Consider the following 121,896-nt stretch of genomic DNA (forward strand, 5'->3'; position numbering starts at 1 on the left):
AGCGCAATTCTAAATAAAAGCTTACTGATTCATTTGGAGAACTGACCGGCCCTGGGATCTGTAGCTTCGAAGACCAAGCACTCCTTGTAGTCTCAAGTGATGGGGATGGACTTCTGCCATCTCTGAGCCAGGAGGGGGATGAGATTCTCACACTGCCTGGGAGGAAGGAGTAAAGAAGACAAGAATCCTGGTCTGGGATTTACCATTCAATGGGGTTAAGGACTGATTACCTAGAAAAGGGGGTGCTCTTTATTATCAGAAGTGATTAAAAACAAAACAAAAGGAAAAATTTTTGAAAACCACACTGAAAATGCTTGAATGGTACATTTTAAGAATTTAGCTTCTTAGGCAGCAGCTAGGTGGTGCAGTGGATGGCGAGGGTCAGGAGTCCCAAGTTCAAATTTGGCTGACTCAAGATCTTTGACCCCAGACAAGTCATTTAGTTTCCTCAGCTGTAAAATGGAGCTGCCTTTCTCGGGGTCATGAGGATTCAATGAAATAACCTTAGAAAAAAGTGCTTAATACATGCTGCCATATAAATGTTGTTACCGCTATCACTATCGGAGCTATCTCCCAGGGTATATATACTATTTGTAAAGCCCTAGCAATCACAATGTAAATGTGAGCTCTTATTAATACACAGGAGAACCACTTTTAGGCCTGATTTACTGGACTTGTCTGAAGCCTCAGGATGATGGGGATGCAAGGGGACACTGAATCATCCTCGCATATTTCAGTGTAATCAGTTTATCCTTGTTTAGTCCTTTATTATTTTTCATTCACATTTCTTTCTTTTTTAAATCATTCTCTTCACTCCTATGTATGAACTTCAGTTTTTCTGCTGCTCTAAACTTTTCATCAGAAATTCTTTTTCATTAAAGAGCCATTTCGACCATTGCATTATCCTCAGTTTTGCTGGGTAAATTACTCTTATATGTACCCTTTGCCTTTTGGTATATTATTATTTCAAGTTCTCATTCCTTTAATATAGTGACTATTAAATTGACTATGGCGGCTCCTTAGTATCTAAATTCCTACTGCTGATAGCTTGCAGCAGTTATCCCTTCTACATTGTGACTTTTGACATATCTTGTGTTGACTTAAGAAATTAAATGGGAATTTTGGAGAAGACACAGGCCAGGAGATGACATAGAAAAAGTTTCATAAAATACAAATGCATAAAAATGCGTGAAATGTGTAAAATTTATGCAGGGTATTGTATATCAAATAAAATTTTACAATAAGTACTGTAAAAGAAAATAATTGAGACTCTGACACGCAGGGTCAAGTTTTTATACGGATTTTCCATATTGAGGTGGCAGGGGTGGGATGTGGAAGGGTGCCATGTTCCTAACCCCTGTGATGTGGAAGGGATAACTGTATTCTTTGACAGCCCAAAAGACTGTGACTTTTTCTGGATTTCCCCATAGGATTTGATCAAAACTTGAATCAGTTTTGAGATCTACTGCTTTTAAGTTTATGGAAGGGAGCCCACTGCACTGCTTTGTCTCCCACCAATATTAAGCTTTGGAAGGATTCTCCAATTGAAAAATGGTCAAAGGATATGAACAGACAATTCTCAGATGAAGAAATTGAAACTATTTCTAGTCATATGAAAAGATGCTCCAAGTCATTATTAATCAGAGAAATGCAAATTAAGACAACTCTAAGATACCACTACACACCTGTCAGATTGGCTAAGATGACAGGAAAAAATAATGATGATTGTTGGAGGGGATGTGGTAAAACTGGGACATTGATGCATTGTTGGTGGAGTTGTGAACGAATCCAACCATTTTGGAGAGTAGTTTGGAACTATGCTCAAAAAGTTATCAAACTGTGCAGACCCTTTGATCCAGCAGTGTTACTACTGGGATTATATCCCAAAGAGATTATAAAGAAGGGAAAGGGACCTGTATGTGCACGAATGTTTGTGGCAGCCCTTTTTGTAATGGCTAGAAACTGGAAACTGAATGGATGTCCATCAGTTGGAGAATGGCTGAATAAATCGTGGTATATGAAAATTATGGAATATTACTGTTCTGTAAGAAATGACCAACAGGATGATTTCAGAAAGGCCTGGAGAGACTTACACGAACTGATGCTGAGTGAAATGAGCAGGACCAGGAGATCATTATATACTTCAACAACAATACTAGATGATGACCAGTTCTGATGGACCTGGCCATCCTCAGCAACGAGATCAACCAAATCATTTCTAATGGAGCAGTAATGAACTGAACCAGCTATGCCCAGAAAAACAACTCTGGGAGATGACTAAAAACCATTACATTAAATTCCCAATCCCTATATTTATGCACACATGCATTTTTGATTTCCTTCACAAGCTAATTGTACAATAATTCAGAGTCTGATTCTTTTTGTACAGCAAAATAATGTTTTGGTCATGTATACTTATTGTGTATCTAAGTTATATTTTAATATATTTAACATCTACTGGTCATCCTGCCATCTAGGGGAGGGGGTGGGGGGGGGTAAGAGGTGAAAAATTGGAACAAGAGGTTTGGCAATTGTTAATGCTGTAAAGTTACCCATGTATATATCCTGTAAATAAAAGGCTATTAAATAAAATAAAATTAAAAAAAAAAAAAAAGCTTTGGAAGGGATTTAAAAGTATTTAGAAGGGAATTAAAAATATTTAAACTAAAAGGGAAATTTCATTTTATAGGGACAAACCAAAAATACTAAATAAAGCAAACCAAAGGTCAGGCCAGAGAATCCAACCTTAAGGTAGAAATAGTAAAACGGACATGTTTTTCCAGTATTCACTGTGTTAAATCCTGAAAACAATTGGGTTTTTCCAAGTGATTAACACAAAATAAGGATTTTGTAAACACTTAACCCCCCAAAAAAAGTACAGCTGTGGAGAAAAGGATTATATCTCTGACATATTCAACCCAAAGAGAAAGGTAATGGAAGCAACAGGACGGAGCAGCTTCTAATGATTGAGTTCTAGACTTAAGCACTTGCTTTAGAATTATTAGAGCTTATCAGCTTAACCTGAGGTCAAACTTCAGCTCAGTTTTCCATCAGCTACAGAATCAACACAGGCAATCAATATTATTAGAAGAGATCATGAAAAAATACAGACCTGAGAAGCAGAGCAGCTCCTAAAGTAAAAAGCAGCATCTCTTCGCATCTACTCGTCTCATTGTTTAGCTGTCTGTCTCTCTCTGTGGCCCCATTTGGGGTTTTCTGGCACAGATACTGCAGTGGTTTGCCGTTTCTTTCTCCCACTCCTTTTACAGAGGAGGCAAACAGGCTGGAGTGACCTGCCAGAGTCACAGAGCTAGTCCGTGTCTGAGACTGGATTTGAACTCCCAAAAATGAGTCTTGCTGACTTCAAGCCCAGCATTCCATCCACAGATCTTATACCTATTATCTCCCTTTATTTTATTTGCTCTACCATGATTCATCTATAGAAATACCTGTTAACACTTTCATACAAAGGAGCTTTAGGAACTGGAGGGAAACTGAAATGACTCGCAAACCAAGTGGATGAAAAACAAGAAGGGCTCTTAGTTTAGTTACAGGAAACCACTTTCCCTTGACCTTAGCCCATCCACCTGCCCTTTACCAATAGGCTAGTAAAAGTCTTTTCCACTTACATCTGTTTGCCACAATTCCTCGAACCCTTCCCCAGTCTGACTGAGGCCCTCTGGAAGAACAGCCAGTGGGCGCTACAGGTCACATTGAACGGTCTCATTTCAACGCTCATCCTCCTTGACTCCCCCTGGCAACAGCCCTGAGGAAGCTTCCTTTCCTTTCCCTGCTTCTGATTCTCCAGGTTTTCTTCTGGCCCCTTCCTCCAGGTCCAACTCCTGGCAGTGACTCAAGGCAGTCATGAGGACCAGATGAGCTCTCTGGAAGGAGCTCAGCAGACATGGCTCTAGCCACAGAATGACCTTTGTGGTCTCATCTGCTACCTCACATGGCTTTTGTGACTAGAACTCTGAGCAGCACCCCCAAATCTCCATCTCAAGTCCTAAATTCTGATTACCTTCCCCAGAGCTCAAATGCAATCTGTCCAAACCCATTTATTCTCCCCTTAATACTTGCCCTTGTTCTGGCTCTTCTGGGTCCCTGTGACTTGAGGACGGATCCCTGATGCTTCAAGAATGATCCTGGATTCTCTACTTTAAATTCCACAACATTATTCCCACCAACAAGACTTCCGCAAAGCCTCATTAGTACCTGTCCACATCACGCATCTGACAAATTGACTAAAACAAGATTCATCTGTAAAAAATATCAATGGCACCCATAGGGAAAAGCGAGACTATGAACCCCTTTGATCGTGGTATACAGGTGACATGATGCAAGACAAAGCCACTATAGACAGCCCTGACAAGCCTGCAAAGACCGCGCCAAAAGTTAGCTGAATCCAGGGCCAATCCACTGGACAGACATCATTCAGGTCCACAAACACACACTCTTCCTTTGAATGAGTAGCAAATCGTAAGACTTGAAGGTGCCCTAGGACAGCAAATGTAGTCACTCTTTTTAAAGGGACTTTAAGTGAACCGAGTATGTCTGCTGTGTGAAACCAAGATGCATCAAACAAGTCTGCATGAAGATATCTTGGAACTTAAAACAAAACCCAAATAGATTTAAACGCAAATTTATGATAGGTTGCATTTATATGAGTTTAAGATTTACAAAGGGTTTTACTTCTATATTATCTCACAATAACAAGGGTTTATTTATTGCTTTCTCTACATTCTCAGTCTAGCACAATTCTGATCTTCACAACTGCCTTGGGAAGGATGTGCTATTTTGATCTCCATTTTATTGATTAGGAAACTCAGGCAAGGTCTAAATGCAAGTCTTCCTGACTCTGGGTCCACCACCATCTGTGACATCGGATGCCAGATTATGCATTAAACCCAAACTACTGTTTTGAACTTATCGTGCAGGTACAATACAATACACGGTTTTACCAATAAGCATTTATTTTCTGTTTGTAGTGGCTAGAAGCTGGAAACTGAGTGGATGCCCATCAATTGGAGAATGGTTGGGTAAATTGTGGTATATGAATGTTATGGAATATTATTGTTCTGTAAGAAATGACCAGCAAGATGAATACAGAGAAGCTTGGAGGGTATTACATGAACTGATGCTAAGTGAAATGAGCAGAACCAAGAGATCATTATATACGTCAACAACGATAATGTATGAAGATATAATCTGATGGAAGTGGATTTCTTTGACAAAGAGACCTAATTCAGTTTCAATTGATCAACGATGGACAGAAGCAGCTACACCCAAAGAAAAAAAAAACACTGGGAAATGAATGTAAACTGTTTGCATTTTTGTTTTTCTTCCCTTAAGAAGTTATTTCTACCTTCTGAATCCAATTCTCCCTGTGCAACAAGAAAACTGTTTGGATCTGCACACATACATTGTATCTAGGATATACTAGGACATATTCAACATATATAGGACTGCTTGCCATCTAGGGGAGGGGGTGGAGGGTGGGAGGGAAAAATCGGAACAGAAGTGAGTGCAAGGGATAATGTTGTTAAAAAAAAAAAAAAAATTACCCTGGCATGGATTCTGTCAATAAAAAGTTACTATAATAAAAATAAATAAATAAAAAATTAAAAAAAAAAAAAAAAGCATTTATTTTCCTTACAAGAACCAATAATTAGAACGACTCAAGAGATAACTAAACCAGAATTATTTATTGATAAAATGCTCAAGGGATACAAAACAAGCCTGAATAACAAGGATTCTCAATATTTACCCTCCAGAGGTGGAGGACTCACTGAGACATCATGGGCTACCAAACCAAATTGCAGTCGTGTAAAAAGAATTGAGCAATGTTTTTAAGTTCAGTATTTTAAATGATAGCCTCTCCTGAAAAGTATTTTTACTTAAATGTAACACGGGGCTTAGTTTATATTTGTTACTTTGCATATATAAATTTTTACTTTGTTCTAATATAGGTTATAAAGACTAATGCAATTCAAATAATTGACCTTGAATATAAAACATGTTGAAATGTTGTGGAAAAGTTGGTAAAAAATGTACATAATATAATTATTCATTCATTAAGGACTAAATAAAATACTTTTCTTAAATCTATTAATACACAGCATGTGACCGCTTCACCTCGCTCAACCGTACTAAAGCTCAAATAGCTAGAGTGAACACAGGTATGTTTTGAAGGATTACGCTGTTATAAAAAGTTTGCAATAAATAGTTCTTCACCTGTTCCTTGAGGCTCATCGCTTTTGAACCAACAGCAGCCTCTCTCTCTAGTGATTTTGCCACTCGATGGCCCCGGGGTGCCCCCCACTCCCTTGGATCCTCAGATGGGCCTCTGAGTCTCCGCCAATAAGAGAGAAGAGCAGGGAGGTCCGGGCCAGTACATATGAGAGCAAAAGTGGCTTTAGGAACTGGAGGGAAACTGAAATGACTTGCAGACCAAGAACTGTTTGGGTGAAAAGGAATCGGATAACAAGGTAGCAAATAATCGCTCCCAGCCATCCAAGGCGAACGAGACCAGACTGGGAAGGGGCTTGTTCTTTTTCCCAGGGGTCAGCTGCAGGAGGACAAGGCTGGCGGCACAAGTACTACAAAAGCTGCTTGCTTAGGTTGGTCTTCAAAATAGCTCTTTTATATAAAAGAATGAAAAAAGTGTATTCAAAATAACTGGTGCCAGCATCTACAGACTAGACATATTTTTGTCTTTAAAAAAAAGCTTTTTCCTATTAACCTTTGTCCTTTTCTGACAATCTCCCCTCATTTATGACTGAAATACTGTTTTTGTTTTCTGTCTGAAAGTATAAGCAATGATGCTGTCCTATTTCAAAAAATACATGCTTTTTGGATCTTGCCATAAAAAAACTTTAGAAAATGTTTTTTTTTTCTTTTTTTAAACAATAGGGTTATTACTCTTTTCCCTTGTCCTTAGAAATTACCCTTTATAAAAGATTACATTTTAACATGAATTATTTAAAGGTACATGTTCTAAATCAGCGACATGAATAACCATTTGAATGTGTAAATAAACACACCCCAGTAGGCAGCAGCAAAACTGGCTTTTGGGTGTTATACACAGTAGCTTATTGCAAATGAGAACTCTCTCATCTTCCCCAGAGGCCCCGGTGAGACGTCCCTCATGGTGAGTTAGACCGGGCAGAGGACCCTGATCTGGGCTTTATTTAACACCTGTATGAAAAGGAGAATTTGCTCCTCCATGTGACTCCACAGTGTTATTCAGTGAGAGCGATGCTCAGACTGGTCAGGCCAATGGAAGCCATACAAATCCAGAACATATTCATGGTTTAGTTCTAGAAAACCAATTCCATCTAACAGTAGTTATGTAGGAAGAAAAACAAAAACAGACATGTTAAGGAAAAAATACAAAATATCATAAAATACATGCTACAAGGTACGTATTACAAAAGGTACCACAACCGATCCTTAGATAAAAATGGAGAATAACAATTCACAGACCATGGGTACAAATGGTGAGTAACAATTTGCAGACCACAGGTATTGATGAAGAAGATTGACTTCCTTTCAGCAATTTCATGAAAAAATACACTGGAATGTTCTTTTTCATCTCTGCAAGTGAAATCTGTAAGAACAAAGATGATCATCTGAAGTTAGCCTTAAAAAAATCAATACTACCTTCCTTTTTGCATAAATAACAACAAAGAGTGGGGGTACAGATTTGGTTTTTTAAGTGATAATAAGTGACAAGAGAAAACACAGCAGATAGAGCTCTTGCTAAGGGAAGTCTTGTTTCCAAGAAAAAGACTCACTTTATCTTTCTAGCTCCTCTGTACCTAAGGGATCGCATCTCACTTTTCTTCCTCCAGCCCTGCTGCTGCCTGCACGCTGGCGTCTTGACTGAATGCACGTCTGATGGGCGGGCTCTTTCATTTGCTATTACCTGGTATGTATTCCCCTACATCTATTTTCTTTGACTTCTGTCTGGCCATGATTGGGATCAGTGGCCTTTTTTGCTATTTGCAACGTGTGTTCGTTGTGGAGCTGGCATTCGGTGAGAAGGGCGTCCAGCCTCCTCCTTCCCCCCCGCAATAATGACCAAGCCACCAGAATCGTTTTCTTTCATGATAATTAAGGGAGCACACAGAGAAAAGTCTAGCCTGGCACTCTCTCTCTGAGAGGAGCGAGGGCGGCCTTTGGTCATAAACCCTAGTTTCCCCTTGTGCAGCAAGGACAGTCTCTCTTGGAGGAGGATGAAGGAGAGGAGGTCGGAGATATCACACAAATACACGATCTTAGAACAAAAGGCCAAACAGCTTACTCAAAAACAGAGAACTTCAATGGACTCAAAAAGCCCATTTTTACCGTGCAGACCCTCTTACACCGAGTCCCTATGCCCATCTCAAGTCTGTGCACAGCTTCTAGACGGCAGGGGACCAAAGGCATTTTTGTACAAAACATGGCCTTGTTGTATCCTCACAAGCATCTGGAGGTAAATGCTGTTATTATCCCTATTTTACATTTGAGGAAACAGAGATAGGCAGCAGTGTGCCTTGTGCCCCCTAGCCACGGCCTGTGTGCCCAAGAAGGACCTGGCACACTGCCACATGCACAGGTATTGCTGGAGCCATCCTAGAGTCCTGCAGAGTGCTACTGATGGCCCACTTATTTCCTCAGTAACATGAAGATGCCATGTGGGCCTCCTTCTTGGGCTCCTTTTTATATCAAGATATTCTCTGCTTGTCACAATTCTCATGGAGCCGATTTTCACTTAGAAGGGCCTAAACAATCAACATTTAATCCACACAAACCATCAACAACCCAGGGTTTTCTTGGAGCACTGACTGCTATCATGGATGTCTCTGTTAATCAAACAAATTATCTTGATGCAACAATTTCCTAAAGTCTGGGAAATGATTGCAATTATCTAATTTTAAAATGGGTATTTGAATTTAAAAGTCCTGCTATGTCAGCTAACATCAGCCAGACGCTAAGTGGTAGCCATATTTGTTCTGAAGAAGAGTCATGGAATTCTCGGCCCTTGGGTGACTTGCTGAGGACCCCAGGGGAAGTTCAGCACCCTCCCCATCATCCCTCATCTCGATGTGTCACCAGGGTAGATCACAAGTTTCCAGAAAAGCCCAGCAGGAGCCAGCCTGCATTCACCCAGAGCCGCATCATCAAAGGCAGAATGAGCAAGCCGCCCTCCTGAAGGAGGAAACTGCTAGAAGCTTACCCTTAAGCCTGGTGCCCATGCACGACGATGTCCCCATCCCCTCCTTGCATCTGCATCTGCATCTGTGCTTGCATTCTCGCGATCATCTCTTGCATACGACGAAGCTGCAAGGGGAGAAGAATTCTCCTGTCTTAGGCTACCCCAATTCCCGGGCTTCTAAAAAGTGTTCTGAGGAAATAGTTCTTTTAAAAAATCTGTCTTGAACTAGGCCATCTATGCTCCTGATCAAGAAGCCAACTTGAAAGGCCAAAGTGGGGAACTTCTGGTAGTGATCTCACTTGTTCCTCCAAGGGCTGGGGTGCCAGGCCTGGGGCTTTTCCCTGGGGAGGCTTCTCTGCTTAGGAGGCCTGGGCTTCACTCCACAGATGAGGGTAAACAGGTTGTGGCTCCATTGATAAACAAAGGAGAATCAAGGTTTTTACCGAATATCAAACAAACAATTCAATTAATAATTCCCCAGAGTTCCTATGTAACCAATGGCTTCTAGAGTTTTACAAGTTACAAAAAGGCCTCCTCTCTCTGGGGGGGGGGGGGGGCAAGCGTCCCACATAGACGAAGATTCTGGGGAAGAACTCTGGCACTAATTCAAACCCTCACGAGTCACACAGTGATGGTGGGAATTTGGAAGTAACTTTGTCCTTGGTGAAGCAAGACCTATCACCCAGGAGCAGCCCAAGCTCAGGTGACTTCCGGCACTGAGGAAGGTGGGGAGAACCCCGGGGATGGGATGGGGGCAGCAGCCAGCTCGAAGTTACGAAGTGGCAACGAAATGCCATTTGACGAAGAATGGAGTAGCACAGCACCTAGCAGGGACCATGGGCTTAGGAGGAAGGAGAAGTCACAGATAGATTTCAACGGCTTAAGATCTCACCAAGACCGAAGGTACGAATCTGGTGCACCGAGTGTCATCTCTGACTTATTTTTTTAGAATACATTGCATCTTTAAAAGTTGATGTTTTTGGTTCTGTTCACTCACCTGACATAGATACTGAAATGGTCATAAAATAAGGCCAATTTTTATGCACCAGGAACTTGAATAGGACTTGAAGTGTGACAACTATTAGATTTCATTACTGATTCCTCAAGTCAACCATTGTTTAATATTAAAAATTTTAAAGCCTTAAAACAAAAACTTATCTAAATAAAAACTATCCCTTCAAATTTTGCTCTCCCCAAATCTAAGACAGTCAATACAATATATAAATCAGAAATGTGATTTCCTCTGTGATTATCTCCAATTATTTCATCTCTCTCCTACAAATGTTTTTCTGTTTGTCATTTTGAAAGAAAAAATTATCTGGGAAATTTCACTGTTCCCAATGTTGTATGTGTTGTTATTCTAAGATTAAGTATATTTGATAACAAAAAACAAGAAAGATTTTAGTTATATCCACACACCAAGAACAATATAGAGGAAGGCAAAATCCTTTGAAAATGATCCTTGGGAGACAATGAGTACAGCCTGAGACACAGACACAAGCATGAAGCCTGAGGATAAGGGCATGAGACGGAAGGAAGCATGAGAGGATAAGGGTGGACGTGGGCACCAGACAGACAGACATGAGACACATGGACATGGCGTTGTCTTACTTCTGCTTCCTTTTCCAGTAGGATCTGGTCTCTGTTCACTTCCTCGTTTTCCACTTTCCTAACAACAGAAAGCAATCAATTACTACCTGATACTGTGCAGAGGCTTCTATTGGTATCACTGACAAAAGCTCTGGTCATCTATCTGCGCTCAGAAAACATCTTTCCAGGGTATCCCTGGTCTATCTTTGTTTAAAAATAGGCTGTTTTTTAGAAAAGAGCATTTCCTTCCCAGATTAAGAAATAAACAAAAAGGGAAAGTAAATGAAAATGGAAAAAGACAACTAAGAATAAATGGAAGCCTTTTATGAGCAAAAATGACAAATAGCTGGTCTGCCTGGCTTAGGTCCTCTCTAGAGGGCCAAAGAGGGGGACATTCTACAATTGCCACGATCTAAGTACATTTCTAAGAGGGGCTGCAAGCACCTAAGGGCCTTTCTCTTAAACAGTCCCAGCATCATTTTCCAAAACCACACCCCAGGTGCAGGTCCATCTTAAAAAAAGAAGCAGGATCTGAATATCTATATAATTTAAGCAAAGTGAAAAAATGAGGACTGAAAAAAATCTCCTAAGCATCAATGTTAAAACAGGCAAGGTGAGGTACAACAGAAACTACTTCTGCGGAGAATGAGAGTTCAGGTGTTCTCTTAAGAAATGACCCCTGCCATCATCCTGGAGCTGCAGCTCGGCACATCAGGGCTAACAAGATGTCTTTGTATTAAGGGATCAGCCTGATAAAAACAATTAACATTTTGGGGGACAGGATTTAGGGCTGGGATTGCAGGGTATTATAGCAGGTTTGTTACAAAACTGCTAAAGCAGAATCCTCTAACGGTACCTAGAGATACATCTGACTTCAAGGAACAATTTTCCTCTGGAGAATGCAGATGCACCAGGCACTCCCTTCCCAAGAGCTATTCTTTCAAGTTATTAACACTTTCCCTCCTTCTGCAATGTCACTGATTTTCTTGGGGGCACCAGCAACTTAATGGCCTCAAGCCTTAAGGACCAAGAGTTCTGAGTGGGTTATGCTGTGGTGGATGAGATGATGAAGATATAAAAAGATGGAGAAAAAGTACAGAATGTACAAGGGGAAGGAAGGGGGAAAAGGGAAAGGAAGGGGGGGAGGAGGGAGGGAAGGAGAGAGGAGTGTGAGAGAGAAGAGACAGAAGAGACATGGAGAGAGAGAGCGAGAGAAGGGACACTAAGGTAATCAGGGGAAGACAACCTGCCGCCTCTCTTCAGTCTTTCAGAGCGGAAGTTCTCATAGTGAAGGTCCTGGGTCACCTCCTGGAGATCCTGCATGTGTGTACTAGAAAAGAAAGGAGCTTGGTGTGAAGCTAGACCCATGCAAAGAGCTGTTAAGTGCTGTACTTTATGCTGCTAAGCTACAGGGGAAGACATGGAGAAAACCCTTAGCCCTCAACCTTCCCTCACTCCTTTACTGAACCATTAGGCCTGGGGCTCTGTGGACATCCCATTTCCCATTTGGGGTGTCCATTGCTCCTCTTTCTCCTGCCGCTCATGTCCATTGTTGCCCAGGAGTGCAGCAGTGGCTCCCTGGAGAAGCCTCCACTCTGATATGACCTTACTACATATTCCCCCTCTAAGCTCCCTGGTAGTGAAAAGGAATTTTGCATAAAAATAGCTTTTATGAGAACATGGGAGCAGATCATAGAGACCCCCAAGTTCAACACACACATTTTACAGAGATGAGAACTGAAGCTTTGGGCTAAGTTGTGGTGCCTTGTTTAAGCTTACCCAGCAAGTCAGACTTGAAAGAACTGACTGTCTCCCTGCAAAGTGCAGGCAAGGGGATGGGAGAGCATCAGGAGATAGCCATGGGAAACAAGGTTTGTGCACAACCGCCCCCCCCCCCCCCCCCCCCCCCCCCCCCCCCAAATCCCTCCCATTACTCTTGGGAAGAAATGGAGTAAGATATTTATGCAGTAATTCAATGACCATGTTGAGAAGGTTTTTTTATTCACTTAACAAACCTGTCCCTACTGACTGCTTTAGAGACTGGTACACTGTCCAGCTAGGGTGTATCAAAAAAATCCTTTGGAATGGCTTACATCAGCATTGTTCTCAGTTTCAGGAAGTCATTATGTTCTGGATTCTCCACTTCCACAACTCCCCAAGGATAGAGACGACCTCTAACCTTTTTGCCTTTGGCTTCAATCAACTGATTAGATCCTACTACTGAAAATGGAATACTAGCCTGTGAATAAACAAGAAAAATTATTCAACAAATTATAAGAAAAATCTTCACCACAAATAAAACAAAAAAGGCTCCCAAGTCTGTTCATGAAAACTTCCCATTGCCAAGACTATGTTAGGATTTTTTTTTTTTTTTTGGACATTTTTATATTCAGCAAGATTTAAATAGGAAAAAACTTTAGAACACAAAGTACAACTCAGGCAAATTTCTCACAGAGCAAACCCTGTTATAACAAATATCTACAAAGCAAATTGAAGGGACAAAGATTTCTAAACCATCATTAACAACTGGATTTATTTCCTAGTTGAAACACAAAATAATTTGAATAATCTCTACCAGATTCACATCATAATAGTTAACTGAGGATAATTCTCAGTTTGATAAAGACAAACACCAGGATCGACGTAAGCATTTTAAGCCGATTCTTACCTTCAGAAGTCTAGTTTGTTCTTTAAAATCCTCATCCTCATCTGATTCCGCATCAGGTAAATGATAAATCTTGATCCCGTGCTCTTCAATTTCATCCAGAACCTGAAAGAGGAGAGTATGGGCAATCAGGGGAGGGGGGGCATACAGACTTTGAACTTAATAGTGCAGAAAAAGTTTCCTCACTCATCAATTAACATATTCTCTGAACCATGCACTGTGTGAAGTGACAGGAGCTCCATGTACGTAGGTACAGTGAGTGGGCAAGGCTGGAGTGTTGTGGATGTGGAACACATTAGCCTGGTGAGATGGCTGTGCTGTGAGATGTGTGGGGAGGAATGCTGTTTACTTTTTTCTTTTCTTTTTGTTAGGCAGTTGGGCTTAAATGACTTGTCCAGGGTCACAGCTAGGAAGTGTTAAGTGTCTGAGCTCAGATTTGATCTCAGGTCCTCCTGACTTCTGGGCCAGTGCTCTAGCCTTCGAGCTGCCCCATATTATTTACTTCTTAAAAAGGATGCAAAGAGAGGTAGGCAGGAGGGTGGATGGGGAAGGCTTTCTACCCTAATGGGAGCTGCTCTCTGATTTAATGGCCAGAATCACAGAACAGCTGATACACCCCAGGAGGTCACTGTGGCAGCTGGGGGGAGAAAACATGAGGAGTCCCTGACTGTGATGTACCACACAAGTCTCCATTGTCGTTGTTCCAAAGTGCTAGCAGTTCCCGAGTGAGTCTAACATGGGGTGAGCCTGCTCATCTCCACCACCACAGCCCCAAATGCCTTCATATGTCCAGTCCTCCACTGCCTGAGCAGGAGGGAAATGCTTTTTCCCAAGGCCTCCTCCAGCCTGTGCTCCAGCAGCTAGGAGACACATCATATCTGTGCTCATTTTCACTAGCTCTTCACCAATGATTGCCTCCACACATCAAGGTTTACCTCTAATAGTAAAACCCTTCAGCTGACCATTACTGTGAACTCTTTACATTCACTGCCCAGCTTTTAGAAAGAGCTTGCTCTGCACCATTCACTTTATCTGAAGGGCTTGGATTAAAACTTCATCTTGTTCTTGTCCCCCCAGTCAGTATGGGGGCCAGGTTGAGTAGTAGTAATTATTGCAAGAACATGGCAAAGAAGAACCTAGAAATCCTGTAAAACCACCCCAAAGAGCAAGGAGCAGAATCTACAAGGGTATGAGATGTTCATCAAAAATGACCTCCTGGTGTGGCAGTGGCCTAAGTGGGGAAGGTGCTGCTGTTGGGGCCTCCTGTCATTCTCAGCCATGTTCCAGAAAGCCAGGAGCACCGGCATTTTGCCTTCTCCTCTCATCTTCTTCTACACCCTCAGCAAGTCTGGTTTCTGACCTCACCATTCTCTCTTCTAAGTGCCCGATTCCAGGCCTTCTCTCCCCATCTTCAGCTTTGGACATTGTCCACCACCTTCTGTCCCTTCTAGGTTCTGGTGACACTGATTTCACTCCCACACGTTGGTGTGGACTCAATCAATTATCTCTACGCAGATGATTCTCAGCTCTCATTACTTAACCCCAAGACCTCTCCTGACGTTCAGGTTTGCATCTCCAACTGTCTACTGGATGTCTCCACTGGGACAATCTCAAACTCGACGTGTGCAAAACCAGCGCCCCCCTCTTCTCCTTCCACAGAAGGATTTTGTTGGCCATTTATGGTCATCCATACAAGAGCCACCATGGTACAGACCCATGGCATCCAGGCTAAATTCGCTGGGGGAGCTCCTATTTGGCCCAAGTGTTTTCCCTACACTTGGTCTGATCACGTGGCAGCTTCCAGAGCTCTCAAATTTCATGCTTTTGGTCTCTCTCTCTGTTCTCTCACATCTGGTGAGATTCACCTTCTTTCTATTTGTGCAGGGCACCCCACTTTCTCATTTTACCCTTGTCACTCTGTGGCTGCCTCCCAAGCCTGGAATGCCTTCCCCCAAGATCGAGTTATAACTATTTTTCCTTTGGCAAGAGGCCTTTCCTGCTGGTGCTTCCATCTGTGATGGTCTAACATAAATACACCCACCACCTTGCACTTAAATGCTTTTTTGCATGCTGTCTCTCTGCCTCTCCCATTAGAATGTGAGCTTTTTGAGGGCAGGGATCAGATTCTTACTTTTTTTTTTTTCTTTTAATTCAGGGCTTTGTTTAATACTTGGCAAACAGTAACACTTAAATGCTTGTCAATCAACTGGAAATTAGAACAAAGTCCTTCCTTTTAAGTATATGATAATCTCCCCATAACGTTCCGAACTGTACTTGTTCTTCCTTATGCTGTCCTGCGTCTAAAAAATGTTTACCCCACATCAAGGCTCTCTAATGGTTTTAATCATCAAATTTGTTGGCTCTTGGCCCCCATCACCCAATTTGATCTGTGCACTGCTGACACACAGCCAACTGTCCTTTGTTCCTGGATATATGAGAGTCTCTCTTGGTTCTCCTTTGACCTGTACATTTCTTCTCAGTCTCCTTGACCCCTGAGCCAGTGCGTCCTCCAAGGCTCTCTACAGGACTTCTTCACTGTTCTCTGCTCTTCTTTCTCCTGATGATCTTCAACTGCACTGGTTCAACAATCACTTTAATGGCTAAATCTTGATATTCATTCTAACCTCTCAGTCAGGATTCCACTTCCACATCATTACCTGCCTAGGGATCATCTTTCTCTCCATGTTTCACCAGCATCCTGAACTCAACAGATACAAAGAAGAAGTCCTCTCCAGCTCCTCAAATCCACCTATCTTTCACATTTCCTTGGTCCTGTTGAGGGGTCTTGCGTCTTATTAGTTGTCTCCATTTTCTCTCTTCGAGGGACTGCTCTCCATCTCCCTCACACCCCACATTTGGTCAGCTGCTAAGCCTTGAAGATTTCACATTTCATGCTCACTGGACCTTCATCTTCATGCACGTAGCTGCAGCCTTCATTCAGACTCTCGTGATTACCCACCAGAACAATTTTAATATTTTCTAATACTGTTTCTGGTCTTATTTTGTAGTGTGAGATTCACAGAGCTACTCAGAGAAATTCTCTAAGACACAGTTCTGACTATGGCTCCTCTTGCTTAAAAGCCTCCAGGAATGCCTTCCTTAACATACACTGGATTACATGCCAGCTAGGGCAGGGAATATGAGGAAGGGAGGAAGGGGAAAAGACATTGGAACCCAAGGTCTTTCAAGGGTCAATGTTAAAAAAAATTATCCTTGCATGTTTTAAAAATAAAAAACTTTAATAAAAAAAAAAAAAAGAGGGAAGGCTGGTTTCATGAACAGAAATGCAGAAAGAAGAAAAAGGGAGTTGTGGGGCTGGCAATCAAGAGACTAAAGAGTAGGTGGCTGACAGATGTTAACAATGAAAATGTACTACTTTTCCAAGCAGAATGGCAGAAAAAGTAATTGAAAAAAGCCAAGTGTATAAGACCCAGTCAAGAAGGACCTGGCTTATTTGTCCCTTCCCTAGGCATCCCTGGAACGTAACCCCCCAAGCACCTGTCACATTCCTTGTCTTTTACAGAGGTTCTGTTCAGGGGTCCTTAAGGAGGAGAACAAGTACTCTCTCATTTATCCTGTTTGGATTTCCCACTCAGCAGAGTGCTTGGCCCCTGTCAGTGCCTGATTCCACATGTCTTATCACCAGGGACGGGAGAGAAGGTGGAACTTCACGACAACTGTGCATAACTCTGCCTCCTCAGTGACTCGGACCTGGCAGTCCTGATTCTGCCCTGCCCTTCCATTCCATCTCTGCTGTCCAGAGAGGGATCAGCTCAAATTCCTCCAGTGATTCGTCATCTGACTTGTTCTATGCCTCCTCAGCTAACACCTCACATTACAGTCTGGAGGTGTCCTGGGCTTATTCCAGCTGGATGCACACTGGGAACCGGCATTTTTATTAGTGAAACTTCAGAGCAGTCAAGGTTTAATGGTGATCAGTGTAGAAGTGACAATTAACTAGCGCCCTCAAGACCTGTTGAGCCAAACCTCAGCTCTCCCCTTGTAGTTCTATAATTGACTGCAGACTCTAAGATAGAAATTTAATTATCCTTGTTAAATTCTATTTTGATTTCAAAGAAGCAATAACAGTGTAACAAAAACAGCGATGGCCCTAAGAATCAGGAGGCATGGGTTCAATCAATCAATTAATAAAGATGAAAATCTATGTGCCCACCACTTCGCTGAAGCAAAGTGCACAAAACTGCACCCCTGTCCTCAAGGAGCTCACAAAGAAATACAAATAAGCTCTATACAGGATAAAAATGAAGTAAATAACCAAGGGAAGACTCTCAACTTCAGAAAACTTGACCTAGGCTTCCTGTTGAAGGTGGGATGTTAGTTGTGACTGTAAGGAGGCCAGGGAAGTCGGTGGTCAGAGCAGAGGGCATGAAAGGCAGCCAGAGAAAATGTTAGGAGCTGGGAGGTGGAGTCAGGAGGCCAAGGTCATAGATCAAAGAGAATGAGTAGAGAAGCCTGGAAAGGGAAAATGGGGCAGGGTTAGGAAGGGCTTTAAATGTCAATAAGAGAATTTTGTAGTCAGTTGTGGAAGTAATAGGGAGTTAATGAAATGCACAGACTAGATGCGTGTGAGAGTGAGTGAGTGAATGTGTGTGTGTGTCTATGAGAGTCATTTCTGTTCTTGAAAAAAAAAATCACTTGAGGGGCTGAGTAAACAGGAGGGTGTGGGGACACTTGGGGAAGGCAGATGCATGAGCAGACTACTTCCAGGCAATGGGGCTAAAATCCTGTGCCAGAGAAGACAAGTGTTCAAATTCCACCAGACGACTGAGTAGCTGACTCCGGGCACACTGCCATTTTTGAGAATCTATCCCTCATCTGTAAAATAAGACTATTCCACTCCCCACCTAACAGGGCTTTTGTTAGGGCTGAAGAATATTTAAATGCTACATAAATAGGAGCTGTTCTTGTTCTTAAATTTCCCTACGAATTATTTCAGTCTTCTGAAATTTTTTCTAGGTCTTGGTTCTGTCATTTAATCTGGACGTCAAACTTCTGTACTTGAGAATTGCCCAACCAGACTAAAATGTAACTGGAAAATGTTCAATGAAACAGATACAAATACCAGACAGTTCATGTTAATTTGTGGCTTCCTAAGTCACTATAGACCATTTTTCTTTAGATACAGCTATCGGATAACAATGACAGAGCTCTTTATATAGATCATCCCTCAACAACTCCAGGAGCTAAGTACTATCTGTACTTCATTTTACAGAAAGGGAAAGGCTGAACCACTTTGCTCAGGGTTCCACAGCAAGTTCCTGTCTGAGGCAGGATCTGAACTCAGATCACCTTCAGATTGAAGAAGCAGCTGCCTACACTTTCTTTCAACTCCAGACAGAAAGGACAGACACACAAGCCCATGACTGAATAACTCCTACACAAAGACAAGCCAGCCCAATGCCCCTTGGACTCTAGTCTCAATGGGGGTCTCTGCTAGGATTGTGATACTGAGCCCAGGTAGTTCCCTTCATCCTCAGTCTGTGACCACGTCAAAAGAAGCATGGTCCATTTCACCTTAGAAAAGGAAGGAGAAGTCACCAGGATCTGTCCAGAAATCACAGACTATTCAAATGGTTTTAGAAATGTGACAAGGCAGAAAATCAAGTTTAACTAGTGACACATTTGTGTTTTTGAAAAGCAAGGCAGTATTCACTTCTCTCTCTCTTTCCCTCTTGTGCTTCAACACCTTCCCAAACATTTTAATAATCCCATCACTTTTGAGTAACATGAAATAACTCATGTGGGTCAGAAGGTGATTCACTTGCTTGCACTGCCTTGCTCCCCGATCCTGGGATTCCCATCTATCTATCCTCAGTCCCTGGGTTCCCATTTCCAGGATCACACAATCAGTTCCTGATTGTTCTGCTTGAAGAAGACAAGCCAAGCAGGAGTCAATGTGCCATCTTAGCTCTCTGTACATTTGTTCATAATGGCCCTAAGAATTGACCCATTTCCTCAGGATTATTTTGAACACACACACACAACAAAGCCCTAAGCATTTGTCATGAGCCCCCATCTTATTCTTTAGTTGTCTTGCCATAATCTCAGGGCCCAGGCCCTTTTTTTTTGGGTGGCCTGGTAGGTATTCCTGAAAAGTCTCTTTCTGTAAAAGTTACTCCCCCACCCCAATCAGAAAGTCTAGTTGTAAAGATAACAGTAAAGATAACAAAGTATAGTGTTTTCAAGTGAGCCTTGATTCACAGTGAAAAATAAAAAAGCCAAACAAACGAAGACCACTCACTCTCTTCTTCAGGCGTTCCCGCTCCTTCAGGGTCAAAGTGTCAGCTTTTGCAATCACAGGCACAATATTCACTTTATTGTGTATAGCTTTCATAAACTCTACATCTAAAGGTTTCAGTCTGGAAAAGACATGAGGGTTACAGGGTTACAGGTCCCAATGCTTTTCAAATGTATTGTAATTCTCTAAAGGAACAACACTTGGGTTGGCCGCCCCATGCCCCACACGTAACACAGTGAGAGAAAAAGGGCCTACCCGTGTCCGAAAGGTGAAATGAAGTAGAAGCAGCAATGGACGCGGTTATCTATGATATGCCGTCGATTCAAACCGCTTTCGTCATGCAGATACCGTTCAAATTGCTCATCAATGTAGGAGATGATCGTCTTGAAGCTAAGAACAACACGTGGAATTTACATCTCAAGCTCCCCAGAAAGGAGTGTGCTCCCCACTATCCCCCGCTCCCCTTCCTAAATGAACTAAGCTGTTTGGAGCTGGAAGTGCACCGCCCTTCAGAAAATTCTATAAATGATGGCCACATTTCTGAGAAAACCTATAAAAATCTATTTAAATTCAATAGAGCAGCCACAATGCTGAGCTAACTATTCCATGCCTCTTTCTCTTTTTAGTTAGGTTATAGGTTAAAAGAGGCTTTTCTAACAAGGCCAGATAAAATAGCGCTCTCACAGGGAGCCCATGGAGCGGACCTGGGCTCGGAGCACCTTCTGCTCCATGGGCTCCTCTGCCCACCTGGCTCACCCTCCCTCCGTCAGGCTCTTGTGCACGTGCAGACTTCTCTGTGCCTCCTGCTGGGGCTCTAGCTCTAGTCTTTTGGGATACAGACGACCCTATCGATCCATCTGACAGCAGGGGTATCAGACTCAGAACTGGGATCACTAATCCAAAGGGAAAGTGTACTGGCTGAAATGTTAAGTGGGATGTTTTCTAGGTTTTACTGCAATTTAAAATGCTTGTTAAATATTTCTCAGTGACATTTTAATCTGCTTCAGGCCACTTTTGGCTTATGGGCTCTGAGGTCTGCAGCCTTTCCTCTCCCTTCTGACTTGATCAAACAGGGGGAGGCCCCATGATGAACAAAGCAGCAGCTATGGGGCTGTGGACAAGAGCAGGGAGGAGTGAGGCTCCAAAGCTTTGCTGTGTCTTCATGTCTCAAAGGTCAGAAACATGGGACGCTCTGTAAGCTGTAAATCTGAGCCATTGTTGTCTGGGAGCAGCTGGTGTGCTGCTTATGGCTGCAGGAGGCTCCTGCCTTATTACATTCTCAGAAAAAATGGACTCAAAAAAAAAAAAAGTTTGACTTTATGCAGTTATTAAAGTCAGGAACCACCCATTAATATGAATAAAAGTAATTAAATTTTTATTTTCTCTCCCCGAGTGTCAGTATGTCCCATGGAACCTGGGACATCAGGATGGTGAGGGACCTGGCAAAAAAAAAAAAAAAGACACCTACAGTAGGCGGTCACCTACCAGTCACGGCAGTTAATTGCATCCCCATAGCCTGGTGTGTCGACGACAGTGAGACGGAGCTTGACGCCTCTCTCCTCGATCTCCACCGTGGATGCCTCTATCTGCACCGTTCTTTCAATTTTCTCTAGAAAAGTACACGTTACAGGAGGAGAATTAAATGATGATTAGCATTCTCATAAATGCCATCGTGAGTGGTGAGAAAGTGCCACGTGGCAGGATGGTGGCAGACGGAAGAAATTCTACCTGAGTTAGTGAAGGGACAGGACTGATTTACCGTTTGTAAAGGTAAAAAAAAAAAAAAAATAACAAACCAAAAAGCAAAAAATAAACTATAAAACCAAACCAACACACAAGAAAAACCAATGTTCTACAAAGAAAGTGAGGGTTTACCTTTTAAAGCAAGCACTGTCAAATATAGAGATGGAACTGAGCTGGAAGGCTGCTTAGAAGCCTGACTCATTTCATAAACCATAAAGGAGGCCCACAAGAAGGTGACCTGACCACATCACAGGTAGAGAAGGGCATTTACTGAGTGCCCACGGTGGGCCAGGCACTTCATAAGTATCATCTCATTTGATTCTCACAATTATGTAGCTGCTATTATCTCTTCTATTTTACAGATGAAGAAACCTAGGCAGGCAGCAGTTAAGTGACTTGTTCAGGCTCACTCAGCTAGTTAAGTGTCTGAGACTGCACTACCCACAAGATGGAACACAGCAGCCCGAAGATCTGAATTCAACCCTCTGACTCTATACCCAAAAGTCCTTGGGTGGTTGTGAGGCTGTAGCTCACAGGGTAAGAAAGACAGGAAACAGTCTGAAACTAGTAATGAGTCCCCAAAGGGTGCAGCCAGATCATGTGCTAAGGCCTTGCTTCTGGGCCTTCAAAGTCAGTCTGATGCAGTAATGTGGTGCTCTGATGGGAGAAAGCAGCAATGGCAGTCGTGGAGTAATTTTCTTACCTGCTGCCCCAGGAATGACCCTTTCTGGGTACAAGTCAGTCAAGAACAGGCTATTGATGAGAGTAGATTTTCCCAATCCCGATTCCCCTAGAAAACAAACACAAGGTACCGAGTAAGGATTTAGGAATACCAGTCTTTGCTTGTTTAATAAATTGAAACCATCAGCTATGATTTTCAGGAAGACACAAATGCTATCCAGTATAATGCTGCCCTCAGAATACAAATATACAATAGAAAACAAGAGTTGCTGTCCCCAAACACACAAAGCATGTCAAATGTGGGACAGGAGCCATGCTTTTCCTGATCTCGGCCTTCTCCCCACCATGCTCACACCATTATAGGAGGGACCCACGAAAGAGCCTTGGACCTAAAGGGATGAGCATAAGAGTGTGTCCTAGAGAGGCACGGGACAGCAGGGCCAACAAGGGCCACAGGGGCGAGTGGTCTTTGCCAAGTTTATATGAAGGCAAAGACCATGTCTGAAGAAGACCTTGAGATCTTGGGACAGCAGCTTTGGGAAAGGATCATATAGGGAGTTAAGAAAGTGAATGGACAGTGAGGAGACAGAGGACAAAATAGAAAACATGGGAACTGCCATGGGATGATGGCTGTGCGGAGGAACCAAATTCAAGGAGGGCTCTGTAGATTTGCAGACAAACAGCAAAGGGCAGTGATGAGGGAGACACTGGGCATGACAAATCAAGTAAGAGCTTGGGGCTGGTAGAGAAGGGTTAAAGGCATCTATCCATGGGTTCTCATCTATGGCAGGGAGGGGAGAGAAGGGAAAAGCAGGAAGGATCAACCAGGAGTGGGGACAGAGGGGAGCAGGAAGATGAAGGGCCAGAAAGCAGACTCATTAAGCTCAGTGTCTTGGAAGTAGGACAGCCTTGGGAGACAGGAAGGGCCAGGTTTGATCATCCTCTGGGGCTGAGCAGAAACCAAAGAGACTGACAAGAGACCAAAGCAGAAGTTCCTAAGGTGAAAAGAAAAATCCCTGAGGTTAACAGCACTTTGGGGATGAGGAAACGAGAGGCCAGGGACAGCACTCATAGGGCAGGGTGAAAATTTTCTGGGGGTCAGCAGGAGGCACCGGCAGGAATGGGACAGAAGATGACAACTGGACAGGATCAATTTAAAATAAAGGAAAATTAGAGTGAGGGAGCCTAAGCAGAAATGGGAAAGGAGCTGTAAAAGAAACTGGGGGTTGGGCCAAGAAAAGGAGTGGGAAGTGAGAGAGCGGTGCCCAAAGGGGTGGGGTGCACTCAAGAGAAAGCCAGGGTTCTGGCAGGAAGCACAGAATACGGACCTGGCAGAAGCCATCCTTGGCTTAAATGCCAAACCTGGGAGAGGTACCAGGGGAGCATCATGTCCTGAATGACAAGAAGACCAGCCATGCTCTTCCTGTCTCTCCTTCCATTCTCAAGGGCTGGGTCTTCCCAATATTTGGCTCAGAAGCTGAGACCACTGAAGTCCAGTGGTAATTTCCCTGATATCCTTTATAGTCAAGAACAATGCAAAAAACCAACAAAGAGCCTCCCCCCCCCCCCAATCTGTTCATTCCTATCTTTCTGAATCTTTTGTTCCAGGTTCAACTGTTCTTAGTAGGCCTTCAACTGTCTCAGACTGTTGACTTAGAAGACCCTCTGGGCCCTGCTATGGGGTCTGGTTCAGCCTGCCTCTCTTTTTCCTGACCAGGACATGTCTGCTCTCTTCTCTGTGGTGTCCTGCTGGTCATGGGACTGGCTGGTTTTAGTTTTGTCACTGGGTGCTTCTAGACCCCTATTTTGGGTGTTATGAACAAGATGTGACATCTATTTTGAGGGATCCCCAAAGACTGTTCAGTTGCTCAGTTTCTCTCTTCTCTGTGGTGTCCTGCTGGGTCATGGGACTGGCTGGTTTTAGTTTTGTCATTAGGTGCTTCTAGACCCCTATTTTGGGTGTTATGAACAAGATGTGACATCTATTTTGAGGGATCCCCAAAGACTGTTCAGTTGTTCAGTTTTGCAGGCGCTAATTACTATTCTCAGGTGCAATGTCTTGTTCAGGGTCACCAAACAGTGACCATCTGAAGTGTCATATAGTAAATCTTGTCAATCTTCACCAAGTTTCCTGTGGCTATTATTAACTTGATCTACTGAAACCGGAAAAAACAAAAACAAAAACACAAAAACCATGTAGTTTTGCCTCCTGAATCAGGGGTGCTGAATCTGTATTTTTCAGGACAAGTGTAATAAAAATCTTGCAAAAATTTTATTTTATTAAGATTACTTGTTATTGACATGCTCCAAAAATTCTGCCATCCATATTAGGCTATTACTTGGAATTGCTGGGAGGTGGAAGTAGGGAAATGACATGGAGAAAGAAAATCAGAATGAGATTCTAGATTTGTAGTAACATCAGTTCAACAACAGAGAAGATAACTACTATGTTTGGCTTTAGCACACAAAACTAACAATAATTTACTCTTACTAAAGTCCTATTGACCACAAATACTTAACTTAAAATATAATGGTCTATCACACTATTATTAGTTTCCTCCCCCTTCCTCTCCTCTTCAAAAGAAAAAATAAAACAAAACCTGGAGCTTTCAAGATTTTTGGTTTCCATTTCTGATATTGCAATTGTGGAAGAAAAAAACTCAGACTGCTAGCTCTAAATTCATTTAACTAAATTTCAGAATATAAGAGGGCACAAATTGATTTCTTACCAACTACCATTAGTGTGAACTCAAAACCCTTTTTCACAGATTTTCGGTGGACTTGATTTGGAAGATTGGCAAATCCAACATAGCCAGGCGTTTCTGGGTTTGTAAACTGAGCAGGCTGTTGCTGAAACAAAATCCAAAATATTATTAGTAATCTTTCATTTAATTAATCAGGATGAAACTATAATATGTACAAAAGTATCAAACATCATGAAGACTTTTCCTCCTTTTCTTTTAAAACGGTTATCTTTTTAAAAAAATCTTTTATGTAAATAAGCAGTCATTATTATCAGAACTAGCACAAGGGACAAGCTAGGGAAAACCCTGGGGTGGTAGAAGATGTATAGATAATAAGGAATTTATATAAGTATACTTTATTTTAAAATAATAATAATAATAATTTTTTATTTAATTTTATTTTTATATTTTAAATTTTAATTTATAAATATTATTATACTTTACACTTTGTAATTATTATTATACTAATAGTGTACATTATAGAATATGACCGTATTTAATATACTAATGAAGTAATATATGTATACATGATTGTGTATGTATTTTAAGGACACAGCTTTAAAGTGATATCATTATTGACGAGAAGCCCAGAGGCAGGATTTCAAATCTTGCTTTGGAGGCCAAATGTCTTCTGGTTCATCAGAAGAACTCCCTTGTTTAGTGCACAGGACAAGGTGGTGCAGGATCGAGTCAGGGACACCTCTCCCCCAATCCTTCCCAGGCATCCTCAAGGGCTGGGCTTCCTTTTCCTCACCTTTAACAAAAGGACACTGGCTTAGATTATGGCCCATAATCCTTTCAGCTCAATATCTAAGATCTTCTCCAGCCTTTACAATCATTTGGAGTGACTTCTACTGGCAGGATTCTCATTTCACAGATGACACCTAAGTTAGGGAGGCTAGAGGACTTGCTAGCTAAATGACAACTCTTACTGTTACTGAAGAAATCAAACCCAGTTTTTTTCAACTCCTACTCCATCCTCTGTTCATTACAAATGACACTGGCTTTGCTAAAGAAAAACTCCGGGATGGGGAACTCTTATTCAGCAGGCAACCCACTCCACTTTTGGAAAACCCTAGCTATTCTAAGTTTTTACTCATATTGAATGAAAATCTGTCCCTATCACATATTCCGTCCTGCTTTTGTTTCACTATTCAACAAAATGGCATCCTTCCCAATGTGTGACCTGTGCAATTCTAAAGCATTCCACTTGGGCCTTTTATTCAAATCACTGATGAGAACCAATTTTAGGAGGCAATTTCTTGGACTGGCCACTGCAGCTTTGGGTCAAAATTCTCTCCAATTGTACATCCTCAATCCTAGGAACGAAGCAGCTTTTCTGAGAAATCCTGGGTTCCAAGTCCACAATCCCTATTTCTTTCCCCTAGGAAAGCTAGAAGGGAATTTAAGGTAAATCACTACTCTTAGGCAGTTGGGCAGAGCCATAGAAGACCTGAAAGTGTGTGGTGGAGGAACGAGAAGGAAAAAGAGACAGGTGTGCAGTTATATTTAGGCAATCAGCTTCCTGCATGAAAGGAACTCTGCTCCCTGCAGAAGATCTTCTCCCAGGTGCTGCTGGGAACCTGCAAGTCTGAGACTCACTCTCCATCTGTACTATAAACACAATTAACTAAAAAACAAAACTGAATCTTCCCCTCAAAGACAACTTCAATGCTCCCCATGATCAAAGTTTACACAGGGAAGAGTGCTAAAAGGATAAAATATGGCCAACTTATAATTAGATGTATAAAAAGTCCAGCCCCTTGATGAATTGCTTGTCTTTTTGGTTGGTTGAAGACTCAGAACTCATTTCTTGTGAATTCATATTACAGATACATCAGCTCTCCTCAAATTAAATCAAACCATACTGAGGTACACAAAAAGCCCTTAAATAAATTATTTTGTGGTCTCTTGGTGAATACCAACACACTAATTAAAATCACCAGTTTCTTTCCATTAGCCTCTTGGCCAAAGTGTTCTAAAGCAAATTATAAAGCTGCAACTTAATTTTAAAGTTTCAAATTCAAGACTGGCTTTTCCAACAATTAGTTTGAAAGCATGAAGTTTGATTATCTACACCAAAGATTCACCTCTTTTGTTCTTTTATTTCTGTGTCCTTTTCCTAATTTATGACGTGCTAAGCTGCCACCACCATATTTCCAGTCATCCATTTTGAAATCCTAGTACCATCCTTGAGAATGCTCTTCTAGTTACCTTCTCCTCCAACATGTGACTGAATCTTGTTTCCACCTTCATGACATTCTGGTATAGGGCTTCCATGTGCCACCCCCACCCTCCCATTACCTTGCCTAGATCACTGCAACAGCCTGCCTTAAGTCTCTCTCCATTCAAACCCTTTCTCTTGAAGTAAAAAGTCATGGAAAGCAAAGTTAAAACAAAAATTCATAAATATTTTCTTCTCTTTCAGATTTCTGATGGTTCAGTTTCTGAAAATCTCTCAGTGCATTAACATGTTTGACATTGAAAAAAGCTGACCTATCAAGAACTGGGGGCTTTGAGGCAACTAGATGGTGGTGGATAGAGCACCAGCCCTGAAGTCAGGAGGGTTCAAAGTTCAGTCAAGTTCAAATCTGACCTCAGACATTTAACACTTCCTAGCTGTGTGACCCTGGAGAAGTCACTTAACCCCAACTGCCTCAAGGAGGAAAAAAAAAAAAAAGAACTGGGGGCTAACAGCTTTGATGCAAATGCCAAAAACTAGTAACACTAAACTGTAAGTAGAGGCAGTAAAATAATTTATTTTAAAAACTACTTTAAAAGTCATAATTTCTTTCAAATCAGGACTAATTTTATTTTAGGCTGCATGACTGTGGGCAAATGTGTATAGCTAATTAAAACTAATTTACCAAAAATAATTAAAGAGGAACCACTAAATTTGTCATGAATTTATATAATGAAGAAAATAAAATTACTTTATGATTTATCTACCAGTAGTGATCTGAAGAGAGTGCATTGGTCCTACCAGAATATATGTTAATAAAAGCCAAAAGATAAAATCACCCATTGAAGTAGTCCAAATCCCCTTTTAGTGCAAATTAAGTCAATCTATCAAGTAACATTTAAAACATTTATACAAAAATTTGCATTATAGGACAACTAGGAATTTATTTAAACACTTTTCCCTCTTAAACTATGACGCATATGAAGATAATTTCTTACCTTAGACATCTTCAGTGATGTTCTGTTACCTGTAATAAGAATTTCAACTTATTACCATTTAGATCACAAGAAAGGGATACTAGGGCATTATTTTTCACACAAATTCTGGATTGAACTAATGCAGTATAACAGCAGAAATGTCACAGGTTCTGGATTCAGAAGAATCAACTTAGAAGAGTTCTGTAATGCAAGGATACTCAATTCTCTTCACTGAGGCTATTCTCTGAGATTCACAAAGTATAATAATGTTCACTAAGTTTTTAAGACAAGTAGTCTGGAACTATGGAAGTGATATATCAGATACTTCTTAGTTCTTAAAATTTTTTCATTATCTATTTCTTTCCTTTAAAAAGTACCACTTAACCACTTAAGTACCTCTCTACAAAAAGCAAGCAATATGCCAATTATACATGTGAAACCACGCAAAACATTACAATGTTAGCCACACTGAAAAAATGAATAAAGTGGGGAAAAAAAAAAAGTTGTACCTTTTTTTTTTTAATATCAAAATGTAGTTTCCCTGATTACTTTAATCAGGACTATTTTTGCCTTTGCTTTGTCTGAGATTACAATTGCTATTCTCTGCCTTTTGAAACATTAGAGTTCCACTACACCTCTTTATTTTATGTGTCTTTATGTGTCTGTATATGTCTTTCTGTTCCAAGTGGATTTCTTGCAAACAACACACCACTGAATTATGGTTTCTAATCCATTCTATTATTCAATTCTATTTTATCCTCATTCATAGATATGATTACTGTGTGTTTTCTTTCACCTTATTTTCTTCTGTTTATCCCCCTCTCTCTTTATCCTAAACCTCCTCAAAAGTCTGTTTTGTTTCTGATAACTGACTCACTAGATCCATTCTCCCTTTTATCACATCATCTTTTTTTCTTATCTCTTACCTTTTTTTCCCTGTTGGGTAAGATATATATATATATATATATATATACATACACACACACACACACACACATACATATATACACACACACACACACACACACACATATATATTCTTTACTTCTTAGTCCTTCCTCAAAACATTGCTTTAATCAATTTCTATTATTTGTATAATCTAATATCCTTGCCAGGAACATAATCAATCAGCATTTATTAAGTATCTGCCATATGCCAAGCACTGAGTTAGGTGTTGGGGTACAAAGTACGAATTATGAAAAATTCTTTACGAATAAAGAACTTACATTGAGTGGGGAAAGCAACAAGTATATAACTAAATACATTTGCATAAAAATTAAGTGAATAAATACAAATATAAGCGGTTTGGGAGGAAGAGTTCTAACAGTTGGGAGGAAGCAGGAAAGACTTGATGTAGATGGTGCTTGAGCTATTTGCTTTAAAGGAGAGATGGGTTCTATGGGGGAGGAAGGCCAGGAGAGAAGACAGTCCAGACCTGTGGGATGAATGGTCCACAGACTGAGAAGTAGAAAGGCAGAAAGCAGCAGCAGAGTTTGATAAACAGGAGAGCTCCCCAAGGGGGGTAGTTAAGCAAAGTCATGCCACATACAATTAAAGACAATCACGGAAAGGGGGTGGCAAAATGAAGAAAAATGTTAAAGAGCAGATTAAAACAAATACAACTTTCCTCACCTCGGTCAGTGGAACCACTTCACTTAGACCCTCATGTCACAGTTCTGGATGTGTTCACAGAAAAAAGAAAAGAACAGAAGAGGAAAAAACAGATGAGCAAGTACATGGAGAGGTGTGCCTGAGGAAGCAGAATTAGGGAAGTATGGAGAGATTGACATACAAGGTAACTTAAGGAGGACAATGAATGAAAAAGTATTTCTCAAATAATAACTGTGGGGCAAATACTGTTCTAAGTACTGGAGAAGGGGAGGGTAAAAACACAAAACTGAGAACAGTTCTTGCCCTCAAGGAGCGTATTACATTCTCATATGGAAAGACCTGACATATAGAAGAATGGTGGCCAGGGAAGAATGTGTTCACTTGTTAAGTTATTACGAAAGTGAATGGTTAAATGAGAGTAGATTAACTCACCCTTTTCAGAGCAATGACAAAAGTTGATTTGATTGTGCTGGAGAATGGGAGTAAGGATGGGGGTAGAGAGAGAGAAAAACACACCAAAAGTCATAGAAAAAAATCTTGGACCTTATTAATAATCAAAAAAGGGGCAACTAAGGAAAAAATATATCAATTTATATGCCTACTCACCCACCAAAAGAAAATCCTGAGGAGTCATCTACAAACTATTCAAGAGTCTCTGATTTAGGAATAGGGAACAGCATGTTTTGGTATATGTGATATTTAACAATGGATCACACCTTTATCATTTTGGAATAAGACACAGCCCATTATAACAAAAAAGTTCTCATCCATAAATCAAAATCATTAAAAGTTCTTGAAAGCCATAGGAACAATAACCCTACAATTCAATGACAAGGATATCAAGAGATATTATAGAGGCCGACTGTGCTCACCAATGACATGGAAGTGGGTCAGAGCTGAGTCCAAATTGAAGGGGACTCTTCTGCATGTGATGAGGTCCTCGAGATGCTTCTGTTTGATGATCACATTGTGATAGTTGAACAAAGACCTGCAAGAGGTCTATGACCACTTAAAAGAGTATAACCTAACTACCTACTTGGAAAAACTAAGTATAAGTGGATAAATAATGCTTATTATCTAAATGACATGTATCTGGGTGGACAAAATAGATTCAGTTAAAAAGGAGGAAATCATCTTGGACTAACTTTGGGAAACTATCTAGTTCCTTTAAAGACTACAATCTACCTGTGGAAACTAAGTTGCCAACATTGTACAGCTGGTGTTTGGCATGACATACAAATGTCTCCAAAGAAGTAAAAAAAAAAAAAAGTTTTTTAGAGAACAGCAGAGAGGTGCATAGTGGGTATGAACAGCCTACAAATCCAGCTGAGAGACTCTGAACGACTTTAATAAAGGATCTCATCAAGGAACTACTTGATGGAAAAGAAGACGGACTGGTGATGTGGTGAGAGATGACAGGCAGACAACAGAACCTTCAGGCTCTGACTGGTGGCTCGGCAATGAGGAGCAATGTAGAGCATGTTGGGGTGGATCTCCTGTGACAAATTCATGGGAGGATTTGGAGGAGTTGTTCAAGATGGCCAGGCACAGAAGGGAATATCTATTCATTGGCTATTATGTTTGTGCTGCGCACTGTGCTAAGCACTTTTTACAAAATTATCTCATCTGATTTCCACAAGAGTCCCATGAGAGAGATATGGTTAACAACTCCATTTTACAGTTGAGAAAATCAAGGCAAACGGGTGTTAAGTGACTTGTCCAGGACCTCAGAGCTCTGAACTCAGGTCTTTCTGATTTCAGGCTCCAGGATCTATCCACTCCACCTAGTCGGTGTCCAATCAAAGAGATGACAGACCCAGCTGAGCAAATGCTAGCAAACTACCAACATTTGTTTCAAGCAGAAGTATTATAAACAGACCAAAGCAGAAGAGGCAGCAGTATCACACCTCACTCAGTCACTAAGAGTTGATTAAATGCCTGTCAGACGCTGTGCTCAAGAGCTAGGATACACATCTCAGCAAAGACAGCTTTTGCTCTCAGGAAGCTTATGTTCTAAAAGGAGAAGATAACCATACAACACTGGGGAGATGAGGGTGTGGGTGAGCATAGTAGTGAAAAATAGAGAACAAAGGATGGTTGTCTGGGCCTTCCTTAGAAATGAATGTTTCAGGAAGAACTCACTATTGGGGGAGGGGAGGAGACAGAGTGTATGTGTGAGTGAGTTTGTATAAGCAGGATGGAAGAAGGGAATTTTAGAAGGAAATTATCTTTACAGGCGTCAGAAAAAGTCCCTTATGAAGCCAGCCCCTAGTTTACTGGAAGAGAACTGCCATTAGTTCAGAGGGCAGAATCAGGAGAACAAGGGAGTGGAAGTTGAAGAAGTAAAACTTAGATTTGACAGAGGGACAATCTGCCTAAGAATTAGAGGCCTGGGAGCCCAAGACTGGTATCTTTTGAGGGTATTGTGATAATTGTGTATATTTCAACACAATTAGGTTTCTTTGTGTTTTAAAAACATCACATCTAGGGAAGTGGAGCCATGATGAAAGAGAAAGAGATGAAAAAAGATGAAAATGAAAAAAAGATGAAAAAAAAAAAGATGAAAGAGAAAGGAAGCAGTGCAGGGAGCTCCTTGAATCAGACCTAGAAAATGTACAGAAGGAATTCTGCTGAGAAATCCAAAAGGAGCAGCAGCAAATCCTTTATTGAGCCCAGCGTGGTATGTGAAGAAAGTTTGGGGACAGAAAGGTGCTCTGGGAGTCACCTTATCCAGAGAGATACTCTTTATGAAGACGGAAAAAGATGTCAGACATTACAGTAATGACAGAGATCAACTGGAAACTACCCGATTGTAAATGCAGAGCATGAAGGGGACCCGCACACAGGGATGGCATCTCCAGGCAGGGAAAAAAGGGAAGAAATTCAGAAGCCAGCAACAGCGGCTCCAAGAGTAAAGCAGCCTCCCTTGCAAAGTTTAACTCAGCCTGCAGAGGAATCCCCAGGCAGAAATCCCTGTCCAAAGGGAAGTATCCAGTTGTGCTGCTCTAAATCAGAAGACCGTCCCAACTGTCTGACGGGGATTAAGTCTAGCAGCAACAACTTCTCAAGCTCAGATCCAGACTCCAGTCAGGAACTTGTAGAGCTCAGATCTATGGGCAACAATCAGACTTTGCCCTGCTTCAGATGACTTTGGAAGCACTTGAACACCCACTTGTGCCTGAGATCCTACAAAAGCACAACATTCAATATACCAAGAAAGCAGCAGCAAGTCCAGTCAAGAAGTAGGCTAAAAGAATGGGCCAACACAGCAAGAACCCCATCATAAGGAATTCTGAGCTAATGGTGGCAGAAACATGTAAGACACACATGCAGACCCTAAAGCATCTACGAGCAAATGACTCCAGGAAGCAACACAGATCTCTTAAAACAGTCCAAAGATTGAGAAATAGAAGAAAGTGTCAGGTATTTCATTGTAAAAACAACTGATTATTTAATAACAGATTCCCTAAAGCTCCTGACCAAAAAAAGAAACATAAAACATCTTTTTTCAAGAAATCTTAAAAGAAAACTGCCCAAATCTTTTAGAATTAGAGGGCAAAGCAGAAACAGGAAGAATCTACCACTTAGTTCCTGAAAGAAACCACCATATGAAAACTCCCAGTCATGGCTATAAAAGAACAGTAAGATTGGAAATGATATTCCAGTAGACAAAGGATAGGGACCTACAGTCAAGAATAACTTACCCAACAAATCTATATACTGTTAATTGAGGAAAACAAACATACCTTTAACAAAATACAGAACTTCCACATTCCAGAGCTGTAGAAAAACTGACGTTCAAACACAAGAGTAAAGAGAAACATAAAAAAGTAAACATGAATAAAAAAAAAAAAAATTGGTTAAGGACTAAAGGATAAACTGGTTACATTCAAGTATGGGGATCACCCCTGTATCTATCAACATCAGGGGTCACAGAGGAAGCCCAATCAGAAAAGGCCTTGAAGTGGTTCTGTAATGTCATGATTTTAAGAGACAATAGAGAGAAAGAGGTGAAGAGGAATGGGGGGAGAAAGGGGAGGAAGATCCAGAAAATATTTTAAAATATTTAAAAATAAAATCTAAAAAAATATTTTTAGGACGCAGCCAATGTGGAAATTTAATTGAATATGTTTGCAGTGTGTGTGTGTGTGTGTGTGGATGGGGATGGCAGCTTAGGCCCAAACAAGAAGCTGGGTCCCAGATGATTAAAACTACTATGAAAACCTTGGAAACTCTGACCAACACAAAGACAACCCAACCAAATACAATTTCTGAGGGCTCAGGATGAAAGTTGCTGCCCAACTCCTGATAGAGATGTAATGATTCCTAGCACAGACTTCGATATATCTATTTTTAGTCCTGGTCAATGTGGAAATTTGTTTTCCTTGACTACATATGCTTACAAAACGATCTTTGTTTTCTTGTTTCCTCAATGGGAGAGAAGTGGGAAGAGAAGGCTAATCTTTGAAAATACAAATTAAACAAACAAACTTCACCACTCATTACTTGAAGAAGGGATACATAGGCTTCACCAGATAGCCTCTAAAGGTTTCCAAGTAAAGACTGGCTAATGACTAATTAAATGTCACAGAAGATGCTTGCTCAGATGTATTGGCTTCTGAGATTCCTTTCAATTTTCATATACCCCTCCTTTAAAAAAATTTTTTTTTAACATTTTAATTGCTTTTCTTATAAAAACAACAAAAAGAGAAGCTTATAACACAACTGCTTGGCCTTTCCTCTTGTCTTCTCCCAGTTCAAAATGCTTAAATTTGTTAATGGCCAACATCCATTTTGCTCTCAAGTTGGGCTCAAAACATTCAAGTCTCAGTAGTTTTTTAAAAAAAAGAAAAGAAAAGAAAAGAAAACTGGCTTTGATCACTATAGTGGCTTTGCTTCTGAGTAAGGGAAAAAGAAATCCATGCCCTTCCTATACGTGTCACTTTTTTGAGGCTGGCATTTCCTGCAATTCTTGCAGTAAGTTTTGAGTGTTGGGGGACAGTCATTAAGTGAGCAGCTTTGATCTTAGTACAGAGAGCGGGCCAACACTGATCTAAGAGCAAGAGCCAATGGGATTTATTTTCATTTTCCTGACAGTTTCTAGCATATAGCATTCTTTGTACCCATTATTCACTTATCATAGTCTAATGTGCTTCATATTTAATTTGTATACACTTTCTTTTGATTAGGTCCTGGGGTCCTATGTTGTTTATCCTTTTACCTCCAGTGGTGTCTACCCCATACAGGAAGAGCTCATTCCTTCCCTAAACAAAGCTAAAAGAGAGAGAGCCCCTTTCTAGTACCCAGGACTCAAAGATAACTCCACACTACTTTTTTCTCACTGATTTTTGGAATGCTATCCATGCAATTTCCTAGAGCTCTGCTCACTAATACTTGCAAGCTCTGTCAGTATTTGCTCTTTTTCCTAATAAGGTTCCAACTTCATCCCATAACAACTGCCCATCCTCACATCTTCTACATTCTAGGCACACTAGGACTGTGACCTAATTCACGTTCTTTCCACTTCTTTGCCTTTGTCTACACCACCTCTCAAAGCTGGCAGGAACAGAGGAACTTCTAATCCAGCCCAAACTGGGAGAAGCCTTTCTAAAGCATTCTTCACAAATGCTGAACCTATTTCCGTTGAAAGATCCTGTTTCTATTCCTGCCTTTTGGAGCCCAGCAGAACAGGTCCAGGAATCCTTCTAATAATTGACCTTTCTATAGGCTTCTAGCTTTCCAGGCATATGTAACCTCATCTGATCCGTGACCATTGTTAGCCTGCCCTCTCTAGGTTTTCTCATGCCCAGCATCTCCAACCAACCCCCAGATGCCATGTTAACCATTCGTCTCCATAAGCTTGTGACTCTTCTGGCTTCTGTCCAGCCTGTGGGCCTCTTTCATAGAACGTGGTGTACACAGTACCACAGATGTGGTCGGAACAGGGACACCATGGCTAAAACCACAGATCTGGGATCGAGCTAGAAGTTTTCTGGCTATCATATCACACTGTGAGATTATATATCACATAGTCTATCACAAATTAGACCTCTTTGTACTTTTTCACAAGTACTGTTGCCTTGACATGCTCCACTCATCCTAGATTTCTGGTCTTTTTTCATATTTGCATACAACTCTACATTTAGCCTTCCTGAATACTGTTCCCTGAGCTAGCCTTCACGTTTTCTATCACTTGTAAACTGGACTAACACGCCACCCAAATTATCAGCATAAATTCTGAGAAGCGCCAGGTTACAGAAAAGGAAACCCTCTTGCTCCCAGATGATATAGCTAGAATTATGACAACCCTCAAATGCTCTCATTCAACCAGTTCTCACTTCATTTCAGATATATCATCATGGGATCCCTGCTTTACTCATAAAGAGCAGCTTTGTAAAATGTATCACTGACTTAGATGGATGTGAGCTGTCCATGCAGCGCTTCGTCACAGGATCCGCTTGGCAGACCCAGTCTAACGAAGCTATACTGGCCACATCACCAGCTTTGCCCTCCTTTCAAGTTTCAGTTTTGGGGCCTGCTTGAAAAGGACTCTTCTGACCTGTTCATAGCACTTTGAATATCTCCCCCTTCCATTTAACACTGTCTGCATTTATATCATAGTTATTTATATACAAGTTTCAACTACCTTATGGACTAAAATCTTGGAGGTAAGAGTATGACTTAAGTCATTTTTGCACATCAATACCTTGTTTGCACATGTGTGAGAAACTTAAATCAGTAATTATGAGCAGCCTGGAGTGATTTTAGTACAGGGACAAACATCTTATCACAAGCCAAGAAGGAGCCCTCTGTACAACAGGACAGAACTAAAATGGTCTTGGAAGGCCCCAACTTCCTACCACACAGGCTACTGAGACTGAAATAATCTATGCAAAGTGCCTTGCAAGCATTAAGTGGTAGAAAAGACCTAGCTATTGTTATTAGTAATAGTAGAGGTAGAATAAAGTACAATCCCAATTGCTATCTTCACTTTAGGACAGGAGAATGAAGCTTGAAGTGACCAGGTATCTCTTCAGCCTCCTTCTGATATTCAAGTGTTAAATCTACTTCAAAAAGTTCTGTCAAAACTGCAACTGTTCCCAATAAGATCTGGAGTGAAACAAGGTTGCCCACTATCACCGTTACTATTTAATATTGTATTAGAAATGCTAGCTATGGCAATAAGAGCTGAGAAAGATATTAAAGGAATAAGAATAGGCAATGAGGAAACCAAATTATCACTCTTTGCTGATGATTGATGGTATACTTAGGAGAACCCCAGAGATTCTACTAAAAAGTTATTGAAATAATCCACAATTTTAGCAAAGTTGCTGGTTATAAAAAAAAACCCACATAAGTCATCAGCATTCTTATATATCACTAACAAAATCCAACAGTCAGAGTTACAAAGAGAAATCCCATTTAAAGTAACTACTGATAGTATAAAATATTTAGGAATCTATCTGCCAAGGGAAAATCAGAAACTTCATGAGCAAAACTACAAAACACTTTCCACACAAATTCAGTCTGATCTAACTAACTGGAAAAATATTAAATGCTCTTGGATTGGGCGAGCAAATATAATAAAGATGACAATACTACCTAAACTAATCTATTTATTTAGCTATACCAATCAGACTTCCCAAAAACTATTTTGATGACCTAGAAAAATAACAAAGTTCATATGGAAAACAAAAGGTCAAGAATTTCAAGGGAATTAATGAAAAAAAAAAATCAAATGAAGGTGGCCTAGCTGTACCAGATCTAAAATTATATTATAAAGCAGCGGTTACTAAAACTATCTGCTAAGAAATAGACTAGTTGATCAATGGAATAGATTAGGTTCAAAGGACAAAACAGACAATAACTTTAATTATCTAGTGTTTGACAAACCCAAAGACCTCAGTTTTTGGGATTAGAATGCATTATTTGACAAAAATTGCTGGGAAAATTGGAAATTAGTATGGCAGAAACTAGGCATTGACCCACACTTAACACCGTACACCAAGATAAGGTCAAAATGGGTTCATGATCTAGGCATAAAGAATGAGATCATAAATAAATTGGAAGAGCATAGGATAGTTCACCTCTCACACCTGTGGAAGGAATTTATGACCAAAGAAGAACTAGAGATCACTACTGACTACAAAATTGAAAATTTTGACTATATCAAATTGAAAAGTTTTTGTACAAACAAAACTAATGCAGGCAAGATTAGAAGGGAAACAATAAACTGGGAAAACATTTTTACAGTCAAAGGTTCTGATAAAGGCCTCATTTCCAAAATATATAGAAAATTGACTTAAGAAATCAAGCCATTTCTCAATTGAAAATGGTCAAAGGATAGAACAGACAATTTTCAGAATGAAATAAAACTATTACTACTCATATGAAAGAGTGTTCCAAATCACTATTGATCAGAGAAATGCAAGTTAAGACAACTCTGAGATACCACTATACACCTGTCAGATTGGCCAGAATGATAGGAAAAGATAATGCAGAATGTTGGAGGGATGTGGGAAAACAGAGACACTGATACATTGTTGGTGGAATTGTAGATACACCAGCCATTTGAGACAATTTGGAACTATGCCAAAAAGTTATCAAACTGTGCATACCCTTGATTCCAGCAGTATCTCTACTGGCTTATACCCCAAAGAGATACTAAAAAGGAAAGGACCTGTATTGCATGAATGTTTGTGGCAGCCCTGTTTGTAGTGCCAGAAGCTGGAAAATGAATGGATGCCCATCAATTGGAGAATGATTGAGTAAATTGTGGTATATGAATGTTTGGAATATTATTGTTCTGTAAGAAAGACCAGCAGGACAATACAAGAAGGATTGGCGAGACTTACATGAACTGATGCTTGAGCGAAATGAGCAGAACCAGGAAATCATTATATATCTCAACAACGATACTGTATGAGGATGTATTCTGATGGAAGTGGATTTCTTCAACAAAGACAAGACCTAACTTAGTTTCAATTGATCAAGGATAGACAGAAGCAGCTACACCCAAAGAACGAACACTAGGAAATGAATGTAAACTGCTTGCATTTTTGTTCATCTTCCCGGGTTATTTATACCTTCTAAATCCAATTCTCCCTGAGCAACAAGAAAACTGTTCGGTTCTGCACACATATATTGTATCCAAGATCTACTGTAATCTATAACATGTATAGGATTGCTTGCCATCTGGGGGAGGGGGTGGAGGAAGGGAGGGGAAAAGTTGGAACATAAGTGAGTGCAAGGGATAATGTTGTAAAAAATTACCCTGGCATGGGTTCTGTCAATAAAAAGTTATTTAATAAAAAAAAAAAAAAGTTCTGTCAATCACTTTTACTCTACAGAGGCCTGGAACAGATTGATTGAACAGTTTAAATGTTATTATGTGCTATATACTAAAACACTAAAGCTTGACGTTTAGTATTACATGTTTCTTTAAAAATCCCTAGTCTTTAATCTATAGTAGTTACTTCTTCTTCTGTCTTCTATAAGACAGGGAAGAAACCCCTACCACCAAGTTAGAAAGAATTTTTTTAATGGTCAGAAATAAATTTTTTTAATGGTCAGAATAGTTTCAATCCTAGAGTACCTGAAAATTCTTGAAATCCAAAGCCTTGAAGATATTTAGGGCTGGTCAGGCTCTCCTTCCCCCCTCCCTCCCTTGCTAAGTCTTAATGTAAGGAGATAATTGGGTCTTAAACTTTTTAATATAGAGAACTTAATTTTTTTTTTTTTTTGGTAAAATAGAAAAATAAAGGCCATGGTCCATTTCTTAATCCAGAAAGCTAGTGACTGTGTTGCCACCTTCACTCAATATTCCATCCTAGTTTGATGTTGACCCCATCTATTACCTTGAAATCCTGGTCGTTCTTCCTCCATTCTCAAGTTCAATAGCTAACTCAGTATTCCTCTTCAAATCAAGCTCTGACCTTACACTTGGGGACTTCAAAAGATGTGTCGATGTTCCTTTGAACCTTTGAGCTTCCAGTTCATCATGATCTCAGCCATGACCAAATGGTTATAAGTTTGATCTTACCATCAGCAATACTTATTCTACCTTTATTCAAAACTCTGAAAACTGAGCACCAATTCCTGTCCTTTAATTCCTCCCCTACTCCTTAATCAAATGTTCCTATTTATTCTGCAACACCATCACCCTTTTCCACCTCATTCAGTAAATAAAGCCAAGCCATTATCCCTTCCTCTGGCTCATTCCCCACTTCCTTCTCCCTAATCCCCCTCCAAGTCTTGGTTCCCAGATGAACTCATCAGATATTCTAATTCCCTCTATTTCCTTGACCTCTAGGAAGACTTTTTTTTTTTTGGGGGCAAACCCCACCCCTACTAATACTCCTAAGATGCACCTGTTCTGAGACTTTTCATTAGCAGATGCACAGCTGATGGGGATGAGCTGAACCAAAGCAAACTCACTAGGTCCACTACAAACTTGCTGAGACTTCCTTGTTTTGGGCAACCTTCTTATTCTTTAATGATGAACTGTCAATCCAATGGGATAACCTAATTTTTTTTCTCTTAGATTTATTATGCTCCATCTGTACGCCTCACACACAGTCTGGTTTAACTATCTGCAATTTATCTCCCCCACTATGGGCTGTTTTTAGTGTTTCGGAGTGCCCTCATGCCCAAGATGTCTTGAAAAAAGAAACCCTTTTTATTTTTTTGCTGAGGCACTTGGGATTGAGTGAGTTGCCCAAGGTCACACGGCCAGTAAGTGCTGAGTGTCTGAGGCTGAATTTGAACTCGGGTCCTCCTGGCTTCAGGGCTGATGTTCTATTCCCTGCGCCCCCTCGCTGCCCCCAGAAGAGAGTTCTTTGGTGCGGAAGGCCCTCCTCTATCTGGTTCCGAAGGCCCTCCTCTATCTGGTTCCGAAGGCCCTCCTCTATCTGGTTCCGAAGGCCCTCCTCTATCTGGTTCCGAAGGCCCTCCTCTATCTGGTTCCGAAGGCCCTCCTCTATCTGGTTCCGAAGGCCCTCCTCTATCTGGTTCGAAGGCCCTCCTCTATCTGGTTCGAAGGCCCTCCTCTATCTGGTTCCGAAGGCCCTCCTCTATCTGGTTCGAAGGCCCTCCTCTATCTGGTTCGAAGGCCCTCCTCTATCTGGTTCGAAGGCCCTCAATATCTGGTTCCGAAGGCCCTCCTCTATCTGGTTCGAAGGCCCTCCTCTATCTGGTTCGAAGGCCCTCCTCTATCTGGTTCGAAGGCCCTCCTCTATCTGGTTCCGAAGGCCCTCCTCTATCTGGTTCGAAGGCCCTCCTCTATCTGGTTCGAAGGCCCTCCTCTATCTGGTTCAGAAGGCCCTCCTCTATCTGGTTCCGAAGGCCCTCCTCTATCTGGTTCGAAGGCCCTCCTCTATCTGGTTCGAAGGCCCTCCTCTATCTGGTTCCGAGCCTCTCTATGTTCGAGCCCTCCTCTATCTGGTTCCGAAGGCCCTCAATATCTGGTTCCGAAGGCCCTCCTCTATCGGGTTCCGAAGGCCCTCCTCTATCTGGTTCCGAAGGCCCTCAATATCTGGTTCCGAAGGCCCTCAATATCTGGTTCCGAAGGCCCTCAATATCTGGTTCCGAAGGCCCTCCTCTATCTGGTTCCGAAGGCCCTCCTCTATCTGGTTCGAAGGCCCTCAATATCTGGTTCGAAGGCCCTCCTCTATCAGGGTTCGAAGGCCCTCCTCTATCTGGTTCCGAAGGCCCTCCTCTATCTGGTTCCGAAGGCCCTCCTCTATCTGGTTCCGAAGGCCCTCCTCTATCTGGTTCCGAAGGCCCTCCTCTATCTGGTTCCGAAGGCCCTCCTCTATCTGGTTCCGAAGGCCCTCCTCTATCTGGTTCCGAAGGCCCTCAATATCTGGTTCCGAAGGCCCTCAATATCTGGTTCCGAAGGCCCTCCTCTATCGGGTTCCGAAGGCCCTCTATCTGCTTCGACTCTTGCCTGGACTAATGCATGGCTTTTCCATCGACCTTCCTCCAACGGCTCTCCTTGGGCTCCGAGACCGCACACACGCTCTTTTGGGGCGGGTGCTTCTGTCACAAGGCGCTCCACACTGGCCTCCCGGAGACGACCCCCCCCCCCCACCTGTTTGGTCCCCGCCTCGCCTAAGCCCCGGGTTCCTTCAGGATCCCGCCCGGAGCCCCCTCAGCCGGGCGCGGCCCCCTCAGTCGGGAGCGGCCCCCTCGGCCGCTGCTGGGGGGCCCAGCGCACGGCCCTTCCGGGGCGCTCGGCAGACCCCTGGGGGCTTGGGCCGAAGCGTGTGGTCCTCCTCACCTCCCGGCCGGGGCCGCCCTCACCTCCCAGGGAGGATGAGCAGGGGCGGCTGCACGCACTCCCACAGGTGGCTCGGGGCCCCGCCCCGGCTCAAAGCTGGCTTCTGGCGCTTCCCAGCCGAGGGACTCCGGACCTGCCTCAGTTTCTTCCTCGGGGCCTCGCAGCGGGGTGCCGGCGCAAGCCCGGGGCGGGACAAAGCCAAGTCCGGCGACTGCCCCTGGGCTCCCGGGGCGTAGGGCGGGACACACACCAGGCGCCTACTAACTGCTTCGCTTTCCCAGCGGGAGGAAAGGGGTCTCCCGCTCCCGCCGCCCGGCCTCTCTCCGCTTCTGCCCAGGGCGGGACGGGGGGGCGACCCCGGGGACCCCAGGCCTCCACCCAAGAAGCAAGGGGAGCGGCCGGAAGTCGCGCCGTCCCGCCCCTCCCCCACCCTCCCCCCGCCCCCCGGTCCGAGGGCCCCCCTCCTCGCCCCCCGAACGGGCCGGGCCGGGCCGGGGCAGAGCGGGCTCGGCCTGCGGCCCCTCCGGAGAGCGAAGAGGACCCGGCGCACATGAGCCCCCGGCGGCTGCAGGGAGTCACTTACCGCGCGGGACAGAGGCGAGGAGCGGCCGAGGGAGCCCCAGAGATGCCGAGGCGGCGAGCAGACCAAGCCCAGCTGCGGGCGCGCGCGCGCAGCCTCACGCACGCCCCGCGTACGGACGCGCGCGGCCTCTCTGGCCTCCGCTCCGCCCGTCGCCTCCTCCCCCCTCCTCTCCCGCTCCCCGCCTCCCTCCTCCCCGGGCGAGCCAGATGGCCCAGTACGCAGGCGCGGGCCGGGCGGTTCGCCTCCTCCTCCCCTCTCCCTCCCCGATTAGCTTCCCGCCCCCGGCGCAGGCGCCGTGTCCCTCCCGCGGTGGCTGGCCATATAGAGGCTTGAGGGTCAAGCGTAGCCTCTTCTCCTTTACCAAGATGGCGGCTTGCTCCTGTTTCGACACAGCCCCCACCGTATGAGCTGGGTCTCCCTACGCTGAGAGAGCAGAGAAGGTAACTTAAGGGGAGCTGAGGAGAGAGGACGCCGGAGGCTGCGCTCGCGGGGGCTGACAAACTGCTTTCCGGAGGGGGAGGAGAGGGGACGGCCGCGGCGAGGCGCCGCTGCCGATTGCTGCCTCCTCCAGGAACATGGCGGCAGCAGCGAGCCGGCCGAGCGCTCGGGGGGCGGGGGGCGCCGGCCGGGGCCGCTCTAGCTCCCGCTCCGGCGCGCTCTATGGTCGGCGGCCGGCTGCCATTGGCCGGGGCCGGTCACGCGGGAGTGGCGGGGCGGCTCGGGCCCCATAGAGTCGGGCCGGGTCGGGGCCTCTGCCCTCCTGTGCCCCTTTCTGGGCGGCCTCGGGGCGCGCTCCCCGCCGCGGGAAGGCCTCCGCCCCGCCTCAGTTTCCCCACCTGTTCATCGGCTTTCCCGCAGCGCCGCGGCCCTGGCTCTGGGAGAAGCCCGCGGGGCGCGGCCGAAGGGCAGAGGCCGAGGCTCTCCTCCCCCTGTCCTCAGTTTCCCCACTGGGAAAGTGGGAGGGTCGTCGTGGGTCCCGAGTGATGGGGCGGTTATTCGGGGGTGGGCTCCAGCCGGGCCCTGGAGGGTGCAGGAGGCGGGGCCGGGCAGAGCGGGCTTGGTGGCGCGGCCCTGTCTGACCCCGTTGTTCCGGGGAGGAAACTGAGGCAGGCGGGACTAGACCTGCCGGACACCCAGCTGTTAGGGGAGGGGCCCATGGGCCCGCCCCCTCTGCTTCCCCTTCCTACGCCCTAGGAGAGCTGTCCTAAGGTGTGGGTGCTGATCAGCCCCAGTCTAAACCACACCCCCTCCCGTCTCGTGAAAAATGCTCAGTTATTTGTTCTCCCGCCAGGCCCCCACCCTCCTGGTGGCCCCCCCAGAGCCTCCCCCTTTTGTCCGGAGGGAGTTAAGGGGAGCTGGGGGCCGGCGGTCTCTGGCTTTGCCTCCGCCCTTTTTGTCGTCTTGTTTCGGGGAGTGGGTGCTCTGTCTTCTGGGCTAGACTTGGCGTGTCCGCGAGCGGGCCTCCTGCGCCGGCTCTGGCCGGCAGGCGGCCCCTCTTCCAGCCGCGCCAGGGCCGGGACCTCCGGCCAGCAGCCCTGAGCAGCTGAGACGCGGGCTGGGGGAGAGCCACCGCCCCCGGCGTGGAGGCTTCCCGTGGGCCCTGAGCGTTCTGGCAGGGAGGGAGCCAGTTCTTCACAGCCATCCCATAGCTTTGCGTGGCGGCGGTCCCTGTTAACGTTCTGTGCCCTGCCCTTATAAAGAGGTCTCCTGTGAGCCGTTTTGTGAGTGTTGGCTCCCTCTTCCTCTGTCCTAGTGTGGTCAGTTAGCAAGCGTTTGTTAAGCACTCCCTATGTGCCCGGTACTGTGCTCAATGATGGGCTCAATCGTGAGCAGCTTATGTGAGGGCTGGGAATACAGAGAGGCTCACATCTAATGAGGGAGACGACGCGAAAGTGACTGTGTACAAGAAAAGGAATAGTGAGCTGATGGAGAAACGTAAAGGAACCTATGGGGTCAGTAGGCAGAACAGCCAGGAGGTTAGTGCCCCCATGTGATGGGGAGGAGAGAGCCGGGTTATGTTCTGGAGCTCATAGGGAGCTGCTGCAGTTTATTGAGGAGGTGGTGACTTAATCAGACCCTAATGGTGAAGGTGAAGGCCACAGGTCTTGGCCCCCCCCTTGGATATGGGAAGTGAGAGACGGGGGGAGTCCAGGATGACTTCCAGGTCGGAGCCTGCGTCCTCTAGAGCAGTAGGGGAGAATGAGTTCTGTTTTGTTCATGTTGAGTTTAAGCTGTCTCTGGATGTCCAGTAGGCACTTGGAGATTCGAGATTGAAGGTCAGCAGAAAAGTTGGGCCAGGATAAATAGGTTTGAGGGTTAGCAGCATCGGGGGAAACTGATGAAATCACCAAGTGACGTGGGACAGAAGGAGAGGAAGGAGGAAGTCCAGGAGAGCACCCCCTTCCCCCCGACCAGGGATATCTGGCATTAAAGGGCCTGGTCTGGAGGAGGATCCAGCAGAGGGGAGCATGAGCCACAGCATTGAAAACTGCAGAGAGGTCCCAGAGATGAGGACAGAGAAGAGGCTGTGGATTTGGAAAATAAAAATCATTGATAACTTTGCAGCAGGTTTTGGGAGTGATGAGATCCTGCCCCAGGCAGAGGTAGGAGTTCCGGGAACTTCCAAGGAAAAGAAGTTTCAAGAAGGAGCATGGTGGGGAGAAATGAAGGCAGTGTCTGGTCTGTGGATGTGGACCAGGTCACGATTGGGACTGGCAAGAAGTAGCCCTTTGATTTGAATAATCACTGTTGGAGCTTGCCTGTGGCCAGGCTGGGGCCAGCTCCCATCCTGAGGCTCGTTTGGTCCCTGGTTTTCATTGAAAAGTCCTTCACTCCTGCTTTTCTGCCTCCTTATCTGGGTCATGTTAGCTTTAGTTTGATGCTGAATTAGATGATTTTTTTTTTTCCAGTGTATACTTTGGAGCTTGGGCCTCCGGTTGTTGCATCATCAAATATTAGCCTCCTGCTAGGCCCTGACCTTTTACCTCCTTGGAGAAGGAATTAGGACATTACTCCCCCTTAACTCTGGAGTCCTTCTCTTTATCAGTTTGCCATCTTCTCTCCCCCTCCCCCGCCCCCTAACCTGTCTCAGTCTTGTTTGTATGGAGTTGTTTGTGCCCTCTCTAGAATATAAACTTCTTGAGGGCAGGGACTCCCCTGTGCCTTTGTCTGCTCAGCCCTTAGCACCAGACCTGGCAGCCAGCAGCCTCCTTCTAATGCTGGTTGACTAATCTAATAGCTGAGGTGAGCAGAGTCTCATCCTTCATGCTTTTGCTTATTCTCCTTTAGGCAATCATTTATTTTTCTTTTGTGAAATACAGTGGAACCTCAGAATATTGTTTAATTACCAGATCCAGGAACTCTGTGAGAGAATCTTTCATTTTGTTTTGGAGGCATTTTCACATGGAAGGTAGAGCCCGTGGAGTTGCTTGTGCCTTCTTGCAAATGTCTGCTGTAGAAGCCCTCAGGCACATTTGCCATCTTGGATCAAATTCAATTGGTCCACCCAGTTTTTGAGATGATTTTTTTCCCCCTGGATTTAACAAAATGTTGTACATCAAAGCCCGATCTAGTTTCAGACAGGCTGCCAAGTCTGTTCCTCTCTTTCCCTGTCTCTCCCTCAGCCCCCATCTCTTCTTTTCTCTGTCACTCTCTCTCCTTCCCCCCCCTCCTGTCCTCTCTGTTCTTCTCTTTGTCTTTTTTCCTCCTTTCTCTATCACTTTCTCTGTCTCTGTCTCTCTCTCTCTTTCCTCACTCTCCCCACCTCTGTTGTTCTCAGACTCTCTCAGTGTCCCCACTCTGGACCCCACTCATCTCCTGGGCAGGCCCTGGCTCCCCTTGCTCTTTTCCTTTGTCCTTCCATGTATGGGATCAGTGCCCTCCATCGCCTGATCAGAATGGGGTCAGATGCTGCCTCAGCACTTAGCACAGCACCTGGCCCGTGGTGAGTGAGCCCATCACCCATGTGCGCTGACTGGCTGACCTGCTTTTGTCCTTTTGAATCCAAGCATGTTTGTGACAGCTCTGACAGCTCTCAAGAATTGCAGGAGCCTGTAGGTCCTGGAAAAGAACCTTTTTTCTGTCAAGGACTATTGCATATTTATAACATGGTTCAAGGGCCATACAAAATCATCGGCTTACAGAACTCAAGCGGTGCAATCTAGCTTTCAGCTCGTCATCACCTGCAGTTGCCTTAGCCGATGTTTTGGGCACCACCCTTGGGTTGGATGGGGCACCCCCTGCTCCGTGAGGTTACTCAGGCTTTCTTGCGTGATCACCCTTGGGGTGAGCAGAGTGTGAGATCTGAGAATGATGGGATCTCATCTACCCAAAAGGCCCTGCTGGATCAGAACCTTCCCCTTCATCCTCCAATCTGCTTAGCCTCTGCTGCTGCCATTCATCCACCATTTTTGGTGTGGGAAAATCAGCAAGGATCCCTTTTGTGTAAAGGCTACTGTCATTATTTAGCAAAGCTAAATAAATTTAGGCTTAATAAGTAACTTCTCTTGGCATTAATAATTACTGTATTTTGTGCCCTTATCTAAAGGCAGCAGTACATTCGAAAGAGATCTCATTGAAAAGATTGCCTGCCTCTTATCACCTCCCCCGAGGACGGCCTGTGCTGGACTGTGTCTTCCATGCGAGGGACAGCTTAGCCAGGTTTAAAGAGCTTTATCCCTGGGTCTTGGCCCCCAGTAGGGGATTAATGCTTCTGACCACAGCGGCTCCTGAACTTGCCTGTCACTCTATTGAGATCTTTATTGGTGGAGGACGTGCTGGTGAGCAGGAAGGGACAGAGATCAGAGGCCAGGAACTCTGACCCCCCCACCCTCCCCACCCCGTGCACTTCTCTTCCAGAGTGGTACCCGGTTAGGACCATGAACAATGAAGGGCTGGCTAATTTGCTAGGCCTGAGGAGTGGCCAAGAGAGACCAGGCTCTTTTGGGGTTTTTGAGACCGGATCTTCCTATCTGAACAAGACTGGAAAAAGGGCTGCTCGATTTCAGCTGCTTTTATCCAGTCTGTGCTGATCTGTCCAAGCCTGGGTATCTCAGTGATCCTGAATGAGGGCTCTCTCTCTCCTGCTGCTGGCTCTTTAGCCCTGCTGCTGCTCAGTGTGCCCATATTCAAGCAAGCCCCCTCCTGCCTTGGTTTCCCCCAGTCTTGTGAAGCTCTAAGTCAGAAGAGCTTGGCTGCCATGTCAGAGACCCACCCAGGCTAAGTGCTCTGAACTCAGGCCTGCCAGGTTGGTCAGAAGGCCATATGTGTTTTTGGCAGTGGCCACCTGTGAAATAACTACCAAATGGGGCTCCTCCTCCTTCTGATCCCCACCAGCTCCATCTCTTCATCTTCTTCCTTTTTTTTCTTTCATCACACAGTTGTGGCAAATGTCAGAGAGAATACAAAGAACCACAGATCTTAAATACATTATTTGTTTGTTTATTTATTTTTGCAAAGTAACTGGGGTTAAAGGACTTGTCCATATCTAGCTAGGATGGGCTAAGTGTCTTGAGACTGGATTTGAACTCGGGGCCTCCTGGCTCCAATCCTGGTGTTCTATCCACCATCCAGCTCCAGAGCTGCTACTTCCAAGTCCTCTTCTTTAGTTTGGGATGGGCCTGAACCTTGTCACCTTGTCACGTTGCCCTTGTCACTGACTCTTCCCTGTTATGTGCCTTTGTTCTTGTCCTGATGACAAGTACTTCCTGAAGAGTCCTTTGTCATCGGTGGTCGCTGGAGTCTGTGTTCTTGGCTCTGTTGGGGCACTGCCCGTATAATGGGCTTAAGTGATTGGCTGGGGATTGAAAGATTCTTCTTGCCTTGAGGAATCTTGTGAGCTCTATCCTGCAGGGGTAGGGAGAGAGGACCTGGACCTGGCAGGCTTCATTTAGCGTATGCCCCTCCCCTTGGGTCAATGGCTTTCCCTCTTCAGTGCTTCTCAGGTTCCTGAGAAACCGCAATGAAGGCTGGTGCTCAGCTCAGTTAGCAAAGACTTGAGGTAGCATGAGCTCAAGGCAGAAGCCTGAGCATCTGAAGCCTGAGCGGCAGGCAGGGCAAATACCAGTGACGCCCTTGGCTAGCCAGGCCTAGCCCCTGGCTTTCCTAAAACCCGCCGTGTGTTTGTGACATGACATCAGTCTTTGGAAAAACCATGGAGATTTCTAGGAGAAAGCGACCCTTGCGATACCCTGCCCGGTGTCCACGCCTGCTGCCATGTCCTGTTTCCGGGGCGTTGTTTTTGTCCCTTCCCAAGAAGAGGCTGTTTGAAACTCATTTATCTGCTTTGCCTCTGTGTGGCAAGTACCACACATGGTGACTGAGGAAGACCCAGATTTGGCCCCTCCATCCCTTCAGTTCCCTTTTGTGCCTTTTCCCCCATTGAATGTGAGCTCCTGGGGGCTGGGGCTGTGCCCATCTCACATGCTTATTGACTTGAATGATTGCTGACAAATGGGAATACTTGCCCTTTCTTCTCTGGCTGGATGAGGCCCAGGTAGCTTGCAGGTGGAAGGCTTCCTCGTCCATATTGGGTAGCGATCTGCAGACCTAATGATGTGGTGGAAAGCTCTCATGAATCACATGTGAAGATTCCCCTCCCAGTGTTTGCTCTCCTCCCTCTGAGAAGCCCCGTGTGTTCCAGCAGGAACCATGTGGACTGTCATTGGTTTGCCTGTGACCCACTGGATTGAGATTCTGTGCTTCTGATTCTGATCAGAATTCAGTGGTTGTGCTAGGGGTCCACGGGCCTGTTCTATACCCCACCTATAGGACACGGGGTGGGGGGGGTGGCTCCCAGGGTCCTGTCCTTTGCCCTCGGAATGTGACAGCAGTGAGTTCCTTCACCCCTCAGGGTTTCTAGTGGCCTGTTTGTGAAAGAGATCACCACCATTAGAGGATTCCACAGGTTCCTTGCAGGGCCAGGTTTGGTGATCCTCTGATTGTGAGTGTTCTTTGTCAGACTACATGCCCCAGCTTCTAGACAGTGTTATGGTGGTTGGGGTGGGTGGGGAAGAGGTTAGAGAGATGATGAGGGACTGGAGGTCATAGCAGAAATGGAAGGAAGCACCCAGGAAGCCCCCTCTTGCTATCTCAGGCACCCTGAGTTCTGTGTCACTGGGGTATAGAAACTGACATTGTTGCAGACAACTGGTTTGTTGGATTGGCCCATATCCTTGGGCCACCCGGGATCACACGCAACCTATTTTCCATCATGGGAGTGTCCCAATGTTGGGAAAGGATCTTGATCCTTGAGATTATTAGGATCTGAATAGAGAGGACTAAGGTACCAGGACCTTTTCATCTCTGAACCCAGTTTGGGGAACGAAATGAGTGGCGGTACCTATTTCCAGGCTTAATTAAGCCCTGGGGAGTTGGGACCGGCTGATCCTTTCTGCTGTGCAGCTAGCCTCACCTTTGAGGTCATCTTCTGTGATAACATCTTCCAGGCACAAGTGTCTGAAATGGACCCCAACAGGTTTGGTCAGAAACTGTCTTAGAGCTGCTGAGTTAGGAGAGAGAGGAAGTATTGAAGCTGGTTGGTCAGTTGTGAAAGATCAGACTCCCTGGATCTGGGTGGTACGCATACAGCCCCCAATGCTGGCCTGAGAGAGGGAGGTGGGTTTCCATTTGAGACTGAGGAGAAGGCTGGTGTGTGCAAATCTTCCCCAAGCAAATTGGACTGTGTTTGGGAAAAGGCCAGAATGCTCAGAGAAGTGGCGAGCATCTGGGAAGGACTCGGGAAAGAGGGGAATATAAGGACGATGACCTTTGGCGACTTCAGTAATGACAGTAAAGGGGAGGGGAGGGACAAAGGTGGCAAAGGGGTAGTTTCTGGACCACCTTGTGTGCCCGAAGGGGAGTGAGGGTGTCTAGATTTCATTTACTTGATCATGGGAAAGCATCACAGGGGAGGGCCATGGTTAGAGCTTTGTGATTGGTCTGTCCAACTGGAAGATGGAGAAAGTCCTGGGTTTCTGGAGTAGAGCAGTAAGTGGTGGGAATGGGAAGGAGAATGACAGTCCAAAGTGATGGGAGTGTTAAGTGGGGTTGAAAAGGAGAAAGGTGGTGTCCTTTAAAAAAAAAAAAAAAAAAAAAAAGGTTGCAAGAGGAGCAGGTGGGAAGAATTGGAGAGTCCTGGAGATGTTGGGACCAATTGAACCCCAGGATTGTGGCTACTTTGGGCCCCGCGTTGGGACTTGCCTGGTCCTAGGGAGCTGGTCCGTGGCCAACTGGAGGAGTGTATTGTGTGACCTGGCGAGGGACAGTTAGGTGCCCCATAGTGAGTCTGGCTCTGAAAACGAGATCCCTGGGAACTCAGAGGTCTCCTTCATGTTTGAGGTGCTGGGTGAGGCTTTGCTACACAGCTGCTTCCCCCTTCTCCCCAGTCTCTGCAAACTTGGGCATGAAGTGGTAGCCGCATGCCTTGTGCTTCCCAGTTCCTGAACCTCCCTTGGCTTTATCCAGAGCCAGGAGCAGGTGCAAAGATGGGATTGGAGCTCCCTGTTCCCAAGTTAAGAGCTCTTGGGTGAATAGCTTTGGGAAAACTGTGGAGTTGGGGTCCTGACTCCCAGGAAACACAAGGCTCTCTCAGCAGGCACGCTGGTAGCAACCTCCTCCTTGGCAACCACTTCTGGCCTATCGGAGGGCGGCATCGGCAGCCCCCGAGAGCCCTGCATGGTGTCAGGAAGGTTGCTACAACATGTGGCCTTCAGGGAGCTGGGGAAGAGAGTCTGTGGCCCAGAAGGAACCAAAGTAATACAAAAAGAGCAGGAAAGTCTTGAAGGAAGGCCTTTCTTGATGAAGCAGTGGATCCTCCCCACCCTTGAAGTTAAAAGAGTCCGTTCCCACCCCCCCACCCCCACCCCCGTGTTTCTCTGTAGCCTTTTTGCAGAAGAGCCCAGAGCGCTTTTGAAAGCTTTTGATTCTTTTTCTTCCATCCCCCAACAATAAAAATTAACAGATTGTGCTTAACTATATGACTTTGTCTTCTCTTTTGACTTAGACTTCATATAACAACCAAACCCTGGGGTGCAACGTCTAAATGGCTTGTACTTAGAGCAGGGTTTTCTTTCCTGTGGTAGATAGTGAGTAAAAGCCCATAATGAACTCGAGTCATTGCTTGTGGCTCCCCTTCTGTCCCCATCTGGGGACTGCTGAGATGGGGGGGGGGGATGTGCTTGGTTTTCTAATCTGAGTTCCCTGAGGGAACTTTTCTTTTGTTCTCTCCCCTCGAGGTTTGGCACAGAGCCTGGCGCATAGTAGGCCTTCTTGGGGTGGCCTTTATTGGTACCTCCCAACACCTTAAGGTTTCTTTATTTAAACATTTTTTTCAAAATTCCCCCTGCTCCATGGTTAGAAATGCAGAAAGGGGGGTTTCTGCTCAGGAAGGTGCTGTCTGCTGGCCTCCATCTCCCTGGTTTTCACAACTGTGAGCTTTGTGGTGTGTGTGTGTGTGGCTGTGGCAGGGCCACGTGTCCCACAGGACATTTCAGAAAAAGATTGGGGCTGAGCTGGGAGATCTCAGAATTGAAAATCACTGTAATTCTGTTTATTTCAGCTTTGAGCTTTTATAGCTAATTGGAGCGAAAATTAGAAAGGTGTTGGAGTTCTGGCTTGGCTTTTTGGCAAATACGAGGCAAAATTGAGAGTGCCTGAAGAATGAAGTGTTTCTTGCTTTGGAAACAGAGTTTTTAATTCTCTTAATTGCTCTTGGAAGGGGTAGCCCTAGAGACCAGAGTTCTTTGTTCCCAGAACAGACAGCACTTGGCCAAGGCTGGCAGAGCTCCTCTCTCTACTCCCACGAACACCTGGCCCGGGAGGTGAGTGAACTCCTTCTTGTCCTTCTTAGCCTATTCCTTGGAGTGGGGAGAGTGACTGGACTGTTTCAGGGTAGCGTCAAGATAGCAGCAGGTGCTTGGTTTCCAAAGAGAGGCACTGGGAGGCTGACCTTGCCAGTCCTCTTGGTGGTACTTGGTGGGGGAAACTGGAAAGGCTCTGTAATTTGGATTCTGGGCCCCTTCCAAAGACAGATAGAGCTGGTGCTTCATTGATCCCTCTTCTCCTGCCCCTGCTAACAAGACTGCCAGGTAGTCTCACTTTGGAATGGGTGGGTAAAGAGATGCTCTGATGAATTTAAAGAAAAAAAAAAATGTCGGGGACTTCAGAGGCTTCTGCATCCATGGGGTATTGGAGGATACGGTTTGTATCCCACTGTTACCTTCAGGCTAGGGCTATTGGGCTACTGTGAAAGAAGTCCTCAGAGGGCTGTTAGGTGTCTTGCTCATGCTTTCTGGAGGCTCTCCTCTTCCTAAGATCTCCCAGACCAGCCCCAGAAAGTTGGTATTTCAGGCCTTTGAAATGTGGGCCATGACTGGTTTTACTACCTAGACATGAAGCAGAAGTGCTCATTACTGAGTCATCTTAGTTGGTCCCAAACCAGTCTGTCCAAGGAGCACTTTGTGCTTGGAAAGTGTCGACAGAAGCTGGTTGGGAGGCAGGGGTGTGGAGTCTGGATTACGGAATTCCCCTGAGACAAAGGCGGGGACATTGCAACTATGGCGAGCAAAGAAAAAATGGAAAAGTGGTCACTTCTCCTAAGGGTCTCGGCCACAGCAAGACTATTTCCAGAACTGCACTGGAGGTCTTATTTTACAGATGAGGTCACAAGTGGAGTGCCTGGCAGAGCTAGGTCTGCCTCCGTCCCCAAGTCCCCGGCTCCTTCCCAGAGCACGGCTGCCTTCCCAGCATCAGCAGTGTCAGCATTTTTCATAGAATGCTTATTCACGTTGCTTGAAACCCTGAGTTTGGGGAAAGTGGCTTAGCAAGAGCCAGTGTAGGTAGCCTTGGGACCGAGTGCTCAGCCTGGCCCTGCATCCCCCCCTCTCATCCATTGGGCTTTTTCAGGCCGAGATCATTCTGATTTGTGGGATGGCAGGTCCATGTGATCCCGGGTCTACCTTGGTGACCAAGGGACTCAACCTCTGTGGGTCTCAGTTTCCTCATTAGACAAATGAGGGGCTTGTCCCAGCCGACCCCGAAGTTCCCTTCCAGTGCCAGCTCAGTGATCACAGTGTGATCGGCAGTGCTTTGGTGTGTGTAGCCTGCGGTCATCTTGTTTATTAGCCATTTATTGTGGCTTATCTGCAACGTGGAGAGCTTTCTGTGTCTTGGTGCCACAGTCTGGGTTTGGAGCTAGTGGAGGGTTGGTTTTTGCAGCATAGTTGGGACGCCAATATTTGTCCAGATCCTCCGGAGGCACCATGCTATAATGAGCAGATTTCCACCAGTGTGGGTGGAAGTGACATGTTTACGGCAGCCCATTACTGTGACCTACTCTCGGTGTGAGAACACAGGGAGCCCCATTATGCAGAGGCTATAGATTACAGGGTACATCTCCATCTTCCCAGCAGAAGGAGGCAATGGTGATGGATTGGGGGTGCTGCCTCAGCTTAGAGCTGTATTGCTACTTGCTCACTATATGAATTGGGGCAAATCATTGTTCTTCCTTTCCCCTAATCTAATCTTCGGTTTCCTCCTCTGTAAAATGGAACCTCAGGTTTGGAAGGGACTTCAGAAGTCACCAGGGTCATGCCTAATTGAGCAGAAATCCCTTTAACAGACTCACCCAGCAGCAGCTGGCTAATGAAGTTCCCATGACAGCTAGCTCATTTTCCTTGTAGAAAGACAGGTCTGGTTAAGAAGTTTCCCCTCTTTTCTAGCTGGAATCTGCTTCTTCCATTGAATGAGATAATATTGTAAAGTGCCTAGCACAATGCTTGGGACATAGTAGGTTTAAAAATGCTTATTCCCTTCCTCCACCTGCAACTTTCTGCTTTCCATCTGAGGTTCTGCCTTCTGGGCCTGAGGGAAACAAGGCTTGTTTTGCCTTTGACATGATGGGTCTCCTATTGACTTCTCCTCCAGTTTTTCTTCTCTGAGTTAATCTGTCTGGATCGCCTCCGTACTCCACAGAGCTTTTGTAAGGTTCAATGGGGATTAGACTTCAGAGCTATAGAGAGATGTATTCTCATTATTCTCATCACAGCTGAAGTCTTCTGATTGTTAAAATCATAGTCATGTAGGTTTGGAAAAAGTGACCAAGGAAACCCAATGGGATTAAGGATCTTAAAATTGGCTATCCTAATTAAAGGGATCTAAAAAGAGAAAGTGGAATAAGATCGGCAAAGGTGTTTCTTTTCATCATTTTTCAATTTATTGTTTTTTTTTATTTTGGCATTCTTTTCTTTTTAAATTTTGACTCCTAAATTCTCTCCCTACCAATCCACTTAGGAGGCAAGCAATGGAATATCAGTTATACATGTGAGATCATATAAAACCTGTTAGCCATTTTTTAACAGCAAGAAAATAAAGACAGTAAGAAAATTATACTCCAACTTTTACTTGGAGTTTATTGGATTTCTCTCTGGAGGTACATTTTTTCATCATGAATCCTTTGGAATTGTCTCGTATCATTGTATTGATCAGAGTAACCAAGTTTTTCACTGCCGAACATCATTGTGACATTGCTGTTACTGAGCACAATGATCTCCTGATTCTTCTTACTCTGCTTTGCATTAGTTCATAGGGATTTTGGCTTATTTTTCAGAAACAACCCCCTTGTCATCTTTTATAGAACGGTAGTACCCCATTATGATCATATGCTGCGGCTTGTTCAGCCGTTCCCCAATTGATGGGTATCCCCTCGTTTTCTAATTCTTTGTCACCACAAGAAGCATGTGTGTCTGCATGCATATTCTTTGTGCCTTTTCCTTTGATCTCTTTGGGATACAGACCTAGGAGTGGTATTGCTGGATCAAAGGGTAGGCACAGTTTTATAGCCCTTTAGGCAATGATTCCAAATGGTTCTCCAGAATGGTTGGGTCAGTTCACTGCTCTACCAATAGTTCATTAGTAGACCTATTTTTCCACAGCTTCTCCGTTGTAAAAACTTCCTTGGCCACTTCTTTTATATAAGAAACATTTCCCCATTCTACTTTTCCTTTCCCCCACCTCCCACTGCATCCTACTTTCCCCAATTTAAAAAAAACTTCCAGTGTAATCCACTCACATCCATACCCTCTTATCTACGTAAATTCTTTTTTTTTTTTTTTTTTTTTTTTTTTTTTTTTTGTATTCTTCAGGCATGCCCAATTCTTCTTGGCAAAGATACTAGGATGATTTGCCATTTCCTGTACCAACTTATTTTACAGATGAGGAAACTGAGGCACACAGGGTGAAGGGACCGACCTAGGGTTCCACAGCTTGTATCTGATTTAACTTGGAAAGAGGAATCTTCCCTACTCCAGACCTGGAATGCTCTGGGCACTATGGTGCCCCCTAGCTACCCTGAGGATGATACAGTTCTTAGGGGTAACATGTATCATTTTCCCATGTACACAAGTATAAACAGTTTAACTTTATTGTGACCCTCATAATTACTTTTTTTTTTTTTTGGTTAGTGAGGCAGTTGAGGTTGAATAATTTGTCCAGGGTAACTTACATAGCTACTAAATATCAAGTGTCTTTGAACTGATTCTCCTGGCTCCAGGGCTGCTATTCCATCCGCCGTACCACCTAGCCGCACCTGATTACTTTTCATATTTACCTTTTTATGCTTTTCTTGAACCTTGTATTTAAGTGTTAGATTTTTATTCAGCTTTGGTCTTTTCAACAGGAACATCAAAAGTTCTCCATTTCATTAAATATCCATTTGCCCCCCTGAAGGACTTTACTCAGTTTTGCTGGGTAGATAATTTTTGTTTGTGATCCTAACGCCTTTGCTTTCCAGGATATTGTGTTCCAAGGCCTCTGTTCTTTTAATGTGGAAGCTACCAATCTTGTATGATCCTAATTATGGCTCTACAATGTTCACCTTATTTTGTTCTTACTGCTTTAAAGATCTTCTCTTTGATCTGGGAGCTCTAAAATTTGGGAATTTTCATTTTGGGACCTTTCAGAATGTTGTTGGTGAATTCTTTCAATTTCTATTTTATCCTCTGGATCTAAGATATTACGACAGTTTTCCTTGATAAGTTCTTGAAATATGATGTGTATGTTTTTTCTTTGATTGTGGCTTTCTTCTTGATCTATTTTTCACATCAGTTTTTTTTCCAATGAGATATTTCACATTTTCATCTATTTTCTCCCATTCTTTTGATTTTATTGTATTTTTTAATGTCTTGTGGATTCATTAGATTCCATTTACCAATTCTAATTTTTAAGGAATTAGTTTCAATAAACTTTTGTACCCTTTCATTTAGCCTATTTTTTTTTCTTCCTTTAAGGAGTTCTTTTCTTCAATGAATTTTTGTGCCTCTTTTCCTCAATTTGCCAGTTTTATTCTTTAAGGTGTTATTTTCTTGTGTATCTCTTTTACCAAGCAAATAATTCTCTTTTTTCCCCCCCAATTTTTTCTCTATATTCTTAGTTCTTTGACTCTTCTAGGAATTCTTGTTGGGCTTAGGTTCATTATCATTTTTCGAAGCTATTTTCACATTGTCATCTTCTTAATTTATATCTTGATTTTTCCCTGTCACCCTAGTTTTTTATGGTTAAATTTGGCATTTGTTATTTGCTCATTTTCCCAAACTGTTTATTCATTTTGAATATTAAAGTAATATTTATAAAATAATACTAGATATTAAAAATATTTAAATATTAAAGTTGGATTCTGTCCCAAGCTTCAGGCCTTTTCATGCTGCTGTTTTCTGAGCTAGTTCTGGAGGTTTGCAAGTTTTTGGGGTTTCCAAAGTAGTGTGATCTTGGGAGGGGGAAGGTTATTGCTCTCCTAGTCTGTGCTCTGGTCCCCTGTAGCCAGTAACATTGGTATTTTCTTTGCCTTGGAACTGTGACCAGGACTTCTGGTCCCTTGTAAACCCCAGGGTGGGAAATAAGAGTTGCCAATCAGTACCAGCTGTACCCGATGCCAGCAGAAGGTCCCCTGTAATCTCATTCTGATTAGTTGTTCAACCCTTTTATCTGTTCTGGGCTGAGAATTCCTGAGGCCACTGCCATATGTGGTTCCAGACAGGCTCCACTCCTGTCACAGACTTTTCTAGCTGACCAGAAAAATTTCTCCCCCTGAGCTTTTTTGGTTGTCACTCCAAAGTTTGATTTGAGGTGTTTTAAAGTTGTTTGCAGGGAAATATTGGCAGAGTTCATGTGGGTGGCTACTCCAATCCATTATCCAAAGATGTGCTTAAGAGGGTGTTGCAATGGCTTGGAGGGAAACAAATAGTCAAACCAACTGGATTAGAGCAAGTGGACTGAGGTGAATGCTGGAAGCCACATTATCACAAAGGTGGTCAGAGTCATCTGTTAGGTTTGTATGGGAAGGAATCTCGGTGTGCGTGTGTGTGTGTGTGTGTATGACACATATAATTATCTTTGCAGAATAGACATGTTCTTGATGATGGGCTTCATCGGGAGCAGTCAGACTTTCTTTCCCAAGTGAGACTGTGCAGTCAGGAAGCATTAAGGGTCTCCTTTGGGCTAGGCACTGAGCTAAGACCTGGGGATACAAAAGTAAAGTCGAATTCTTGGATTTGTTGGGGGAGACAACATGCAAACAGCTTCATCCACTGGACATAGGGGTGGTCATCCCTAGAGGAAGAGTTTCAGCATTAAGGGGATTGGGAAGGGCCCCTTGTAGAAGATAGAATGTTAGCTGAGACCTGAAGGAAGCCAGGACAGGAGTTGAGGAGGGAGAGTGCTCTAGGCCAGGGGCAAACATTTGCCCAAAGTTAAGAGATGAAGAGCCAAGAGACCAGTGTCTCTGGTCTCTTTAGAACACATCTTTACTGTCACATAATTGACTTGATAGTATAGAAAATAAAGATCTTTCCCTTTGGTTTTTTTTTTTTTGTTTTTGGTTTTGGTTGATTTAATTTGAAAGTAGATTAGAATTTTGCTTTAAAGCATTTAAATGAGTTGTCTTCTCCTATCCTCTTACAAGTTTTTTTGAAAATCTACCAGTGAACCTCATTTTATCTTTTTATTATAATTGTAACAGGAATTATGTATCAGGAATTATGATCACAACATAGGAATATCTGCTTACCACAAAGTGTTCTACCTCCTGATGGGAAGGAGACAGAGTCCAGAGGCCACATTGAATAGGGAAAGAGAGATCCTCCAGTCTCTGGTGTTGGGAGATATCCTTGTGCTGATGCACCAAGCCTTGGAACATTGGAGAATCTTGTAGAAAAGATCCATAATCCCTCTTATTCTGGGGGCTTCTTTCTGCTGATTGTTCCAGATTCCTTGTACCATCAGTCGTTTGAACATGTTCATCGAACACATTATTTTCTCCTTCCTTAGATTGTGAGCTGCTTGAGATCAGGAGCTAGCTTTTACCTTTGTGTCCCCAGCACTGAGCACACTGCCTGGCACATGGTGGGCACCCAATACATGTTTTATTTTATTTTTATTCATTTTTTTTCTGATTATACATGTACATTCTTTTTTTATTATTATTTTTTAATTTTATTTATTTATTTATTTTTGCTGAGGCAATTGGGGTTAAGTGATTCACCCAGGGGCACACAGCTAGGAAGTGTTAAGTGTCTGAGGCCAGATTTATATTTAGGTCCTCCTGACTTCAGGACTAGTGCCCTATCCACTGCGCCACTTAGCTGCCCCCATTTAAAAAAAAATACACATTTCTTTATGAATCATGTTGGGAGAGAAAAATCAGAACAAAAAGGAAAAATCATGAGAGAAAAAAAAGAAATAAAAAAAGTGAACATAGCATATGTTGATTTAACATTCAGTCTCCATATTTCTCTCTCTGACTGCAGATGGTGTTTTCTATTCCAATATTTTCTATTGGAATTGCCTTTTGATCACTGAGCTGCTGAGAAGAAACAAGACTTTCCTAGTTAGTCCTCACACAGTCTTGCTGTGCCTGTGTACAAAGTATTCCTGATTCTGCTTGTTTTGCTCAGCATCAGTTCATGTAAATCTTTCCAGGCTTTTCTAAAACCAGCTTGTTCATCATTTTTATAGAACAGTAATATTCCATTACTTTCATCTATCATAACTTATTCCTACGTTTCCCCAACTGATGAGCATCTACTCATTTTCCAATTCTTTTCCAACCCGAAAAGAGGGGCTACAAACATTTTTGCATATGTGGGTTCTTTTCCCTCTTTTTATGATTTCCTTGGATATAGACTTTGTATTAGCACTGCTGGGTCAGAGGGTATGCAGAGTTTGATATCCCTTCGGGCATAGTTCCAAATTGCTCTCCAGAACGGTTGAATTATTTCACAACTCCACCAACAATGCATTGGTGTCCCGGATTTCTCACACCCTGTCCAGCATTTATCATTATCTTTTCCATTCATCCTAGCCAATCTGAGAGGTGTGAGGTGGTACCTCAGAGTTGTTTTAAATTGCATTTCTCTAATCAATAGTGATTTAGAGCATTTTTTTTCATATAACTATAAATGGCTTTAATTTCATTACCTGAAAATTGTCTGTTCATATCCTTTGACCATTTATCAATTGGGGAATGACTTGTATTCTTATAAATTTGACACAGTTCTTTATATATTTTAGAAATGAGGCTTTTATCAGAAACACTGGCTGTAATAATTCCATAAATGTTTATAGCTGCCCAGGTGGGTGAGGCATATGTGAAGAAGGGAATTCCAACCCCAGGAGCTGGCACGTCTCCGTGAAAACATGTCACCCCCACAGTGAAGCCTGTGGTGCCTTGTATATAACACAGGAGGCATAGACACTGATTGGGATTTGAGTTTGGTTGGCGTCCAATAATGAACCACTTTTGTCATTTTTTTTTGGTGGACAAGATCCTTCCCATCAGTGCTTAGAAACAATTGTGGAGAAAGTGAGAAGGGCCTTTGATCCCTCTCCTCCTCTGCTGAGCCACCTACCTTGTCAGAGCTTGGAAGGAGGAGGGTTTTCAGAGGCAAGGCTGTTGACTCAAGCCTGGGTTTTCTCTGACTACCCAACACCACTTGTCCAGGATGTAGACTTGCTTCTTCCCCTTTGCAGCCTTGGCTAGTTGGAGTGTGTGGGAGATCCTGGATTCTTCTTTCTGATTGGTTATGTCTGGTTTGTATGCCTCCTATCCCCCTACCCATTTTGTCCTTTTCCTTCCTCCCTCCTCTCTCTTGCTGGTTTGCATTGAGCAGCATGTGCCCAGAGGAAATCCCCAAAGAAGTGGATCTACTCTCCAGAGTTTGGAGTAGTAGGTCCTGACTAGTCTGTGTGGATGATTGGGGGAGCTCTAAAGAGTCAGCTGGAGCCTGGGAGCGGCTCAGTGACTTGCAGGCCCAGACTCACCCAGATGATGTGCTGAAGACACAGAATGGGAGGCCATGGCTTGCTTCCTCTCCATGTAAGATGGCACCTGCCGGTGTTGGAGCTCCATAACTCCTCTGCACGGTCTGTGATCAGAATCTTTACCGAAGCTGTAACTTGCAGAATCCTTGGATTTCAGTGGACGGTCTCCAGGGATCTTGCCTTAAAGTGCCTCATTCTCATGGAACGGGGGTCCGGAGAGGTTTCCTCCATTTCTGCCAGTTCTCAAATACAGGGAAAAATTGCTCAGGGTCTTATCTTGTTTGGCTGTTCCCCAGGCCTAGAATGCTTACTCTCCTTGCATCCCTTGACAGCTTCCTCGCTTCATTCAGTCAGTAAAAATCCCATCTTTTACAGTGTACCCTTGCTACCCTTTGTTCCTTAAGCTGGTTATTTGTGTATTGTCTCCCCTGGTTAAAGGCCCTTGAGGGCACAAACTATTTTGGTGGTAAGGCAGTCAGTTTAAATGATTTGCCCAGGATTACACAGCTAGTTAAGTGTCTAGTTAAGAGGCTAGATTTGAATTCAGGTCCTCTTGGTACTCTATCCCCTGGGCCATCTAGCTGTCTCCCTTAAACTCTTACTAAATGCTTCTGGGCTGCCTGACGACTTACGATACTCATGTGGGAGATAAGTAGGATTCTCTGGACTTTGGTGAGGGTTTTCTTTTGTGGTCTGTGGCAAAGCATAAAATCCTCATTTGGCTGGCTAGCTTCAGATTAGCTTTCAAATTCTTAAGTGTTTCTGCCCAGGTTTTAGCAAGCTTTGTATCCATAGCAAAGGTCTTTGCTTGTAAACATGAACTAAGAAGATAACTTTTGCTTATGGAAAATTTTTCTACCTTAGTTGAAAGACTCTCCCCCCATTTCTGTTATCATATAAGGTTCCTTTCTTTGTCTCATGTGGAAATGGTTTGTAATAACGTTTCAAGATTGTGATGAGTGGATTTTTAATTAGCAAATAGAGGTCCAGGAGGAGAGTGCATGTGAGAGGTGCTTCTGGCCTCCTCTTCCGAAGGGAATTCCAATTTTTAGATTTATCTTCTCTTGGATAGTGAGAATCTTGGCATTGAAGTGGAGTCTTGCCTTGTATTTGGGGGCCATTCTCCCCAGCTGTTCCTCAGCTTTAACTTCAGCTGCCTTGGATACACACAGCCTTTGTACGGAGAACAAAGATTGATTGGTCTGATGTTACCTCAAAATATCAGTTTCTTTACAATAATTATTGAAAGGCACTTGAAGGGTTTGGTTGTGTACTCTGTGCAAATTATGACAGATTGGAAGGACTTCTGTCATCCCTCTTGAGTTCTGAGCTTTTGGGTGCAGGGATAGTAGAACAGTAGGAATGGGTGTGGTGTTTCATTCCCAAAATGGAGGCGGGGAAGGACATGGGAGCCAGTGGCTGGTCCTTTGTCACAGTACTCTGGCATTCTTATTAATGTTTGATTTATCTTCTTTGTAAGGGTAATGATTTGCCTACTAACTGGAAGTGAACTTCTTTCTGAGGTTAAATTATGCAGCTCCCGCTTCTTTGCAGAGCAAAAGGAGCTGCTGGGTTTTGCCATGAACATTTACCTTATTTTTAAGCCCTTTTCTAAAACTACTCTTTTAATCTGGGTTCTGAAGGCAAGGATAATTTGTCTTCCTGAATGCAGCAGGCCGGGCTCAGCCAGTTGAACGGGGAACATGGTAACTGTTGTTGATGGAATTCCTCATTCTCCAGACCTATATTTGAATTAGACCAGGAGAGATGCCCCACATATTCCGGGTGCTTTGTAATGTAGATTGTATCTCTTGACCTTTTATGCTGGCCACTTGTGTGTGTGTGTGTTTCTGGATTTTCTTACTCTTTTCCCTATTTCTTTGATAAAGCATGCATCTGAGCTCCCTTCCACACAACTTCCCTCCTTTTTAGAATATGAGTGGTGAGCTTCTCCTAAAGCAGGTTCCAAATGAGTAATTGGCTTTTCCAAAACCTACTTAATGTGCTCTACCAGAGTCCTCCTCAGTGGCTCACTGTGTCATGGAGGTTGACCCCACCTTACAAAGCTCTGGTCGCAAATGAAGGCTTCCTGTCACTGACATTCTACAACTCCTGCTCAGGTCTGGAAGGCTCGTCACTAGGTTGCCTAAAGAATGATAAGTTTGGGTTTTTGGTTGTTTTTTTTTTAATCTCAGCAGTTCTTGAAGGCCGTCCTCCAAGTCATAAATGAGTATCTCATTTGGTTGGGATCCTGCCTTAGCTCTTCAGAGCTGTGTTGTCCCTCTTTACCTGTGAAAGATGGCCCTAGCTGCAACACTGAGCGCACAGTGTTAGGGTGAAGCACAGAGAGAAAAGTGCTTCCTCCGTTTTAACATCACCATGTAAAAGCTGTTGCTTTTGTTATTCTTGCTGTTGGCATTATTGTTGCCATCTCTGGTAGCATTCAAGCTGATGGAACCACAAAGACATCAAGAAAATCCCATCATGCCTCTCGGTATGTTTTGTGTGCATGTGCACATGGGAGCTGCAGAGGTACAGCCATGAATGTGCCCATCTAGGCCTGCTTGGCCACGAGCCAGTGAGCTTGTTTTTCCCTTCCATCCACACACTCGCTCTTGTCTTTGGCTACTCTCCCTCAGAGGTGCTGTCAGTCCCTATGGATCCAACCATTGTCTCCAGATGGAGCCCCAGATCTGTATATCTAGCCTCAGTCTTCCTCTTGAGCTATATTGCTTATATCTCTCCCTTATTGCTAGTAATTCTTCATATCAGATGAAATCTCTCTTCCTTACTTCCCCTCTCTTTCCGCCAAGGACACTGCCACCCTCCTGCTTACTCAGCTCTGCAGCCTCAGTCATTTTTCTTTTCCTTCTCCCTCTGCCCCACCCCATTTGTAGGCAGTTGCCGTGTCCTGCCTGTCCAGTGCCATCCTGGCTCGGCATGGTCTTTCTCGCTTCTCACTCAGATTGCTGCAGTAGGCTCCTGACTGCTTCTCTTCTTGAAGCTTTTTTTTTTTTTTTTTTTTTAATAGCTGCAAAATCAGTGTTATGAAGCACTGGTCTGACTGTATCTTCCCCTGGTCAGCAAACAAGACCTGACAGGATGAGACATGGCTTAGGATCAAGGATGTGGAAGGCCACAGACCCAGAGGCTACCTGGGAGCCTCACACTGATGTATCATGAATACAGCCCTGGGCATGGCGGCACTCACATCTCTCTCCTCCCCTTTTCCTCTCTCTGATTACATTCTAACAAAGAGGAATGACTCATTACTTATGTAGAAGTATGATCAGACTGCCAACTTGTTAAGAGCCAAGATCAAAATTACTAGAAAGCTAGAAGAAAGAATATAAATGGGAAAAAAATAAGGGGCGCAATTAAAACAACTCTATCTTGCCTCTCGATAGAAAATGGGATATGGATGGAAGAAAGTTCATAGATCACAGAAATTTCACAGTGAAGTTTAAATGACATAAGCCAGCTGCCAAAAGAGACCAAGGATACCTCGGCCAGAAAACACTATTTCCTTAGCAAGCCAAGGATTATTAGAAAATAATGTAATTTGTAAATTCTTACCAAGAAGGAGATGATTGCTCAGGTAGTGCCCCAAGAACCAAGTGTTGAAATTGACTTGAGGCAAGTTTGGCAATACACCCAGACAGACGCTCCCTAGAACTTAGAAGAAAAGAACAGGGACCTCCACAACAAAGATAAAAAGGAAAAATTTACAAGAAGCAGCCCCTCTTACCAGGCATCCTGGGTTTGCTATAAGGGATGAAGAAGAAGCACTCAGAGAACAGATCAAGAAGAGCAGCGTGATTAGAACTAATGGACAAAGAGAGATCCGTGTTGGAGGGGACCCAATTGTGAGGTCATGTGGGATTTATTCACAAGGAATATGAAGGAGGAGAAGATCTTGAAGGTGTGGGAAAAAATCTCGGACATTATTATCAAAAAAAAGTGGTTGAAAGAGCCTCAACAATTAAGAGAATCAGCTCATAGATGAAGGACATCCTTGAAGATCCTAGGATTATAAATTTAGAATGGGAATAGTTTTAGAAGCCGTTGAATCGAATCCTGTATTTGGTAGATGTGAATACAGCCGATTAGAGAAGTTGGGTGACTTAGCCGGCACACAACTGTCCAAGGCAGGATTTGAACCCGGCTTTTCTCACTTTCCACTATACTTTGCTATCTCTCAAAGTAATGATTCCATGTGGCAGTGATGTGGGGTAACGGCCACTCCTTAGCAAGTGCTGTTCCACCATAGACACTTTGCCGTATTAAAATTGAGAGAAAAATTTAGAGAATCAAGATTCCATTGCTTAGGTTTATTGGTTTTACAATTGTATTTGTTTTGTTAGGACAGAATGATGCCTCCTTCCTCTTAAGCTGTTTGCTCTCCAGATATCCAAATGATCAGAGGTTCCTCGAGCTAGAACAGAGGGAACCTTGTTCACACTTTCTGATGATCAGTTTCAGGGGAAGCCTAAAATGGGCCTATAGATGCTTCCAGAAGTATTTGAGGAAGAATTCTGTTGAAGAGTGATTCCCTCTGCTGGATATTCCCTTTGCAGATCCCACCGTGTGCAGCAGTCTCTAGCAAGTCTACTTTTTGGTTTGACCATCCACAAAGGAAAACCCAAGTAGATGAAAACCATAGTCAGGTGTCCATTCCCCAGAGCCTGTCATTCTCGGACAGACGGTGGCTGGGGATGCAGGGGCTAGGCGGAGGGAAGTGAGCTCTCATTTCCCCCCGACAGGTCTGTCTTTTAACTGCCAACGCTCAGGCGCTTCGTGTGGTTGTAAGCCGTAGTATCGTTGTCTCCTAGGGAATGAAGACTGAGTATCACCCACAGGGCCCCGTTGAGTCGAAGCTGCTTGGGGAAGCAGACAGCAGCAGAGAGCAGATCAGGAGTGCGGCTGGAGAACCAAAGTCAAGCATGTCCTCAGAGAAATGTGCCCTTGAGAAAGAAGAGCGTTCCTCCAGTGGCCCCAGCAGGGGACCTCAGGTGCAGCAGGGGGGAGCAGGGAATCGGGTGGGTGCTTGCGGCAGGGAGCACTGCTGCTCATGTTGGTGTGGGGGCTCCGTTCTTTCTTCTCTTCCCCCTGGGGAGTGCTAGCTCCGGGAGGCCTCAGAGACTTCCAGCTGTGTGGCCCTCAGCAGGCTCTCTACCTGCCTCAGTTTCCTAAACTGCAAAAAGGTATTCATCATAGCACCTCCCTCCCGGGATTGTTGGGAGGATACAGGGAGATATTTATGAAGTCTCAGCGCGTTGTTTGACAGAGTCAGTGCTTAATAAGTGCTTGCTTCCTGCTTTCTGTCCCTGATGCCTGGCATATACAGTCGTGAACTGAAGCAAACAATTCATGAAATGGTCTCTTAAGGCCTAGCAGGGGTTCAGTCCACCTGGGCAAAGGGAGTCCCATCCTAACACGATACATCCTGGGAGCCTCTTGAAACGTCGCTTCATTAATCATCTTGTATTAGCTTTTTATTTTGTTTATGATCAAAGTGTCCCAGCAAACATTGCTGGTGGCTAACCGAGACTTGGGCCTGGCATCGTTGTGTTGACCAGAGGTGGTCTGTGGTCTGTGTGGGGTAAGTTGTCTCCTGCTGGATCTGAGCCGCATTGATGGCAGCGGGAAAGTCCCAGCTAAAGAAGCTTGGCCAGCTCATTTCCCGTCAGAACTGGAAAGTGACGCTAGCGCCGGGCCCTGTTTGCCAGGGGGACTCGAGAGTGACAGCTGTCCTGGGAGCATTCCAGGAGAAGGGCTCCATGTGTCGTGCTGGAAGGTTGGCACGGTGCCTGGCATTCCTTCTTGTGGAATGGCTCCTCCCGGCTCCCAACTGATGTCGGATGGCAAGGGCAGCCAGGGAAAGAGGAGATAATGGGGCCGTCCTTCCATCCAGGAGAAGGAAGAAGAGGTTTGGAGTAACAGTGATGCTGTCCTCTTTGGCTCCCTTGGTTGTACCTTGTGTTTTCTGCATGTTTTTGTGTCATAGAATGCTGGAGCAGTGGTGGGTACACATGGGTGCCAGGTTTGGGGGTTCTTATACCCTTAGGTTATTGGGCCATCTCCTGTGCCAGACAGATGCCAGGCTTAGCACCGTCAACCTGGATGTTGTCCTTGATTTTTAAAAAAACACATTGGTGGCCTTTTGCTTTTGTGCTACTTGCGTTTCTTAATATTCCCCCCTTTCTTCTCAACCAGCAAGCCTTCCCTTATGAGAGATTTTTTTAAAAGCAACAGCTGAGTAAAACCAATCAGTAGCTCATTGCCTTAGAAGGCATATTTGTTGTTCTACACCCATTGATCCCCACCCCTGAAAGGATGCTCCAGTATCTTCATCCTGTTTGCCCCCAGTACTGCTTAGCTAGATTACCAGCTTGACCTTGACCTCCCAGATGGTACTGCCACACATCAGATCTTGTGCTATCAGACAACTAGGGACTGAGTTGGGGGGGGGGGGGCACAGAACACAATGGGGCCTCAGCCTTGGAGGAGGGAGGGATCTCTTGGTTTTCTTGTTAGCTGGGAAAGTGTATAGATTTTTATTGCAGGTTTTTAGCTCGAGAAGAAATCCATTGTGCTAAGTCTGTTAACCCTCAAATTGAATCATAGAGCTTAAGTGGTTAGAAGACAAAAGAGTGCCAGGATTTACCCAAAACCTGGCCTATGAAGAAAGATGGCAGGACTTGTGAAGTGGAGGGATGCCCCTTCCCTCCTGGTGAGTCCAAAGCAGAGTATAAGGCAGCACGGTAAACAGTCACCAAAGGTCTGCATGTGAGAGATAAAGGACAGCCAAGACCTGGTGGACCTTCAGAGAGCCGACAACTTAGAAATAGTAGGAATGCCTTCTAACACTGCTGTAAGAAAGCTTCTTCTGATTCTGTGTTGACTGTTTTTTGTTTTTTGTTTTTTTTTTGCAAGGCAGTTGGGGTTTAAATGACTTGCTCAGGCACACAGCTAGGAAGTGTAAAGTGTCTGAGACCAGATTTGAACTCAGGTCGTTCTGACGTCAGGTCTGGTGCTCTATTCCCTGCACCATTGAGCTGTCCCTAGTTTGTTTTTTTTGTTTTTTTAATACATTTTTATCGATACTTTCTATTTTCTACATCATCATCTTTATCCCTGGTTTTCTTCCTCCTCCCCTTCTCAGAGAGCCATCTTCGATAACAAAAGAATATTTTTAGAGGAAAAAACAATCAGCACAGCTCATGGATACAGTGGGAAAATGTCCAGAAAATCGGCCCTGAGTAAATTCCATACAGGGGTCAGTTGGGATGGCTTCTCTCTCTCTCTCTCTTTGGGTCCTACTTGGTCTTTGTGATCCAGTTATATGCCATCTTGCTTCTTTGTGTCCATTTCCATTAGGGTAGCCACTGTGTCTGTGGTTTCCTTGGCTCTGCTGGCTTTGTTTTGCCTCAGTTCATGGAGATTTTTCCAAACTTCTTTGAGTTCATCAGTTCTCCCATCACAGTCATAGTCCATTATGTTCATTTATATGGCCATTTCCCCAAATGATGGGCATTGATTATTTTATTTTATTTTATTTTATTTTATTATTATTATTTTTTTTTTTGGCTATCACGAAAGACAGAGTTCTAAAGATTTTGGATTACAGAAGGTTTTCTTCTAGTTCTCACCTTACATTACAGGTGCATTCATCCATGATCCCAGAGAGACTAAGACTGTCCACGGCCATAGCTAGTGTCACCAGCGGGCTCTGAACCCAGGTCTCCTTGTAAAGCACCACACTGCCTTAGGGAAATAAGGCAGATACTTTGGCAGACTATATTAACTTCTGTAAAGTTCTGTGGAAACTTAGAGGAGGAGAAGGAGATAATGGGATTCATGGAGAGTTTCTTGGGAGAGATGGTGGATCTGAGAAGAATAATTTAGGACAATAACAGATATAACTTGAGATATCACTTAGTTTCAGACCACCACGAGGAAGTGAGTCACATGGATTTCTTTTGATTACTAGTGCATATAAAAGTCATGTTTATGCTACACTGGAGTCTATTGAATGTGTAATAGTATTATATAGAAAACTCAATGTACACACCTTCATCACCTGAGGCTTCATGAGCCACCATCTTTTTGTAGTGGCTGGTCTTGTCGATACTGGTGACTGCTGACTGATGGTGGCTGCTGCTGAAGGTTAGGGTGGTCAGAGCAATTTACTAAAATAAAATAACAATGAAGTTTGCTGTATTGATTGGCCCTTCCTTCCCTTTGAATATTTCAAGGCCACTGTCAAGTTATTAATTGGCCTAATTTCAGTATTGTTATGTCTCAGGAAATAGGGAGGCCTGAGGAGAAGGGAGAAAGAGGGACTGCTTAAAACCATCCAACATTTATCAGTTAAGCTCACTGTCCTATATGGACTGCATTTGTGGCATCCCAAAACAGTTACGATAGGAATAGGATCAGCAGATCAGATGCAGTAATAATGAAACAATTTAAAATATGGTGAGAATTACCAAAATGTGACAAGAAGACACGAGGTGAGCACACACTGGGGGAAATGACGCCAATAGACTTGCTTCACAAATTGCCACAAACCTTTAATTTGGAAAAACCTTTATATCTGTGAAGTGCAATAAAGCAAAGTATGAGGTCTTCCTCTGTATATCCAAAATGCCTTATATGCCTAGGATCTTATTTAATAATGTGATAATAAATCACTGAAAAAAAAAAGAAGAAATTGAATGGATGATGATGGAGAGTGAAATGTATAAGCAAGGACAGGAGGGTATGTTCTATCTGGGTTTTGCTGCAATATCAGCTTCCCCAAATCCTCTACTTCTACCCTTTTCCCCCCTTCCTCCTCTCCTTAGCCTTTTAAGTATGGCTGAGGCTGAAGTGGGATCAGAAGTTCTTTTCCCCCAGATTCCTGGTCTGTAAAAGCTGCCCTTGAATTCATAAAGCCCACTGGCGTGGTTAGACTTTGCCTCTTATGCCTTGGATCAAAATGAGCTGGACTGTTTTTGGCCATGGGCTGCTTTCTGATAGCCTTCAAGCTGTCGTCTTGAACAACTCTTAGATCTTCACTTTTCTGTCTTCTTTCTCCAGTAGTTTGCAAGCCTACCAGTGATGAATGGTTCTCTTATCCCTTGAATCTTTCCACTGAATTTGCCACAGACGACTTGTACATAGTAAGTAGGTGGGCAGCTAGGTAAGAGTTCTGGACTTGGGTTCATGAAGATTTGAATTTAAATTCTCCCTCGGACACTTGCTAGTTATGTGAACTTCCTCAGCCTCAGTATCCCTTCTGTAAAAAGTATAATTTTACCCATCTTCCCAGGTTTCTGAGAACGCCAAATGAGAGAACTATAAAGTGCTATCTAAATGCTAGCTGTTATTTGTTGATGGAGCATATGTGAGGTTGAGGGCTTGCTGCATTTGTTCTGATCAGTTCCCAGTTTTACAGACATCATTTCAAACAGGAATGGTCTTCAAAGGTTCCTCACCTTGTATTTACTTGTTCCCACATGAATTTACTCTTATCTTCCTCTGCTTTTGAGAAGCCAAACACATCTCGCCCTTGGAGTATGGCTCAAATCTCATTATTCGTCTGTGTGGCAGAAGGGACCTCAGGCTCCCCAGACTGTAGTAGAAGAACAGGAGTTGGCTCCTAGCTAAAAAGGCAGGGGACTTAGAGAGGTGTGAGGTAGATGTTCAGGGAAAAAGAAGAAAATGGGAAGTGCTTCTGGAGCACAGCAGGGGCACAAAAGGTGCCCAAGGACAATAAGTAAGACAGTAAAAAAGACAGTAAATCTGTCATTGATGGCCAGTGTAGCGCTTATCACCAGAGGGACCTTGGAATCAGTAGTAGTGCAGAAGGCCTCCCTGCCTTGAGTGGAGCCCACCCCCTTCGGCTTCGGGTGGAGTGTTCTGATGAAAGGGTCCACATCAGTCACTTGACCACATTCATCGTCCTGCCAATCTCATCTTGGATCTGCAGCTTGAGGCTGCCTGCATACTCTGGCTCAATTGCAGACAATCAGAACTCTTTGCTCACTGAAAGGATAGTCCCTCTGGACTGGGAGAAGATGTGCTAGACTGGCATTCTACTTTCTCATGCAGCAGGGAATGAGTCACCTGTGTCCAATGAGCATGACAGTTTAGGCAGTCACGTTACCATCTGTAAAATAGCTGGATGAGCAGATCCCTGTGGTTCCTTTCAGTCCTGAACAATCTGCGAATGACTGGCTAGTGTGTAAGATTGTTGAGAGAGATCACTGCCAAGATGTTCTCTAAATAAGACAGAAAACACTGCTGACTTTTTCTCTGATGCTTTTTCTTGTCCCCATTTTAAGCACTGCTTCTGTCATCATTATCATTACTTAATTAGTGAATTAATAATGCTGCTGCTGCTGAATACAGCCATACTTGGTTATTTTGTCTGTTGCCTCCAATTGAGTCATAGCGACTTTGGGCTTGCCTTCTACCATAAACTCCCAAAACACATAAACCGCTGTCTGAGCATGTTTCTCCCATCCTGACCTTTGCGTTCACTTTTTAAACCCAACTCTAGGACTTGGCATTGATTCCTCTTCGATTTCAACTTTTAGGATTCAGCCCCTACTTTGAGCCTGCCAGTTTCATTGACCCTAAAGTATACCATGAGCCTTGTATTATTGGCATGTTCCTTCTGCCTTCACCCAAGCCATCAATAAGGTGGGCCCCTGACAACGGCCCTTCATGGAGCTCTCTTTTTTGGAGCGTGCTCATTCTTCTCCCTGGGATCCGTACACTTGACATTTCATGTTCTTCCTGCCCTCTTGTATGGGTGGATAACCTGACATAGGGTGCTTGTACTTCTTTAAGCTTTTTCAGTGTCTGCAGTAAATTCACAATTTACCAAATGAGTGGCTCTGAACAAAAAGGAAAGTGATTTACATCGAGTGTGATCTGCCCTCCATTAGCCTCTGCTGAGTCTTAGTGAACAATCTTTCCTAAGTATTTACAAAGGATTCCTTTGGTGCTCCAATTCTTGGAAGGAGGGACATGGCATTTGAGGTGAGATAATAAATTTGAGGAAACCAGAGACTCACAGAGGCAAGAATGGGGGTGGGCTAACAACTCTGGGCAAAGGACTTGAATTGATATCAGTAACAAGGCATTCATTTTGACTAGACCACACATGGGAAGGAGAACAGTTTTGGGTGATTGGTTGTTTTTTGCTTTTTTGTGGGGAGTGGGGTTAAGCCCAGGGTCTAACCCACCGCCAGGAACACTAAGTGCTAAATAAATGCTTATAGATTGGACTTGACTAGTGGCAGATTGTGATGAGGAATCAAAATCAAGGATTTTGTATTTCATTGGTTGAGGTGTGAATGTTTTGGTCAGATCTATGTTTGAGGAAGACCCTTGGCAAGTATAGAAGATGGTTTAAAGACTAAAAGCTGGTGATTGGGCAGGAAAGATTTAAGAAGGCGTGAGTAATGCAATATGATAAGCATTTTTTAAAATGTCTACTATATGCCAGGCATGGGATACCAAGAAGGAAAAAAAAGGCTTTTTGACTATCAGGAACTTACAGTTCAGTAAAGGAAGCTGAAAGGGGGCTCTGGGATATGGGTGGAGCTGAAACCCTAGCAGAGCAGCTGGTATTTGGGCATTGGTTCCTTTGCTCAGATCCTCCAAGCTGAGGGCACCGAGGACGTGTGAGAACCTGCACTTATGCCGTCCCATAACAAAGGGTTTACTAGTGATGAACTTATTTTGGGGGTTGGAGTTGGGAGGTGTTTTGTTGATGGTGGAGTCAAAGCGAATCAGCAGCAGTTGGAAAATGAGAGGCAGAGACAGGAGAGAAGAGGAGGCCCATCCCCAAACCCTGGTGACTGATTGGATTGGGATGATGTGAGGGGACAGTGACCAGAATGAAGGCAAAAGTAGAAGAGCTGGGGAAAAGGAGAGATAATCGATATTTTTTGGACAAAATTTTTATTGTTTATTGAGGATATTTCTTTGTCTGGAAAAAATTCATTATTACTACCCAAGTCCCTTCTCCACTGGGGAAAAACTGTTTTATTTTTAATTAAAAAAATTTTTTTAAAGCTTTTTATTTTCAAAATATATGCATAGATAGTTTTCAGCATTTACCCTTGCAAAACCTAATTTCTTCTCCCTCCCTTCTCCCCATTCCCTTCCTTAGATGGCAAATAATTCAGTATATGGAAAAAACATTTTTTTAAAGTAAATATAATTGAGCAAACTAAACTGAGCCATTGGCAGGGTCTGAGGATATGTCTCTAATCCTCTCCCTTCCTGTGGGTTGTGATATTGATCAGTGTTCTGGAGCCCTTCAAAAATTATTTTCCTTTATGTGGTTGTAGTCTTTGTATAAGTTGTTCTCTTGATTCTGTGGATGGCTTTTTTTAAAAATTAAATTATTAGTGTCTTTTTTGTTGACATTTCATCACCATAATTTTCACTAGTATTTCCCCCACTGAACCATCATATGTAACAAAGATTATTTCTAAAGACAGAAAAGACAGGAGCAGGACTGGCCGGCACAGTCAGTACACGTGGAGCTCCATGCAGTGTCTTCTCTGCTGGGGTGGCCTGCAGGGGCCTTCTGGCTTATTTTCTCCCAGTTCTGCTTGTTCTTTGTGGTTCTGCACTGCTGGCTGTTGTGCTTGTTCACCTACTGACTGCTGTGGACATTGGGTTCTGACTTGGTTGACTTTGATCTGCCTCAGTTCATGGGTGATTCTGGATGATGGCTGGGTTTTTTCCCCCATCATAGCCACATTTCATTAGTCATGGACCACCATTGGTTTGGTCATGCCAAATCCATTGACTTTGTTTCTCGTTCTTTACAGAAGTGCATTTTGGTGTCTATAAATTCTTGTCCTTTTCTGAGGTTTCCCTGGGTTAGAAATATGGGAGTGGTGGTTCTGGCAATGGATATTCAAGTCCCTTTCTTTAATTCTTGTTTTATTATACAATCTTAACCTGTTTTCCCCATTCTATTATGTTCATTAATTGCCAAATAGCTATTAAATGCTTATTATGTGGCAGGCACTGTGCTGAATACTGGGGCCTTTCAGATGGGAAAACATCCCATAACTTGGCATAAGACACTTTGTCAGTGGAAGGTTATCTTACTCCATCTGCAGGGATGATCCTTGAACTGACTTTTTTCCCCCCACAATAATAGCTTTTTATTTTCAAAACACATGAAAAAGTAGTTTTCAACATTTACCCTTGGAAAACCTTGTGTTCAGATTTTCCTCCCTTCCTTCCCTCCACCCTCTCCCCTAAATGTGCGCAATTCTTCCATACATATTTCCACAATTATACTATACAAGAAAAACCAGATCAAAAAGGGAGCAAAAAGGAGGAAAAAACCAAAAGAAAGCAAAGAACAAAAAGGTGAAAATATTGTGATCCATATTCAGTCCCCCATAGTCCTCTCACTGAGTGCAGATGGCTCTCTCCATCCCAAGTCTATTCAAATTGTCCTGAATCACCTCATTGTTGAGAAGAGCCAAGTCCATCAGAGTTGATCATCATACAATCTTCTTGCTGTGTACAATGTTGTACACATTGTTGTCTTGATTCTGCTCACTCAGCATCAGTTCATATCAGTCTCTCCAAGTCTCTCTAAACCTCTCTGAAATCAGCCTGCAGTATTTCTTAGAGAACAATGATATTCCACTACATTCATATACTAGAACTTATTCAGCCATTCCCCAACTGAGAGGTTTCCACTCAGTTTCCAGTTCTTTTTGAGCTGACTTTTAAAGGAAGGCCATGGTGGCTTCACTGAATGCGCAGGGATGGGGAGATGGAACCTTCAACCAAACACAGCGAGGAGAGGCAGATAGTCATGTGTCAGAAGGAACAGTGAGACAGATTGTATGGAAGTTTATGAAGTGGAGGGAGACACTAGATCTGTCCTTAAGGAAAATCACTTTGACATCTTTTTGAAGAGTGGTTTGGGGGAACATTAATTGTGGCCATTCCCCAGTTGATGGGAAGCCTGCCTTGTTTCCTTTTCTTTGCTACCACTAAAGGGGGTGCTATAAGTATTTTTACACTTGAGGCCTTCACTTCCGTCTTTGACCTTGCTAGAATATAGACCTAGTGGTACTATTGCTGGGCCAAAGGGTAGGGATCAAGATTCTCATGAGTTTTGAAGAATGGGTAAGCTTTCATTTTCCTTTCAAGAATGGTTGGACTAATTAATAGGATGCAGCTGATGGATAGAGTACTGGAGCTAGAATAGGAAGCAAAGACTCAAGAATAAAAGCTGCCTGGGGATGATTAGCACCTCCTTCCCAAGGTTGTTGCCGTTTGTAAAGCATTTTGAAAAGCATAAAGTGCTCCATTAAGTGCAAGTTATTATTAATTCACGGTTCCTTTAACAAGTCATCAGGGTTGTTCTCTTCCCACAGACTTGCTGACCATTCTGAATTGTCCTTTTGGTCATCTTTGGCACTCTGAGTGGGAGGTGCTTTATTAAATTTGCATTTCAGTTTCAGTATTGGGAATATTATCTTTATATGAGTGTTTAAAGCTTGAATTTCTTCAAAACCACCCCTTCCTTTAACCATTTACCTGTTGGGGAATGGCTTTAGTTCATTATTACTGGGCTTTTATCAGAAATTTGCTGCCTTGCCTTTTTCCAGAGTTATTTTCCTTCTAACTTCATTGCTTTAGTTTATGTGAAAAAACTTCAATTTTCTACAACCCGAATCTCCCTTTTATCCCAAGTGCTTGCCTCTCTTATTTTATTAATAACGCTTCCCCTCATCCATAGTCATGAAAACTTATCTCCTTCCCTTCTTAACTTTTGATCTGACATTTTATATCTGCCCAAATCTATTTGCATTTCTTGTGGTATCTAGTGTGAGGAGGAAATTTAAACCTGATTTCGTCCAGCTGCTTTCCAGTTTTCCCAGCAATTTTTATCCGATAAGTGGAGACCCGTTTGGAGCACAGCAGCATTCCCATGTCTTCTGCATCGAATATTAGCTATTGACAGCATTGTCTAGTTCTGATTATTTCTGTTTTGGGTCTCCAGAGCCTTCTACCAATTTTGGGCACTGAGCTAAGACTCTGGGGATACCCTGTGTAGTTTGAAATCTGGCACTTTGCCATGAGGGCCCACTTTCACCCTCTCCCTACATTATTTCCCCAGATTTTGTTCGTTTATATTATTATTTTATTTAGGTCTATAAATTAATCCTTGCATAGTTTGGTATGACATTGAATCTCTAAATTAAGCATATTGTTATTCTTTGGGTATGCCTCAGCCAGGAAAAATCCTCTCCAATTATTTGAGCGTTTTTTATTTTTATAAAGAATGTCTTGTCGTTGTCATATCATTTTTGTGTTTGTCTTGGCAAGGGGACTCTCAAATATTTCATACATTCTGGAGTTATTTGGAGTTGAATTTTTTCCTATCTTTTGCCTTTGGATTTTGTTGGGAATCTGCTCACACGATTTCTATGGTGTTATTTTATGTTGTGTTATTTTATTGAGGTTATTAAGTATTTCATTGTATATTATGTTCTTTTATTAAGGTTATTAAGTATTTCAGTTAATTTTAGTTGTGTAGCTTTTATTTCTTAAGTAAAACATTGTATCATTTGCAAGAAGGAATAATTGTTATTTCTTTGCTAATGTTTATTCCCTCAATGTTTTTGCTTATCTTATTACTCTACCTAATATTTCTGGAACAATAGTGTATCAGCTAGTAGTGGTGATGAGGCTGGATGTTCTTGCCTACCCCGTGCTTTTATTGAAAAGGGCTTTAAAGTGTGTGTGTGTGTGTGTGTGTGTGTGTGTGTGTGTGTGTGTGTGTGTGTGTGTGTGTGTGTGTGTGTGTGTGTGTGTGTGTGTGTGTGTGTGTGTGTTTTAAAGGTAGCAGGGGAGAAGGGGGCGCCAGTGGCGCTAGTCCAGGTGATGAAAGGTGTGAAGGGCAGAGGAGAGCTGTCAGCTGGGGGGGAGAGGGGGGAGGCGGGGAGGCAGCTGGTGCTGGGGGAGCAGGAGGAGAAAACCTCCCTTGATTTTGTACCTCTCCACCTGCTGCGTCCTTCCTTCCCTGCTGGCAGATTTGTCTGTCACTTGTTAAAAACGCCGTCTCCCCCAGGGACCCGGGAAGGGCGGGGCTTTGCTGCTGCGGCTGTGTTTCGATTGGCCGGGCATTAATTGATGGAAGGCCCCCCGTTTGCACGGCCTCCCCCCGGAGGCGGGCTGCAGCCCCATCCCGAGCCTTCCTGAATCCTCCGGGCCGCACTGGCCCCCGGGGACGCAGCCCGGCCCCTCCGCCGAGAGCTTCCAGGGGCACCCTTTGAGGCCCGTTCCCAGGCGTGCTGGCCCCTTGTGTGTGTGTGTGTGTGTGTGGGGGGAATCTGTGCCCCGGGCTCCTCCGAATTGGGTGAGGAGCTGTGCCTGGCTCCGTGAGCTCCCTTAAAGAAGGGGTGTCCCCTAGGCCCCCCATTCCCCATTTTGAGTGTGAGGGTTTCCCCTCCCCCTCTTTTGTGGGCCGGGTAGAGCTCGGGGTTGCTCAGGTGTTCGGCATCTCGCATTGACCGTGGGAGGAGCCTCTCCTTGCTTGGGTGGGCAGAAGCACCGCGGCCTCGCTAACTGACTCGACCAAGGTCATTCCCCTCTACATCTGCAAAGCGGGGGTGGGGGTGGGGGGGACGGAGTCCCTAAAGCCCCTTGGGCTGCCCCGCCCCCTTCCCCCTGGCCACCCTCTGGCCGCCCAGGTTTCGGTGTCTGAAGCCCTCCATCCCCTGCGACCCTGCGGGGGGCGGGGTAACTAGGCTTGAATGATATGAGTCAGGGGGCTCTTAATTAGAATGGAGTGTATTGTGAAGCACTGTCTGAATTTATGTCTTACTAAGAAGCAAGTGGGACGGGGCTTGAGGGCTAAAGGGGGGAGGGAAAGAGCAGCATTTATTAAGCACCTGCGATGTTTGCTGCGCTGGGCCTTTCGCCCGTCGGCGAGGACGATTAGCTCCGTTTTACAGTTAAGGAAACCGAGGCATATTCAGAAGGCGCCCCGGGGGGTTCCGTCGGGTTGTGCTCACAGCGCGCCTGCGCTTGTTCCTGCGCCTGCAGCTTGGGCTGGACTTCGTTTCGGGTTTGTGGTGAGCAGCCTGGGACTGGGCAGGGCTTCCATCTGGCCGCCCGGCCGCCAGGGGGCGTGCAGAGCTCCAGAGGGCGCCGCCACGTGGCCGGCTACCCGGCCGCCTACTTGGGCGAAGTTCCCGGCCGACGTAGACGGCCGGAACGAGGCTCGGGGCGGCCTGTGATTGGTCGGGGGGCGCGCGCAGTGCGGGGGCGCGCCTGCGGGGGGCGCTGTGGGCCGGCGCGCGCGCGGCCGCGGGAGGCCGGGCCGGGCCGGGCTGGGCTGGGCTGGGCCGCGGAGGCCGCGGGAGGCCGGGGCCGGGGCCGGGAGGCCGGGCCTCTGACGTGTCCGCCCGCCATTGGCGCCGCCGCCCGTATATACCGATGAGGAAGCGGAGCCGCCGCTTTCCCGAACGCGTCCAGGCTCTTCCCCGGAGGCAGCGGCGGCAGAGCGCGCGGAGCTGCGGCCAAAGTAAGTGCGGGCCTCCGCCGCGGCGGTGGGGAGGGCGGCGGGGCCCGCGGTTGCCCCCGGGCCTGGAGCCTCGGGCGCCTGCACAAAGTTTGCTCGTTTCCCGGCCGCGCTGCGCGCCGACGTGGAGCGGGGGCACCCCCAGCCCCCGCGCTACGTGTCACCAGTGCGCATGAGCAGGGCTGGGGCCGGGGGCTGGCCTGGCTGGGGGTAGCATTGCTGCCGCGTCATCGCCCCCCCCCCCTCCACGGGACTTACCCAGCTTGGAGGGGAGGAGGGCAGGGGGTCCTTAGGTCGTGACAGCAGCGATCGTGGGGAGGGGGCGGAGGCGCCCGCGGAAAAGTTCCTACCGGGGCCGCCCCTTCGGATTGTCCGGGAGCGAGGGCCCGGGGTGGTGGGGGAGCGGACCCTCAGGGTCGGCGGGCCAGGCCCCCCAGGCCCGCGGGCGGCACAGGCTCTGGCCCTTTAAGGGTTCTCCCCGCCCCCGGCGCGGGGCCGGCCGCTGGTGGAGCCAGTGCTGAGGTGGCACCTCCGAGAGGCCCCGCGGGCACGCGTGGGAGCGAGCGGGGGTGGGGGGGGGGGGAGGGCGCCCCTGGGGCTGGCAGGGCCCGTGCCCCCAGTGCCTGGTGGCCACCTGCCTGGCCGCGGGGCTGCTGCTGCTCCCGAAGGGTTGCTCCCCGCCCCGCCCCCCCCAGGCCCTGCTTGTCCCTACGGTGGGGTGGGGGGAGGCGTGCGAGGAAAGGCCTCCCGGTCAAAATCCCCGGCCATGGGGGGGGGCAACTCCAGGAGCTGGTCGCGAGCCCCCTTCGGCGTGGGCCACCTTGGGCCCACGATTGCCCAAGCCGCCCCGAGGTCCTTTGCACGGCCCGCCTGCAGGGCCCCTCTTTCCCATTGCTCTGTGTCCGGCCTCCCGGCCAGGGCCCTTCTGGGTTGACACTGATAGCAAGAGCAGCCCCCGGAGTGGTAAAAGAGCCCAGCCCAGGGTCCTCTTCCTCCCCAGGCCCATGCCTGGCCTTGGGGCACCGAGGAGGTCCAGGGGCAGAAGCCATGAGGGCTGGGGTGGGGGCCCGGGCCTGAATTCTCAGCTGAGATTGGGGCCTTCGACCCCCGCAGTGGGGAGGGGGCAAAGCAGGCATAGAGAGGGCGGGAGGCCCTGCAGTTTTGCTGCAATTTGCCAAAATAAACTCGAATGGTAAAGCTGGAAACCATTGGGCAAGAAAATCCTGCACACACACATACTCCTCCCCCCCTCCAAGCTTCTTCTGGCCTCTGCACACTGCTTGGCACCTCCTGGGCATTTACTGAATGTTAAGGACTGCCGGGGGCCTGGAATGTGTTCGCATCATGGGGTCTTGCGATGTAGCTTGGTGCTTTTACTATCCTTCCCTTCTGCCCTCTCACATTAGAACCATGGGGTGAGGTTTGTGCAGTGTGCGTGGTGTTCCAGAGTTAGGTGACCTGTATTTTGTCATTTTGTGTGCTTCCTACCCCCAATCCAGAGCTAATTTCTGTCTGACCTTGGGGGCGATCACCTTGATAGGCCTGCTGCATATACCTTTGGGGCAGGCACAAAAATGGCCACTCGAGTACTTTTTGAATGTTAACCGAGATTGTAGCATTTGGGACTGCAGGGATCTTAAAAATGGAGTCAGTTCAAGGCTTGGGATCCCAGTTTACTTCTTTAGGCCCACCTCCCTTTTAAAAATAGACTTCAAATGTGCCTAGGACAGGGAAACCCAGCTACCTCCTTTCTCCACTGGCCTTGAGCTGTAGAGAGGGATGCCCTGAGCCACATTCTAATCTCTTGACTTGGTCCTGCAATAAATCAACTTAAGTCATAGCTGTAGTCTTCTCTACTACTTACCAAATGGCAGTCTTAGCCAGTTGACTAGAACCAGGGAATAAAAGCCCTCTAAAGTACTCGCTCTTCTATTTTTGTGATCAGAAATTTCCTTGTACCCTAATTCAGGGCCTCTTTCCTCTTTGCAGACAGTTTGAATATGTGACAGGGTGTAATGGAAAGAATTCTGGTCTTGAGTCAAGAGGCTTGGGTTCCAATGTCATCTCTGAGATCTTAACTATGTAATACCTCACCAAGCCTTAGTCACCTCATTTGTAGCAACTAATAGGCAAATCAAGAATTGGGTGGTTTTACGGATTTTGCTCACTTGTATTTTCACTTGGGTGTCATCTCCTTTTACAGGGGGAAACTAAGTCTAAGAGGTTGTGACATGGCCATGGTCACAAAGCTAAATTGCCCCCCTCTACTTGATTTATTAAAACATTGAGATGTTTACATTATTTAATATGTAACTTTGTATTGCTGTAAAATATGATTTTAAGTTTGTAAAAGGCTTTGCGGGCCTTTAAATGTCCTGGTATTGGTTATTTTATTACAAGCAAAGTATGTGGTGCAGGTGATAGTCTAGGACTTCCAATCCAAATTAAGTTCTGAAACTTAGTTCAGCCAACAATTAATTCCAGGCTCTGTGCTAGGGATACAGAGACAAAAGCAAAGTCTCTACTCTCCGAGAGCTTACGTTTTCCTTGGAGATAATTTGTTTTTGAAATGCAGGTGAGGGGGAAAAATGAGTCTGATACACGTGGGGGGGGGGTGGTAAGGAGGACAGAAGTGGAACATCGTGTACGGGGAGTAGTGGGCAGGCCTGTTGCATAGAATGTAGAATTCTTAAAGGAGAGCAGTGATCAATAGGTAGATTGTGTAGGGCTTTAAAAGCTAAACAGAAGAGTTTATTTATATAGGGTGTTCCAAAGTCTTGCTGCAGTTTTAATACATTATAGCTATTTAAGCTGCACTAAGACTTTGGGGACACTTTTATTCTAGGATCAGGAGGAACCCACTGGAATTTATTGAGCAGGGCAGTGACAATGTCAGCCCTGTGCTTTAGACGAATAACTTGGAAGGGAGAGCCTTGTGTGCAGAAGGGACTATTTAAGAGGCTCTTGCCAAAGTCAAGGTGAGAGGTGACGTGTGGAGGAGGAGGACGCTGACGTTGCGGGCATGGGTGGCATTAGAGGGCCAGGCAGTGCCCTCAGCTGCAGTGAGCTTGGGGAGAGGAAATTGTTCCAACTGTGTACAGCTGGCACTCTCCGTTGGTGGGATAGGGAGCCCTGAGAAAATCACAGAAGATGCTTTTACTCTGACAGTTATTGTGGGGATGACACCTTGTGAACCACGGAGTGCCATGTCCTTGTGAGGTATTAACCCTGTCAGCATTCTCCTTAAACTTGGTGGTTCCCAAGAGGCCACGTGGAAGGAGCAGAGCTGGGCTGCTACAGGCCCTTTTTGTGCTATTAACAGAGCACTGTGACTGCCCAAAGCTGGGGAATTGGGATCATTTAGTGCTGGGGCAACCCCAGAAGGACAGTGCTCGTAGAGCTTCCAGTCGGCATTGCAATCGTGAGATCTGAGCACAGGTGCTTCCTGGGTTCTCTGAGGCTGACCAGCCCAGCCAACCCCAGGCCTGTTGGGAAAGAGTTTGAGGTCTCGTGTCACTCCTGAGGCCTAGCCTGTTGGAGGTCAGAGAAGCAGCTGGTTGGCAGGGCTCAATTTGGGTGACAGCAGTTTCTGAAATAATATGGTCCATTCGGGATTGGGATGGTTGTAGCTTCTGTGGTGGTCCCTGGTGTGCCCAGGAATCAGTAGCCTGCCTTGGGCCTGGGCATCCCTTTTGATCTTCCCTGGGTGATGTTTCTTAGCCGCCATAGCTACTTTTGTGCTTGCTCAATGTTGAGTGTGCAATGCCTGCCATGCCTTGGGGTGGGGGGGGGAGGGTGGTCTTCACTACTGCCTTGGACCACATTTTGGGCCTTTCACTTGAGATTTCCCTCTTCCACAGGGGGCTTGGGGTTCACTGGCTGCAGGGACCCTTAGTGTAACCGAGTTTAGCTCTCCTTTGTACCTTGGTTTGGGCTTGGTCAGGGAGCCAGGTGTCTAAAGTTGAACTAATTCCCCCTTACCCCTGTACTCTCTTGATGCCGCCTGGGATGGTGTGGGCCTTGTGGGGTTTAGGGTTATTGGTAACTTTTCCTTTTTTTCTCCTTCCCCAAAGCTGGCAGGCTGACGGATAGGCAGCAACAGGACGGACTTTCTGGCTACTGACCATTTTGCTGGTGAGTGGATTTTTTTTGTTTTTTTACTTAATAGTAAAAATACTAAAAATACTTTAAAAAATAGTTTAAAAAAAAACTTAAGTGTTTTATTTTTTCCAATTGCACGTAAAGGTAGTTTTCAAATTTTTTTCTCCTCCCTTCCCTCCCCTCTCCCTAAGACAATAAGCATCCTAATAGAGGTTATACATGTCCAGTCATTTTAAACATCTCCATTATCGATCATATTTTGAAAGAAAAATCAGAATAAATGGGAAAACCACAAAAAAGAAAAAAATGAAAATGGTATGCTTTGATCCTCATTCAATCACCATAGTTCTTTGTCTGGATGTAGATAGCATTTTCCATCATGAGTCATTAGGAATTGTCAGTTCCTAAAGAGAAAAGCTAAGTCCATCACAGTTGATCATCACATAATCTTATTGTTGCTGTATACAGTGTGTTCCTGATTCTATTCATTTTCCTTAGCATCAGTTCATGTAACACTTGCCAGGCTTTCCTGAAATCGTTCTGCTCATCATTTCTTAGAGAACAGTAATATTCCAATACGACAATTTATTCAGCCATTCTCCAACTGATGGGCATCCACTCAGTTTCCAGTTTCTTGCCATTACAAAAAGAGCTGCTACAAACATTTTTGCACGCATAGGGTCTTTTCCCTTTTTTGTGATCTCTTTGAAATACAGACCTAGTAGAGACACTGCTGGATCAAAGGGTATGCAGTTTGATAGCCCTTTGGGTATAGTTCCAAATTGCTCTCCACAATGATTGGATCAGGTCACAACTCCACCAGCAGTGTTTTAGTTAGACATGTCTTTTTGAAAGATCCTTTACTCTCTCATTCCTCTCTTTCCTTTACAACACTGTTGTTCACCCTGAAAAGTTTGTGATGCTAATTGAGAACGTTTTTGGAAACCTCATTCACATCATTTGCCATCAAAATTGGTGTTAATTCTCAAGTATGTCCTGCTTGGGTGGGAGGGGACAGTCATCTGACTTTTGAATCACTTTTTATTTTCCCCATTAGGTTCATTCTGAATTTGGGATATAGCCATCTTGGGAGGGAGTGTATATTTTGTTGTTGTAACTTAGAAAATCTTTAAGAATGAGAGAATTGAACTTGGGATTTGGGGGGGTGGAGTCCAACTTTCTAGATATGTTGAGGGACACAAGAATATGGCTACACTCAGTTTCATCTTTGGCCTTTGGAAGAGAGGCTAGGTGTCTGCCTCGGTATGCTGCAACTCTGCTTTTTCCTTGTATTTGTCCCTTTGGCTAGCTGGGGTCTGGGGATTGGTTTCCTTCACTGGTTGACTGGCCTATGCCGCTGGCATCCCCTGGATCCTTGCAGGGCACTTATCTTGAGGGGCATCTGGAGGAATAGTGAGCTATTTCTGCCTTTGTCTTCTTGCCCAGGCAGCTTGAGACCATTGCTGTACGAACTTGAGGGAAAGACCCCAAGGGGGTAGCTCTAAGGACAAGATGGAGCCAGGGGATTCATGGGCCTTGCAAGGGAAGGGTTTGGGAAGTGGGGTTTAGTGGCTAGCTGATGTGCCTGTCCCCTCCCCCCCAAGTCAGTTTCTGCTTGGAATCTTCCAGGGGGACCTCATTGGTCATGCAATCCAAGTTGTCCGTGAAGGACTTCCCCTTTGGAGCAGATGCCTAGGCCACTGGACCTCTTTGTGACGTCTGTCCCTGAAAACTTTAGGTGCTGGTGTCATGCTGACACTCCATGTTCTCCTTACCCCCATCTCTTCTAGTTCTTCCAAATGATCCTCATATTTTTCAACCTCCCGGCCTGTCGCCAGCATCCCCCACCCCTCCCCCCTCCTTATACTTACCCCCCAGCTAAACATTGATCTCCAGATGAGATCTGCCCAGGACAGAGGATAGCAGGACTGTTACCTGTCTCTTCATGAAAACTGTGGAATTGGAGAGATGGCAAAGTGGGCACTGGAGGCCATGGCCGACTCTTCACTTTGGCTCCCTTTTATTATCAAAGTGTTATTAACATTGACAATGATCATCAGACAAAAATGTAAGGTCAAAGAAAGGACCTTTGAAGGAACCATTAATTTTTTGTTAAAACATATATTAAATTTAACAGTAACAACTTAACAAGTATGATAGTTTGTATCCCTTTCTGGGTTTTTTTTTTTTCCCCTTCAAATTTAAGCATGGTGTTGAGTTAATATTTTTTCTCTTTCACTACAATCACTAGCAGTTACTATGTAAACTGTAGGGCCTATGCTAAACCCCAAGGATACAAAAAGAGACAAAGGCCAGTTCCTGCCTTCAAAGTGCTCACATTTTAATGGAGGAAACTGTATATAAACAAATAGATACAAAGCAAAGCATAGACAGATTCGGTAGCCATAGTGAACAGAAGAAAAGGACTAGATTTGAGGGGTTGGGGAAAGCTTTTTGTAGGAGGTGGGATTTAGTTGGGACTTAATGGAAACCAAGGAAAAAGGAGTGAGAGTGGAAATGAAAGCGTGTTCTGGGTGTGGGGAACAGGCAGAGAAAATATCTGGAGCTGAGAGATGGAAGCCAATGTCCCCATGTGGTGGGGGAGTAAGATGTAAGAAGACTAGAAAGGGAGGAGAGGGGCCAGGTTAGGAAGAGCTTTGTATTTGTTCCTGGAATAGGGAGCCACTGCAGGTTATTGAGTGGGTGGTAATACAGTTAGACTTTGGAGGCTGAGTGTGGGATGGGAAGAGAAGCCAGGCAGGCCAAGCCCTCCCCTCCAGCAGCTGTTGCAACAGCCAGGTGGGAAGGGTCTGCGTCAGAGGAGAAATGCTACAAAGGTGGAAGTCCACAGACCTTAGCAGCATTTGGATATGGATGACCTCTAGAGTAATGGGCGAAGAGAATGAATTCTGTTTCAGACTGGACAGTCCATTCCAGATGGCTGAAAGGCCATTGGAGGTACAGTTTGGAGGTCAGGAGAGGTAGATTTTTGTGGGTCATTAGCCTAGAGATGATTGTTAAATCCATGGGAGGTGATAAGATCAAAAGATGAAGTAGTGGAGAAGAGGGCCCATGATACGGCCCTGGGGTACCCCCGGAGTTAGCTGGAGTGACTTGAAGAATCAGCAAAGGAGGTAGAAGAAGAGCAGCTAGAGAGGAAGAAGAACTGGGGAAGAAATGAGGGGTGTTGAACACACACACACATACATGTCAAGGTGGTAGAGTATAGAGAAGAGGTCAGCACACAATTTCCCCCTCTTTCCTTATATTCTTAAGCAAAACTAATCCAACCAACTGGTATCTGACATTGCACATCTTCTTGTACACCTCCAGGCCATCACCTGTGTGTCAGAGCAGGGTGTCGAGCCTTGTTTGCCCCTTTGCCACATAGCTCCTTGTCCTGCCCCCTCTGGTGCCAAGCAGAGGGCACGATCCTCTGTTAGGTCCTTGAAGACAGGCTTCTTCCTCTAGGCTTTAGTTGCTGCAACTGATACCATGAGCTCAGGCTCCTTCCCATTGCTTCCTGCCCTACTCTGGTCACTCTGCAGCTTCTCTTTGTCCTCCATAAGCTGGGGCTCGCACCAGGATACACTTCTCTCCAGCAGGTGTGGATTGACTGCCACCAGACCCACGATCACATGGCTGCCTCATTGAGCTCAGAGGTCCTCTTTGGGCAGACTCTGCCCGGGACTTCACGTTGTTGGGCCTCTGAAATATGACTTGATCTCCTTGGCCACCACCATGTCCATCAGGACCTCTTGGGATCCTTAGACTTGTATCCAGTGCTTTCTTTACTCCATCTACAGATCCTGGAGAAGCAGAGCCTGGTGACACTGCCTGGGAGAGCCCCTTCCGTGGATCTGGCTCTTGAAACAGCTTCTAATGCCATCAAATTGTGTTGGTATTTAGTGCGTTCTCTCCATAAGAATAGCTTGAGATTTTCTCAAATGTTTTGCTAGAAGAAAACAGACTTTCTGCCCAAAGAGCCATGTAAACAGTAATTCCTTGTATTCTTCAAGCCCCTTGAAGTTTATTAAGCATTTTGCTCATGTCACCTCTGTTAAGCTTCATTAATAATGATTGTAATTAACATTTGTATAGTGCCTATGTATGGGGCACTGTGCTGAGAGCTTTATAATTAGTATGCCATTTGATCCTCACACCCTCACCCAGAAAGATAGTGGTTGTTATCATTCCAGCTTTCTAGTTGTGGAAACTGAGTCAGCTGGGGTTAAATGACTTGCCCAGGATTATACAGTTACTCAGTGTCTGAGGCTGGATTTGAACTTGGGAGTCTTCAGATCCAGCTTAATGCCCTCTAGTATTCCCAAACTGACAAATGATAAGATGTATCCCCATTTTGTAGGTGGCAAAACATATCCAGAAGTTTTTTTTTTTTTTTTTTTTTAACTATTATTATAGCTTTTTATTGACAGAACATATGCATGGGTAATTTTTCAACATTGATTCTTGCAGTCACTTCTGTTCCAATTTTTTCCCTCCCCTAGATGGTAGGCAGTCTCATACATGTTAAACACGTTAAAGTATATCTTAAATACAATATATGTGTACGTATTTATAGAGTTCTCTTGTTGCACAAGAAAAATCGATATCTAGAAGTTGTAGCCTGACTGGAGTCACCCTAGATCACTCATTCGGCAGGTGATCCCACACCTGCTGATTTTGCCCCCCTCCCTTTTGGTGATTCAGTCAAGGGAGCAAGCATTGGGCAGTGACTTCGAGTTGGCTTGGTGTAGTGGGCCCAGGCCTGGCCGGGACCCTGCCTTCTGGGGCCTCACAAGCCACTGTATATGTAGACAAGGACCTGTGAGGGAGATCTGGGAAAGAATAACCGCCGTGTGCTCAGAGCTCCCTAGGCCGGGCTCTCCCCTGAACCAAGGTCTTAGTTGGCTTATTAAGCAGGCCCATGGGAGAGGCAGGAAGACTTTTTTCCTTCTTACAACTTCAGGGAAACATGCAGATCTGCTATCTTTGGACTTCCAAAAAAGGCTTTTAGATTTGGAGGAGGGCTGTGCCTCCATTAGAGAAACAGGGTCCCAGGGGTTCTTGTGAATAAACCTTCATTAGAGCCAAGAAGAGAAGCTTTCTGGGAGAGGCCTGGGATTGACCCACCAATTGGGGCAGGAGGGGCAAATAGAAAGAGGCTTCCCTGGAGGCAAGAATTTTCTGTGATTTGGCTTAAAAGAACAGGGAAGCTGCTTAGTGCCTGTCACAAGATCATGCCCCTCTTGGCTTACACTGAGTTTTTATGATAGTTCCCCCTCCCGGGATGCCATGCTGCCCTTTTATGCCCCTGCCTAAGACTCGTTTCTTGGTGGCATATGAGAATCCTGAGGGTGAGGAGGCTTGCCTGGCTCACAGTCGGCCCCATGTTGATAAGATCCCAGAATATTGACCTATTGAGTTTAGTTGGGCTTTTGTTGAAAGATCATCTAGGTGGACCGTTTTTCTTTGGTCCGCTCCATTTCTGTCACCTCTGGAAGCTCCCAGGCCAGTGTGGTCACTTCAGTAGCCTCGGGATAATACTGTCGGCAAATAGGGACTTGGGGCAGGGCAGGAGCAGACTGCAGCCTCAAGTTTGGCTACTCGAGGGATCTCAGCGTTTCTCTATAATCTGTGAGTTGACTCGATCCAGATAACTTGACTTCTTTTCCGTTTCTCCCTTTTCCTCTAGTGGCATACCCGGATTGTGTGTAGGTGGGACATCAACAATGAGCTCTGTTGCAGTTTTGACCCAGGAGAGCTTTGCTGAGCACCGCAGTGGGCTGGCCCAGCAGCAGATTAAAGGTAACGAGGGGACTTTGCACCCTAAGATCTCGGACATCTATTGCATTCATAATTTTCTGGCCTTAAAAGCTGTAATGCCCTGTTGCATGTTCCATTGGGGCAGGGGGTAAGGAGAGCAACTTGGGACACAGGTTCTGAGACTCACGGTACAGTGAGTGGGTGGTTTGGTCTTGCAGAGTCTGTTCCGCATTGAGTTAGCCATGTGGCTCTTCAGATACCAAGCTCATGATTACTGAATCCCAGTTCTTACAACTTGTCTTGAGTTGGTTTTTCAGTATTGGTGCGGTTTGTGTGTGGGAGTTTGGTCATATCTTTACTGTTTTTCTTGACAAATGAGACCCATTTTCAAGATGGCTATATGGAGGATTGAGGTGCAGTTTCTATTTAAAACAGGCAAAACTATCTTGCCCATCTAAGTATCATCAAACTCCAGGCCCTGCCTTTGACCTCATTTTGAACTCAGCAAGAAGGGAAGGTCTATATCAGAGTATCCATGCAACTCAAAGCATTCTGGAGGAAGGGCTATGATAAGGAAAGGGGAAGAAAGAAATGGACTTGGATTCAGGTCAAACAGAATTATAGCAGCATTTCTTATAAATTGAGTTTTATTGAACTTATTGTTTTTAGAGCGATCTTGATATAAAGGGGAAAAAAAAAAACCAAAGCATCTTTTCCATGGTTTCTTTTTTACCTCAAAGTCAAAATGTGAATGAATGGGAATTGATGGGCTTATAGTAGTTGTCTCACACCCTCTGCCTTTCTGCCTTTTATTTTTGGATTAAAGTTCTCACATGCTGTTTCTTCACTTAGAACAATCCCATAAGTCTTTTGTCTTTCTGCAGTTGCTGCTTTAAATTCGGAAGATGAAAGTGACCCTCCAACTTATAAAGATGCCTTCCCTCCACTTCCTGAAAAATCTGCTTGTTTGGAAGCAGCTCAAGAGCCTGCTGGGGCCTGGGGCAATAAGATCCGACCCATTAAAGCCTCCATCATTACTCAGGTGGGAAATGACTGAGTGTATCTGGAAATGGGGTGGGTGTTTGAGGTGTTTAAAAAAAAAAAAAAAACATGGCAGGAGCTCCGGAAGAAAGGTTGTGTTTGGGTGGACGGAGACAAACCCGCTTAAGGGAGTGGCTTAAGAATTATATAGTAGAGAAGGTCTTGTAGATCACAAGGTCAATGGGGACCTATTGATCTCTAGTGACGGGGAACTCACATCTTTGAAAGGTTGTTAATTTAATTTGGGGGGGGGAGGGACCATTAGTAAATAGATTTTTCTGAAATTTAGCAGAAATATGCCTGCCTTCCCCCCTCCCTTCTAAGTTCCATTTAATTGATACTGAAGTTGTGCAGATACTTCCTTAGAGTAGTCAGTGAAGGGCCAGAAGGGGCGCTCCAGTGGCTTCCTCAAATTGAGGCCATGCACCCTTGTGGATAGTATATCCTGGGGTTCAGCTTGGACAGTGAGCTCTTGTGACTTGGTCTTCTAACCTTCCCTTGTGCCATGATTTGAGTAGGTGTTCCATGTGCCCCTGGAGGAAAGGAAATACAAGGACATGAACCAGTTTGGGGAAGGGGAGCAAGCCAAGATCTGCCTTGAGATCATGCAGAGGACTGGTGCTCACCTGGAGTTATCCCTTGCCAAAGACCAAGGCCTCTCCATCATGGTCTCTGGAAAGCTGGAAGCAGTCATGAAGGCTCGGAAGGACATCGTTGCAAGGCTGCAGACACAGGTCAGTCCGAATTCTTCTTGACTCATCTGGGCCTTGGGTGGTTTGTTCTGGGCATGTCTGGGATAGTAAGCAGCTTAAAACCTGCTGAAGGGCAGCTTCCTGCAGGAAGATAAGTGTGTGCAGTCGAGTCTGTCACATGATGACTTTCCCTCCTGGGGAAAGCCAGTGTAGGGATCACAGCTCCTCCCGAGTGCCTGGGGCTGCTACTTTTTACCTTTGTGTGAACGAAATTCCAGCCTTACATTGATTCATTCCTTTGGAGTGTGAAACATTGCCTACCTGCAGCCCTATGCTTCCATGTGGAAAGCAAGAAGAGCTTCTGTCTTAGGTCCTCAGAAGCCTTAATGGACCATCATCTTTTGTATTTTGGAAATGTCCTTGACTCAGTGACAGGTGCCCAGCCCCTAAGGTGTTTGGGTTACAGGGTTGGGAAAGTTTCTTAGCTTGACTCCCATAATTCCAAGTTGTTTTTCAGTAGATTTTGATCATTCACAACTGCAACACTGTGTAATGTGACGGTCTTGAATGAAGCCCCTTCAGCATGGGCGATTTTCATTCAGAAGAAATTCAGGTTATCAGCAGTCACGTGAAGGATTGCTCCAAATCACTAATGAAAAGAGAATTGGATTTGCCAGAAGGTCATTGACAAGTCCCCAAAGCACAAAATCCTGACGACAAACCATGGACATCCCTGTCTCTTTCAAGATGATGAGTCTTAAAGAACTCAGAGCCTCTTGGGATGTTGTCTCTGAACGGATTGAGTATTGCCTCAGGGACCCCCCCCCCCCCCCCCCCAAAAAAAAAAAAAAAAAAAAAAAAAAGGGCTGTGGAGCTGATGGTTGGGCCAGCCCTTCGGTCATGTGATAAAACACTCCTGAGTGTCAGGTCCTCTGAGGATGCTCTAAGGGAAGTCTTGACAAGTATTTTCTCCCATTTGACAACATCTCTTCTCTTCTCAAATCGTCTGCATTGGTTTGATTTCTGTTAAGAGATTGTTTAAAGTGTGGTTGAGGCAAAGTGCTCTCTTGTCTATTGGATCATCTCTTCTGTCTATGAATTCTGTCTATTCACTTTATGTAATTTGTGCTTTTTAGGGTGTGACCTTTGGCATTGGAGTTTCTCCCCCTTGTGGAGCTTTCTTATGGTCTTTGGCCCTTTATATCAAGGCCTTCATAGTGTTCCTAACCAGTCTTAGGCAGGAGCTCTTCTGTAAGATGGTGTTCTTGTCTCGGTACAACCCCAGGGCAGTGCTCTCTCTTTTGAAATTTTGCCATCCAATTCCAGTAGACTTGGGATGGAAAGTGCCCTCCACGTCCAGAGAGAGAACTGTGGAGACTGAAAGCAGATTGAAGCATCCTACTCTTTTCTTGGGTTTCAGGCTTCAGCGACAGTGGCCATTCCCAAAGAACATCATCGCTTCGTCATTGGCAAGAATGGTGAGAAACTTCAGGACTTAGAGCTCAAAACTGCGACCAAGATTCAGATTCCTCGCCCAGAGGATCCCAGCAACCAGATTAAGATCACTGGCACCAAGGAGGGCATCGAGAAAGCCCGGCACGAAGTCCTGCTGATCTCAGCTGAGCAGGTGAGGGACAAGAGCCACTGGTAGTGGTAGGTCTTTTCCTGAAACTGTGAAGTGAGGGGAATAGGAGATGGGGATCCCAGTTGCTATTGAGAGTATGGTATTGTTGGGAAATTTAATACTAACATTTTTCAATTAATCCCACAAATATTTAATCTGAAATGTTGATCTTTTCCTCTTTTTCCTTAATTTTCTGTTAGATTTATTCAAAATGGTAAGAGGGATATTGAAGTCTCCTTTCAGTGTCATTTACTGAGTGACTTCTTGTAGCTCATTTAATGTTTTCTTTATGAATTTGTGGATGCTAAGGCATTGGAACATCAAAGTTTTATTTCATATTGTCAATGGTTCCTTTCACTGTGATGTCTTTTCTCTTTTTTGCCCCTTTTTATTTTTTGAATTTTTGTTTTTTACTTTGTCACATATCATGGTGATACTTCTGCTTAATATGCATTTTCAATTTTATTTTGTCTTTTCATTGTGTTTCTCATGAATCACAGATTGTGACATTTTATTTTCCTATCCAGTCTGTCTCTTTTGTTTTGTTGGATTGTTTAGTCCATTCACATTTAAAGTGATGATTGTTAGGTTTATATTCTTCTCAATTTATTTTTGATCTTGGGGTTTTTTTTTTTCCAAGTTATGATTTTTCTTCTCTTTTCTGCTATAACAGTTTTGTTTCTTTCAATTACTTTAGCTTAAAATCTTTTTTTTTTTTTAAAGTGGCTAGATTCCCACTGACTTCCTCTTATTGCTGATCTGTTATTTGTTCCTTTCCCTTTAGAGTTTTTGCTAATTGGTTCCTTTTTCTTTTCTGTTTTTATCCTGTTTTTCCCCTCCCCTTTAATTAAATAGATTCCCCCTCCTTCTCTCTTTGTTTGTCCTGTTCATTAACTTAAAAAAAGATTGCACCCTTTTCCAAAGAGCGTTTCATTCTCTTCATTATCTTTCTTTTCTTTCTCTCTACTCTAGGCCTTTGTTCTCTAGTTCATGATCCCTGGAATTATCTAGAATCTTTTGTTTTCTTGGTATAGAATCAGAACTTCATTCTGTTCTGGGATGTTCCCTTTAGGTGTACATTCTGCCCCTGTTTTGTGGAACTTGCCTCAAGGGGTCCCCCTTCCTCCCGTGCCCCACCTCCTGAGTGGTGACTAGGGCCTTCCCTCGCCCACCCCACTCTCAAGTCCTTGATCTGTTCTCTCCCCTTATTACTTTTCTCCATTTGCCTCAGAATCCCCTCTCTAGGGTCTAGAGTCCAAGTCTAGGAGTTTCAGCTTCATTTTCCCAAGAGAGGCCCAATGGTCTGGGATTTGACGCTGCTGTTCAAGTGCCAAATCTCCCAGACTGCAGCCATACTCAGGTCCTCATCTCTCTTTACCCATAGCAGCATTCCTGAGTGTACCCCTCTTCTACCCCTACTTTTCCCCTCCTCTCCTCTTTGTCAGCCACTGACCTAAAGACTTTGCCTTCTGAGACCATCTCCTCGTTGCTTCCCTTTACTTTTACCAGGCATACTCTCCCCCATTTCCTGCATGTACTCTTCCATTTTGTAATGGAATCCCACAAAAAGTGTTGATTGATCTGTAGCCAAGTCTTGTCCATTCTGCCCTGACCCCATTTGGAGGTGGTCTGTTCATTCTCCCCATTGGCATTTAATTGTCCGGGTTCAGAAGGACAGCTTTCTTAAGTCTTGGGTTTTGCTTCTCTTTTTTCCGATTACTCTTTACTTCTGTATGTTTGCCTTTCTATTCATTGTGCTCTCTGTTCTTCAGACTTGCTATTGCACAGTCCCCTTCTTTCTTGTCCATTATTTTTGCTGTGCGGGCCTTAACTTCTCTCAAGGATTCCTCTTTGAAAGCTCTTGGGCACAGCGTGTTCCACGGGGTCCTCGTCTAGAACACTGGTTCTTTGGCCTTTGTTTTCTAACATTTGTTCACAGTTCCTTGCACTCGTTTATTGGATCTGGCCGCCCTGCTTCCTTTAGCTGTCCATATTTTCCTTGTTGATTGATCTGCTTCTGTTCCATTGTTTTCTTCTTCCTGGAACCTTTGCTCTTTTGTCTTTTTTTTCCTGTAGTTTTTTCCTCTTCTTCACGCACAGTGATGGTGGTTCTTCTTGGGGCTGGATTGCAAAGCATGTCAACCTTCTTCCATGCTGGGCAATTCACGGTTCTGCAGCCGAGGGCTGTGCCCTAAGGTGGCTTTTTGGGACCAGAACTGGCCCCAGTGGGAAGTGGTGCTCTTCTTTCAGACTTGGGAGAGCTCTGCAGATTCTGGCGCAGCGTGCTTACGTGCTGCTGTAATGAAGTGAATCTGTAGCTTGGGTGTCCGAGGTTGGTGGCCCTGTGGCTTTGAGCTCTCTTAGAACCCAGACACGTGTCCTGCCCCTTTCCCTCTGTCCCTCCACTCTCCTACAGAGATCCTTTGCAGCACAGAATGATGCCGTAGTGGCCCTGGCAAATTTCCAGAGCCTGGAGCACAAGAAAGTGGGAGAGGCTCAGGGTGAGGGGCTGGGGTGGCTTATAGGAGCGTGCTGGGGGACAGGGCTGGACGTGCTCCTGATAGACACCAGTAAATAGCATTCGTTTTCTTAATCTTTGGTCCATAGTTTTGTTTTTGACAGGGCAGAGAGGTTCTTGGGATGGGGGGAAATGATACTCATATGCCAAAGTGTGTTGGTCAGTGACCTGGAGATCCGAGTGTTGCTGTTTCAGCTCTGTCAGGGGCTTTGAATATGTACATGTATGAGAACATGTGAGTGTGAGTACATGGAAGTGTGTGCATGCGGGTAAGAGGGCCTGCCATGTGCACATTCGCTCACGCCATGTTGTTCTCCCCAGGACAAACGTGCAGTAGAGAGGCTTGATGTGGAGAAGGTATTCCACCCTTTCATCGCAGGACCCTACAACAAGCTAGTGGGTGAGATCATGCAGGAAACAGGCACTCGCATCAACATCCCGCCGCCTAGTGTGAACCGTACTGAGATTGTCTTCACTGGAGAGAAGGAGCAGCTGGCACAGGCTGTGGCCCGCATAAAGAAGATATATGAGGAGAAGGTGGGTGAGGTGGCAGGCTGACGGGGGGGGTAGGAAGAGAGAAGTAGGGACTCTTTTTGGCCCCCAACTTTTGCCCCGAATGTATATTTGTGTGTGTCTGCTTCACAATGCTCTTGTTTCCTTGATGACATGAAGGAACAAGGTGGAGAGCAGGGGGCATTTTAAGAAGTGAAGACCATGTATGGGCTTGGACCGGAGCAGAGTGATGACCCCCTGTAGAGAGTGCAGGGATAAAATCTGAGGACCTGGCAGGGGAGAGTGTCTTCTCTACATCCTTTTAGGACCCTGAGATCAGCTTTCTTAGAAATGAGTCACTATAGCCACAGGGAGACTTAAGAAATCACATGGCTTACACGGGATTTGGTTGCCATTTATTTTGTTCACCATGGCCTTGATTCAGGACAAGTTTAGTCCATGTTGGAGTCTAAGATTTGTTTTCCAAATATTGGAAGCTCTAGAGAGTTGTCAGACCCCAGCCTGGGAGCTCGCTGTCATTATGCCATGTCACCCTGACCCCCTGCCTGCTCTGTTCTTCCCCAGAAAAAGAAGACCACCACCATTGCAGTGGAGGTGAAGAAGTCTCAGCACAAGTATGTCATCGGGCCCAAAGGCAACTCCCTCCAGGAGATTCTGGAGAGAACTGGAGTGTCAGTCGAGATCCCACCCACGGACAGCAGCTCGGAGACTGTGATCCTCCGCGGCGAGCCTGAGAAGTTAGGGCAGGCGCTAACTGAAGTCTATGCTAAGGCCAACAGCTTCACAGTCTCCTCTGTCTCTGCTCCATCTTGGCTTCACCGTTTCATCATAGGCAAGAAAGGGCAGAACCTGGCCAAAATCACTCAGCAGATGCCAAAGGTGGGACGCGAATTCATTCATTTTTCCAGATATTCTCTTAGTGGCAGGGGGGTTTGGGGGGTATCCAGGTAAAGCCATGTTGGCACAGGAGACTCCTGCTCCCTTCTGCCCTCTGACAAACATTGCTGCATCACCCTGTGAACTTTAGAGACTTTCTGTGGGAAGGAAGGGCTGCAGTCACAGACCTCAGTAGTACCTTTGAGGAACCATTTCCTTGGGCCTAGGGCGCAGAGAACCAGATGGTACCAGACCACCACTGTGACCTACCCCTCTCCTCAGACTGGGCATCCCCCCACCCCTAGCCTTCATGGTGTAAATGCCCACTACTGCACTTGGCAAGCCTGTGGTAGTGCCTTTCTGTGCATTGGCCAAGATGTGTGAGGTGTGTAGTGGCCGTTGAGTCCGTGAGTGTGCAGCAGTAGCATGGCCACAGCCAAAGAAGCTCACTAGAAGAGCTGTATCGTGAAAGATGGGAGCTTTGTGGGGATTCAGGCCTTGATTGTTCTCTGTAGTCCCAACCCAAAGGAAGCCCAAAGCTTTGAGGATTTGACTGAGTCTCTATTAACTTGGTTAAGCTGGTATGGTGTACATTGGGAACCCTCTGATCTAGGCTGCCATCAGGCTGTTTTAATTTGATTTTAGAAAATAGTTTCTTTCTGTCCAGATGGGTTCACTTGCCCAGGTAGTTTGGGGTCTGAGAATCCTTTTAATTTAGAATTTCCCAGGAGATGATGTTTTTCTCTGTTTCTTGGCTTGAGTCCCAATTTATGTACAATATTTAGGGGGTATGCACTTTGGATTTCCTTCCCAGCCTTTTATGTCATGCTTGATGTTTGACAGTTTTGTGACTAAGCAGTTTTTAGGCAAGCTAAGAGCTGTGCACTCAGCTTTCCCACTGGTTGCTCTAGATCGCTCGTTTTGTGCTTGCTGTCCTGCACATCCTCTGAGAGGATTGGCCATCCTAAAGACACTGAGAAATGGCCAGTGGCATTGACCAGGCTTGGAGTGGGACAATCTGAGGGACTCTCCCAACTCTGCACCAGGCACTATACTGAGGACCAGGGAGACAAGGAAATGGCATTTCCTACTTTCATGGAGTTTGCCCCTAACGGAGTCCCCATCCCTTTGTCTCTATGGAGAAAAATTTGGCCTAGAGGAGGAAGTCCCAGTTCCATTTCTGCTCTGACTGTAATTCATGTTTGTTGTCCCAGGTGTCATGGGAATGAATCTGTAGAAATGAGGAGAGAGTGTGGGGTGGGTAATTTCCCCCTCAGGCATACCTCCTGTGGTTACCTGGGAACCACAGCTCTTTAGCTGTTTGATCAGATTGTAATTGAAGGTTGAGATGGGTGCTGCGTGTGGGCATTGACTTCTGTTTTTTGGGGGGGTTGCAGGTTCACATAGAATTTACTGAAGGAGAGGATAAGATCACACTGGAAGGACCCACCGAGGATGTCAATGTGGCTCAAGAACAGATCGAGGTCATGGTCAAGGATCTGGTGAGTCTGTAAAGTCAAAACACTTGTGTCTATAATTGTTTCTGTGCCTGGAGAGCTTCTTGATAATGGGAGAAAAAGAGAGGAAGGAGCATTTCAGACTATCAACTTAAAACTGTCCCTGAAGCCTGGTGATTAAATAAAAATACAGTATCTCAGAGTCTTAAGATAAGCTCTTTACTTTGACAAAGTGGGAATAAATGAATTCTGGAACAATGGAAAAACACCCTTCCCCCTCCCCCCCCACCTTCTTTAGGTGTGTCTCAATGAAGTTCTGCTGTCTTTGCTGCCTCTTGCCTTTTAGTTTGCCTTTTTTCTTGTCCTTTCTTCCTCTTTTCCTGATTGTGGGGAGTGAACTATCCTGCTTTGACCCATTGCTTCTATCGCCACATCTTCTCTATGAGCCACATTGTGGCTCTTCTCCCGTGGTGGTCATAAAATCACCAAGAACATCTTTTTCTGCACCTACTTTAAGAGTACAGTATGTCTAATGGTCATTCAACCTTTGCTTGAAACCTCCCTGAAGGCCTGCCTGGATTTATGAGCATCCTCTACTTACCACTTTGGGGTGGCTTTCCCAATAGCGAGATAGAATTGGCCTTTTGGTGACATAAATCCAGTTCTCCTAGTTCTTGTCCTTCCTTCAAACCTAGTGTTGCCCTTCCCCCAATCATCTCTTCTCCAGTCTCCATGCTATGAACTCAGAATCTTCCACCATTTTTTTTTCATCTCTCTCACTATAGCTTTCATTGTATATTATCCAGAACTAAATATCACGTACCTATTGCTCTCTGGCCAAGGCAGAATACATCAGTGTTGTGACCTCTCCTTTGAATTGTTATTTTGCTATGCTTTCCCCATTTGGGGCTTGAGAAATTAAATTTTTGAGTCCTAGAATAAGATCAATCAGTTTCACAATCAATTCACATCAGTCACATTAGATGTGGCCCAAAATTTTAGCCTGTTGAAAGCTTGTTGTGTATTAGGATTCTGTCATTCATTGGTGAATCTTCGCAGCTCTGTGTGCTTTTATCCAAATCATTGGCACAAATATTAGCACAAGTCCAAGCGTTGTTTTCTTGGTGACAGCTCTTCTTGGAGTCAGGGCCAGATCCACCAGTTCTTCTGTCCTCCAGCTTCTCTCCCTCACTTCTCTTCCCTCCCTCAATACAAGAACAATAAGTGATACTTAAGTACTTTGGTCAAATCCAAGTTAATAAAATTTACCAGTTTCCCTTGATCTTAGTTTAGTAACCATGTAGTTGAACTGGAAATGCTGACTTTTAATGTTTCTTTTTTACTTTAATAATAATATTTTCTATCATTTTGCCCAAAAATCTCACTCATTGAACTGTAGTTGAGACATTTTCTTCCCTTTCTTGAAAACAGTATCTGAAGACACTGCTCTTGACTCTCTTGGATCAACTTCTTTGGTCATAATGCCATGCGTGTTTCATCATTTTTGTTATTGTGTACAACACCATTTTATTAGCATATTATAAATTATTTGGCCCGACCACAGCTATTGTCTTAAGTCATTCTGTTTCTTTTCCTTTTCATCTTGATTATTTTGTGTGTACAGAGAGGTCTCATTTAAAATTATTACTTGGACATAAAAAGTCTTAGCCATGGAATCCCTGGGTCAGATATAATTTTTTTCCTTTAAAAATGTAATATTTTGTTTTTCCCCAATTACATGTAAAAAAATTTAATTAATCCCTCTCTTCCTTACCCCACTCACTGAGAAAGTAAGCAATTTGATACAGACTCTACATATATAGGTATGCAAAAACATATTTCCATGTTAGTGATATTGTGAAAGAAAACATCTTCTCCCCCCCCCCCCCAAAAAAAAAAAAAATCCTCCAAGAAAAAGTAGGCTTTGATCTGCATTCAGACTCCCATCAGTTCTTTCTCTCAAAATGAATAGAATTTTCATCTTCAGAATTGTCTTGGATTATTGTATTGCTGTGAATAACCAAGTCATTTACAATTGATTATCATAAGATATGTTGTTACTATATACAATGTTCTCCTGATTCTGCTCATTTTACTTTGCATCAGTTCATGAAAATCTTTCCAGGTTTTTCTGAGAGCAATCCCGCTTGTCATTTCTTAAAGCACAGTAGTATTCTCTCTGAATCATATACAACTTTTTCAGCCATTCCGTAATTGATGAATATTACCTCAGTTTCCAATTCTTTGCTATCACTAAAACAATTATTATAAAATAATAAAAAATCTTTTTTAAAAATTCTTGTATAAATATGTCCTTTTCCTCGTTTTATTTTTAAATGTCTTTGAGATACAAAGATGTGGTATTGCTTGATACAAGGTTGTGTATGGTTTTCTAGTCCTTTGAGCATACTTTCAAATTGCTCTTCAGAATTGTTATTTTATTTTTCTGTCCTATTAGCCAATCCTGATGGGTGTGAGGTGTGAAATCTTAGAATTGTTTTAATCTGCATTTCTCTAATCAATAGTGATTTAAAGCTTTTTGTAAATGACTTACTTGACTTTAATTTTTTTTTTTTTTCAAAATTGCCTGTTCTTTTCCTTTGACCATGTATCAATTGAGGAATGGCTTTTATTTTTATAAATTTGATTTTGTTCTCTATATATTTGAAAAATGAAGTTTTTATCAGTGAAACTTGATGTAATTTTTTTTCACGTTTACTATTCTCTTTCATCCTCTCTATCTTCAAAAGTGTTTTACTTCTGTTACTTTCCCATTGCACTCTCTCTTCCCCTTACTTTCCTGTAGAGAAAGAGATTTCTATACCCAATTGAATGCATATGTTAAATCTCTTTTTGAGCCAGTTTCGATGTAAAAGTTATCAGATATTTTACCTGTCCCTTTGCCCTTCTCACAGTACATCCTTCTTATTCCTTAATTTTTATTTTCTGTAGATAATCATGCTATTATATCTATATACTTGTTAAAGCCAACATCTTTGCCTAGCATTTAAACTCACATAGCAAAGAAAGTGAGGGATTTGTCCCTGGAGAAGGCCACAAGGGAGTTCTAGAAGATGTGATTCCAAAGCGCCCCAAATTGGGCCAGAAGAGTTGTGGGTGGGCTGAGGGGAAGGTGGCAAGACCCTCATAGTCTGGGACCTGCTTTTGGTGTTCTTGACTCCTCTGGTGTCTAATTATGCATACTTCTCCTCACAGATTAACCGGATGGATTATGTTGAGATCAATATTGACCACAAGTTTCACAGACATCTGATTGGAAAGAACGGTGCCAACAGTGAGTTTGAAAAGCTGTTATTTCTTTCTCTCTCTCTCTCTCTCTCTCTCTCTCTCTGTCTGTCTCTGTCTTGATTCTTATAGGTTCATAAAGTATTCTAACTGGAGATAATAGAAAAAGTCTCTCAAACTCTCCTTGTACGCTGTACCCTCTTGTTTCTTGTATGGTCTCTCTTGATCTCCCTGTAATTTTGACAGTTGTGGCTATAATTGAAGGAAATAGTGCTTCCCTGGGAAGAAGAAGTCGGTTGTTTTCTAGGTCAGGAAATCTTACCCCCTTTTTGTGTCCTGGTCTTAGCTGGTCAGTCAGTCTAGGGATACTTACAGACTATTCAGTAAAATAAAGTTCATAGCCTTCCATTGTATTTCTCAGTACAATTAGTAAATAAAAATTAAACCAGTTCATGCAGCCCAAGCACCCATGCTTTAGAAGACTCCTCTGGCCCATTATCAACTCTTGGGGGTGACAGAGGTGCATCCTGAAGTTGTTAAGCCTTGGAACTGTTTGAATTGGAAGTTGTGCACCTCCTTGCTAAAGGACGTTCTACCAGGGCCCTTGTACCATAGGACTTGGAATGTCCTGAGGGGCAGTGTTTCTCTCTCCCAAACAAAGCCTTTCACAGTGTCCTCCCAGAGAGAGAGAGAGACGTTCAGACAGATGCACGTGCACGCACATGGAGAGAGCGATGCCCTACACAACAGACATTGAGTTTTAGAAAAGGAGCTGGTTAACAACGTTCTGACTCAGGGTGGCCTATGTTTGTTGAAGGTCTCAATTACTATAATCGAGGGGAAACCACTATGTTCTTGGTCAGTACTGTGGAAGGAAATTGTAAAAGATGTTCTTGTTGGAGGCAGTGGTGCTGCTTAATTACTGAATTCGTGTCCTTTGCCTACCTCACACCCATGTTTTTGAGGAACAGAATTGCTACCTTTTTGCAGCACATATTCAAAGTGGATATCATGAATTCATGTTTGTACTTTACATTTATTTATTCTCAGAAAAGGAGGACAGACACTTGCCTTTCACCTCTTTGGGGTTGCGTGTGGGAGAATCGTCTGCCCTGGGGATTATAATCATTTCTTTTAGTGATGGTGTGGTTTGTTTGTTTGTCCTGCAGTAAATAGAATAAAAGATCAGTACAAGGTTTCTGTGAGAATCCCTCCTGATAATGAAAAAAGCAACTTGATCCGAATTGAGGGGGACCCTCAGGGCGTCCAACAGGCCAAGAAAGAGCTGCTGGAACTCGCATCCCGAATGGTGAGCCTGAAGGCTTTGTGCCATGTATTATTGGACTTGGTGACCCCCCTCTGGATGTGCATCAGTCCCTCCCTAAAGGAGCCCATCACCTTAAGAGACATACTTGGGCACCTTATGCCTGTGCATCTCAAGGGGGCTTTGGGTAATAATTAAAGCCCCTGAAATTTACGCTTAAGGAAGCTCTATGGGGAAGAGGAGAAACTTTTGAGAGAAGAATGCTTCTTGCATCCTTCCTACAGCTGCTCTGCCCGAACATGGGGATCTTTTGTAAAACCATTTCAAGTAATAATGAAATGAACCTCCTGAAAGAGAGGTGTGGACCCAGAAGACCCAAACATTTTGAAGTGTGGTCAATAGAAGGCCTGTCCGTGCCCTGGTTTTGTTCCAAGGCAGAGCTCTGTTGAGGAAAGGGGAACTCTCTAGAGGAAGACCTTTTGAAAAGATTGGTCTGAAGGGTAGCGAGTGATTGGCTGCCCAGTGACCCAAAGTACTGACTTTATCATGGGTGAGAAATGTGTGTGTGTATTGGGGGGGTCTCTCCTCTGGAGCCACAGGGGACTGGCCTCCCAGTCATCTGAACATTGTTCCCAGATCTTGAACTGAATGACTTGGAGAAGCTTTTGCCCATTTGATTTTTGGTTTATCTGTATAATTTAAAGAATCAATGATTTGGAAGCCCCTCTATCCCCTAGTGAGCTTAGGTAATGTTTGTATTTCTAGGAAAATGAACGTACCAAGGATTTAATCATTGAGCAGAGATTTCACCGAACAATCATTGGGCAGAAAGGTGAACGAATCCGTGAAATTCGTGATAAATTCCCAGAGGTGAGATTTCATGGGGCTCTGTTTGGAAGAGGTATCTCTAATGTGGTGATGTCGCTGATTGGCTTGGGAGGTTCTGCTGACCCTGGGCGGGAGAAAGGCTCCTGGGTCCCGTGGGCCTCCCTGCCATACTGATTTGGCTTATTTCTCCTAGGTTATCATCAATTTTCCAGACCCAGCCCAAAAAAGTGATATTGTACAACTCAGAGGCCCCAAGAATGAGGTGGAAAAATGTACAAAATACATGCAGAAGATGGTGGCAGATCTGGTATGGCTGATTTCTGTCTTTTCTCACCAGGGTGAGACCCCATACCGGGGTATGGGGTAGGAGGTGGAGTGTCTGAGACTAGCAAAGTATTGTGTGCTTTTTGGAGCCGGAGATGAGGATATTTGAGCTTCTTCTACACTTGGCTCAGTTGGGAAGCCAGGAATGTTCATTGTTGCCACTTGGCTCCCATGGGAATGATGTGATAATGACTGGCCCCCCTTCTTGTTGCTGAGGGGGAGGGGTGGTTGTCAGTCACTGGTGTTGATGATGTGGAAGGCATTTGAGGGTTTGAGATTGTGGTTTTTTCTCACTTTCCTGCCAAGGGACTGACCTTGTGTACCTGTTTTCTGGATTCTGATCTTTCCTTGATTTTGATTCCCTACCTAAAGATAGATCCCTCCCTTCCACACCTGTTTATTTTTATTTTGTCTAGCTGTCAAAGTTTCTTTTGTTTATTCCGTGAAAACCTGACCATTTTAAGTAGTTACGAGGCTTTCTTGACTAGGGGACCGATCTGATTATACTTGCAGGTTTGCTGCCCAGAGTTCTCTTGGGGATTGGGGGGTGAAGGAGCCCATATTTCTAGCAGAGCTGATGGCCCCAAGAAAGGGAATAGTCAGACACTATTAACGTGTGGTTCTCGGGCCAGAACAGCTTCTGATCCTGCTGTGCCGCTGGGAAAGGACTGGATTATCAGGGGCAGTCTTGGGGCTTATGCCTGAGAGCGCTGCCTGAGCTTGAGGGGCCAAACTTCTGGGACATGGGCAGTCCTGATTGTAGGTCATCAGTGATGGCCAGCTCTTCCCCAGTCTTCTCCACGCTGGAACATAGAATCTGAAAAGCAGAAATTATTTACAGATGTTTTAGGGAGACACAAGTATCTTCACACTTGTAACTAACAATTTTGCCTTTCTTCTTTTTTTTTTTTTTAAGGTTGAAAATAGCTATTCCATTTCTGTTCCAATCTTCAAACAGTTCCACAAGAACATCATTGGGAAAGGAGGTGCAAACATCAAAAAGGTGATGAGGAGCCCTTGTCCTTGCTCTGCTTGTGCTGGGCCATGCTATAAGAGGGGAGTGTCTGCTGAGTGAAAATATCCCCCCATCCCCAACAGCTTTTCATGAAGCTCTCTTCCTTTGTAGATCCGTGAAGAAAGCAATACCAAGATTGATCTGCCAGCAGAAAACAGTAACTCGGAGACCATCATCATCACAGGCAAAAGAGCCAATTGTGAAGTGGCTCGAAGCCGGATCCTTTCCATTCAGAAAGACCTGGTAAGGGGGGAGACACAGTCAGGTATTCTGGGAGAGAGTGTGTTTCCGGTTCTGTAAAATTGAAAGGGCTTGGGTGTGGTTTGGGGTTTTTATAGGTCACTTAAGTTTTATAAATAGTATTTAATTGGCTTAGTATTCAGCCTGATTTTAATTGGGAATATTTTTCTTGCCATTAAGTATTCATTGGTATTTAAGAACCAAGATGCTACAAAGATAATGTCATCTAAGTAGAATTGATAGGTCCAGCCTACCCTTCTCTTGATGTGATCTCAGTTCGCTAGCGTGGCCCCAGACTGACCCGAACAAGAGTGAAATGAGGGTCTCTTGTAATGTGTATAGATACATCCCTGCCACCATTTCTGATTCTTCTCCTGTTGAAGGAAGCAGCCATTCATTCCTCTCTTAAGAATGGTGATGAGCTCATCTCCCTTGGCATTTTCTGTAGGCAATAAAACGGATTTGAAGGTTCTGGACCTCAGGCCCTCAGCTGTGCCGAGCACTCGGCCTATTGGGCATAACAGTAGCATGTTTCACTGGAACTAGACCGATTCCCTGCTCCCCGCTCTGGTACGTTCTCATCTCGTTAACTATTTTCCTGCTTTGGTTTGGATTTAGGCTAACATTTCCGAAGTGGAAGTGTCCATTCCATCCAAGCTTCACAACTCCCTCATCGGCACCAAAGGCCGCTTAATCCGCTCCATCATGGAAGAGTGTGGGGGGGTGCACATCCACTTTCCCACTGAAGGCTCAGGCATCGACACTGTGGTTATCAGGGGCCCTGCCCCCGATGTGGAGAAAGCGAAAAGGCAGCTATTACACCTGGCAGAAGAGAAGGTGAGTGGGAAGTGAGGCTTGGGGGGCCGGCGGGGGAGGCTGGGGTTTTCTGGCAGGGAAGCCAAGGAAGCCCCCCCCCCCCCGTCCCCCCTCCTTGCACGCTTGCCTCTCTTTGTTTCGGCTTACACAGCAGGTCAGGGGTCATGAATGCTTTGGTAATGATCTGAGATGGGGTTGGAAGGGGCAGCACATCTCCCTTGTAGCATTTAGTTTGTGGGAGCATTTTATGAATTACATCTTTATAAGTCAGGCTTTTACTGCTTAGCTTACCCAGGATGCACTTAGATTCTCCCCAGCACCCTCAAAGCACCACATCTTGTTGGTAGGACCTTAGGTAGATTGTCTCACTTCTTTCATATGGAAGTGCTCTGGCCGCTTCCCCCTGATGCCCTCCTTGGTGTTGTAGTTCAGGGTTGTGAAGCAGCGCCCAGGGGCAGGAGAGGGGGGCTGGCCTGACTCTGGGGGGATTGTACCAAAGGCTGGTTCATTGTCTCTTCAAACCTCCTAAGTCAATTGCTTGTCTCTGAAGACTTGTTCTTGTGCTGACTTCAGACCCTGCTCTGCTTGAAGCCAGGACCCGAGCCCAACATTCAGTGCAGGATGTGGGAGAGAAGGGTGAACCACAGAGTCAAGGGAGAAAGATGGCAGGACCAGTGCTGGCCCAGCTTCAGCAGTGCCCACCTGTCTGTGCTCAGGCCCTGCCTCGCCCTTAGAATGGGTTGGCCTTAGGGACTTTTTTTTTATTAGGAATTAACAGGACAGATAAAAGTGTCCAGATGGTTAGACTGGTGGTCCACGTAGAGGCTGAAGCCCCCCAGTCAGGTCAGAGGGGTCTGTAGTCCTCTGGGTGTCTTGTCTGTGGCTTAACCAGGGCCCTGGGAATTGTATTTGGCAGCAAACCAAGAGTTACACCGTGGATCTGCGTGCCAAACCTGAGTATCACAAGTTCCTGATTGGCAAAGGGGGTGGCAATATTCGGAAGGTGCGGGACAACACTGGAGCCCGGATCATTTTCCCCACATCTGAAGACAAGGACCAGGAGCTGATCACAATCATTGGGACAGAGGAGGCTGTCAGAGAAGCCCAGAAGGAGCTGGAGAGTCTCATAAAGAACCTGGTAAGCCCGACCCCTGCTTGGGTTCCTTTTGTCTGCATGCTGTAGTGACCACATCACAAGCGTCTGAAACATGGGGCCCCCCGTAAGGCTGTCGCCATCCTGGCTCACACATGATGTTGCCTGCCATTGGTGGGCGCAGGCCCCTCATATGATTCTTTTTAGTTTTTCTTCTTGTGAGCAGTCGTGACTTTTGAGCTTTAATTCTAACACATGGTCTTTGGTTTCCTCTTTAGTTAGCCACATGTAACAGTAATAAGTGGCTGTTTACAAACCATCTTATACGCACTCTCCGTTTGAGATGGCCTCATTTTGACTTGTTTGACGTGAACTCGGGAGGAAAGGAAAGCCCTTGGAAGTTTCTCAGTTGGGCTTTTCATAGACTTCCAGCACAAGAGTTCTTATCCAACCTTACTTTTCCCACTTCTGTGTTCTTTGTAGGATAACGTGGTAGAAGACTGCATGCTGGTCGACCCTCGGCATCACCGCCACTTTGTCATCCGAAGAGGCCAGGTCTTACGGGAGATTGCCGAGGAATACGGCGGCGTGATGGTCAGCTTCCCCCGTTCTGGCACTCAGAGCGACAAAGTTACACTCAAAGGAGCCAAAGATTGTGTGGAGGCAGCCAAGAAACGCATCCAGGAGATCATCGAGGACTTGGTGTGTGCTCTTTGCGAGGGGGGGGAGGGAGAGGGCTGTGACTTGTTGGAGTCATGGTTCTTGGTAAGGTTTTAGTCGGACATTGTTGGGAGCTCCCCGTGCCGTGTCCACATGGGCAGTGTTTCTGTTGGATCATGATGGGAAAAAAGCACCTTTAGGTTTCTGGTCCTTCGTTCCTGTGGAGGTCTGGCTCTGATCTTCATGGTACTCAGATTGACTAAAGGCAACATTTCCTGTCTGATGCTTTTGTGTTTGCTTGGAAAAAGAGTTTGGCCTTCAGGGCCTGGTGTAGTGACAGGTTGGAACTGCCTCGGTGGGTTACAAAAATATGTTTGGTTTATGTCTATGAGAAGTGGGGGGAAAGTATTAGACTTTCCTTGGCTTGAGCCTTAGATGCTCCCTGGAAGGCAGAAATAAGGAGGGAAGAGTAGTCTGGAGATGTGAGGCTGGAGGCAGAACTAGGAGCAGAAATTAGACTGCTGTAGCACATGAGCACACATGGGGAAGTGGAAGTGGACCCTGGAGCCCTGTGGGTGCCAGTCCCAGGCATCATCTGATGGCCTGTCCTGCACTTTGGGGAGGCCCATTTAACACCTATAGGCAGAGGAGGTGGAAAAGAAGGAAAGGACCATCAGGAAGCTCTTGTGGACCAAATTGACCAGGGTGACCACAGTGTGAGTAAGGGGAAAATGTTGAAAAACTGGAAGCAACAAGATTTAGTGCAGTGGGTTCACTTTGATGGATCAAAGAGAGAGAAGAGTTGAGAATGACAGAAATTTAAGAGCCTGTGAGATAGAAAGAATGATGGAGATTTTTTGAGAAGAGATGGGGAGGAAAAGATAAAGATGAGCTGAGTTTGGGATGTTGAGAGCATAGTTGGTGGTAAAGGCCTTGATGAGCACTGATAGGGAGATTTGGGGGCCTTGTGTGTAGCTATGGGAGCTGATGGTCCCTTAGAGAGTGTGTAAAAAGAGGGGATGATGGGGTACAGTAGGGACAATGAGGACAGGCATGAGTGGACACGCCATCTCCACTGAGCAGCATCATGAAAACCAGCAAGGAGAGTGTTCAGAAGAGCAGAGCACCTGACAGTGTCAGGGGATCTGGGCATGTTGGAGAGCAGCAGTGAAGTGGACAGAAGATGGAGAGGTCATTTTGGGGGACAAGTTGCTAGGGGTTGGAAGGCAGACCCTTCAGCTGCAGCAATGGAGAATTTGCAAGGATGTGTCCTTGGGATCTGGGGCCAGGGAACCAGAATGAAGCGTGGACTTGGGAAGAAAAGATTAATAATCTCCATTTCTCCACTAAAGGATAAAATAGTCCAGAGAGAAAGGAAAGGGGTTGTGTCCTCAGAAAGGAAGCTTTGGAACATTTTTGTGGCCAGATTTTCGGGAAAAAAGCTGTCGTTTCTAAGCCCTGTAAAAATTTGATTCCAGTTTATAATTGCCATTCCCTTTGGTCAAGGATTAGCTTTCAGAGGAAGCAATTCATGTCATGTCTTGACATATGTCATGTCACTAATAAGTCAATTAAATTTGCATGGCTCTGAGGTTCTCACTCACACTCATCAGATCGGTGCATTAATGTACACTTGTAGCAGCTGTGATTTGGTCCGGTCATTCCAGAAAGTTGTTTGGAGCCCCAAACCTACTCAGTGGCACGTGCCTTCTTCCCACTGATGTCTCTGCTAGCTTGTATCCCTCAAAGAGAGGCGAAGGGCTGGAGGCTGAGGAGGGGGTGCCTATCAACTGGGAATGGCCAGACCTGCGATGGGATAGGAATGGAGCGGAGTTCTGTGGTGTTGCAAGAAATGATGAAGGGGGTAATTTGAGAGAATGCTGGGGAAGACTTAACGATAGCCAACTTTTATAGAGTATGTTAAAAGCTTATTTTTTGGTTGGTTTGTTTTTCAAGTAGGGGTGGGTGGGAGAGAAAAGTAAATGCTTATTAATTTTTTAAAAAACAATTAAATACAGTGTATAAAAGAGCTGATAAGTGGGAGGATGTGTCACAGAGAGAGGATACAGTTGAGATTGGGTCACCCCACTTTGTAGTCTATCCATTTGACTTGGTGTCTATCTTCCTTCAGGGCTTTTAATGGTGGAGAAGGCCAATGGTAGGAGTCATCCAGGCTTGGGATTGGAAAGGGATGAGCAATGATAGGACAGGGTATCAAGGACTGAGGAAAGTGCCACGTTAACCTGGTGAGCTCAAGGGCCCAGATTTTGAGGGGAGGGAGGGAAGCCAGAGCAAGGACAGTGGTCCGAGAAGGCTGGAGAGATGATAGGGCTTAGTGAGGGCAACTGGTTGTGACTGACAGAATTTCAGAGCTGGGGGTTTTGGAGGTAAGATCCTGGGGTGGTGGATGGGCAGGGTCTGACCCATCTCCATGTTTGTGCTGGAGCAGAAGTCACACACAGGCAATGAGGAGCAAGTTGAAGACATGAGAAACGAGAGTTTGAAGACATTGAAGCCTCCAGGTTGAGACCCTGGAGTTTGAGATGGGGACAGACTGATCACTGAACTCTATGAGGAAGGAGGAAGATCCCAAGATCCTTGAAATTTGGCACTAAGAGTGATCTGCATGAAAGGAAAGGCTGCTGGGTGCAAGGGAGAGCCTGGGGACAAGAAACTGTTCTGCTCTCGCTCCTGGGACAAGACCAAGCACAGACGGGGGCTGCAAAGGGAAAGCGGCTGAAGATACGACTTGGTCTGGGGAGAACCAGCCTCCTCTGTTGGACGGCATGGGACAGGAAGAGGCCTGATGGGAAGAGAAGTTAGCTAAAAAGGAGAGGGCCAGAGAGGAAGAAACGTCAGTTGGAGGCTAGGCCCAAGAGGGGTGGGTGTGAGAGACTTGAGCTAGGCAGCCCGAGATGCTCTGGTCCTACGGGAGGAGACGAGACCTTCACCCTCTTTCTAGAGGTACAAGAGTATTGGATTATCATTTCTTGAGCAGGGACCTGGTCTGTGCTGTGGAAAATGGTTATGCCCTGGTGGTATGGCAGGGGCGGCAAGTTGGAGGCTTACCATTTATAGTCAGGTAGCAGCTGGCAGCAGGGGATCAATGCCTCTGATCTTTTCACATTGATCCTCTCCACGATGAGTGTTTGGAATTTGACAGGCAGGACAGGGCCCCGAGATCCCCAGCAGTGAGGGAAGGCGGGGCTTCGGCTCACCATTTGGGGGATCCTTCCTGGGGTCACGGGTGGCAGCTACTGTGCTTCGCTTATTGACTTGAAAGAATGTATCATGGCAAATGGGGTCCCCTACAGATGTTTCCTTTTTTGGTTATTGTGAAGTGGGACCTTCCCCTACGGCATTTAACCACTTGTTCTTGATGTTTTCTGTCCCCCCCATGGCCGTGAAGGAGGCCCAAGTGACAATGGAGTGCGCCATCCCCCAGAAGTACCATCGCTCCATCATGGGCCCCAAAGGTTCCCGCATCCAGCAGATCACTCGGGACTACGGTGTCCAGATTAAGTTTCCTGACAGGGAGGAGAACCCAGGTTTGTGGGCGGGGCACATGGGTTCATTTGTCAGGAAGGTGTAGAGCCCCTGGTGACCTCAGGAGGCACCTTGGGGGGGGGGGGGGGGGGTCTGTCTGTGACTAGGCCTTGTGGTCATTGGTCACGTTTCTCTAGCCCTTTACAGTGTACAAAGCCCCTTTGGCACGACCAAGCTGAGACACCTGCGGGCCCCGGGAGGTGGCCTTTTCAGGGCCACACAACAAAGATGTGTCTGAGCCTGAGGTGTCTCCTCTTCCAAAGTGGGGGAAGTGGTGGGCTTGACCTGAAGCCATGCTGCTGTCTATACTCCATGGGCCTCCAGCTTCTTATGAAATCTTTCACTTGGGTGGTACATCCAGCGTTATGTTTTGTTCTCCTGGGAAAGGTGCTCTGGGTGCCAGTGGAGCTCATTGGCCATCCCCTGAACTGTGGGCACAGGTTCCGGTGTAAGCTTACCTTGAGCACAAGGCACACTGAGCTGGGTGATCCTCACTCTTGATCCCATTTGGGCTCACTTGCCCTCCAGAATCCTTCCCTCTTGTGACTATTTCTAAAGGACTTGAATGCACCTACCCCATGTTTTAGTGTGTACAGTTCTACAAGTGTGCATCCTTAGTCAATATTCCTGACTAAGTGCTCCATTGGAGGATCACCCCAGAAACACCCCCAGAACTAGGCTGAGTGCTGAGGGGGTGTTGGGGTGAGGACTTTGCGGGTACTTTGAAAGGGAGAGGCTCGTGACTTTTCCTGGCAAGCCGGGACTCAACTGAGTGCCCTCTTCCCTTGGGACAGTCCTGGGACCTGTGGGGTCAGTCCTGGGACCTGTGGCCAGGAGCCAGTGTTCACGGAGCTGGAGTGGGCTTGGTGTGGTCCTCACTCTTCCCTCTGTTTCTTTTCTCCCTCTTAGTCCTGCTTCCTCCTCCTGGCCCTTCCTTACCAGCAGCCATGCCTTGGTTCTTGATCACCCTTGACATTCAGGTTTCTACCTCTAGCCTTGCCCTCTTTTCCAAGCTCGGCAGCCTCTGTCTCAAGCTGCCTTCCGTCCAGTTGTGGCCAAGACCAAGGATTTCATCTTGTCCCACTCATTAGTGTCACTCTCTCAGGTTTAAAATGGCAGCTGGCCCTGGGACTCTGCCTCTTCCCGTCCCTCCTGACCCCGACTCGGGGCCCTGGGCAGTTTTTCCCTTCCCCTTGATTCCCACTGTCTGCAGGACCATGACCACTGGCTTCTTGGGCTCAATTTTTTTCTTCTTCCTCCTGCTCAGCATAAAAATGTTTATGATGAAATCAAAATGCTCCTTCCTCTTAAGGCTGCCTCATCTGACTGATCACAGTCCTTGTTCTGGTCCACTTTGTTCGGGTCTGACTCTAGGGCTTCGCTTCTTCCCAGTGGCCCAGTGTGGAGCAGCCAAACTCGAGGGGTCTTTGGTACCCACTAGCCTCTGCCTTCATGTCCTCCCTGCTTCTCTGTAATCTGTTACATTTCTGCCTCCCCTGTGAAGCCTTCCTCCTCTGTGTCCTTATCATTTTGGGCTTAAGCTTTGGGGCAGGGGAGATGTGTGTCTGTGCATCTGTCTGCGTGTCTATACATCTGTGTTTGCATGTGTCTATCTTTGTCCATCCTCTTCCCCCAATTAGGTGGTTGGCTGCATCAAACTAGATCGTTCTAGCCAATTTTGTTCTCTCTTCAATCACGGAGCATGATGTTGTGTACACACTCAGCATCGACTCAGCCAGAATATTCCAGGTTTTGCCTCCGTGGCAGTCTTGGAACTCTGCTTAGGTTGGGTGTGTTTTTTTAATAAGAATTCCTTCGATCACGTGGCCTCAGTAGTATCCTTTATCTTCCTCCTGGTGAAGGTAGCAGGAACTCTAAGTTGCACCCTCAGGGTCCCCTTTACTCCTCACTCTTCCCTATCTGTGGGAAGATGCTTTGAGCAGTGTACGAGTTTCATTGTCAAACATTAAGGGGGAGACTTGGAGGACAGATCTACTAATATTCTATTGCTTCAGATACCAAATGATCTGCAGGTTAATAGGGAGCTGAACAAGAATTGGAGAGCATGATGCAAGCTTGCTGAGGGAGCCAAGCAGTCAGAACATCTCCCTCCTCCTCTTCCCCCTTCTCTCCACACCCCCCCCCACCCCCCCATACACACACTATGAGCCTGGCTTGTGTGCTGCCCCCCCCTCCCCCCCGGCCGCAAAGTCTGTTCTACTTTAGGAATGTAATCAATTATAATAATAATAAAACCAGCAGATATGATTATTCAATAGATGCAGGGAAAACGTTTGACCAAACAGAGTGCCTGTTCCTGCTGAAAACACAAGAAAGCATAAAGCCAGGTGCAGGTGTCAGCTGAAACAGAAATGAGGGCCGAGGCCTCGCAGCCCGATTGTAGGGGCACAAGTTTAGAGAAAAGCCATTTTGGGCAAGAAGTGATGGAAAGAGAAATCCCCTTTAAAATAACCACAGGCAGTATAAAAAAATTGAGTCTTCTTGCGGAGACAACGGAGCTGTGTGGACACCATTTCAAATCCTATCTCAGTTTCCTCATCTGGAAAATGGTTAATAATAGCACCTACTTCCCAGGGTGATTGTGAGGATCAAATGAGATGAGACCTGTTAAGTGCTTTTCAAACTTAAAGGGCTAAAGAAATGCACATTTTTTGTTGTTTATCATTATTCCCTCCTCCTGGTGCTTGATAAATCTTTGTTGACTGACCAGTAGAGAGGGAGATGCGGGTTTCTTGTTGGGGTCCATGGGCCTGACCATTAGCCTTAAGATTGCTTGGATGAGAACCTGCAAAACGTAGAGGTGACTTGCCATTAGTGACACTGATTGTCTCTGTCTTAGCTCCCATCATCGAGCCAGCCGTTCAAGAAAATGGAGACGAAATGGGGGAGGGGAAGTATCTCAAAGATGGAGATCCCAGCTCTCCAAGGAAATGTGACATCATCATCATTTCTGGTCGAAAAGAGAAGTGCGAGGCCGCCAAGGAAGCTCTCGAGGTTGGTCAATTTTTTTTTTTTTTGGGGGGGGGGGAGTTGGGGCCCAGTGTGCAGTGTGTGTGTATTTAAAAATGAGACAGATCTCATTTACTCCAAAGCTCTGGTGTATGGGAGACACTTGCCCAAGCCGTCCGTTCCTCCTCCAGGGGGAGGTCATTCGTAGTTGCTTTGGATATTTTTCCAATTCAAGTGAATTAAGATTAATCTTCACTGGAAGTTCCTTCTTCCCTCCTTACAAGAAGGTTGGCAGGGAGCGGGCAGCTTATTTCCAACAAAGTGATAGCTGCTCTTTCATGGCACTCGGCTCCTTCTGCTTTGCCTGATGAGCTAAGCGCTGGGAGAGGTTTAGGAGGTTCTGGGAAGCCCGCTGCCCTTGTGGGCGGCTTCCCTCTGGAAGTCCAAGGCGAGGCTGGGCTTGGCCTGTGCTCTGCAGGCCCCCGGTTTCTAACATTTCTCTGCCTTTGTTCTTTTAGGCACTGGTTCCTGTCACCATTGAGGTAGAGGTGCCCTTTGATCTCCATCGCTACATAATTGGGCAGAAAGGAAGTGGAATCCGCAAAATGATGGATGAGTTTGAGGTCAGGGATGTTCTTGGCTGCTGCCCCAGTTCAGTTCCTTCCCTGCTTCTGAGAAGCTCCTCTTCTGATACTCTGCCGAAGGGCACATAAGACCTCTTTTCAGCAATCTCTGACAAGCTGACCACATGCACTAGTAGTCTGCTGCTGCTGTTGGGAGCCTCAATCTGTGGGTCTCCCAAACGTGCAGCAGGCTGTCTGCACACAGCCCCTTGGGGTCACCATCAAGAACCCCCATGCTTGTCTTTTGTACCCCTGGGTTAATATCCAGTAATTTCATGTAGTCTGCCTTGGGTGGCCTCCTGTGTTCACCCACTTTGGGTGGGCCCGGTACCCACGCCATGCTTGAGGCTGTGCTGTGGCCCCAAGGCCTCTAGAGACCACAGAATAGTTCCCAGCTTTCTTCACTTTCAGCCTGGTGGGATTTCAGGGGAAAGGGTCCTTCCTGCTTCCTCTTGGAACTTAATCCCATTTGACAGGTTGGTTAGCTCGGGGAACATAAGTTGATGCATTTTGTCTTGTCGTTTAGGTGAATATCCAAGTCCCAGCTCCTGAGCTGCAGTCGGACATCATTGCCATCACTGGCCTTGTTGCCAACCTGGACCGAGCGAAGGCCGGCCTCCTGGAACGAGTGAGGGAGCTGCAGGCTGAGCAGGAAGATCGGGTAAGAACCTGCATCCGTCCTTGGCCTGCATCTCCTATAGTCGGATGCTTCTGGAGGCAGATGTGTGCATTTTAATGGTGACTATTTGGGAAGGCATCCTTTATATTGTTGGGACCTAGAGAAATTAACTTGTGATTGTTGGTTCCAGTTGGTCCTGGCGGGCCTAGAAAGAGGGGTTCTTAGACATGGGTTTCTTCACAGATGCAAATTCGATTCACATTTTTAAAAATTTCATGTCTTTATTGGGAAGCTAATACTGGCTAATTTGAGTCTGGGAGCTGGCAGGTCTTTACTAGCACCTTTCATTTATGTGGGTTCAGAGTGTGGCCAATTGAGATAAAACCCCGAGTTTGACTTTGAGGCAGGGAAGACTTGGGTCCAGCGGCCCCTCTAATGTGCCACCAGGTGAGCGTGGCGTGACGCAAAGGCTGCTGCTTCGGCGTAGCTCTTAGCTGACAGCTAATTCTCATCCAAGTACCCTGAAGTGTGTGTGAGACAGAGACAAGTATTCATGTTGGCAGGTTTGGCTGATGGCCTGCTCTCCCATCCTGCATGCAGTGGGTCACTGTAATAGTCACAGCCTTTTTTCAGACATGACCTTAATTAAAAAGTGCCTGAGGCTCCCCACATGGGACGTGGGTAAGGGTTGCTATGGAATGTTGTATTGGCCATCTGAGGGCTCTCCTCCCAAGCCCCGCAGAACCTGTGAAATGTTCCAGGTCACACATCCATCAGGTGGCATGAAATGGATCCTCATTAGGGTTGTGTGACCCTCATTCACCGGCATCCTACATTGTTCACTGTCCAGTAGATGATGAAAGGACGGAGAGAAACAAAGGCATCTTTTGGGTGGGGGCCAGGACGGAATACAGTCAGGGTTAAGTGATTTGTTCAGGGTCACACAGCTAGTAAGTGTCACGTGTCTGAGATCAGATTTGAACTCGAGTCTTCCTGATTCCACTTGAGACCCTTCACTGCTTCCCAAAGGCAGCTTCCTTACAGAGCTCTACTAGGGTCTCCATTTTCTCCTTTCACATTTTGTTCTCTCCTTTGTAGGCTTTGAGAAGCTTTAAGCTGAATGTCACCGTAGACCCCAAATATCACCCTAAAATTATTGGGAGGAAGGGGGCAGTGATCACCCAGATCCGTATGGAACACGAAGTGAACATCCAATTTCCTGACAAGGATGATGAAAACCAGGTGAGAAGCAGCAGCAGAGGAGAGCTCACCTGTGTCCCAGGAAGGCAGATGGCTGGATAGACGAGCTTTTTGGGGTGGGGTGTCTGGGCAGGGCTGTTGGGTTGTGTAGTCTTGGGGGGAGGCACCACTATGCAGTTGGCCTCCTGGCTGGTCTCCCTGCCTCACTTTGCCACTCCTGGTCATCTTCCCTGGGGCGTCAGGTGGAGCTTCCTAAAGAAAGTTCCCCGGGCCCCTCTCTGTCTTTGTCTCTTGCTGTCCCCCTCCCCTCACATAGAGTCCATAAGCCTCAATGGATGCTCAATGTCATCTCCAGGACTTACTGTGTCGTCCTCTGTTTTTCCAAGCCCTTCCTAAAATGCGTTGTCTGCAGCGGCAGCCTAGCACAGGACACTTGCCCTCCCTTCTGTGTATTTTCTCTGGCGGTCCCTTGTCCTGAAATTCTCCCTCCTCATCCGTCTGCTGCCTTCCTTCCTGACTCCGTTAACATCCCACCTTGTCCAGGAAGCTTTGCCTCATTCTCCTTAATGCTGAATCCTCACCTTCCACAGTGTCGCATCCTGTTCCCCCAAGTTAGTCTGGTTTTCCTCCAGCTCTTAGCATAGGCCTGGCACACAATAGATATTTAACAGTGCTTATTCCCTTGTTCCCTTCACTCACCAGAGAGTTGCCTCTGTGCGGTTGCCATTTTGGGACGCCTTTTGGCGCTGTTGAGGGGGTGGCCGCTGCTGTGGCTGCTTGATGGCGTAGGGGGAAGAAGACTTCTACAGAGGTCTGCCCCCTGGCTTCAGATGAGTCAGCCAGGGAGTTGCTCCACCGACTCTGCAGCCGTGTTCCTTGTCACACTGAAGGGTCAGGAGTTGCCTGCCCATGGCTTGTCCTTGTTCCTTTCCAGTACTCCGAGTCTGGGGTCTCATTCTCTCTCTGCTTGTTGCTCTTTGCTCGAGGTTTCCTCTGATTTCCTAATTGGGTTTGGGCTTTGTCCAGACTGGGCTTCCAGGCCCTCCTGGGGCTCCAGCACATGGCCTTGTGGACAAGCACCTTCCCCGATTGCCCCGGAGCCAGGCTGCCCCTTACTGGTCCTTCTGCTGGCTTTTCCTGCCGGAGGTTTGAAACAATCTGTGTCCATCTGTGTCAGAGTCTCCCTGGAGCCACATTTCCTTGTCACTAGAGGACTTGGAGACTGCCTCCCCACTGCCTATTTCTTGGATGTCAGCTCCTCGGTTAGGTTTTTTTGGCTTTTGAGGATTCCTAGATGGACCTTGTCTGCCCCCGGCACACTGGGCTCCTCCTGCCGCCCATGTGTCTGACTTCTCCCTGTTGTAAAGGGACCTTTCCCTCTATCCCAGGCTGCTTGGCCTGTGCTGGGAGCTTGTTTCTCAGAACATCCCTTTTTTTCCCCCATTAGAGTATAGTTAGTTGGAATGCCAGCCTTTAATTAAGCTGACTCAGCTTGGTGTCTTGTGTGGACATTCCTTAAATACACATCAGTTTACTTGGAAAGGAAGTTCCCCTCCGTGGGGACCCCCTTGGCCTACCCTTCTCATCGTGCTGATTCTGTTCTCCTTTAAGGCACAGGACCAAATTACCATCACAGGCTACGAAAAGAACACAGAAGCCGCTCGTGATGCCATCATGAAAATTGTCGGCGAGCTGGAGCAGATGGTCTCGGAGGACGTCTCTCTGGACCACCGCGTCCATGCCCGCATCATCGGAGCCCGAGGCAAGGCCATCCGCAAAATCATGGATGAATTCAAAGTGAGTGGGGCCCAGACGTGGGGTGGGCTGGAAGGAGACAGCCCATGCGCTGGGCCCTGAGGTGGCAGTGAGCCCGCATGTGAGCCACATCTTGGGGGGCAAAAGGGTGACTGGTTTGCCAGCAGATGCAACTGTAGTTGCCAGTGGACATCCCTGATTGTGTGCTCTTTGTGTCTTTAAAGTTGTTTTTACTGTGAATGTGGTGCATGTAGGGCCACAGGGACTGAGAACTCAGCTGTGTGGTGCCCCCAGCTAGGATGGTGGGGGCTCTGGGGGCTGGGCTGTCCATGGTCCTTCCCTGAGCATTCATTGAGTTGCCCAAGTGATCTTTCCTTGGAGTCAATGGGGCAGCCTGGAGATACCAAGGTCAGACTGGGAATTGGCGGGCGTCCGGGCAGAGCGAAGGCGGTTCTTGGGACTCGGCCGTGGTGTCTTGCAGGTGGACATCCGTTTCCCGCAGAGTGGAGCCCCTGACCCTAACTGTGTGACTGTGACCGGCCTTCCTGATAATGTAGAGGAAGCCATTGATCACATCCTCAACCTGGAGGAGGAATATGTGAGTGTCGTGGGAAGGGTTGGGGCAGGGGCGAAAGGCACAGGCGGGTACAGACTGGGGAGGCTGGGCTCCACTCCGGTTTGGTGCCTTCCTCCTTTCCCTACCAGGCAGGGCTCGATTTATCAGAGAGCAGACGTCACCCAGATTTAGGGTCAGTCTCCTAGAAAGCGCCTCAGGCTCTTGGGCCATCTTGTGCTTGGCCCCTTCTTCCTTAGTCCCTCTGACTTGTTCAGGCCCCGTGCCTCAGTTTCCTTGTGTGTGAATTGGGTGTGATGATGCCCCAGGCCACTTTGAGGCATATTATGAGGATTCTGAGAGATGAAGGCCCAAGTCAGCCCCAGGGGGAGAGGGAGACTGGGGGGCTGTGAGTCTGTGGCTGACCCAGAGCCCATTTGGAGTCCCACGCCGGCACCGACAGCCTCCGGTCATTGTGAAGCAGTGTTCTGGGAGGTGGAGGGGGCAGGGGCGGCCCAGTCGTGGTCCCACAATATCCTCTGACCCGGAACTTCCTTCTGTGCTGGCTTGACAGCTGGCGGATGTGGTGGACAGCGAGGCTCTGCAGGCGTACATGAAGCCCCCTGCCCACGAAGAGGCCAAGGCTCCTTCCAAGGGCTTTGTGGTGAGGGATGCCCCCTGGGCGGCCGGCAGCAGCGACAAGGTAAGGGCCGGCCGGGGCTTGGTCCTGCATGGGGGGTGACCCTGGTGCAGGAGGCTGGGCCACACTGGGGGGGCATGGGCCGCCATTTGGCCCCCCACCTCAGCATGACGTCGTGATTCCCCGGGGGTGGTCGGGAGGTGACTTCCTCGGAGCCTGCCTCAGGGAGTGGTGACCTCTGTCCCCCCTTCTCTCCCTAGGCTCCTGACATGAGCAGCTCCGAAGATTTTCCAAGCTTTGGGGCTCAGGTAGCCCCTAAGACTCTCCCTTGGGGCCCCAAACGATAATGATCAGAACGGAGAAACGTCTCCAGCTGCCAACCTGAAACTACCCCACCATGAATACTGTGTCTTAATCTGACCCAGCGGCTGGATCCTATGTAAATTGTGTGTCCCCTCCCACCCCCACTCCCAGCCCCACCCACCCCCACGAGGTCTCCTAGTGAAGCCTGGAGTGCTGGGTCCTGCGTGCTGGCCGCAGTGGCTCACGACCATAGGTAGCATCCACTTGGCACTCAGAATCTGTTCCGTGACATCTCCACTCTGGGACAGACTTTCCACTGTTTTAAACACTAAAATCACAAGTGAAATGCTTCATAATAAAGTAATTGAGACTTTCTAAGCTTCCTGGTCCACTCAGCATGTCATTAGCACTCTAACCTTCATTATGAGATCTCCCTAACTGTGGCGAGGAGTCTACTTCCTGTGTCATGACCTCAGGAAATAAATTTCCTTGACTTTATAAAAGCCAAAACGTTTGCCCTCTTCCTTTCCCCAGCTCTTCCACTTTTGGGTTTGTTTTTGGTGGTTGTTTTATCCCAGGCCTTCCTTTCATAGAGCCGGTCCGCTTTCTGCCACCTGCCTAAAAAGGCCACTTAGCACAGGACGTAGAACGGGGACAGAGTCAGAATTGGACAGTGAGGGCGAGGGACTAGCGTTGATGGCAGAAGGGACCAGAGAGGCACCGGGGACGAGTAGCTGCTCAGTTAGCCTAGCGTGGTCCTCGCCGAGGGCTGAGACCACCCAGACTCCACAACCCCCCACCCTCAGCCCGCCGGTGGCCTCCCTGGGACGGAAGATCCGCACAAAACAAACCAAACCCAGAAAAGCGGTTCCCGCTCCCTTTCCCTTTGTTCCTCCCTTGCAAAGTCAGCCCGCCTCGATGACAGTATTAGCAGGATAGACCTGGCTTTGTGGACGGCGTGTGCCCGGCTGAGGGAGCCCTAAGGAGAGGCGGGCAGAGCCGACCGCCTTGGCCAGGGAGCCTGGAGGAAGAACGGCTTGATTCTCGTTCTCTCTCTCTCTCTCTCTCTCTCTTACTTCACCTCCTCCGGTCCCTGCCCTCCCTCCCCCAGAACAAGACAGAACCAACACTATTCCCGATTGCCTTCTTTCTACCTCAGAAGCCAGCGTGGTGGGGTCTCCTGCCCCTGGCCTCTTGATTTAGACTCTAAGTTTGTAATTCTTTTTGTTGGCCACAGTCCCCTAAGCGGTCGGGGCTTCTTTGGAGGGGCCTTTCGGTGGGGGGTGGACATGGCGTGGCCCGTGCAGGGATGCCCCAGCCATGCCAGAGAGTGGGGAGTGCCGCATGGAAGCCGCTCATCGGCTCCCGTTGGTCTGGAGAGGCGAGGCAGGATGGGGCCCTGGGAGCAGACCTCCTTTTCTGCATGGCTCCAGCATCCATCCCTCTGGGCTTCTGGTAGCTCCGCCCCGACCACTGGACTTGGCAGAAAGGGGCTCTGTGCAAGCCCCCTTGCCGGGCCTTACCTTTAGAGAGGCTGCTCTTCTGGCGAGAGACAACTCTGCCACGCGCACGGTCTCCTTTGTCGTCTTTGTGGGGGAGTGGAGGGGCCTCAGGAGGCGGCTCCCCCATCTCTAATCCCGGGAGTCCCCAAAGAGCCGACGGGCCCCTCTTCCCCAGTCCCGTTTCCTAGGGCGAGGCCCTCCGTTTCAGTCTCCTCCCAGCTCCTTGCTGAAACACTTGTGAAGTGTCGTCCCCTTTGCTTAGATTCCTCCTGAGAGTTTCGAACGACCCTTCGCCTGGAGGTTCCCTGGCAAAACTCCCCTGTGGTTAGAACCCGTCTTGAGTCTGCTCGTGGGCCGGAATGGCGAGTAGGGGAGGAGTGAGTGTGGGTCCCCAGCTAAAGGTGGAACTTCTTGTAGGGAGCAGACAGACTTGGGTCTTCCAGAAGAGAGTGTCCCCATGTCTCGAAGGTACCCCAAGGGGAAGGCGGGGGGGTCCGTTGTCCCCATCTTTCCCCTTCTCTTCTTTCTGCAAGTGTTTGAAAACCTTTCCTGTTGCCTGCCCTTCCCCCGGATCCTCGCGCCCCGTCCCTCCCCTCGATTCTTGTCACGGTCCATCGTCCACAGCCATCACCCCCTCCTCCCCAAGTAAATTAAATACTCTTGCAAACCTTTTGCACATCTCCATTAACTGCTAAATGTCTTAGATGCGAGTTTGATTCCTAGCGGCATATTTGTAAGCCCCCTTCCAAATTCTCGGGGCTCGCCCCTGCCCCTCCCGCCCTCCCCCTTTAAAAATAAAGGTCAGAAAATGATTGTACCTAGTACTTTGTCTCCTCGCTGCCCCCCGCGTGCGGTAAGCATCCCGGGCAGGGGGAGGGGGATTGTCTGTCCCATTTCTCGTTTTTAATGTCTTCCATATCCTATGTTTCCATGGCAACGATCCCTTGGCCTTAACTTTGGAATTTGGAGATTATATGCAAACGTGTAAAAAGGCTCATGAATATGGATGACACTGGAATTTTATAAATTCTAAAATAAAATCTGAAACAGTTGTTAGTGTGCTGGAGATTTATTTGCACCTGCTTTGGGAGGTGGGGGAGGTCAGGAGGTCCCACAGGTTCTTATCCTCAATGAGAAAGTGTATTTAAAATGCTGTGTGACTGTTACTAACATAATTCAAGGCATTGTGGAGAAGGGCCAGAGGTCAGCAGGAGCCCGGTTTAAATTTAAAGTGCTTCAGTTTCCTCCTCTGTTAAAATAGGGGTAGGAACAGCGCCTCCCTCCCCTGGTGGTTGTGACAGTCCTACTAGGTCAGAGCTTGACACAGAGGAAGTGCTATTATACTTAATATGTCACTTTTTCAGCACTAACTGGCCATAAATTTTTTTTTAATTGACTTTGCATATAATTTATTTTCTTTATAATCTTGGGTATTTCAAATATTTTTTTTTTAATTAAAGCTTTTTATTGACGAAACATATACATGGGTAATTTTTCAAACACTTCTGATCCAACTTTTTCCTTCCTTCCCCCCACCCCCTCCCCTAGATGGCAGATAGACCAATACATGTTGAACATGTTAAAGTATATCTTAAATGTGAACATATCTATACAGTTCTCTTGCTGCAGAAGAAAGATTTAGAAAGAAGGTTAAAAAAAACCCTGAGAAGGAAAACGATAACAAAATAAATACTATGCTTTGGTCCACACTCA

General features: G+C 45.5%; 3 protein-coding genes across 10 annotated transcripts in view; 2 read left to right on the plus strand and 1 right to left on the minus strand.

The window, feature by feature from the left end:
- The window catches only part of LOC116422179 (translation initiation factor IF-2-like), a 5,680-nt gene extending 4,068 nt beyond the window's left edge, over positions 1-1,612 (plus strand). The window contains exon 2 of the mRNA XM_031957469.1: positions 1-1,612. This exon is cut by the window's left edge and continues 2,295 nt beyond it. The gene's annotated coding sequence lies outside the window, so the exon portion shown is untranslated.
- A 4,074-nt stretch (positions 1,613-5,686) lies between these two features.
- On the minus strand, positions 5,687-42,955 carry SEPTIN2 (septin 2). 5 transcript variants are annotated; one of them, XM_031957475.1, is made up of 14 exons: positions 42,515-42,634; positions 29,673-29,716; positions 28,062-28,090; positions 24,867-24,987; positions 22,160-22,246; positions 21,199-21,322; positions 19,969-20,103; positions 19,717-19,834; positions 13,458-13,559; positions 12,883-13,028; positions 12,036-12,119; positions 10,811-10,868; positions 9,221-9,324; positions 5,687-7,609 (listed from the first exon to the last, which is right to left on the minus strand). In XM_031957475.1, exons 3-13 carry the CDS (start codon positions 28,068-28,070, stop codon positions 9,223-9,225), a joined length of 1,086 nt encoding a protein of 361 aa, XP_031813335.1. In that variant the 5' UTR covers positions 28,071-28,090; positions 29,673-29,716; positions 42,515-42,634; the 3' UTR covers positions 5,687-7,609; positions 9,221-9,222. The 5 variants fall into 5 exon arrangements, with proteins under 5 accessions (XP_031813335.1, XP_031813338.1, XP_031813334.1 ...); XM_031957478.1 differs by lacking the exons at positions 29,673-29,716; positions 42,515-42,634 and adding an exon at positions 42,876-42,955; XM_031957474.1 differs by lacking the exon at positions 29,673-29,716.
- HDLBP (high density lipoprotein binding protein) lies at positions 42,870-121,235 on the plus strand. 4 transcript variants are annotated; one of them, XM_031957472.1, is made up of 28 exons: positions 42,874-42,954; positions 65,656-65,835; positions 82,472-82,532; positions 88,195-88,307; positions 89,150-89,307; positions 89,825-90,040; positions 91,419-91,625; positions 94,462-94,677; positions 95,218-95,532; positions 96,927-97,031; positions 100,203-100,281; positions 101,402-101,541; positions 102,262-102,366; positions 102,518-102,631; positions 103,565-103,651; positions 103,775-103,906; positions 104,522-104,740; positions 105,636-105,857; positions 106,296-106,514; positions 109,882-110,020; positions 112,879-113,033; positions 113,507-113,611; positions 114,138-114,272; positions 115,329-115,472; positions 117,042-117,227; positions 117,667-117,783; positions 118,313-118,441; positions 118,639-121,235. In XM_031957472.1, the coding sequence occupies exons 4-28, from the start codon at positions 88,232-88,234 to the stop codon at positions 118,723-118,725; spliced, it is 3,807 nt and encodes a 1,268-aa protein (XP_031813332.1). In that variant the 5' UTR covers positions 42,874-42,954; positions 65,656-65,835; positions 82,472-82,532; positions 88,195-88,231; the 3' UTR covers positions 118,726-121,235. The 4 variants fall into 4 exon arrangements, with proteins under 4 accessions (XP_031813333.1, XP_031813332.1, XP_031813331.1 ...); XM_031957471.1 differs by lacking the exon at positions 42,874-42,954 and adding an exon at positions 64,688-64,745; XM_031957473.1 differs by lacking the exon at positions 65,656-65,835 and having other exon boundaries at positions 42,870-42,954.
- Positions 121,236-121,896: the final 661 nt, after the last annotated feature.

The sequence above is a fragment of the Sarcophilus harrisii genome, chromosome 3 (assembly GCF_902635505.1).
Source record: "Sarcophilus harrisii chromosome 3, mSarHar1.11, whole genome shotgun sequence".
Lineage (NCBI taxonomy): Eukaryota > Metazoa > Chordata > Mammalia > Dasyuromorphia > Dasyuridae > Sarcophilus > Sarcophilus harrisii.

What these genes read in the sequence shown, in the direction of transcription:
- HDLBP (XM_031957473.1), top strand. Translation starts at nt 88,232, where the DNA reads ATGAGCTCTGTTGCAGTTTTGACCCAGGAGAGCTTTGCTGAGCACCGC. An exon ending in TGGAACTCGCATCCCGAATG is followed by an intron (nt 101,542 to 102,261) that starts GTGAGCCTGAAG and finishes TTGTATTTCTAG; the next exon opens with GAAAATGAACGTACCAAGGA. An exon ending in AGGAGATCATCGAGGACTTG is followed by an intron (nt 106,515 to 109,881) that starts GTGTGTGCTCTT and finishes ATGGCCGTGAAG; the next exon opens with GAGGCCCAAGTGACAATGGA.
- SEPTIN2 (XM_031957478.1), bottom strand. An exon ending in GTTCACACTAATGGTAGTTG is followed by an intron (nt 22,247 to 24,866) that starts GTAAGAAATCAA and finishes TTTGTTTTCTAG; the next exon opens with GGGAATCGGGATTGGGAAAA. An exon ending in AAACTGAGAACAATGCTGAT is followed by an intron (nt 12,120 to 12,882) that starts GTAAGCCATTCC and finishes TTTCTTTTCTAG; the next exon opens with TACACACATGCAGGATCTCC.